Here is a 144,179-nt window from a genome sequence, read left to right as displayed (position 1 = left end):
TCTCGTACGGCCAGTACATCTTTGATGTTGCTGGATAAGCCTTTCTTGAAGGTCGCGCAGAGGGCCTCATTGTTCCAGGAAAGTTCTGAGGCGAGGGTACAAAACTGGATGGCGTATTCGCCTACGGAAGAACTCCGTTGGACTAGGTTCAGCAAAGCAGTCTCGGCAGAGGAGGCCCGGGCTGGCTCCTCAAGGACACTACGAACTTCAGTGAAGAAGGACTGGATAGTAGTAGTGGCAGGATCATTGCGGTCCCAGAGCGGTGTGGCCCATGAAAAGGCCTTTCCAGACAGGAGACTGACCACGAAAGCCACCTTAGACCGTTCAGTGGGGAATTGGTCCGACATCATCTCTAAGTGTAGGTAACACTGGGAAAGGAAACCACGGCACTGTTTAGAGTCCCCATCAAACTTGTCCGGTAGAGACAGGCGGAGACTGGGAGCGGCCACTCACTGCGGAGGAGGTGCAGGAGCTGGTGGAGGAGATGATTGCTGAAGCTGTGGCAGAAGTTTTTGCAGCATGACGGTCAGTTGGGTCAGCTCCTGTACTTGTTGCGTGATCTGTTGAGACTGCTGTGCGACCACCGTGGTAAGGTCAGCGACACTAGGCAGCGGGACCTCAGCGGGATCCATGGCCGGATCTACTGTCAGGATCTGGATAGGTATGCAGCGAGGACACTGGTGGTGGATCCTCTGTGTCAGTGGGGTGATGACGTTGGCCGTACCAGGGGAACGGAGTCTAAGGGGTTACTGGTTTTCACCAGAGCCCGTTGCAAAGCGGGATGGACTTGCAGCAGCAGGTAACCCCCAGGTCGTTCCACCCGATAGCGACTCAACCCCAGCTGACGGCTGAGACAGGCGCGGTACAAGGGAAAAGGCAAGAGCAAGGTCGGACGTAGCAGAAGGTCAGGGCAGGCAGCAAGGATTGTAGTCAGGGGCAACAGCAGAGGGTCTGGAACACTGGCTTGGAACATACACAAAACGCTTTCACTGGCACTGAGGCAACAAGATCCGGCGATATCAGGAAGGGGAAGTGGGTTTTTATAAGGAGGACACAGGTGCAGGTACTGATTGGACCAGGCGCCAATCAATGGCTCACTGGCCCTTTAAATCTCAGAGAGCCGGCGCGCGCGCGCCCTAGGGAGCGGGCCGTGCGCGCCAGGACTGAGCAGACGGAGGACGGGGCAGGTGAGGAGATTGGGATGCGAGCAGCGGGCGGGCGTGTCCCGCTACGCAGGTCGCATCCCCGCCGGAGACATTAGTGCAGCGCTCCCGGTCAGCGGGTCTGACCGGGGCGCTGCACGGGGGTGAACAGGGACCCGGAGCGCTCGGCGTAACACAATGTTTGCGGACGATATCCTTTTAACATTAACTAACCCTCATATTTCTTTACCCAATCTTCTAGCAGTCATTAAATCCTACTCTGAAGTCTCAGGATATAAAATAAACTCGGATAAAACAGAAATACTACCCATAAGAATACCATCGAATGACCTAGAAACCCTTAAATTAAACTTTAAATACAGGTTGCAGGATACTACCCTTAAATATCTAGGTATCAAGCTTACATCGACTACTACCTCTCTCTTCAAACATAACTTTCCTCCCCTTGTACAGGAAATAAAGACTTTATTGGTAAATTGGGACTAACTCCCTTTATCACTCCTCGGTAGAATCTCAGCTCTTAAGATGACAGCCTTGCCCAAAATATTATATTTGTTGGAAACACTCCCCATCCATATCCCCAAAAGGGCCTTACTTAGTCTCCAATCCCTATTACTTAAATGTATCTGGAAAAATGGCAGGCATAGAACATCTTTTGCTGTCTTGACTATTCCCTCGACCCTTGGGGGTCTGTCATTCCCAGACATATATAAATATTATATATCTACACATTTAAGAAGAATCCCTTCACTATCTGCTTTCCGGCCATACCATAAATGGACGGAAATCGAAATGAACTGGATGGCTCCTGTTCATCCTAGTTCTTTGATCTGGATGTGGCAGACTACTAGATGGCCGAGCAGAATATTAAAAACCACATCTTTAACAATTAAAATATGGGAGGAAGCAAACCTGACGCATAGACTAAAATCCCTCAGGTCACCACTGATGTCATTGGTTTCCAACCCCTCGATCCCATCAAGTTACAGAGAAGGGGTGGTGGACTCCTGGAAACAAGCTAATTTGTTCATTTAATAGACGTAATAGATCCACTCAGGAGAACACTACTACATTTCCAAACTATCTAATATAAATACAATCTTCCAGATTCCTCCTTACCGCTATACCAGGACATTTGAACCCTATTTTCTACAACTATCACAGAAACTGCCTTACCCCCCTTGACGCCCTTTGAGAATATTTGTAAACACCGTAACACAACTAGAGGACTCATTTCTGTAACCTCTGAACTTCATCACCCCTATATGAATAAATGGGAATCTTATCTGGGCAGGAGGCTTACTTTTAACCAGTGGCTGAATGCGAAGAAATCTTCCACATGCACCATCTATAAAGAGAACCAATATAAAATACTCACCTTCTGGTACCACGTGCCAGATTTGCTCCATCGTATGTTTCCCCAAGTGTCTCCACAGTGTTGGAGGTGTCAATTATCTGTAGGCTCACTCCCACACATCTTTTGGGATTGTCCGGTTCTAATTAACTACTGGACCACAATTCAAGAACTTATTAGGCAAGTTATGGGGATGGTCTTCCTTTAGATCATCTATATATCTTCTCAACATGCTTCCTAGAGACCTAACTAAAACTAGAACTACACTCTTATTGCACATATGATCAACAGCCAAATGGAAACTAGGCCTCCGCCGTTTAGTGCACTACTAGATAGAATTCGAGAAGTGTGTAGGATAGAATATCTCTACATTCGATAATAGTCTATCCAAGTTCTATAAAATATGGCAAGACTGGGACATGTATGATGTATTACAGTCAAAATAAACCGCAGCATGGATGTTGTGGAGAGGACCATGCAGGTTTGAACCTTAACTCTTGTTTCTCTCTCTTCTATTTCCTATTTCTCCACTTTAAATCTCTCTCGAATCCCCTCTATTCTTTTTCTTTTTATATATATATATATATATATATATATATATATATATATATATATATATCGTTCCTCAAAAGGAGGAAATTATGGTTTATGTACATTATATTCACTTTCTGAATTTTCCCCATTTTAGACATACTGAAGGATTTAGGTAATGGTAATAATTCACAGATTCAGACATATATGGTGTCATTAGTTAAGGAACCACTATACAAGTCGATATATGTGGTATAGCTCCATTCATTTGATCCTTTGAAAAAACAATTTAGTCTGCTTCATGATGACCTGATTCCTTGTTACCTTTCTGTTTCTTTTATTTCTTTTTCTCTGTTTGTATAAATTAAAAATCTCTAAATAAACAGTTATAGAAAAAAAGATTCTCATCTTTTTTTCCCTGACTAAATTTGTGTATAACCACCCAGGACCTAGGACAAAGTACAGTGTTACCTATATGTGTAAAAGAACAGAGATCTGCAAACACCTCCAATATCAGTAATTACTGCTTGGAAACCGTGGTGTGACTGCAGACTATCGCACCTCCCCATATTACAACTACCTGAGCAGTTTGCTCAGCATACAGAGCCGCTAGCGTCCATATCAACCACACGGCGCGCTCAGTATAAACCTCATATACAGTAGAGGACTTTGCATTCTATTAGGAACTTTAGCTAACATATTTTTTCTGTGTGTCCCTACCAAGATATTAACCAGAAATATGTAACATCAACTATCTACTACATATCATCAAAAGAATAATGGGATGCATATGAATGAAGTTCCCCACGCACTAGGAGTTAATAATGGACAAACAGGATACCTGTGACACTATCAGTGTGTGTATTCCTAACAGTGGGATTTACAGTGTTTCCTACTTTATCAGAAAAATTGCTAATAACAATAATTTTCTTTACTAATCATAGAAGAATATCACCAACAACACCTTTGCTAATATTACCAATTTGATGAACCCGCACCTCTTTGTTGTCCTATCCTTTTTTTGACAACAAATAGGTACGAAACAAGTGTATTAAAACCAATATTTATTTTTTCATGTTTTTTGCACAGCAGCTATTGTACAGCCTATTCGCTTAACCCTGCATACTCTGATTTTTCACCCATTGCACTATTGCACTGTTCTCTGCACACAGCCACTTCAATAGGGGCAGCCTTGAAAAACAACAGTCAGTCATCCAAATAGGTATGTAACGCATACTTTTTCTTTATCTACAGACTCTCACCCTATTTTAGGTTAATTCTCATACATTTCTACATCATTTTTATTATAGTTGCCTAGTCCTTTAAACTTGAGAAACACCATTGAGGTCCTGAATTTCTTCTACAACATTGGCTATTGAGACATATCTAATTTTTTATACCTTTTTATCTATTTCTCAATAAAGACATAAGCATTATCCCTATAGCACTGGTATTTACTTATTTCATTCTTTCAGTTTTATACTCTTTCTTGATGGCCTACAGGGATCCATAAAAAATACAGCCTAATATTTAGATCCTATTAGAAGCGCTGATATACCATATATATATATATATATATATATATATATATATATATATATATATAAATGTCCAAAAAAAATGCAGCACTACTTTACCACAGTAGACGGGTGTCAGCCCCTCAGGCTCGATCACAGCCAAATGTAGATAACTTCAAAAATGGTGCGGCACTCCAAATATCCAAAAAATAACTATTTATTCCACATGTCAAACAGATGCTTGAAAAAAGCTCCATTGAGGGGCTGAAACGTCGCACTGTTTGACATGTGGAATAAATAGTTATTTTTTGGATATTTGGAGTGCCGCACCATTTTTTAAGTTTTATATATATATATATATATATATATATATATATATCTTAATTGGAAATTGATTCTGGGTGATATATCAGGACCAGAAAGGTAGAAAAGTTTGTTCATTAGACTTTTGCATATGCTAGATTATTAGTAGTTAGGAAATGGTATAATAAGCAGGGGCGGATCCAGAGTCGAGTCTCGGGAGGGGCACTATTAGAGTATTTTTTGTTGGCGAACAGAAAATAAGATGTTGCTTACTGAACTTACAATATTATTAAATGTATCATACAGTCCTAACCTTGTTAAACCCCTTAAGGACCAGGCCATTTTACACCTTAGGACCAGAGCGTTTTTTGCAATTCTGACACTGTCACTTTAAACATTAATAACTCTGAAATGCTTTCAGTTATCATTCTGATTCTGAGATTGTTTTTTCGTGACATATTCTACTTTAACATAGTGGTAAAATTTTGTGGCAACTTGCATCCTTTCATGGTGAAAAATCCCAAAATTTTATGAAAAAAATGAAAATTTATCATTTTTCAAACTTTGAAGCTCTCTGCTTGTAAGGAAAATGGATATTCAAAATAAATTTTTTTGGATCACATATACAATATGTCTAATTTATGTTTGCATCATAAAATTGATGAGTTTTTACTTTTGGAAGACACCAGAGAGCTTCAAAGTTAAGCAACAATTTTCTAATTTTTCACAAAATTTCCAAACTCACTTTTTTTCAGTGACCAGTTCAGTTTTGAAGTGGATTTGAAGGGTCTTCATATTAGAAATACCCCATAAATGACCCCATTATAAAAACTACACCCCCCAAAGTATTCAAAATGACATTCAGTAAGTGTTTTAACCCTTTAGGTGTTTCACAGGAATAGCAGCAAAATGAAGATGCACTCGATTTACTCGATTTACACTCGCATTTTCTTGTAGACCCAATTTTGGAATTTTTGCAAGGGGTAAAAGGAGAACATTTTTACTGGTATTTGTAGCCCAATTTCTCTCTAGTAAGCACATACCTCATATGTCTATGTAAAGTGTTCGGCGGGCGCAGTAGAGGGCTCAGAAGGGAAGGAGCGACAAGGGGATTTTGGAGAGAACATTTTTCTGAAATGGTTTTTGGGGGGCATGTCACCTTTAGGAAGCCCCTATGGTGCCAGAACAGCAAAACCCCCCACATGGCATACCATTTTGGAAACTAGACCCCTCGGGGAACATAACAAGGAATTAAGTGAGCCTTAGTACCCCACAGGTGTTTCACGACTTTTGCAAATGTAAAAAAAAAATACTTGTATTCCCAAAAATTTAACATTTTACAAAGGGTTAAAGCAGAAAATACCCTGCAAAATGTGAAGCCCAATTTTTCCCGATTCAGAAAACACCCCATGTGGGGGTGAAAAGTGCTCTGCTGGTGCACTACAGGTCTCAGAAGAGGAGTAATCACATTTGGCTTTTTGGAAGCAAAATGTGCTCTGGGGGCATGCCGCATTTAGGAAGCCCCTATGGTGCCAGGACAGCAAAAAAACAACAACATGGCATTATATTTTGGAAACTAGACCCCTTGGGGAACGTAACAAGGGGTAAAGTGAACCTTAATACCCCATAGGGATTTCACGACAAATTTCACATCTTTGCAAGGGTTAATAGTAGAAAAGACCCCCCCCCCCCCGTCAAGTGCACTGCAGGAGCGCCACAATGCTCAGAAGAGAAGGAGTCACATTTGTAAACTTTGCTGAAATGGGGGGGGACATGTCGCATTTAGGAAGCCCCTATGGTGCCAGGACAGCAAAATACCCCCCACATAGCATACCATTTTGGGAACTAGACCCCTTGAGGAATCTAACAAGGGGTAAAGTGAGCCTAAATACCCCACAGAGGTTTCACAACTTTTGCATATGTAAAAAAAAAAATTTTTTTTCACTAAAATGTGTGTTTCCCCCAGAATTTTACATTTTTACAAGGGTTAATAGCAGAAAAGACACCCCACAATTTGTAAATACATTTCTTTGGAGTAAGGACATATCTTATTTTTTGATGATTTAGGCTTGGCGGGTGCACAGCAGGTCTTGTTTGAGTGGGGGCGCAGTCAGCTTGATATGGAGCCAGGATATGGGACCCCCCTCAAGGAGCGTTAATGGGGGGAGCACTGAGCCCTAAAATAGGGGAACACTACGGGGGACAATGGGCCGTAACTGAGGTAGACAGGTGGGGTACAGAGGCACGTAATATGGGGTACAGTGGGCCAGAAAATTATAAAATATAATAAAATAGGATATGTTCCCAGAATGATGACCCAGAGCATAGCCAAAACAAAAAAAAATATGCCCGCCCCAAACCCTATGCTCTGAATCATCATTCTGGAAATGTGATGTGTGTGGCCGTCCCTAACCTGTTGTCTCAAATGTGCACCCGCTTTTGTGGAGAGAGAGCGCTGTGAATTTGAGGCAACATAAAAAAGTCCCCGATGATACTGACTCAGTGACCTATGACCCATTTCTGAAAAAAAACAATCCCAGAGGTCTTATCAGTTTTTTTTTTTCTTTTTTAAGGACTTTTTGGGCAATTTAGTGATTTATGGGGGTTATATTTTGGAATGTACTCTGGATTTGGTACATTGGTCAAATTATGGAAAATTCTAATTAAAAGGGAAAATGTAGGGCTCCATGGAAGTGTTATACTCCCTGAAGAAGCCTATGCAGAGGCCCGGATTATCTGGGCAAGTGTCACATTGGTACCTGGTGTCCCTCTGAATCTCCCTCCTGTAACACACTCTGCATCTTTTCTGGGATCGCCCCTTCTTTCCAGTGGGGGGGGGGATCTCACCTGGAAAGTGTTGGCCTGGGACGATCCTGGCGCCTATAACTCCAGACCCTTGGGATGTCCGGCCTGATCTTTCCCGGTCAGCAAAGATCAGGAACCTTAGGACTTCTTCTTGGTACTGGAGGAATGTCCCTGTGTTGCCAGCGTACTGAGATAGTACAAAAGCGTTGTACATGGCAACCTGTACCAAGTAGACCGCAACTTTTTTGTACCATGCCCGTGTTTTCCGCATGGCGTTATATGGCTTGAGGACTTGATCTGAGAGATCAACTCCCCCCATATACAGATTGTAGTTCAGAAGTATGGGGAAGTATGAACTGTGTGGTGCTTGGTGTAAAAAGTGTAGAACAGTAATAGAAAAAAAAAAGCTGCGGCCCCCAAAAAATAGGGGTGGCAAACGCAGCTCTTTGAACCCCTAATAGGACCCAGGGTAAGGGATCAGACCCAATAGGACCCTGGGGGACCTATTAGGGAGTCAGGGGCGGATTTTTTTTTTTATAAAAAAAAAAAAGCTGCGGCCCCCCAAAAAGGGGGATGGCGCACGCAGCTCCCTGAACCCCTAATAGGACCCGGGGTCAGGGATCAGACCCTAATAGGACCCTGAGGGACCTATTAGGGGGTCAGGGGGTCAGGGGGGTACTTTTTTTTTAACTTTTTTTTTAACTTTTATTTCACTTTATAACTTATTTAATTCCTACCTGGCCCTGCAATGATCTTACCCTATTCTAAGGCTCCTGAGGGGGCTCCGGAGCTCCGAGGGGGGATCCACGGCTTCTTCTCCCTGCTGCACGCGCTGACTGAATGAAAACAGCGGCTCCAGCAGAGGGAAGGAGCCATTAACCCCTCCTCTGCCGCTCTGCTATTGGCCGGCCAATAGCAGCGTTGCTGGGGCGGTGACAATACGCTCCCCAGAAATGGCAGGTGATTGGCGGTGAATTGTACACCGCCGATCACTGTTTATTCCCGGGTCATCGGGTCACAAGTGACCCGAATGACCCGAATCGCCGAAGATCGCTTGCGTGATTTCGCAAGCGATCTCTGGCGATCGCCGACATGCGGGGGTCCCGGGACCCCCCTCAGCATTTGCACGGCATGCCTGCTGAACAATTTCAGCAGGCATGCCGTTCCAATCTCTGCCCGGCGCGCGGCAGGGACCGGAAAACGCCATGACGTCCTGGGACGTCATTGGTCCTTAAGGCCCATTGTGCCATGATGTCCCAGGACGTCATTGGTTCTTAAGGGGTTAAGACTCTTAGGCCATGCTCACATGTCAGAATAATAATCAAATATACCAATTGCCACAAAATGGGAAAGTGCTAAAGAAGTTTTTACCATTTAAAACTACAGCTCCCAGTATGACCTAAGCAGTGGTAAGGGGATGCTGGGAGTTGTTGTTTCACCCATCATTACTGCAGAACTTCTTCAGTGACTCCAGCTCTAATGGGACACACACAGGAGGATACAGAATGATATCAGTGACTACAGATGACGTCTTCTCTATAGTCTTTCCTTATCTAATTCAGATGTATATACTACCGGGACTTGTTCCAGCTAAATCTTCTCTCTGCAGAACTTGACGCCCAGATGGCTCCTCAGTCCTCACTATGTCAGCGGATTCTGATCCTCTATATGAAAACAATAATTATTATAAACCTGCCAGACACTGTATTCTTTGAATATAATACTGGCACATAACTTCTGAATATAATTCTGACACACTGTACCCCCTGAATAAACAACACACTGTACCCTCTGAAATAATACCGCCACACACCGTACCCTCTGAATATAATACTACCACACACTGCGCCCTAAATATAATACTACCACACACTGTGCCCTCTGAATATAACACTACCACACACTGTGCCCTCTAAATTTAATACTAGCAAACACTGCACTCTCTGAATATAATACTACCACACACTGCACTCTCTGAATATAATACTACCACACACTGTGTCCTCTGAATATAATACTACCACACTGTGCCCTCTAAATTTAATACTACCAATATAATTCTGACACACTGTACCCCCTGAATAAACAACACACTGTACCCTCTAAATATAATACCGCTAAACACCGTACCCTCTGAATATAATACTACCACACACTGTGCCCTCTGAATATAACACTACAACACACTGTGCCCTCTAAATTTAATACTAGCAAACACTGCACTCTCTGAATATAACTTGCTGTGCAGTGCACCCTCTGAATAAAATACCCAAATGTATTGTGGCCCATGAAAAAAATTTACCACCCCAGAAATTCCTCATAATCTACAATATACTTCTGAAATGCAGAACACTCTGTGCCTTCACATATAGTAATAATGCCCCATCTTGTGCCCCTACATATAATAATTATGACATGTCCTTTTACCCCCACATAATAATGCCTTGTGCCCCTAACATATATTGCCCCCTGTGCGGTGCTTGTCACATATAATTCCCCCGTTCTTTGCCCCTCACATATAATGCCCCCATCATGCGTCCCTCACATATAATGCCCCCTGTGCTGTGCCCCTCACATATAATGCCCCCCGTGCTGTGCCCCTCACATATAATGTCCCTTTTGCTGTTCCCCTCACATATAATGCCCCCTGTGCTGTGCCCCTCACATATAATGCCCCCCGTGCTGTGCCCCTCACATATAATGCTCCTGTCATATGCCCCACACATATAATGCCCCCTGTGCTGTGCCCTTCACATATAATGCCCCCATTCTTTGCCCCTCACATATAATGCCCCCATCATGTGCCCCTCACATATAATGCCCCCTATCCTGTCCCCTCAGGGGGCATTATATGTTTGGGGCACATGACAGGAGCATTATATGTGAGGGGCACAGCACAGGGGGCATTATATGTGAGGGGCGCATGATGGCGCATTATATATGAGGGGCACAGGATGGGGGCATTATATATGAGGAGCGCATGATGGGGGCATTATATGTGAGGGGCACAATACAGGGGGCATTATATGTGTGGGGCACAGCACAGGGGGCATTATATGTGATGGGCACAGAACAAGGGGCATTATATGTGTGGTGCACAGCACGGACATTATATGTGAGGGGAACAGCACAGGGGACATTATGTGTGGGGCACAGCACAGGGGGCATTATATGTGTGGGGCACAGCACAGGGGGCATTATATGTGTGGGGCACCGCACAGGGGGAATTATATGTGTGGGGCACAGCACAGGGGGCATTATATCATATAATGCCCCCTGTGCTGTGCCCCATACATATAATGCCCCCTGTGCTGTGCCCCTCACATATAATGCCCCCTGTGCTGTGCCCCACACATATAATACCCCCTGTGCTGTGCCCCCCACACATATAATACCCCCTGTGCTGTGCCCCCCACACATATAATGTATATGTGTGGGCACAGCACAGGGGGCACTATATGTGAGGGGCACAGCACAGGGGGCATTATATGTGAGGGGCACAGCACAGGGGCCATTATATGTGAGGGGCACAGCACAGGGGGCATTATATGTGAGGGGCACAGCACAGGGGCCCCCCTGTCATGTGCTCTTCACATATAGTGCCCCCAGTGCTTTGCCCTACAGCCTCTCACATTAAAAATTCCCTTCTCTCCCCCCCCCCCAAGTTTTTAAATCCCCCTTCCCCTCCTCCTGTACGATATAGGGCCCTTAATAGTGGCACATATTCTGTCCCCCAAATCCCCTGGGCCCTGAGCATACTCTTAGTACTTACAGTATGCTGGCCGCGGGGACGGGATTTCCGGGCGCTGGCGCGATGATGTGACGTCATTGCGTCGGCCTGCAGTGGATCGCGTCCCCGCAGCTCACACGCTGTGTACTCACAGCGTGTGACAGCCAAGGTTAGTGAATGGTGGAGCGGGAGCTTACAGCTTCAGCTCCATCATTCTAGGGGGCGGGGGGCAGCAATTTCGAGGGGGGGGGGGGGGCAACTGCCCCGTTGCCCCCCCCCCTGGATCCGCCACTGATAATAAGGGAACCTTGCTAATGGAAGAATGGATAAGATTGGGAGAAAAGGTGGAAAATTATTTTCCCTACACCAAAATAGGAATGGGTGTATGATAAGATAGCACTATGTTTATATATGTCTTCGTAATATATGTAGTGTTAATGTAAAATAGAAAAGTAGAGGTAAAACATGATGCAAACAGCCCCATGGAAATATTTTAACTTACAAGCATTGTTGTGGGGAGAATACCTCTGTAGTATGGAGCTGCAGGGACTCCATGTGACAGTATTGGCTTCATGCACACATTTCTATTAATACATTGTGATGGCTCTGCTAGATATTGATGACTAGTTGTCTATTATTCGTTTTGTTATAATATGAAGAAATTAATTAGATGGTTTATTGAAAGGCATCAGCTCTCCTTAAAACACCCTTCTAATCCAACAATAATAGCGTCTCACACACAATTGTTTCTTATATTAGATTTCTATCATGCAGGTGCAGACAGTCTCCTATTGTTTCTGACTTATACCAGTACTGGTTTTGTTACCTACTTAAAAATGAAAATGCAAAAACGGAAAAATACTGAGTCCTTAAGGGGTTAAAGGGCCAGTACGCCCACAATCAGTGAATAAACCTGACACCACATTATAAGTCGTTGCACCTCCCACACCCCCCTGCCGGATCTTCAGTGCCTATTGCCTGAGAGAAAGCGTTCCCTATTGCCTGTTTTGCCATCCCCATGTATCCAGACCTTCCTGCTACATTTTTTGACTACGAACCTTTGCCACCTGCCTTGACCTTCTGCTACATTGACTATGCTACATCCTCTTCCTTCGGTACCTCGCCTTGCCCAGTTACCTGTGTGGTGGAGCCGTGTCGGGGGTAGCGACCTGGGTGTCGCCTGCCGCAGCAAGCCCATCCTGCCTTGCGGCAGGCTTTGTTGAAGGCCAGCGGCACCTTAGACTCCGCTCCCCGATACGATCCGAGTCATCAGCCACACAGGTAGAGGATCCACATCCAGCTCCGCTACACTCATCATCTATCTATAGTACATAGAGTGATGGAAATGTCATTCTTAAAGGTTCTGATAACCTGCGTCTTTACTAATAGTGCACCAGGAGGAGTTCTGTCACAATCTGCCTTTGGAGTGTGTTGCAGAGGTGATGGAGGTAGAAGCAGTGGGTCTAGTGGTGGACTGGTGATGGTAGGAGATGTGGTGAGATTGTAAGGCATCATGGTGGCTATGCAGAGAGGGAGCAAGGAGCCCATGATCAGGCATCAGAACTTCATGTTTAGAGGAGTGGTGGGGACGATGAGGAGGTTTCATGATGATGAGGTCAGCAGGCCTAGAAGTCTGATTAGCTCAGGAGCAGGTGACGGCTGCATCTGCAGGCTTGAGAATAAAAGCCTTTGAGAGAAGAGACACAGTCAGGTGGTGGTGTACCCAGCTCTTAATGGCATTCTGCCGTGAGGTAATTCTTTTCTATCTTACCAGATGCAGAAAACCAGACACATTACAGTCTCTGCAAAAAGAAAGTAAGACATAGTTTAGGAGTTTAGGAATTACATCTCTACATGAGCACATGGAGCAGCATCACAAGGCTTGGCTAGAAGTATCACTGTTCCACCACTTCTTGCTGTTAATTCTATCACTAGTCCACCAATGCCTGCTGTACGCTGTCTACTACAGGTTCCACTAGTCCACCAGTTCCTGCTGAATGCTAGCCACTACAACTACCACTAGTCCACCACTGCCTGCAGTACGCTGGATACTAAAACTCCTAACAGTCTACCATGGCCTGCTGTCTTGTCTGCTTGCTACTAGACCTCTCCCACAAGTTCACCACTGCCTGCTTCACTACAGCTTTTCATACACAAGCTATTTATTCTTTGCTATTTTAGAAAACCAATCCTGTTTTCTCCGAAAAGGGGGAGATTTTGGAATGCCTGGAAAAATCCATGGCATCTTTATTTGCCAGACTAAAAACCCTGCTCTAAGAATTTTTTTTATAATTTTTTAAAAATATTTTTTCAACTTTTCAGTGTTTAAAAAGCTATTTTTTCACTGTTTACTGTTTCTTTAATAGTTTATGGCACAATCAGCAATCTTCCCAAGAAGGGAGAATTTTTGGAATGCTTGGAGAAAGCCATGTCCTTTTGTGATACCTCCATGTGCATTTTAACAATGGCCAACATCTGCCAACAAAAAAAGGATGCCTTATGTACCTTTATTTAGTGTTGAAAAGCATACAAAATCTGCAAGTGAAGTGCTATTTTTAACAGTTACCATAGGTTACCACATTTCATCATCACCATTTGCAGGAATTTTAAATGTTTCTAATATTCAAAACGCCACCTACAGACCAATATGAGGGCATGTTTTTGTTTTGCTCCACCTATTGTAATGAAATCCTTCATCTCACCACAAAATCTATGGTAAACTTTTCAGTAAAAATGACACACTGGACCTCACGTATTGGGTTTTTACTAGCGGGAAATGTTGTTTCAGACTTGTAGGATTCCCTTCTATTTACTATAGGGATCACAGATTTACAAGTCGGGAACATTTTCTGACCAGCTTTTTCTATATTAAAATTTCCAGCCATTTATTCACAAGATTTTCTGTGAATTCAATAGTAAATAGGTCGGGTTGGGAAACCACGCCTCTTTTGGGCTACCACACCCCTTTTGTGGCAGACCACGCCCCTTTTTCAGCTTTTCGCAATGTTGGGTTAGTTGGATTTTCCTGGTGCACACTGTAGCACAGTTTCTGAGGCATGTCTTACAAAGTCTCAGACAGTCTGACTCTGTGCACCAAAATAACTTGGAAAAACCCAGGTTTTAGCTTAGTAAATGAGGGCCATTATCTTTGTTCTGTAGGTTCACACAACAATACATAATTTATATAGGGGTTTAATTTGACTATTTAAACATTTTTTATAACTTTTTGTATGAAAATGAGTATTGCTAAAATTGTCTTATTCTGTTCCCTCTAACTTTTTTATTTTTCCATATATGGAGATGTTTGAGAATCATTTTATGGTATATGAAGTGATAAGTGGTAAATAAGCAATTCTGTACTTTGGAATTTTTTTTATGAATACGCTATTGACCATGCAGTTTCATTAACATGATATTTTAATAGACTGGACATTTACTCACGTGGCGATACCACATATATTTATTTTTGTTAATATTATTTTATTTTAAAAACATGGGGAAAGGGGGATAATTCAAACTTTTATATGGGAAGGGGTGACACACACGCACAATTACGCTACATAATCAGCCCTGCTCTGCTACTAACACCCTCAACTCCACTACATACACAGCACCGCTACTCACACACACACTTTTGCTACTCAGACACACAACTCCTGACCAACAACCATGTCCTGAAATGATGAGCATGGACCAGCACTAAGAGTATATTAACCCCTTAAAGGGTTTCTCCGGTGCTTAGACATCTTATCCCCTATCTAAAGAATAGGGGATAAGATGCCTGATCGTGGGGGTCCCGCTGCTGGGGACCCCCGGGATCTTACACGCGGCACCCCGAACACGCTCCGGGTCTGATTACAGATGACAACAAGGCCGACGGTGTGTGACGTCACACCTCCGCCCCCGTGTGACGTCACGCTCCGCCCCTTAATGAAAGCCTACGGGAGGGGGCCTGATAGCTGTCACGCCCCTCCCGTAGGCTTGCATTGAGGGGCGGAGCGCGACATCACATGGGGGCGGAGGTGTGACGTCACACGCCACCAGCCTTGTGGTCATCGGTAATCAGACCCAGAGCGAACATGCTCCGGGGACTGATTATAAACGGGGGGCCGCGTGTAAGATCCCGGGGGTCCCCAGCAGCGGGACTCGCGCGATCAGGCATCTTATCCCCTATCCTTTGGATACCATATAAGAACCCCTTTAAGGACCAAACTAATTTTCACCTTAAGGACCAGAGCGTTTGTTGCACATCTGACCATTGTCATTTTAAGCATTAATAACTCTGAGATGCTCTGTTGAATTTGATTCCGAGATTGTTTTTTCGTGACCTATTCTACTTTAACATAGTGGTAAATTTTCATTGATACTTGCATCATTTCTTGGTGAAAAAATCCAAAATGTCATGAAAAATTTGAACATTTTGCATTTTTATAACTTTGAAGCTCTCTGCTTGTAAGTAAAATAGACATTCCAAATAAATTTTATATTGATTCACATATACAATATGTCTACTTTATGTTGGCATCATAAATTTGACATGTTTTTACTTTTGGAAGACATCAGAGGGCTTCAAAGTTCAGGAGCAATTTTCAAATTTTTCACAAAATTTTCATATATCGGAAATTTTCAGGGACCAGTTCAGTTTTGAAGTGGATTTGAAGGGCCCTAATATTAGAAATTCCCCATAAATTACCCCATTATAGAAACCACACCGCTCAAAGTATTCAAAATGACATTCAGAAAGTTTGATAAACCCTTTAGGTGTTTTACAGGAATAGCAGCAAAGTGAAGGAGAAAATTCAAAATCTTTACACTCGCATGTTCTTTTGGACCCAGTTTTTGAATTTTTACAAAAAATTTTACAAAAAAAGCCCCCCAAAATTTGTAACCCAATTTCTCTTGAGTAAGGAAATTCCTCATATATGGATGTAAAGTGCTCTGTTGGTGCACGAGAGGGCTCAGAAGGGAAGGAGCAACAATGGGATTTTGGAGAGTGAATTTTGTTGAAATGGTAATGGGAGAAAATGCCCCCCAAAATTTATAACTCCATCTCTTCTGAGAATGGAAATACTCCATTTGCTGATGTCAAGTGCACTGCGGGCGAACTACAATGCTCAGAAGAGAAGGAGTCACATTTGGCTTTTGGAAAGCAAATTTTGCTGAAAAGAGTTATTGGGGGGGGGGGGGGGGCATGTCGCATTTAGGAAGCCCCTATGGTGCCAGAACAGCAACAACAAAAAAAGAACACATGGCATACTATTTCAAAAACTACACCCCTCAAGGAACATAACAAGGGGTCCAGAAAGCCTTAACGCCCCACAGGTGTTTGACGACTTTTCGTTAAAGTCAGATGTGTAAATCAAAATTATTATTTTTGTCACAAAAATTCATTTCCCCTAAATTTTACATTTTTACAAGGGGTAAAAGGAGAAAATTCCCCCCAAAATTTGTAACCCCATTTCTTCTGAGTATGGAAATACCCCATGTATGGACGTCAAGTGCTCTGCTGACGCACTACAATACTCAGAAGAGAAGGAGTGCCATTGAGCTTTTGGAGAGAGAATTTGGTTGTAATGAAAGTCGGGGGCCATGTGCGTTTACAAAGCCCCCATGCGACCCCATTTTGAAAACTACACCCCTCACAGAATTGAATAAGGGGTGCAGTGAGCATTTGCATCCAGCATTGTAGTTCACCCGCATAGCACTTTACATCCATATTTGGGGTATGTTCTTGGGGGGCTTTTTTCCTATTTTTTTTATTTTCCCATCCAACTTTAACAAAAATTTGTCAAACACCTGTGGGTGTTAAGGCTCACTATACCCCTTCTTACATTCCGTGAGGGGTGTAGTTTCCAAAATGGGGTCACAAGTGGGTATTTATTTATTTTTGTTTATGTCAGAACCACTGTAAAATCAGCCACCCCTGTGCAAATCACCAATTTAGGCCTCAAATGTACATAGTGCACTCTCACTCCTGAGCCTTGTTGTGCATCCGCAGAGCATTTTACGCCCACATATTTCCATACTGAGGAGATGTTGCATTACAAATTTTGGGGGTCTTTTTTTCCTTTTATCTCTTGTGAAAATAAAAAGTATGGGGAAACACCAGCATGTTAGTGTACATTTTTTTTATTTTTTTACTGTAACAGGCTGGTGTAGACCCTACTTTTTCCTCTTCATAAGGGGTAAATAGAAGAAAATGCCCCCCAAAATTTGTAACCTGATTTTTTGTGAGTATGGAAATACCGGATGAGTGGATGTCAAGTGCCCTGCTGACGCACTACAATGCTCAGAAGGGTACGAGTGCCATCGAGCTTTTGGAGAGAGAATTTGTTTGGAATGGAAGTCGGGGCCATGCGCGTTTACAAAGCCCCCATTGTGCAAAAACAGTGGACCCCCACATGTGACCCCATTTTGGAAACTACACCCCTCACAGATTTTAATAAGGGGTGTAGTGAGCATTTACACCCCACTGGCGTTCAACAGATTTTTGCAACAGTGTGTTGTGCAAATGAAAAATTAAAGGAAAACTGTCACATGTTTGCTCCCATACTATCCATAGGTACTGATGCATATTGATGCTGATTCCTATGATCCCTACCTTGGCCGTATCCGATCGGCCATTCACCCACAATTTTAGTTTTATTATATGTGAAAATCTGGCTGTAACTGGCACAGGCAGGGTTTCTGTAGCTTAACTTGCACTGACGTCAGCACCGCCAGTCGGCAGCGCCGCCTGTTTACGAATATTCATCCCTCCAGTTAGGAGCGGCAAAGAGAGAGAAAGAGCTGGAGGGAGGGGGATGAACATTCATAAGCGGGCGGCGCTGTAGACGGGCGGCGCTGACGTCAGTGCAAGTTAAGCTACAGAAACCCTGCCCGTGCCAGTTACATCCAGATTTCCACATACAATAAAACTAAGATTGCGGGCGAACAGCCGGGCGGATCCGGCCATGGCAGGGATCATAGGAATCAGCGTCTCCTGCACTATCCATTAGTACCTGTGGATAGTGCGGGAGCAAACATGTGACAGTTTTCCTTAACATTTTTCACTTTAGCGGACACTGTTCCAAAAATCTGTCAGATACCTGTGGGGCGTAAATGCTCACTGTACCCCTTATTACATTACATGAGGGGTGTAGTTTCCAAAATAGGGTCACATGTGGGGGGGTACATTGTTCTGGCACCATGGAGACTTTGTAAACATACGAGGTCTTCAACTCAGGACAAATTTTCTCTCCAAAAGCCCAGTGGCGCTCCTTCTCTTCTGAGCATTGTAGTTCGCCTACGGAGCACTTCACATCGACATAAGGGCTATGTTTTTACTCAGAAGAAATAGGGTTACAAATTTTGGGGCGCTTTTTTTTTCTATTTTCCCTTGTGAAATGAAAAATTTAGGGTAACACCAGAATTTTAGTTAAGGGGCTCACTATACCCCTTGTTACATTCCGTGAGGGGTGTAGTTTCCAAAATGGGGTTTATGTCAGAACCCCTGTAAAATCAGCCACTCCTGAACAAATCACCAATTTAGGCCTCAAATGTACATGGCGCTCTCACTCCTGAGCCTTGTTGTGCATCCGCAGAGCATTTTACGCCCATATATTTCCATACTCAGGAGAAGTTGCGTTACAAATTTTGTGGGTCTTTTATTTTGTGGGTCTTTTTTCCCTTTTACCTGTGAAAATAAAAAGTATGGGGGCAACACCAGCATGTTAGTGTAAAGATTTTTTATTTTTTTACACTAACAGGTTGGTGTAGACCCCAACTTTTCCTTTTCATAAGGGGTAAAAGGAGAAAAAGCACCCCAAAATTTGTAACACAATTTCTCCCAAGTACAGAAATACCCCATATGTGGCACTTAACTGTTAACTTAAAATACAACAGGGCTCCGAAGTGAGAGAGCGCAATGCGCATTTAAGGGGTTAATTAGGGATTGCATAGGGGTGGACATAGGGGTGCTCTACGCCAGTGATTCCCAAACAGGGTGCCTCCAGCAGTTGCTAAACTCCCAGCATGCCTGGACAATTAGTGGCTGTCCGGAAATGCCGGGAGTTGATGTTTTGCAACAGCTGGAGGCTCAGTTTTGGAAATATTGCTGTACGATACGTTTTTCATTTTTATTGGGGGGGGGGTGTATGTGTTTGTGTGTATATAGAGTGTTTTACCCTTTATTTTGTGTAGTGTAGTGTAGTGTTTTAGGATACATTCGCACTGGCGGGGGTTTTCGGTGAGTTTCCCGCTATGAGTTTGCGCTGCTGCAGAAAATTTGCCACAACTCAAACTTGAAGCAGAAAACTCACTGTAGACCCGCCCATGGGAATGTACCCTGTACATTCACATGGGGGGGGGGGCAAACCTCCAGCTGTTGCAAAACTACAACTCCCAGCATGCACTGACAGACCGTGCATGCTGGGAGTGGTACTTTTGCAAAAGCTGGAGGCACACTGGTTGGAAGATCCCCGCCACCTCACTCCTATGACTTCAGGGGGATTGTGGGTGTCTTGGACAGCTCTGATCCCCCCTATTTTCCAGGTCACTGGGTCACTGGAGACCCGTATGACATGGAATCGTCAGTCTGAATTGACAGGCGATCCCCCCAGGGAATTGCACGGGGTGCCTGCTGAATGATTTCAGCAGATATCCCGGTCCAGTATCCCTTCCCACCACCCTACCTCCCCCCGGTGAGCGGCAGGGACCGGAATTCCCACGGGCGTACAGGTACGCCCTGGGTTCTTAAGTATCAGGGCGTCAGAGCATACCTGTATGCCCTTGGTCCCTAAGTGGTTAAAGGAAAACTGTCAGCCTGTTCTCTCACACTAAACACAATAAACTGGCTTATAGTGTGAGTGAACAGGAGTCCATTGAGTGGTCACTTATCTAAAAATGTCCAGTAGGTCCTGAGATGTGCCCCCCAGAAGTTCCTCTGCTATAGTCTATGAATTGCGCTCAGGAAGACGTGGAGTCACAGACAATGAATATGTAAAATGTATGGGCGGAGCCCCTCCTCCTGAGTGTAATTCATTGAATTCAGCAGAGGATGTTTCGGGGGACATATCTCAGGACCTACTGGATATATTTAGGTAAGTGAACCCTCGGCAGACTCCTGTTCACCTACACTATAACCCAGTATATTGGCTTTAGGGTACATGAACAGGCTGACAGTTTTCCTTTAACTGGTACCTGACACGACGTGTCTGGACATGGGTGGAGCTTCCTGTGATATCACGCATATAAAATTAATTATGCAAATTAGCATATCCGGTATTTTTTGGCAAGAAAGGTGGCAACCATAGTCATAGCCCATAATTTCTTAAACGATTTTGGTAGAATGAAACAAAGTAAACACCTATAAGCCCACAAAGCACAAACAAAGACATTCACTCTTAAAGTTCACATTAATCATAAATACAAGTAAAAGCACATAAAGACCCCACAGAGACCAAAAGAAAAGTATGTGACCTGGAATGAGATACCTGTAAAAAGTATGTATAGCACCATATACCTGATAAAGAATATATACATCAAAATTTATGCATTACAAAATCAATTATTTTTTACCAGACTAAAGAAGAGGCACTGTTCACATGGGGTATATCCCAGAGTAGATGACAGAAACATAAATAGGTTATATACTCACAGGTGCATAAATACCACTTTAGTCAGAGTTTCGCCACACTAGTCTTCTGTTTATTTTGGCTTTATCTAGGAGTGGTGTGGGACTGGGGACTCTATATGTATATATATATATATATATATATATATATATGTATATACATATATATATATATATATATATATATATATATATATCAAAGTACACCAATAAGAGAGAGAGCACACTCCTTGACAATGAGGACATGCTGAGATTACAGCTGTCTGCACAGCCGGAAGATGGCTGCCGTCATTGTTCTTTATCTATAGGTTAATATGATTGTTGTTCTTAATATATTTTAGGTTTTCTTTTAATATCATGTCTAATGTGTGTTCATGATTGGGATTATATTGTCACATCAATATTTGTTTGTTCACATTTGTGTTTTAGCACTGTTGCACCTCTGAAAAAGGATCCTGTAGAATATATGAGACAGGCGGACTACCACTGTTCACCTTTCCACAAAGCTATTTTTTTCACGTCATTATATTTATATTGATATAAAATTTGTCACTTCAGATATTTTCATTTGGTCTGTTTCATTTTTATTTGCAGTGTTTTTTTTTTATTTTTAGGTGTACTCACTTTTGAACACTAGGGGCCCCCTTGTAATGTATATTTTGCACTTGTTACTTCATTATATCTGCTGTTTATGCTAAACTTCATTTTATTGCTTAACGATACTATCTGTGGTTTGTTCCACTGTATTTGCTTATTTTTTACACACACTATTTATATACTATATGAAGCATCTTTTTTTTATATTGAGTGCAAATGAATTACATAATTATACATTTATATAAATTTTTGTATTGTTTTTCCAATTTTTTTTATAGTTATTTTGCAATTCCCCCTATTATTAGCTTCACCGCTGTGTTATAAATTACAATATGTACATTATGTACTTTATAATAATTTTTCTACTCTATAAATTGTGTTATCCTCGCTCATGCGCTGCTTGATCCTCAACTTCTCCTTTCCGGGATGCGAGCAATAGTCTTTTCTGTGTCTGATGCAGCTTCCTGCCACACTGAATGCTGCAATCCCAGCATCACCTCATTGTCAGGTGTGTACTCTCTCTCTTATTGGTACACTTTGATATATAGACAGTGAGCTCTCCTGGGGAGGAAGTTTTTTTTTGTAAATGAATGCAGGACATTTGTGAACCCAGCTTTACAGAGTCATTCTGCCTTGAACGGGGGAACTTGTCAAGGCTGCCCATTAACCTCGATATTATTTTCAGTGTTTCTAAAGCCTCTAGCATGTAGGGGGAGAAAGTCTAAGGTGCTTGAAGGTTTTGGGATTCAAGGCGCAAAGAAAAACATTATATTGCAGATTATGTATTACTGTTTGTCAGGACCCAATACAGAATATTCCAGAAGTAAAAAACATTGTAAAAAAAAAAAAAATGTGAGAGATATTCTAAACTTACTATAAATTGAACAAAATCTGATTTACTTCCGATAGGGGAAAAAATAGAAGGGAATTTAGCTGAATTGAGAGTGGTAGATGAGCAGGAGTTGATAAAATATTTAGGGATAAAAATTACTGCAAATGTACTAGTCAAAATATGGAATACCTTGCTGTTAACAATGGGGGGTTTAATATTGACATTGATTTTATATATTATATATTATTTGAGGGTAGCTCCTATTTGTACTGATAAGTACCCAAAAGAAATTGGACATAAAAACAATTAATTAATTTGGGGACATGCTCATGTACGAATAAAACAAAGATATTTAAATCTACCAGTTAAAGAGGGGGGTCTGGGAATCCCAAACTTTTGTATGTATTTTTTGGCGCAAAAAAAAATGGCATATTCAAAGAAAGGTGTGGAAAAATTAAAAGGGTGAATAAACAAATATTTAAATGATTGGAATCGTGGACTTTTCTGATTCAAACAGTGTAAGTTTTTCAAGCTTTTGGGAAAGCAAGAGTAATTTCAGTTTAACCCCTTTATGGGGAATAGGTTTTTGACAGAAATTGGTAAATTCTATGTGGTAAATGATAATGGGATAGTTAGTTGGGAAAAGATTTTAGATTTTCTTATATTCAAATAAAAGAAGCTTTTTGTAAAGATAGGGGGAATCCTAGAGTAGTAGTACTCATGAAATGGTGGAATATATACAAGAGAAATGGGGGGGGGGATGAAGACAGTAGGTAGAATTTATAAAAGATTTATAAATAACATGAGTGCACAAAATTCACAAAAAGTTAAGAAAAATGGACAAGGGTTTTGGAGAAATCCCATCTAAATAACAGAAAGGGGTGATAAAAGATTTGAATAAATAGTCAATTAATGTCCACCTTAGAATATATATGTATTTCAGGGTCTCTGCCGGCTCTATGTGCCCTGACCACTGGCTGCTACATGGGGAAACCCTCCCGGAGGACCCCCAGAAGACTCTCCACCACCAGTAGCCAGTCTCCGAACCTGCATCGGGGGGGGGGGGGGGGGGGTATTCACCGGTACCTGCACCCCTGGCCTGCTCCCGGGCCTTCCTTCCTGCGCGACCTTGCTGGTCCCGCCTCTGGATTGCGCTCCCGTGCCGTGACTCTGGTGGCCTCCCGAGTCGCCGTAGCGGTGCAACCCCTATCACTGGAGCCCTCGGGCACTCCTGCAGACCTCCCAACTTCCCTACTGTGGACCCGACTCCTGCCTGTCCGGCGGGCTCCCGTCCTGCGCTGTCGGATGGGGGTGAGTGCACGCCATTAGCGCAGCCTGCTCTGCCTCTGCGGGCAGGTGTGGATGTCTCCCCGCCGGTGCTGTGTCTCTTTCCTGCACCTTCTCCACTGTCTGCTGGACACTGGTCTCCTGCCCTGCGGTGCTCTCTCCATAAAGAGCTCCAGGCTGCCCTGCTATCTTCCTGGGCTGCTGTAGTGAAGGGGCCCTCTACTCCCCCCCCTCCTCCACTGGAACACCCTGCTCAGCCTGATCCCCTGGAGTCCCTGTCTCCCCTCCTGGACTGCTCCCCTGCCGCACTGGCCTGGACTTCCCTATCCCCACTGCCCCGGTCACCTGGTGAAGCCCCAGCCATTTCAACTTCCAGTTCCCTCCCTGCCCTTGTACCTAAGCCCCCCAGGGCCAGGGCCTCAGTCCGAAAGGCAACTGAGGCCTCTGTTTACTCCCCCGGAGGCCCTCTGGGGAGCCGGTGCATGCGGTTGGCACCCCTCTGAACCTAGGGGATCACCATCCGGGCATACCATCTCTGCAATGGAGCTAGCATGCTCAGGAGCCCCTGCTCCCACACCAGCTCTCTTTATTTTTCACAGCTTTTATCACATTCCCCCTCCAAGGAGGAATTCCGCTCCTGAATATATGAAGTCAAGGAAACCTGCAGAAAGGAAATAGCTTCCATTCGCAAAGACCTGCAACATGTCTCTGACTGTGTTGATACGCTGGAGGAGACCCATGATTCTACCAGGGTGTATATTGCCCAGCTCCAATCCACTGTCGCCTCGCAGTCGGAGTTCCTCACTGACATGCATAACCACCTGGAGGACTTGGACAATAGGGGGTGACGGAATAACATTCGTGTAGGGGGTCTCCCTGAAGCTACTTGGGATAAGGATTTGCAGGTTACCCTGGAAGCTATCTTTAACCTACTCCTGGGTGAAACCCCACCCATCCGGATCAATTTGGATAGGGCTCACTGGGCTCTCCGACCCAAACTGTCCATTGGCTCTCCCTAGAGATGTCACATGCTGTGTCTCTGATTTTCAGCTTAAGGAAGCTTTCCTTGCCAAGGCTCGATTCAAGCAGGACTTTGACTTTGATGGTGCTCCCGTCCAGCTTTACCAAGATCTCTCCTGGATCACTTTGAGGAAGAGGAGTTTTCTCCAACCCCTAATGGGTGTTCTACGGCAGCACCATATCCCCTATAGTTGGAACTTTCCTTTTGCTCTGCAAGCCCACAGGGATGGAGGCACTGCAGTTCTGAGGGCTTACTCCGACATCCTGTCTTTCTTCTCTGCTTTGGACATTCCTACTCCCCAAGTGATGGACTGGGGCCTCTCCCCTCCCCCCTCCCCACCTTTCCACCTTTGCAACCAGTCTGCAATCAGCGATCTGGAAGGAGCAAGAAGACATCTCCTGCCGGCGGGTCTCCCCTCTTCCCAGCACCTCCATGAGACGGGGTTTAGATGCCTGCTGGTACTTTCCTATACCTGGTGGTCTTTTATTTTCTTGCCGCTCATGTTTTGCTGACATTTTCTGACCATTTCTTGCTTCTCTAGTATTTACTGCATTTGATGGTCTGAAATGTTAAGAGTACTGTTTACTTTATTGCATGTGTTTGGTGGTCACTTTCCTCTTGCAGTCTTTGGCATGGCCTTGTGGGGTGGCTCTTCCTGGGCGAGTTTGTCTACCTGTGGTTATGACCTCTCATACCCCCGCTGAGGCCTTCTCAAACGCAACGTTACTTGGTTGGTGTTCTTACACCTTACTTTTGTCTTTGCTTAGTGTCTCTTCTTTGGCTTGCGTCCATGGGTGAATTCTTTGGTTGATTGTTATTTGTTTGTCTTTGTCTTTCCTAGTCTGTGGTCCCTATCTTGTCTCCATTTCATTGTCGTCCACCTTGTCCTCCTTTTGTGTCCTACCCTCCCCTTTTCCCTTCTCCTTCTCTCCTACAGACTGCTAGAGGGAGCCCTGTGTCATCTGGATGCCTGCCTGCTTTCATGGAACTCTTGGGGAATGGACCCCATCCTTGGCTTCTGGTGAGTGCACTTTCTTATTTAGAGTTACTATCCCTTTACTTCCATGATCATGGCTAAGTGTGTCTTTGAATGTAAAGGGCCTCAACTCCCCCCCTAAGAGGCACCTCTTGCAAAAAGAGTTGGTCTCGCAGAGGGCTGACATAGCTTTTATTCAGGAAGCACACTTTGACCATTCTGGCTCTTTCCAATTCCTGCACCATGTCACGATGCCGGCTGGCAGGTAGTGGATCCTCTGTGCCAGAGAGGGATTGGCGTGGACCGTGCTAGTGGATCGGTTCTAAGTCACTACTGGTTTTCACCAGAGCCCGCCGCAAAGCGGGATGGTCTTGCTGCGGCGGTAGTGACCAGGTCGTATCCACTAGCAACGGCTCAACCTCTCTGGCTGCTGAAGATAGGCGCGGTACAAGGGAGTAGACAGAAGCAAGGTCGGACGTAGCAGAAGGTCGGGGCAGGCAGCAAGGATCGTAGTCAGGGGCAACGGCAGGAGGTCTGGAACACAGGCTAGGAACATACAAGGAAACGCTTTCACTGGCACGATGGCAACAAGATCCGGCAAGGAAGTGCAGGGGAAGTGAGGTGATATAGGGAAGTGCACAGGTGATAACACTAATTGGAACCACTGCGCCAATCAGCGGCGCAGTGGCCCTTTAAATCGCAAAGACCCGGCGCGCGCGCGCCCTAGGGAGCGGGGCCGCGCGCGCCGGGACAGGACTGACGGAGAGCGAGTCAGGTACGGGAGCCGGGGTGCGCATCGCGAGCGGGCGCTACCCGCATCGCGAATCGCATCCCGGCTGGAGGCGGTATCGCAGCGCCCCGGGTCAGTGGATCTGACCGGAGCGCTGCAGTGAGGAGAGTGTAGCGAGCGCTCCGGGGAGGAGCGGGGACCCGGAGCGCTTGGCGTAACAGTCCCCCCCCCCTTGGGTCTCCCCCTCTTCTTAGAGCCTGAGAACCTGAGGAGCAGACTTTTGTCTAGGATGTTGTCCTCAGGTTCCCAGGATCTCTCTTCTGGACCACAACCCTCCCAATCCACTAAAAAAAAGGTTTTCCCTCTGACCTTTTTAGATGCCAGAATCTCTTTGACGGAGAAGATGTCCGAGGAGCCGGAAACAGGAGTGGGAGGAACAGATTTGGGAGAGAAACGGTTAATGATAAGTGGTTTAAGAAGAGAAACGTGAAAGGCATTAGGAATACGAAGAGAAGGAGGAAGAAGAAGTTTGTAAGAGACAGGATTAATCTGGCACAAAATTTTGAAAGGACCAAGATAGCGTGGTCCCAACTTATAGCTAGGGACACGGAAGCGGACATATTTAGCGGAGAGCCATACCTTGTCTCCAGGGGAAAAAATGGGAGGAGCTCTTCTTTTCTTATCCGCGAACTTCTTCATGCGTGATGAAGCCTGTAAGAGAGAATTTTGGGTCTCTCTCCATATGATGGAAAGATCACGAGAAATTTCATCCACAGCGGGCAGACCAGAGGGCAAGGGGGTAGGGAGGGGGGGAAGAGGGTGACGGCCGTACACCACGAAAAATGGGGATTTGGAGGAAGATTCAGAGACTCTGAAGTTATACGAGAATTCGGCCCATGGTAGAAGATCTGCCCAGTCATCCTGGCGGGAGGAAACAAAATGTCGTAAATAATCACCCAAGACCTGGTTAATTCTTTCTACTTGTCCATTGGATTGAGGATGATATGCAGAAGAAAAATTTAATTTAATCTTGAGTTGTTTACAGAGAGCCCTCCAGAATTTAGACACGAATTGGACGCCTCTATCCGAGACGATCTGCGTGGGCAACCCGTGAAGACGAAAAATGTGTACAAAAAATTGTTTAGCCAACTGAGGCGCTGAAGGAAGACCAGGAAGAGGGATGAAATGTGCCATTTTGGAGAATCGATCAACGACCACCCAAATAATAGTGTTGCCATGGGATGGGGGTAAGTCAGTAATAAAATCCATACCAATCAGAGACCAAGGCTGTTCGGGGACAGGCAGAGGATGAAGAAAACCAGCGGGCTTCTGGCGAGGAGTCTTATCCCGGGCACAGATAGTGCAGGCTCGCACAAAGTCCACAACATCCGTCTCCAGAGTCGGCCACCAATAGTAGCGAGAGATGAGTTGCACAGATTTCTTGATGCCCGCATGACCTGCGAGATGGGAAGAGTGGCCCCATTTGAGGATTCCGAGGCGTTGGCGTGGAGAAACAAAGGTCTTTCCTGGAGGAGTTTGCCTGATGGAGGCTGGAGAAGTGGAAATCAGGCAGTCAGGAGGAATGATGTGTTGCGGAGAGAGTTCAACTTCAGAAGCATCCGAGGAACGAGAGAGAGCATCGGCCCTAATGTTCTTATCGGCAGGCCGAAAGTGAATTTCAAAATTAAATCGGGCAAAGAACAGAGACCACCTGGCCTGGCGAGGATTCAGCCGTTGGGCAGACTGGAGGTAGGAGAGGTTCTTGTGATCGGTGTAAATAATAACTGGAAATCTTGATCCCTCCAGCAGATGCCTCCATTCCTCAAGTGCTAATTTAATGGCTAGAAGCTCTCGATCCCCGATGGAGTAGTTTCTCTCCGCCGGAGAGAAGGTCCTAGAAAAAAAACCACAAGTAACAGCATGCCCGGAAGAATTTTTTTGTAGAAGGACAGCTCCAGCTCCCACAGAGGAGGCATCAACCTCCAATAGGAAGGGTTTAGATGGGTCAGGTCTGGAGAGCACGGGAGCCGAAGAAAAGGCAGACTTGAGCCGTTTAAAGGCGTCTTCCGCTTGAGGAGGCCAAGACTTGGGATCGGCATTTTTTTTGGTTAAAGCCACGATAGGAGCCACAACGGTAGAAAAATGTGGAATAAATTGTCTGTAATAATTGGCGAACCCCAAAAAACGTTGGATAGCACGGAGTCCGGAGGGGCGTGGCCAATCTAAGACGGCAGAGAGTTTGTCTGGATCCATTTGTAGTCCCTGGCCAGAGACCAAGTATCCTAGGAAAGGAAGAGATTGGCATTCAAACAGACATTTCTCTATTTTGGCATAGAGTTGATTGTCACGAAGTCTCTGAAGAACCATACGGACATGCTGGCGGTGTTCTTCTAGATTGGCAGAAAAAATCAGGATATCGTCCAGATATACAACAACACAGGAGTATAAAAGATCACGAAAAATTTCATTAACAAAGTCTTGGAAGACGGCAGGGGCGTTGCACAGGCCAAAGGGCATGACCAGATACTCAAAGTGTCCATCTCTGGTGTTAAATGCCGTTTTCCATTCATCCCCCTCTCTGATGCGGATGAGATTATAAGCACCTCTTAAGTCCAGTTTGGTAAAGATGTGGGCACCTTGGAGGCGATCAAAGAGTTCAGAGATGAGAGGTAGGGGGTAGCGGTTCTTAACCGTGATTTTATTAAGACCGCGGTAGTCAATGCAAGGGCGTAGAGAGCCATCTTTTTTGGACACAAAGAAAAATCCGGCTCCGGCAGGAGAGGAGGATTTACGGATAAAGCCCTTTTTTAAATTTTCCTGGACGTATTCAGACATGGCAAGAGTCTCTGGGGCGGACAGAGGATAAATTCTGCCCCGGGGTGGAGTAGTGACCGGGAGGAGGTCGATAGGACAATCATAAGGCCTGTGAGGAGGTAGAGTCTCAGCTTGTTTTTTGCAAAAAACATCCGCAAAGTCCATATAGGCCTTAGGGAGACCGGTTACGGGAGGAACCACAGAGTCACGGCAAGGGTTACTGGGAACCGGTTTTAGGCAGTCCTTGGAACAAGAGGGCCCCCAACTCTTGATCTCCCCAGTGGACCAATCCAGGGTTGGGGAGTGAAGTTGAAGCCAGGGAAGTCCAAGGAGAATTTCAGAAGTGCAATTGGGAAGGACCAAAAGTTCAATCCTCTCGTGATGAGGTCCGATGTGCATTAGAAGGGGCTCCGTGCGGAAACGTATGGTACAGTCCAATCTTTCATTGTTTACACAGTTGATGTAGAGGGGTCTGGCGAGACTGGTCACCGGGATGTTGAACCTGTTGACGAGAGAGGCCAAAATAAAATTTCCTGCAGATCCGGAGTCCAAGAAGGCCACAGCAGAGAAGGAGAAGGCAGATGCAGACATCCGCACAGGCACAGTAAGACGTGGAGAAGCAGAGTAGACATCAAGGACTGTCTCACCTTTGTGCGGAGTCAGCGTACGTCTTTCCAGGCGGGGAGGACGGATAGGACAATCCTTCAGGAAGTGTTCGGTACTAGCACAGTACAGGCAGAGATTCTCCATGCGGCGTCGTGTCCTCTCTTGAGGTGTCAGGCGAGACCGGTCGACCTGCATAGCCTCCACGGCGGGAGGCACAGGAACAGATTGCAGGGGACCAGAGGAGAGAGGAGCCGGGGAGAAGAAACGCCTCGTGCGAACAGAGTCCATATCCTGGCGGAGCTCCTGACGCCTTTCGGAAAAACGCATGTCAATGCGAGTGGCTAGGTGAATGAGTTCATGTAGATTAGCAGGGATTTCTCGTGCGGCCAGAACATCTTTAATGTTGCTGGATAGGCCTTTTTTAAAGGTCGCGCAGAGGGCCTCATTATTCCAGGATAATTCTGAAGCAAGAGTACGGAATTGTACGGCATACTCGCCAACGGAAGAATTACCCTGGACCAGGTTCAACAGGGCAGTCTCAGCAGAAGAGGCTCGGGCAGGTTCCTCAAAGACACTTCGAATTTCCGAGAAGAAGGAGTGTACAGAGGCAGTGACGGGGTCATTGCGGTCCCAGAGCGGTGTGGCCCAAGACAGGGCTTTTCCAGACAGAAGGCTGACTACGAAAGCCACCTTAGACCTTTCAGTGGGAAACTGGTCCGACATCATCTCCAGGTGCAGGGAACATTGGGAAAGAAAGCCACGGCAAAACTTAGAGTCCCCATCAAATTTATCCGGCAAGGATAGTCGTAGACCAGAAGCGGCCACTCGCTGCGGAGGAGATGCAGGAGCTGGCGGAGGAGATGATTGCTGAAGCTGTGGTAGTAACTGCTGAAGCATAACGGTCAGTTGAGACAGCTGTTGGCCTTGTTGCGCTATCTGTTGCGACTGCTGGGCGACCACCGTGGTGAGGTCAGCGACAACTGGCAGAGGAACTTCAGCGGGATCCATGGCCGGATCTACTGTCACGATGCCGGCTGGCAGGTAGTGGATCCTCTGTGCCAGAGAGGGATTGGCGTGGACCGTGCTAGTGGATCGGTTCTAAGTCACTACTGGTTTTCACCAGAGCCCGCCGCAAAGCGGGATGGTCTTGCTGCGGCGGTAGTGACCAGGTCGTATCCACTAGCAACGGCTCAACCTCTCTGGCTGCTGAAGATAGGCGCGGTACAAGGGAGTAGACAGAAGCAAGGTCGGACGTAGCAGAAGGTCGGGGCAGGCAGCAAGGATCGTAGTCAGGGGCAACGGCAGGAGGTCTGAACACAGGCTAGGAACATACAAGGAAACGCTTTCACTGGCACGATGGCAACAAGATCCGGCAAGGAAGTGCAGGGGAAGTGAGGTGATATAGGGAAGTGCACAGGTGATAACACTAATTGGAACCACTGCGCCAATCAGCGGCGCAGTGGCCCTTTAAATCGCAAAGACCCGGCGCGCGCGCGCCCTAGGGAGCGGGGCCGCGCGCGCCGGGACAGGACTGACGGAGAGCGAGTCAGGTACGGGAGCCGGGGTGCGCATCGCGAGCGGGCGCTACCCGCATCGCGAATCGCATCCCGGCTGGAGGCGGTATCGCAGCGCCCCGGGTCAGTGGATCTGACCGGAGCGCTGCAGTGAGGAGAGTGTAGCGAGCGCTCCGGGGAGGAGCGGGGACCCGGAGCGCTTGGCGTAACACACCATCTTTATCCCCTGGCTTTTTTGGCCTCTTTGGATAGGAAGACGGCCAGAGTGGCGATCCTCATCTCCCGCTTCTGCCCCTTTCAGGTTTCTTCTTCCTACTCAGATCCCTTAGGTCGATATGTGATAGTGGAGGGTTCCATTGGAGGTATGCCCCTTCTTTTGTGCAATGTTTATGCCCCCAACTCCTCTCAGATACCCTTTTTGCGATGGGTCCTAGCGCGGTTAAGCAAATACCCCTCGTCAGCATGGCTTTTTGGTGTCGACTTTAACCTTGTTTTCTCTCCGTCGATGGACCGTTTTTCCGTCCTGGGTTCCCCGCCACCCCCTCCTCAGCTGCGCCTCACTACCTTGTTCCGTCGGTTAATTCGGTCTTCCTCCCTGTACCACCTGTGGTGAATTAATCACCCTACCGACAAATCATTCTTGTTTTACACACACCCCCACAAGCTTCACACTCGCATAGACTTTTTTTTCGGGAACTTGCCTATGGTTCGGATGCTTTCTTCTGCTTCTCTTGGTCTTATCTCTAGGTCTGACCATAGCCCTGTGATTCTTTCTTTCTCTCCTTTTACCACCTCTCCTTGTTGCTGTCACTGGAGGCTTAATGATTCTTTGCTTAAGTCCTTGCCTTCCCGGGAGTCAATCCAGGCTTCTATTGTTGAGTATTTTGCCCTCAGCCGGGGATTTGTCTCTTCTCAGGCGGTTCTCTGTGAGGCGCATAAACCAGTGATTAGAGGTCATTGTATAGCTTTGGGCTCCCGTAAGAAGCGTGATGCCTTGGCCCACTCCTGGGAATTGCGAGCACAAATCCGTGCTCGATGGGACATTGCTTGGAGACCCCTCCCTTCGGGTTTTGCGGCGTCTGGTTGGGGCACGTGCTCAGTTGGGTGAACTTGCGTTCCACAAAGTGGAGCAGCAACTTCTATATGCTAAGCAGCACTTCTATGAGAAGGGCAATAAACCCCATTCTATGCTGGCTAGACGCTTGAAGGACCGTGCTGCGACCCAGACGCCTTCGGTCCTGAGGGACCCCTCCGGTGCCCTGCACTACCATCCTAACGACATTTCTCGCCTATTCAGAGATTATTACCCTAAACTATTCTCTCTTCCTTCCCAACTTCCCTCTGACCCTCGGGAATGTGACGCTCGATTAGACTATTTTCTCTCGGACTGTAACCTGCCATCCCTCACTGCAGCTGACTGGGCGACCTTGAATGCCCCAATCACGCTTGAGGAGATCTCAGAGGTCCTGAAGTCTCTTCCTGCTGGACGTCCCCCAGGCCCGGACGGGTTCACCTACTTAAACTACAAAACTTTTTCTGCCCTACTTTTAAATCATCTCGTTCCTCTATTCAACTCTTTTCTGGGTGGGGGAGGGGGGAGGCAATTCCGCAGTCCTTCTTACATTCCCTGCTTACTCTCATCCCTAAACCGGGTAAAGACCCACATTACTGTTCCAGTTATAGACCCATAGCTTTGCTCAATACAGACCTGAAGCTGTTCTCTAAAATTTTGGCTGCCCGTCTTGGCTGTCTCCTCCCATCGCTCATTCATAAGGATCAGGTGGGATTTATTCCCTGTCGTCAAGGAGGGGATAATATGAGGCAGGTGATTGATCTGATTGACTTAGTCAATAGACGGTCTGAGTCTGGATGCCGAGAAGGCCTTTGATAGGTTAGGTTGGCCTTTTCTCTTTGCCACCCTCAAGAAATTTGGAATAACTGGGCCCTTCCTCACTGCACTACAGGGTCTCTACTCCTCCCCCAATGCCTCTCTTAAACTACCTCATATGTCTTCTCCCTCTTTTCCTCTGTCTAATGGTACCAGACAGGGATGTCCGCTGTCCCCTCTGATCTTTGTTTTATGTATTGAACCTCTTGCTGCTATGATTCGGAGGAGCGTGGACATCTTGGGGATCACCCTACATGACAAGGAATTTAAAATTAAAATTTAAAATCACATATTCTGGACCTGTCCCCTACTGGGAGATGGTGCGGAGGGTGGTGGCGGATGTATTGGGTGTTCATGTCCCCTTAGACCCTCTAGTCTACTTACTATTCCTATCTTCTGGTTTGCTAGCCAAACACCCTTTCAAACTATTTATGCACATTGTCTTGGCGGCTAAGACCCTTATTGCAAATATCTGGAAGCGCAGCCTTCCTCCCTCTGAGCTGGACTTGGTGATGAGGATTCGGGAGATTCGCTCCCTTGAATCTCTTACTGCCTCTCTTAATAATACCGTGCCTCTTTTTCTATCTGTGTGGGAGCCATGGGATGGTTATGTGGATAGGCTACCCCCCCAGCCTCTTTCTTCCTATTGTCCCTACCCCCCCCCCTTTTTTTCTCCCCATCCTCTCCTCCCCCTTCCTGTGTCTTCCCTTCCCTACTCCCTTGGTCTTGTCGTGTCTTTGTCGGGTTTGTGCTGTTGGGATTGGTTCCCTTTCCCCTTATTCTTGTCCCCCTTTGAGTTTGTTTTAGTCCTTGTTCTGAACCGAACCCCCGGGTTTGGTGTGGGCTCTTACCTAGGTCATGCCTGTTTTGTCTGATATACCAAGCAATGCTGTTATGTCAGTCTATGATTATGCTCTGTATTTTTCGCTACTTGATTGTTCGACAATGTTTTTGTATTGAAAAATTCTTGAAAACTTTAATAAAAATGTCCAGTTTCAGTTTAAAAAAAGAATATATATGTATTTTTTTTAATAATTCACAAATTACACTATTTGCTGTTATCATTGCAAAAAAATAAAAAATAAATAAAAAAAAACTATGTAGAATGGATTCAAAATGCCCTAGGTGTAATAAGGGGGTTTAGTTAATATGTTATGGGAATGTAATACACTGCAACAATTTTGGCATAAGGTAATGGGGAAATTGAAACATGATTTTGAGGTGAAATTTTGTAATTATGTTATGATGACGAAAACTTAATTAAATATGATAAGTCCCCCCACCACTTCTGGATAAAGGACTGGTGTGGTACTGGGGTAAGTCTTGTGGCCTGTATGAACATAATTAATATATAATTTTACTTTATTTGTATTATTTTTCTTCTTCATATGCACTTTCTGGTCCAGTTCTTGCTAGCTGTTGCTATAATTGCATGTTATGCACTTCAGTACTTTACACTTCTTTGAGGAAAAGGCAATTTTTCTTTGCACTTTGCAAATATCTGTTATGTTGCAGTCAATCACTCTAGGATATACCCCATGTGAAAAGTGCTTCTTCTTCACTCTGGTAAAGTAATTAATTGAATTTCTAATGCATGACTCAGGGTCTATTCACATGTACAGTATCCTGTCCATATTTGATGCACAGGATTTTATGCTGCAGATTTTAATGTAAACTAAATGACTGAACACAGCATCAAATACTGCGCATCAAATATGTGCAGGATGCTGTTCATGTGAATAGACCCTTAATGTGATGCTACATGGAAGAAAGAAGACTCGGCGACTCACCATGCTACAACATACCGAGAGGTACTCCTGGGTACACATCAGGGCAAGGGAGGGCAGGTGGAGAGGCAGGGGGTGCTGGTAGGACTGTGCAGTTTTGTGCCGAACTGGCACTTCTTCAAGCTACATGCACACCGAATCCACCAACACTTGCTGCTAATGAAGCACTCAGCATTAATCACCTGCCTTTTCATTGCTCAGTTAGATAACGGTGGTGCCAGATACACTACTTCTTTCTGGATATCATTAGACCCTTAATGTTTATATACTCTTCATGACGCATACATTTTTAAAAGCATCTCACTCCAGTACCATATTTTCTTTACATTGTTGTGTAGTTTTTATGTGCTATTGTATTTATGTTTACTTTTAATGCCTTTTAATGTATATACTTTCTATCAGGCATACAGTGCTATCCATATTTTTTACAGGTATCTCACTCCAGTACTATTCTTTTTTTCTTTGTGTGGTCTTTATATGCTTTTACTTGTATTTTTTATTAATTTGTATTTTAATAAAGATGTAAGATTCTTTCATAAATATGTGTCTTCCCAGGGTCTTTTTCTTGTGGGGGAGATTTATCAAAACCTGTCCAGAGGAAAAGTTGCCCAGTTGCCCATAGCAACCAATCAGCTCGCTTCTTTCATTTTTAACAAGGCCTCTGCAAAATGAAAGAAGCGATCTGATTGGCTGCTATGGGCAACTGGGCAACTTTTCCTTTGCACAGGTTTTGATAAATCTCCCCCCTAGTGAGTAAAAGGTTTAAAAAAAAAAACTGCCACAATTCAAAAATACACCTCAAGTAAGAACACAAAATTACTCAAAGTGAAAAGCATTGCAGGTACACGTACACCATTTTATATTTGCATTGTAAGCAATATTTATATTAAGCGCATGTAACAAATTTGAGGAACAAAATATAAACTACACTGTTGAGCAACATAACATTTTATTATATGATACTTGAACTCTAATTACCTAACACTATAAGATAACACTATAAGTTTAAATATCTATTCACATCTATAAAAAAATACTCCTACAGTTTCCAACATAGAGAATTTTGACAGACTATGAGAATTGACTTCTACAGGAAAGACTTGACAATAGTCAGTGGGAATAAGATTTCCTATAACCCCTTGAGGACCGGCCATTTTTCATTTTTGTTTTTTCCTCCTTCCCTTAACCTCATCATATCATAACCTTTTTTATGTCACCAAAAAATCTATGGCGAAACCCAAAAAAAAAAAAAAAAAAAAAACATTTGTGAAGCAAAATTGTAAAAAACAAAACAAAAAAAAATGCCATTTTGGAGATTTGGGGGCATTCAATTCCATGGACTGCACTTTTTTGTAAAAAGGACACCTTATATTTATTCTGTAGGTACATAGGATTAAAATGATACCCAACTTATATAGGTTTAATTTTGTTTTACTTCTGTTACATAATGATAACTTTTTGTACGAAAATTAGCATGTTTAAAAATGTCCTCTTCCAACCCCTATAACTTTTTTTTTTTTTCATGTACAGGGATTTGTGAGAGCTAATTTTTTGAGTCATGATCTGTAGTTTTTATTGGTACCATTTGTTTTGATGGGACTTTTTGATCAGATTTTATACATTTTTATGCAATTTTGGATTTTGTTATTTTAAAGTATGTTAAAGTAACGTTACATTTTTATAGTTTGGACGTTTATGCATTTAGCAATACCACATATATTTATATTTATTTATTTTTTACATATTTTTTGTTTAATGGGAAAAGATGGGCGATTCAAACTTTTATTAGTAAAGGGGTTAAATCACTTTTATTAACTTTAAAAAAAAACTTTTTTACACACTATTATAGTCCCCACAGGGGACTATTACATGCAATCTTCAGATTGCATACACTGTTCAATGCCATGCCATAACATAGCATTGTTCAGTGTTAACGGTGCTCTGCTGTTCCAGCCTGTCATGGCTGGACACCGCTGTTTCCCCTGCGGTTGTCCCGATAAGCACCGGCGAGCAGCCCGAAAGTGATTTTAACATTTTAAACACCATGATTAGCTTTGATTGCGGCATCTAAGGGGTTAATGCCGGGCATCACCTTGATCAGTGATGTCAGCCATTAGCCATGAGTCCACCATTAGACCACCCTGCTATGGCCCCCTAGAAGGGGAGCTGGATAAGGGCGTACAGGTACTCCCTTCGTCCTCAAGAGGTTAAAGTACCAATAACATGTTAGCACATACAGAAAACACATGCTAGGACCCCAGTCACCCAACAGAGTTTATAAAAGCGCTATTTTGACCCTTCATTCAGGTATGTTAGTGAAGACCTCTGTGCAATTCCATAGAGCGTCAGTTTAGTTTGATAACATAAGAGTCTATGTATGCCATTTGCCACAAAGCAGCATCCATCATAGTTATAGGCTGAGTTTTTTTTCTTTTGCACCTCTTGAAGATCTTTATCTCGCTATTTTCATACTAAAAGTTGTCTTCCTTTTGAAAAGCTGGATTAGAGTAATGTTTAGATTCTTCATTGGTTTTTGCGTACACAGTAGTCTCAATTGGTGGCCACGTTTTGTCCTTTTCTAAAATTGCCCTTAATTGTTTATAGGTGCTACCAGGTTTTAACTTTAGACATTTCTTCAGAGCCAACCAGAGAGCTCTATTGTCCAGAATAAATTCCTGAAGAAAAAAAAGCAAACACATTAATTTACTTTTTTTATAGTAGTATTCATTTTATTACTTTACATCAAATAACAGTGCAATCATGCCTAAAAATCCTGATGTGCAGTCTTCTTGTATATGATACAATCCCATTCACTTCACTTTCCTTTTTATTATTATTATTATATAACTACTTTAGCATTTAAACAATTGTGTGTATGTATCTTAGCATACATCTATTACAATTATTACTTGCATAACTCATACTGAGTCACAACCTTCTAAAAAGAGAAAAATAAACAGGTCTATATTATGTCATCAATTAAAGGCAAGATGCATATCTAATAAAAATTGCCTTAGGGTGATAATGATTCTAGCATTTCATAACTTATGCATTAGTTCCAAGAAAGGGGGAATTTGAGGAATCAATGTCTTCTTTAAATTTTGTAACTATAATTTCCTAATCCCTCTTGACTCCTTCACTGCTCACTCCTTTACTCTTTGTCTTGTCCTTGTATGTATGAAATTATAATTAAATATATTTGTTCAAATTAGTTTATTCCATAGTTATCTTCATGCTTACATATTTGATGTTGAAAAAAGTCATCCAAATCATATACAGTAAAATCTTCCTTAGCGGAAACTCCCAATAGCAGACAGTTTTTTATTCCCCGGTAGAGTCCCATAAGGCTTAATGTATTTGCACACTCCGAATACAGGACAAAACACTTCCAATAGGTAAAAAAACACTCCCAATAGGGGACAACCAGGCATATGTGCTAGCCCTACCTTGTACACTGGGCCGCCATCAGGGGGGTACAGTCAATACACCAATAAGGGGCCCCGGCCCCCTTTGCCCCCCCCTGCAGTAGCCCCAGCATAGAAGCAGAAGACTGCTGCTTAAACAGCGGTCTCCTGCTTCTGTACATCCACAGACCACTTCATTCACCCCCCCCCCTGAACCACTTTATTCCCTTTGTGCAAAGTCATCACCCCCTCTTTATTACCCCCTATGCCTTTTTATCCCCCCCCCTGTCCCATATATTTTTCCCCTTTAACCCCCTGTGCCATTTCATTGCCCCTTCATCCCCATATGCCAAATCCTCCCCCCATACCAATCGTGCCACATCACTTTTCCCTTCCCCCCACTAGCCAGCAAGCTAAGGTGCAGGGGCTCTCAGTCGGTCCTCTGTGCTGCACTCACTGAGAGCAGTGGCGGCTGCCAGTGGCGATGAGTAACATTTCTGATGTCCTCTGTGCTGCACTTACTGAGAGCAGCAGCTGCGGGTACTGACGAGTGATGTCAGGAGCATCACTCGTCACTGCTGACAGCCGCCACTGCTCACAGTCTCTCAGTGAGTGCAGCGCAGAGGATGTCAGGAGAATGTCAAACCCGCTGAGATCCCCTGCACCTGAGCCTACTGGCCAGATAAGAAGAACAACAGGGGGAAGAAGGAAGGGGAAAAGTGATGTGGCACAAAGCGTAAGGGGGGGGGGTGATTTGGCACAGGGCACAAGGGGAATAAAGTGGCACAGGGAGTTAAAGAAGGGAATGAAATGGCACAGGGGAGATCGAGGAGAAATTACGTGGCACAGGAGGTTCAAGGGGGGAGCATGAAGTGGCATTTGAAGGATTAAGAGGGGAATGAAGTGAAATGGGGTAATGAAATAGTACGGGGTGATAAGTGGCGATTAAAGGGCACTGGGAGATTCTACTGTAATATCACTTTTTATCATGTTTAAAAGGTAATTACACTCTGCAGTGAGTACAGTACAGCATTTCTTCATTTAAAAATATTTTTTCCTTTATTTAAAAAGCCTTTTTTCTAAATAGGGGACATTTGTCTGCTATATATGTTAAACTATTACATGTTGCTTGCTGCAATCATATGGCCATTCAGTTAAAATAATCAAATTAATATATCATATCTTTTTAGAATTATACTGACCTCTACTATGAAAGAGACAACAAGACATATAATGAGTATTACCAACATGTGGATCCTCCATTTTGTGGGTGTGCAGACAGTCTGTAAAACAAAATCCAACCAAAGTCAGTAATGTAGTGTACCTCTTGGTGAGAAATCACTGACTGCTAGACATGCCTCTACAATGCACTCAATCTGGGGAGCATGTGAAAGTCAGTCATCTGAACACTCATAGAGATATGTCTGTAACGATGCTGGATGTGGATCCACTGACCTAAGTGGCTGATGACAAGGGCTGTATCGGGGAGTGGAGTCTAAGGTGCCACTGGTATTCACCAGAGCCCGCCGCAAGGCAGGATGGATTTGCTGCAGCAGGCGACATTCAGGTCGCTACCCCGATACAACTCGACCACACAGGTAGCTGGGCGAGGCGAAGTACAGTAGGATGAGGCAGAAGCATAATCAGACTTAGCAGAAGGTCAAGGCAGGCAGCAAAGGTGCGTAGTCAAATAACGTAGTGGAAGGGTCAGAACACGGGCAAGGCAAACAGACAGTATGGTACGCTTAATCTCAGGCAAATGGCACTGAAGATCTGGCAGGGAAGTGTGGGAGGTGTGGTGTCAGGAGCAAACACTAATTATTTGTGCACTGGCCTGTTAAATTTCAGAGCTCTGGCAAGCGTGCTCCCTAGGAGACGGGGACGTGAGAGCGGGAGCTGAGACACAAAGACAGCGGAGCGTGGTGAGTGACGGGCTGGGATTCGCATGTGGGCACGTCCTGCAATGTGAATCCCAGCCACGCCAGCAGACGGGGAGACAGGGAGACTGCGCTCAAGGCCAGAGCTTGCGGCCGTAGGGCAGAGTGTAACAAGGGGTCAGTGCGCTAACGGCCATGGGAAGTGACCGGAGCGCAAGGTGTAACAATGTGCAGGATATTCTGTGGCCACATGTGATACTTCTCATGACTTCCAGCTGGCATTTACCAGCAGGATAATGCTTTTCCAAACACAGCAAGGTTTCCCCAGGAATGTATCAGCCAGATTGCCATTATTCCTTGGCCTGCCTAGTTGCTAGATGTATTGCAAATCAAGCCTTTATGATGAACCAGCTTCATCAGACTATAAGTCTACAGGATCTTCAGGTCTAGCTGAAATTACTATGGGCAAATGTTCTGCAGGAGGCTACACAGAATCTTTATTACCCCCATGCCCACCTGTCATATTGATTCCAGGCTAGAGGTGTCCTGACAAAGTACTAGGGCCTCTTATAATTGTACAGTTTTTCCCAATACATTTATCCATTGGCTCTACTATTGTAATTATATATATATATATATATATATATATATATATATATATATATATATATATACATATATATATATATATATATATATATATATATCATTATTACATTCACACATATAAAGTTTCATTTGATTTTAACAACTCTCATTATTATTATTTTTTTGGCAATGAGTGTATTATAGGAAAATGTTCATAGATTATATTGCTAAAAATGTGCTTACCTCCAAAACTGCATACATATTCTTGAAATCCCCAAAAATGAAGAACAAGGTAAGTGTAAACTCTCCTATAAGTGCCATTACAAAAATATCTAAACAAAAAAAGGAGGAATTTATATAGTTACTTAACCATCTAGGAACTGTAGTGAACTGGATGAAGATTAGTAGGTTATATCAACAAATAAGTGCAAAAAGTTTACTCACAGTTTGTATACAGTGGTTTTCGGAAGGGTTTCCCCTTTGAGAAGACAAAGGCTAAGATCACCAAGTGTACAGCAGTAAGTAACCACAGCGTTGTGTTCTCAAAACTTTCATAGTTCTTTTTTGTTCTTTTTGAGATTAGTTCAAGGGTAAGGTTCTGGTTCAAGCTTGTATTTCCTGGATAACAGGCACTAATAATGATATAAGTAAAAGTCATTACATTAGCACATAATAAATAAACATAATTAAAGGCTTAATTTTCTTTTGTCTTCTTATTAGATTTATTAAAAGGAAAAATATATACGGTATATTTCTAATCGAGTAATAAAAAAATTAAGCTATCATACCAGCTTAGGTTCATTAGTTCACAATAAATATTATTATTATTATTATTATTGGCATGGCTGCAGTGGGATCACTCACTTGAATATTGCAGAAAGACCTTGTCTGTACTGCAGCAGCTCCCCACTCTAAAGGGGGTCCCAATCAGGGTGTCTCCAGCTGTTGCAGAAAAAAAACTACAACTCCCAAAATTCCCAGACAGCCAATTTTTTTTAAAGGTATCTATAGCCTTTATGCAGATATATAAAAAAAAAAAATACAGTATATGGTTCAAGGGACTTTAGAAAATGAGAAAAACTAGTATATTAAGCTGGGATGATACTGTTTGTCCAACAATCCAGCATTATTGCCAGACAGCATATAGGCGCAAGATTTAAAAAAAAAAAAGTTAGACTCATAAATGGGTTGGTGTTCATTCACCCAATTCAAATTGGGTTTGTTTTTAAAAATATAGCCATAAGGTAAAAGTGATTTGCTTTATAATCACAATAGAGGTGTTTTATGAAGATATGAAGTCTTTCGTCTGTGCTTGCACGTTACATTTTTACTGCATTTGTCACACATTTTTACAGCATTTTGGCTGTTTCTGCTATGAATTTCCGAAATTGTGGCACAAAAGACATGTTTTTAACCATAATTTGAACAATATTACCATTTTGAAATTATGTTGGGAAAATGATGGCATAAATTAGCTAAAACACTCAAAATATGCAATGTGTTAACACAGCCTTATTATTACTACTATATATCCTGATGCCAAAGACATAGCAGATGGAGCCGGGAAGGATCTGAGAGCTAGTAGGAAGGGATATGGTAGGTGATAATGTCAAGGAAAAACTCCCAGCATAAGTGAGTACCAGAGTAGATGTCAGCCAAGCCAGGGTCATACACAGAATAACATACAGGAAAGCAAGTTCTGCCACTCCTTGAAGACAAAATGATGGCCAAAACTCTCTATCCCTGATATTGTTGCAATCCAAGGAAAATTCCTTGTATAGAAATCCACAAAAATGTAATGGGCTCTATGGGAAGGACATTGAGAAAATAGGGGGACTACTCCTGTCTCAGAAAATAAAAGGGAAAAAAAACTTGTCTGAGGACACTGTTCCTAGATCCAAATATTTTCAAGTCAGATGCTGAAGGATGGTTGAAGTGCTATGCAGCATTATGTTTATTGATAATAAAAACCAATGATGGGTTTTGGAGGTATAGTCCACCTTCCTAAGATTGACATGTACAGCATATCACAAAGAGCTCTTTAAATACACTAAAATGGGTGCCAACATACAGTGGGCAGAGTTACAAAGAAACACACAACCAAAAACCATAAAAAGAATTATAAAGGACTTTCATCCATATAACAGATCATATTAAAACACAAGAAGTATAAGAGAACAGTAAAATAATATTGATAAAGAAGCGTATTGTGCACAACTAAAGGTCACAGCAATCCCACTATTCACATGCATCGGTAGTACTGCATGAGAACGAGGTTCAATGTGTACATACAGTAAATAAACAAATAGCATCCATGATCTTGTAGCAATCCTCCAATCATGCGTAGTAGAGCAGAGCTTGAAAGTCTGATGATAAGGATGCATCGCCAGGGGCTGAGGATCACATGACGAAATAGCAGCATTGAGGAGTGATCCCGGAGATGAGCATCTGCAGATGGATAGTAAAATGGACCGCATTGCCAGAGGCAGAGTCATACAACCACAGCAGCCACTGACAGCATTCCCATGAATGCAGAACAACGTAAGTATTATTATCAAGGGTTCTCTCAGCAAATGTGTATATATTGAAAGAAACCGATACAGGGTGGCGACTGACTGGGGGAAATCAGTCTTATAGATAATTGTAATTTGTGATCAGTCATAAAGGGAGCAAAATTATGGAAGCATAGGACCACGAATGAAAAAAAGCATAAAAAAGAGAAATAATTATATAAAAATGAATATGTAATCACAGCAGACATGCTGATATAGTAGCAATATCAGGTTTGGCAACAATATATAATAGGGCCAATAAATGGCAGCATAAGATGGTCAGCGGCAAAATAAACAAAAGGGCAGTTATGGAGCAGCACTGTATAGCATCCTCAAGCAGCAACACAATTATAGCAGCAGATAAAGAACAATGATAATAGTGGTAAAAGATATATTAATAGCAGCAATATATCCAAGAATTTTACCCAGGAACAAAGGATGGTTAGCAGCAGTGTATATCAAAGGAACATTGATACAACAAAGTTCAGTGGCAGCCTCATGTACCCGCAGTTAAATAGCAACAGAGATAACACTATAAAGATTTATAGCAGCAACACAATCGCAAACGATTGCATTATAGATAGTAATATTACAGACAATAATCGATATAAATAGATATAAATATTACAGATGATAATAGATACCAGTTAATCTTATTAATAAAAAAAAAAATGAATGCACCATTCAGTATTAGATTGAGTTGGTGCTAATGAGGTAGTGGGCCTCTTTTAGGTATGCTTACTCGGCTGTAAACATTCATGCTGTGTCAACTCAGTAGCCTTATTATAAGAAAAATTAATACTTTTTTTGGATAGTGTTTAGCAGGAAACCTGGCTTTCAAGATGTTACTCTGCTCCTGAAAGTCAGTCAATGAGGAACAATTTCGCTTAATACGTTTGAACTGGCCAAACGGTATATTAATTACCGTATATACTCGAGTATAAGCCGACCCGAGTATAAGCCGAGACCCCTAATTTCAACCCAAAATCCCAGGAAAAGTTATTGACTCGAGTATAAGCCTAGGGTGGGAAATACCTCATCCCCCCCTGTCATCATCCAGACCCGTCATTAACATCCTCATCATCATCCCCTTGTCATCATCCCACACATCCCCCCTTCATCATCCCCTTATCATCCCGCACATCCCCCCTTCATCATCCCCTTATCATCCCACACATCCCCCCATCATCCCGCACATCCCCCCTTCATCATCCCCTTATCATCCCACACCCCCCCCTTCATCATCCCCACCCCCCTTCATCATCCCCACACCCCCCCTTCATCATCCTCTTCTCATCATTCGCCCTCAGTGGTCTTCAACCTGCGGACCTCCAGAGGTTTCAAAACTACAACTCCCAGCAAGCCCGGGCAGCCATCGGCTGTCCGGGCTTGCTGGGAGTTGTAGTTTTGAAACCTCCGGAGGTCCGCAGGTTGAAGACCACTGCGGCCTTCAACATCATCCAGCCCCCTCTCACCCCCTTTAGTTCTGAGTACTCACCTCCGCTCGGCGCTGGTCCGGTCCTGCAGGGCTGTCCGGAGAGGAGGTGGTCCGGTGAGGAGGTGGTCCGGGCTGCTATCTTCACCGGGGGCGCCTCTTCTCCGCGCTTCCGGCCCGGAATAGAGGCGTTGCCTTGACAATGACGCAGAAGTACGTTGGCAATGAACGCACCTCTGCGTCGTTGTCACGGCAACGTGACTATTCTGAGGCCGGGCCCGAAGCGCTTAGAAGAGGCCTCCCCGGTGAAGATAGCAGCCCGGAACCAGTATCCCACCGGACCACCTCCTCACCGGACAGTCCTGCAGGACCGGACCAGCGCCGAGCGGAGGTGAGTACTCAGAACTAAAGGGGGTGAGAGGGGGCTGGATGATGTTGAAGGCCGCAGTGGTCTTCAACCTGCGGACCTCCGGAGGTTTCAAAACTACAACTCCCAGCAAGCCCGGACAGCCGATGGCTGCCCGGGCTTGCTGGGAGTTGTAGTTTTGAAACCTCTGGAGGTCCGCAGGTTGAAGACCACTGCGGGTGGGGGAGTTCACTCGAGTATAAGCCGAGGGGGGTGTTTTCAGCACGAAAAATCGTGCTGAAAAACTCGGCCTATACTCGAGTATATACGGTATTCATATTCTGTAGGGAGTTCCAGATATCTGTTGCTATCAACTGTTCTAAAATACTTTTTAGTTTGTAGTTTGCCAGAGTCCCCATGGAAAACCATCACATCTCAAAACTGCGTTATCGTTAAAAACAGAATTTGCAAAATTGAGGCCCCAATCATTCTTATTAAGAACCATTAAAAATTTACTTAGTTCCAAAGAGCTCTCATTCCAGATAAAGAAAATGTCATCAATGTAAAGTTCATAAAAACTACAATACTAAAAAGGGGGTCGGGATATATAAAGTTCTTCTCCAAGAGGCCCACAAACAAGTTAGCAAAACTAGGTGTCACATGCGAGCCCATTGCTGTACCTGTGTGCTACGAGTATATTGGCTGTTGGAATTCAAAGTAGTTGTGGTTAAGCATGAACCTTAACCCTTTTATAACAAAGTCCCTTTGAGCTACCGGCATGTCTACATCAGATTCAAGAAAATGTAATATTGCACTAAGCCCCAATTTGTGGTCTATTACAGTATATAGTGAAGATATATCTATTGTGACCAGAAGGTATTTATTTTTCTTAAGACGTAGGGCGTACCCTGCTTCACACCGGGTCGGTCCCGGCGGCACTATTAGCGCTATTAACCCTTTAGACGCGGCAATCAAAGTTGATCGTCGCATCTAAAATGAAAGTAACAGCTTCCCGGCAGCTCAGTCGGGCTGCACGGGACAATCGCGATAAAATTGCGATGTCCCGATCAGCTAGGATGTGAGCGGAGGTCCCCTTACCTTGCTCTGTCGCGTCCGATCGGCGATTGATTGCTCCAAGCCTGAGATACAGGCTTGAGCAATCGACCGCTCATAACACTGACCCATGCAAAGATATGTAAAAAGATGTGTAAAAGATCAGTGTGTCCAGTGTTAAAGCCCCTTATGGGAGCTATAACACTGCAAAAAAAGTGGGAAAAAGCTAATAAATTCATGTAACCTCTTCCCTAATAAAAGTTCAAATCACCCCCCTTTTCCCATAAAAAAAAACTGTGGAAATAAAAATAAACATATATGGTATCGCCGCGTGCGGAAATGTCCAAATTATAAAAATATATCACTAATTAAACCGCACGGTCAATGGCCTACGCGCAAAAAAATTCCAAAGTCCAAAATAGCGTATTTTGGGTCACTTTTGACATCATGAAAAAATTTATAAAGAGCGATCAAAAAGTCCGATCAATACAAAATTGATACCTATAAAAACTTCAGATTACGGCGCAAAAAATTAGCCCTTATGCTGGCCCATACGCAAAAAATTTAAAAGTTATAGGGGTCAGAAGATGATAATTTTTTACATATAAAATTTCCTGCATGTAGTTATGATTTTTTTCAGAAGTACGACAAAATCAAACCTATATAAGTAGGATATCATTTTAATCGTATGGACCTACAGAATAAAGATGAGGTGTCTTTTTTACCGAAAAATTCACTGCATAGAAACGGAAGCCCCAAAAATTACAAAATGGCATTTTTTCTTAAATTTTGTCGCACAATTATTTTTTTCGTTTCTCCATGGATTTTTTTGGTAAAATGACTAATGTCACTGCAAAGTAGAATTGGTGGTGCAAATAATAAGCCATCAAATGGAATTTTATGTGCAAAATTGAAAGCGTTATGATTTTTAGAAGGTGATGAGGAAAAAATGAAAATGCAAAAACGGAAAAACCCTGCATCTTTAAGGGGTTAAAGATGTGTTTTTGTAGTAGTATATCAATGTAATGAGCTAGATTGGACAAGAGTGAATTTACCCCTGAAATAATTGGGTGACCTGGTGGGTTCTTTTGGTCTTTATGAACCTTAGGGAGAAAGTAAAATAGTGGTAGGCAGGTTCAGTTACCAATATTTAAAGGGGTACTCCGGTGCTTAGACATCTTATCCCCTATCCTTTGGATAGGGGATAAGATGCCTGATCGCGGGAGTCCCGCCGCTGGGGACCCCCGTGATCTTGCACGCGGCACCCCGTTTGTAATCAGTCCCCGAAGCATGTTTGCTCCGGGTCTGATTACTGTCGATCGCGGGGCTGGCGGTGTGTGAAGTCACGCCTCCTCCCCCGTGTGACCTCACGCTCCGCCCCTCAATGCAAGTCTATGGGAGGGGGCGTGACAGCTATCACGCCCCCTCCCGTAGGCTTGCATTGAGGGGCGGAGCGTGACGTCACACGGGGGCGGAGGCGTGACGTCACACACCGCCAGCCCCTTGATCGACAGTAATCAGACCCGGAGCGAACACGCTCCGGGGACTGATTACAAACGGGATGCCGCGTGCAAGATCACGGAGGTCCCCAGCAGCGGGACTCCCGCAATCAGGATAGGGGATAAGATGTCTAAGCACCGGAGAACCCCTTTAATCTCTTTCAGTTTTATTCAGTACACCATTGGCATATCCATCCAAAACTAGAATTTTTAGTTCCTCCTTGTATTTTTCAATCCATTAAAAGTAAGGGGCGTATAATACATATTATCAGACAGTAACCTTAGGGCCTTTTTAACATAATTATCATAATCATGGATCAAAATCCTGCCCCCTTTGTCCTTTCTGTGCTGTGTTTACATATTTATTTTATATAATTATATCTCTATTTTATGCTTTTTCATTTGTGGTCCTATACTTCCATAATTCTGCTCCCTTTATAACTGATCACAAATTACAGTTATGTATAAGACTGATTTCCCCACCCTGTATCAGTTTCTTTCTATATATACACATTTTCCGAGAAAACCCTTGATATTAATACTTACGTTGTTCTCCATTCATATTCATAGGAACGCCGCCAATGGCTGCTGTGGTTATATGCCTCTGACAATGCGGGCCGTTTTATCATCCTTCTGCAGATGCTCATCTCCGGGATCACTCCTCGAGGCTGCTATTGGGGTGATGTCATCATGTGATCCTCGGCTCCTGGCGACATGTTCTTATCATCGGACTTTCAAGCTCCACTTTACTACGCATGATTGGAGGATTACTACAAGATCATGACCGCTGTTTGTTCATTTACTTTACGCACACATTGAACCTCGTTTTCATGCAGTACTACCGGTGCATGTGACTAGTGGGATTATTGTGACGTTTAGTTGTCCACAATACGCTTCTTTATTGATATTATTTTACTGTTTTCTCATTCTTCTTGTGTTTTTATATAATCACTTATATGGATGAAAGTCCTTTATAATTGTTTTTATGGTTTTTGATGTGAACTGTGTTTGTTTGTAACTCTGCCAACTCTATGTTGGCACCCATTTTAGTGTATTTAAAGAAGCTCTTTGTGATATGCTGCATATGCCAATCTGAGGAAGGATGACTGTACCTCTGAACGCGTCATTGATTTTTATTATCAACAAACCACATGCCGCATCTGGCTTGAAATTTTTTTTATTTTCATCATAATCTCCATGGGAGAAGGTTTCCCCCCCTCCCATTCGACCTTTGGGCTTGGCAGTTTGCTTCCACATGACTACTGGTACCCAATTGGGGTGATATGCACAATTCTTCTGTAACCAGGTGAGCGGCCATCTTGAAGAGCCGCCCTGCCCTGTCCTTGCCGGGACACTGATGCCTTAGGTAATACATGAGGCACTGTCCTCCTTTTTTCATTTTCTCTTAATAGTTTTACGCCTGTCTTAGACACATTAACTTTGAGCATAATTGGGAGAACTGGGTTCAAAGGAACTAGGACAGGAACTGTAACAAAATGCTGTGCTCGTATTGCAACTGGGATCACAGATATGAATTGTCATCTTTTTGGATGATATTGGATTTTCAACCATTGATTAAAAGCCTTGTGAGCTTTCTGTAGTAGTTAGCCAAACCCATAAACCTTTGTATAACAGTTTAGTTTGGTGGGAAAAGGCAATTTTTTATCACTGCTAATACCTTCTGTGGGTCTATCAAAAAACCCTTTAATAGAAATCAAATACCCTAAGGGTACGTTCCAGCAGGTTACCCACATGTTTCCTGCTACGGGTTCATGTTTACAGAAAGGAGGTCCACTGCAGATTTTCAGCTGTGGAGATTTTCAGCTGTGGAACACCTGCTGAGGCTCAAACCCATAGTAGCTGAAACCTGTAGTAGGAAACTTGTGCTTTACCCGCTCATATGAACGTGCCTTAATAAAGGACATTAGGTGAAAAAGGATGTAATCCAGGTATATTACTACACACTGCTGAAGCATACAGTATCTTGTAAGATACCATTAATTTGTTCTTGGAAAATGGCCGGAGCATTATTTTCCCCAAGGGGCATTATAAGGTATTTACAATGCATGCTGCTGGGGTTGAAGGCTGTTTCCATTTATGCCCTTCTTTGATTCTTATGAGATTATATGCACCCCTTACATCTAATTTGGTAAAGGCCGTAGCTCCTGTGAGGTGGTTAAAGAGTTTCATAGTCAGAGGAATGGGGTACACACATTATTAATTGTAATGTCATTGAGGTCCCTGTAATTAATACCCTTCTTCTTGACAAAGAAAAAGCCAGCCCCTTCTAGGGAAGTAAATTTGAGGATGAGCCACCAGGACAGTGCTACACATATTACTCCACTATGGATTATTTCTCTGCCACAGAGAAATACCCTTTGGGAGTATGGCAGCCGGTGGAAGCTCAACAGCACAATCTAGGGGTCTGTGGGGAGGTAGCCCCCCCCCCCCCTTCTTTACCATATCAAAAACATTGCTGTATTCCTGATACTTTTTGGAAGAGAATAGCTTAAGAAAGTGCAAAGCAACTTAACCGGCCTATGTAAACAGATAGTATCACATTAACCCCTTAATGACCATGGACGTAAATGTACGTCCTTGTTTGGCAATACGTCACGCACCAGGAAGTATATTTGCATCCTGTGAATGACCGCAAGCATCGGAGCGGTGCTCGTGTCATACACGGAAGGTTCCGGCCTCTATTAGCAGCAGGGGACCTTCCAGTAATTGCTGACATACGCGATAGCGCGGATGTCCACCATTAACCCCTCAGATGTTGTGATCAGTACAGATCACGGCATCTGCGGCAATTCGCAAGTTAAAATAGATGATCGGATCGGCCGCAGTACTGCCGCGGCGATCCCATCATCTGTAATGGCGGACGGAGGTCCCCTCACCTGCCTCCATGTGTGTCGGCATCTCCTGCTCTGGTCTGAGATCGAGCAGATCAGAGCAGAAGATCGCTGATAATACTGATCAGTGCTATGTCCTATGCATAGCACTGAACAGTATTAGCAAGCAAATGATTGCTATAGATAGTCCCCTATGGGGACATAAAAAGTGTAAAAAAAAAAAAAAGTTAAAAATCCCCTCCCCAATAAAAATGAAAATTTTTCCCCCAAAAAGCGTAATAAAAAAAAACCAGCATATTTGATATCGATGCGTGCATAAGTGTCCGAAATATCAAAATATAATGTTAATGATCTCGTGCGGTGAACGGCGTAAACGTAAAAAATAAAAAAAATGTCCAAAAATGCACCTTTTTTTGTCATATTTTATTCCAATTTAAAAAAAAAATTATATAAAAGTTTTATATATGCAAATGTAGTATCGATAAAAAGTACAGATGATTGCACACAAAATGAACCCTCATACCGGCCTATATACAGAAAAATGAAATAGTTATAGTTGGTCAAAATAGGGCGATTTTAAATTACTGATTTTGCACAAAAAGTTTTAGATTTTTTTCAAGCGGTACAAAAATATAAAAGTATCTAGCCATGGATATCATTTTAATTGAACTGACCCACAGAATAAAGAACAGATGTCATTTTTACCGTAAATTGTACAGTGTGAAAGCGAAACCCTCCAAAATGTGCAAAATTGTGGTTTTCATTTAAATTTACTGCCTTAAAAAAATATTTTTTGGGGTTTGCCGTACATTTTATGGTAAAATGAGAGGTTTAATTACAAAGTACAATTGGTCACGCAAGAAACAAGCTCTTATATGGGTCTGTATATGTAAACATAAAAGAGTTATGGATTTTAGAAGGCGAGGAGGAAAAAACGAAAATGCTAAAATAAAATTGGCCTGGTCCTTAAGGTGAAAATGGGCTTGGTCCTTAAGGGGTTAAGGGCACCAAAACAAAACCTCAGCAGTGCGGATTATATATATATACGTAACCAGGGATAACCAAGAACAACAGCAGAATGTGGAGAGTTAATTACCTGGAACTAGAGGGTCTCCTGGTGGAGAACCCCTATCTTTACTGTCAAGGAAACGATCACATGGTTAATGTAAGCTGGTTAGAAAGGTATTTTATCATCTGCTTCCACAGTAGGTGACTCTGTTCTCCCCCCAGCAGTATGACTTGCAGATATCAGCAACATCACATAACCCCAGGTTATCCCTTCATTGCCTGCATTTATGTGTCATGCAGTGATTTCATTACTGTGTACAGGTTCTTCACTTTTTTGAGACACCATCACCAATCCTGTTGCAACTTCTAAAATCATTTTTGGAACATGTGAGGGAAAAGCCATTGTGTCTTCCAATACCTCTTTGTTCATTTTACCTGTAAAGATCATATTTGTTGTACCACGGCTGCTCCTGGACTATGAGAAATGCGTATGTCTGCATAGCTATTGTGAATAGAACATTGAACACCACAGAAAGCAGCATAGATGGAGAAATCAGTTGTCCTGGAGGTCTATAAGGTGCAAGTTTATGGTACGCTGGTGTTGAACTCACTGCAGAAAATGTAATAGATGATATTAAGAAACATAATGTCTAAAATGCTTGTGCTATAATAAAGTAAATAAATTAAATACACAAAGATGTCTGGTACTACTTGTTAGTATACAATAACATAAGCAACAACATAAAACAACTCACGGTACTCAGTGCAAAGAAAGTCATGAATTCTCAAGTAGGTTTCAGATAAGTAGTCCACGTCACAATATGATGTGAAACATACTGTATGTTGGTGTTTTTATTGTCCTCCCATTGTGTTGTATACCCCAGGAGCAATAAAGATTGGAAAGCCGATTATTGCGAGTGCAGTGGACATTGTATCTGAGAAGTACTTGAGAAATGTGTTAATACCTAAAAGGTTCACAAGTTTAGTTAGGTCAATGATAAATAATACATAAGGACAAATTAAATAAATTTTTGTGGCACACTTAAAGGTTTTTTTTTTTCCTTTTGCCTAGTAATCTCCTTCTGATCAGTTTAAGAGAAAAAAATCCAGCTTATGTCCACACAATGTATAATGTACTGACATTTTTTTTCTACGTGTATATTTTTACTCATAACTAGCTGAGTACCTGGCGTTGCTCGGTTTTTCCTTCCTAATCCTTGTTGGGGAGGAAAATCAACATATGAGGAAGCTTTTGACTTCATATCCCGTCCTCATATCCTGACCTCATATCCCGTCATCATATCTCAACCACATATCCTGACCTCCTATACCGTCTTCATATCTCCACCTCATATCCCGTCCTCACATCCCGACTGACCGATGCACAAAAAATTTAGATAATAAAAGGGGTGGGGCTTAAAATGTGGGCATGTCTTTGTGAGATGGGGTGTGGCTTTCAAGCCGGATTGACACATTCACCAGGAGATGCAGAGTGGAGCTTGTGGAGTAAGGTACTAGAAGTCCCATTTACTTGCATGGGACTTGAAACAAAAACCCATCTTTTATATAAGGGTGTAGTTAAGGGTTAATTTAACTATCATTTCTTTTTATATGACATATAAGTCATATGTGTACCAGGTATTATTGAAATATCTCCTGCCATACAGAAGTTATGTGGGAACATACATTTCCCATTGATTTGAATGGGACTTTAAACAAAAACCCCGACCCTCACAAATGGGGGTAGTTGAGGGTTAAATTAACTATCCTATATTTTAAGCGGACATATCAGTAACATGTGACGAGGTATTAACGAAATATCTCAAGCCGTTTGGAAGTTATGCAGTAATATATATTTCCCCTAGATTTGTATGGGACTTTAAACAAAAACCCCGACCCTGACAAATGGGGGTGGATAAGGGTTAAATCACCTATCCTATGCTTGTTGTTGACATATAAGTAGCATGTGTGCCAAGTTTCATGTTGATATCTTTAGCCGTTTGGATGTGATGCTGGAATATACACAAACACACACATTGAGTTATATATATATATATATATATATATATATGGTAGCCCTTGGGGGGAGGTGTATGGTAGTGGTGGTATAGTATCGGTATATGAGGAGTTAATGTTAACCTTATAGTTCGTGACGCCAGGCTGAGGGCTGGTATGCTGAATCAATGTTCCGGCCTATCGCCGTCCTTCCCAGTAACGATAGGTGCATGAAATGACTGAAGGTCCATAAACAAATTTAACTCGAACGTGAATAACTTTACTGAAGTGCTTGCAATATCCACAGCACAGTAACAGTCTCATATAAACAGTCCTTAGGTTACTTAGTGACTGGCAGTTGATGCGGACCTTGAGTTAGTGATACAGTCTCTGAATTTAGGGAGAGATTTGCAGATTCGTCCGGATTTAGGGGAGTTATTAGGTCCGGTGATGCTGCAGAGTGTTTGGGAATTGATACACTCTTTAATTAGATTGTTCAGCCGTTGCCGCAAGGCTTGGGCCTAACTCACTGCGTCAGTTGCTGTACAGGTCTTGCTTGCTTGCTTGCCCAGGAACAAGAGAGCGAGAAGATGGCCGCCACTCCCTTATATGGGCAGGGGGCGGGGCGAATCTGATTGGTCCAAACATCTGCCATTCACCATTACATGGTGTAATGGGATTGCTTACGTCACAGGGCCTCCAAAGGTCCTTAAGCTTAATACTATAGAGTTCACCTAGTCACATGACCCGCAGGTCCTGCAACGCTATGGAAACCAAGTTATTAACCGTTTGTTTACAAATAAATCATTACATTTACATTAACCTTATATAGACCACTGGTCTACTAGTAGAAATAGAGGCAGCAAGGGGTAAACTACATTACAGGGATCGCTACGGGACTCTGGCTATGGGGACCCATACATAAATTGGTACCGTATATAATGCGGTAGCGGGACACCACATATATATATATATATATATATATATATATATATATATATATTGGCAAAAAAAAAGGTGCATAAAAAATTTGGCATTCTTTTTGACGATTACAGGCGAAATGCATACAATATGTCCATATATTTTTTGATGTGTGCACCTTCTTCCACTTCTAGGAAGTGCTCACGTCACATGAATTACTGAGCTCAGTGAGTGCTGTAAAAAGCAGCAGTTTATCATGTTAAAATGATCCTTTGTCTCCTTAGACTACCAGGGGTATTAGGTACTAATCCCTAATCCATACTATAAAACATACTGCATTTTCCCTCAAATCTTTACAATATACTTTTATTAGTCATTTCCACTGTCACGTTCGCAGAGGACCTGTATCAAACTTGAATTGCAATAAAATAAAATAAAAGATAAACATGTATTAAGCAGTACTAACTAGAATAAACAAGTGATAATCCACCAATGTCAAAAAAACTTTCAAGCTACGTGTACAAAGCCTGCACTGGGGTACATGGAGACCATACAAGTCTGTACTACATGGCAATAGGCATGCTGTGTGACATCAAAATGTTCCTTCATACAGCGCAATTTCATGGACTTTCATAGACAATTTCATAGACTTTAAAAGAAATGCTTCCAGAGGAAAACATTCTAGTACTATCCAACATCATGTAAGTGCATTACTTTGTTTCTACCAAGTTTGGTATAATATATTTCTATTTACCTTTTGTATAAGATCAAAGACATATCGGGGGATATTTATCATTGCTGCCTTTGGTAAGCAAGTTCTGAAGACTTTTATAATTTTTTTGCTTTGGTTTTGCTGATGTGTGACATATTTATCATACTATCAAAGGCGGTTTTAAATTTGGAGCACACAAGCAAAACACAGAAGTCTAAGTTGAGACATTATAGAGACTTTTTTGCAACTTTGTAAAAGTGCTTACCACAGGCAGTTTTGTAAGCCAGGTCAGACCTGGAGTTGACTTGAGACTTTTTGAAGGGGGTTGCGACTCCTTTATGCCTTCGTGCAACATTCGCACATTATAAATTTGTGACCACTGCAAAGTAAAACTGAAAGTTGCTTAGGTACGGCTGTTTGCAACTTTATGACTCCCAAAAAAGTTGCACAAAAAACTGCTTAGACACACGTGCAACTTTTTGTGTACCCAGAGTAAGCAAAAAAAAAAAGGCTCTAAACACCATGATAAATGTCCCCTATAGAGGTACAGTAGGGTCTATGGAACAAGATGTATTTTAACCCTTTGACTGAGACCTAACAGTAAAAATGAGCCAAATGGTGAACCGTATAGTATACTGGGCAGGACTTGTTAAATGCATTTATTAAAGTGTAACTTCAGGATTCAGTTACTGCCTTCCGCAGGGAAAACAGACAAAGGAATCCCATATTGTGGGTTCCCCTGATCTAGCCACAAACCTATCTGTTAACCTGCTCAAGAACTGTTCCTCCTTTGTGGATGAATTTATTGTTTTTCAGTAACTCTGAGTTTTTCCTTGTGCCTGGTCTCATCCTTGTGCCTAACCATTAAGGGCACCCAAACAGTATACAGGTTGTGCCCAGGGGGTACCTTCAGTGCAGCCTCCATATCACTGTGCCAGCCTAGGGGAGTGTGAGAGGACTAGTGGAACCACTCAAGCTCATCAACCCAATGATCTCTGTAACACCCACTGGGCCTCGGGGCACCATGCATTTTACCCCTGGGCTGCTGCATTTACAACCTAACACTTCATCAGCCTCTTGTTTCACAAAGACTGTTGTAATATGATTGCATTATTTACTACATGTATAAAAAAGCATGGAAATGCCAACTTACTTGTTAAGAAAATAACAAACATGATAGCAAAGTCATGAAAGAGAAACTGATTATTCCCAAAGATGTTTCGTTGCTGGAAGACACAAATGCACATATTATTGACTTTATGCGTGGTTGTTACTTTTGAATGTTTTCATTTGATCACATCTACAGTACAGCATCCAAACCAATATGAAAGCAGCAAAGGAAATAACTTTTTATATAGATTCATTTTTCACATTTAAAAAAACTTTTTTGATTACATAAATATTTATTAAAACAAAATTATTGACAGATATTTAGTAAAGTTAAAATAGTTACCCAGTAGAGGAGTAAAGTGTTGATATATTCAATCAATCCAAACATAGACATGTATTTAAACATGCAGAAAGATGTGACAAGGGCTGCTCTTCCTTCTCTGGAATAAAAAAAAAAAAAAAAGTAAAGCTATGTTTACACTACAGCTATGTACACACTTTGGAATGTCCACGCGGAAAGTCTCTGTGCGGTCATTCAGGAGAATGCGGGTGTCGGCATAGTATCTAAGCAGCCACAATGTCTGAGTACACTGCGTATGCGTGCATCGGCTCACATATCTCTGTGTGGCTGCTCGTAGCGGCAGATTGCTGTTGCGAGCAAGACACAAGGAGGGAAACAGCTGGAGGCACACTATAGGGTTGGGTCATTGGCAGATCCACAGCGTAAAATACGTTGTTGATCCTTTACATGTGATCCTACCTTTAGAACTTAATTGGACATTTTAGTGCACTAGGGATATTATATAATAGTCAGCATCAGGCATGTTAAAGTTCTCAGTAACAATGATATCACTTATGTCATTTCATCTACCAACAGGTTATCCTAATCCTCAGTTTGCCCTGAAGGCCTATATATCACACCCATTCTAATGACAAATAACAAGTTATAATAATAATGTTGTCACTCTCAGCTTTTCTCTTTCCTAATTTAGTGTTAGATTCCAATTACTTGCAATTATAGTTACATCATTATAGTTAAATGATTAGTATGTCTAAAAAAAGACATAGGTTCTGGTTTAACCACAGGAGGATAAAGTCAGGGCAAGGAAGAAGGGAAAGTAGAGGTATGTGGCTACATAGGGCATCATTTCATATCAGATGTAGGATGCTATTTTTTTAAGGGAAAAAAAAGTATTAACTCTGACCCTCATCCTCTACTGGCAGCTAGTGTTGGGCGCGAATATTCGCATTTCGAATTTTTATCGCGAATATCACAAATTTGTGAATTCGAGAATATTGCGAATATATTCGTTATATATTCGAAATTGCAAATATTCGCTTTTTTCCCGCTTATGCGCATATTCGCATATGCGAATATGCGCATATCTGAATATTCGCATATGTGAATATTCGCATGTTCCTTCTTTTCACTTGTGGGACAATTAGAATGATGCAAATACACTTGTCAGAGGTTATCAACAACATCCCTAGCAACCAATAGTAAAGTTGCCCACCCCCTCACTGGTGTCTTCCTCAAATACGCAAATATGCAAATATAACAAATATGCGAAATTCATGAATATAGGACGAATATTCGTCTATATATTCGCAAAATATCGAAAATTCGAATATGGGCAATGCTGCTCATCACGATTGACAGCCATAGTGATGGGCATCAGTCCCCAGAGCTTCAGAGTGCAGAGCGGGTATCCTGGTGACTGCTTTCTGTTCCAGCACTCTGTTCCAGCGTCGGTGTCGTAGTTAGCAATGCGATGTAGTTACTTTCCTTAAATATCCTGGGATGACTTTAGAAAGGGGGGAAACATGAACATTACACATGGAATATCGCCCATTTGCCTGTGCAGTGTTCATGTCTCCACACTCCCTTTTCAATGTATTTTTATTGGTGTATCTGTAGTGTTTCTGAGTGAAGTCACCTTGTTACTGTGGCTGAAGCCTCAAAAATTTCCAGCTCTGCCTCAGGCTTATCTATTAATGTATTGCAATGCAAATGTGTTATTCCAACATACATATGCAACAAAGCTGCAACTTGTCTAGCATGTCCTACTACAGGGGTACCACAACCACAAGCGGTTGCATGGAGACAAACACAGATCTGACTTGCTTTTTTGCAAAGGAAAGATTAGGTACGGCTATCCTCCAAATAAGTAACAGACTAACTTCTTCCCTTCTGGATACCTTGAAAGATAGCAGTGTCTCGGAGAACCCAAGGTAACATAAGTGAGGGAAGAGATCTTAGCATATCTTACCACAGCACACACGCCGTGAAGATCCCTGAAGCATGCACCCATATATTGGACATTAGCTAGCACAAATGTACAGTCTATAGCCAAGCTTAAAACTCTACAGACAAGTTGGGAACAAGCCAGGTCGAAAAGGCCGTAAGCCCCAGCACCTGTCACAAGGTGTTAAAAGTCTATTAAAAAACAAAGTCCTAATTCTTCAGTCTCACCCTAAAGTGCACCCTAAAGCCAGGCCAGTGTAGCCCAAGAGCCTTACACCTACGACCACAGAGAGTCAGCTAAAATCTCTGGAGGACTACAAGTCCCATAATCACCACACCTCAAGTCTATCAATTACTCCAGAACTGTAACAGTGATACATTGCCAGATACTTCAGAACTACCAAATGTATCGCAAGTACTGTATTCTCAATCCTGCACCAAATTATTATTCTCCTGTATTGTTACTGCATTCAAAAGTAAAGAACAAGTTGTTTTCTATAAACCCTGGCTTTTTAGGTATTCATTTTCCAGGGCCTTATACGGATTTAAAGAGGTACTCCGCTGCCCAGCGTTCGGAGCATTTGGTTCCGAACGCTCGGGCTCGTAGCGTGCGGCGGGATCGCAACATCCCGCCCACGCCCCCTCATGACATCACACCACACTCCCTTAATGCAAGTCTATGGGAGGGAGCGTGACGGCCGTCACGCCCCCTCCCATAGACTTTCACTAAGGAGGTGTGGCATGACATCATTGGGGACGTGGCAATTACGTCATGACTCCGCCACCCGCACCCAGCGTTCTAAACAAACGCCGGGTGCTGCATAGAGATCATGGGGGTCCCTTTGGATAGGGGATAAGATGTCTAGGGGCAGAGGACCCCTTTAAGCTTTATTGAAGTAGTGGGTTGTGGGACTACATATCTCGACATGGGGTTGCACCACTTCTGCCACGTGACACTACAACCCTCATCATCCATCATTTACTACAATCAAAGCCCTACTTCTGGCCTCACAAACTTGACTATTTGCCCCTATCACCCCTGCTTACCACATATCCATAGATCTTTAAGGGAGGAGAACAGTCAACTTAACAGTGAGATGGTCACAGCTGATTCATCTGACTGACTGCAGATTCTATTCAGCTAGCTAGTCAGACAGGGGTTATTTATTTTATTATGCATGTTTATTGTAAAATAATATGCTAATTAAAATAGCAACACAAACCATAAAAAATAGTTACTTAAAAATGGGTTTGCTTACTTTAGTAATTCTGGGACACATTGAATATTGGTAACATGAGAGTTAAAAGGAGCTGCTACCGAGGCCTCTAGCACTGACAATGAAATTCCAGCGTTGGCCATTTTTAGAGCCTAAAAGAACAAAGAAATTATTATTGTTTACATACAGTAAATTACTATTTTAGACCTTTCCCCCTAAAGGATATAAATCTCACTTCTGCAGCTATGGATATATTTCAAATATGCATTTAACCTGCCCAAATCTCCTTTTCATAACTGCTCATCTACATAAATGCTCATTTCCTCTTAATAGTAATATAAAGTAATATAAAGTAAGAGTTGTGCTGTGTCCAATCATTGGACACCTTCCTGCCAATCCCTTCTTGCAGCATAAATCCCACATGCATGTTTAGAGATTGTAAAAAAGCCATATGCTTCCATATATGTGTGCTAATATATTGTAAAATCGCTTAAAAGGAAAGGACATTGCCTACAGAACATTGAAGGGGTATTCCAGGCTTTTCAACAAATATCCAAGAGAAAGGAAAAAAAAAGAAATACTCATCTTTCCCGTGCTGATGCTGCTCCGGATTCCCAACTGGAACTACCCCAGTGATGTCACCGTACAGTGTGCACAGGACAACTGTATTCAATCGCTGGCTTCAGCTGTCTCATGCAACAAGTACATGTGAACATGGCCAGGAGCAACCAAAGGTTTGGGGGAGATTTATCAAAACCTGTCCAAAGGAAAAATTGCTGAGTTGCCCATAGCAACCAATCAGATTGCTTCTTTTATTTTTCAGGGGCCTTTGCAAAAATGAAAGAAGCAATCTGATTGGTTGCTATGGGCAGATAAGTAACTTTACCTGTGGATAGGTTTTGATAAATCTCCCACTTTGAGTATAATTTTTTTTTCCTAGACCCTGCCTAGAAGGAAAAAAACAACCCTAAAATACTCTACTAACCACTTAGGGATGCAGGGCGTATGCATATGCCCTGCATCCACGATCCTTAAGGACTCCGGGCGTACCTGTACGCCCTGAGTATTGCTGGTCCCTGCGGCTCGCCGGGCGGGGAACGGACCAGGATGCCTGTTGAAATCATTCAGCAGGCATCCCGTGACAACGCCTGGGGGGGTCCTGAGACCCCCCATGTCGGCGATCGCCGCAAATCGCCAATCAATTCAGATCAGTGATTTGCGGCAATTCCGGTCAATCGGGTCTCCAGTGACCCGGAAAAAAGGATGATAGGTGTCATCCAAGATGGCACCTATCATTTAGCAGTAGGAGTGAGGTGGCACTGGTGCCACCTCCCGATCGTCCTGATTCGTTGACTGGTAACAGCTGCTGTGGGGGTGACCTTAACAGCACCCGCTCTGCCCATGTTCCGGAGGGAGAGAGCGGGTGCCGGGAGTAGATACCTGAGGCTGGGGCCCCTGATCCCCAGCATTAGCGGCAGGATCGGGGCCCCAGGAGCGGAGTCGGCGGTGGCAGGCGGATGATTTGAGCGCAGTAGCAGGAGGTAAGGCTGGCCTTCTGCAGTTGCTTAGCAACAACTCCCTGCATGCACACAAGGGCATGCTGGGAGTTGATGTTATGCAACAGCAGAAGGCACAACTACAAATCCCAGCATGCCCTTTGGTAGTTTGTGCATGCTGGGGGTTGTAGGTATGCAACAGCTGGAGGCACATTTTGTGCCTCCAGCTGTTGCATAACTACAACCCCCAGCATGCATGGACAGCCAAAGGGCATGCTGGGAGTTGCAGTAGTGTCCCTCCAGCTGTTGCAAACTACAACTCCCAGCATGCACTGATAGACCATTACATGCTGGGAGTTGTAGTTTTGCAACAGCTGGAGGCACACTGGTTGTGAAACACTGAGTTAAGTAACAAACTCTCAGTGTTTTGCCAACAGTGTGCCTCCAGCTGTTGCATAACTACAACCCCCAGCATGCGTGACAGCCAAAGGGCATGCTGGGAGTTGTAGTCTTGCAACAGCTGGAGGTTTGACCCCCCCCTCCCCTCCCCATGTGAATGTACAGGGGACATTCACACGGGCGAGTCTTTACAGTGAGTTTTTTGCTGCAAGTTTGAGATGCAGCAAATTTTCCGCTGCAGCACAAACTCCCAGCTGGAAACTCGCTCGAAATCCCCGCCCGTGTGAATGCACCCTAAAAACAATACACAACACTACACTGTACAAAATAAAAAAGTATAGTGAGCCTTAAAAGGGTATTCCAGGCAAAAACTTTTTTTTATATATCAACTGGCTCCGGAAAGTTAAACAGATTTGTAAATTACTTCTATTAAAAAATCTTAATCCTTCCAATAGTTATTAGCTTCTTAATCCTTCCAATAGTTATTAGCTTCTGAATATTTTCTGTCTAACTGCTCAATGATGATGTCACCCCCCAGGAGCTGTGCATGATGGGAGAATATCCCCATAGGAACTGCACAGCTCTCGGGACGTGAGTCATCAGAAAGCAGTTAGACAGAAAACAGCAACTCAACTTCAGAAGCTAATAACTATTGGAAGGATTAAGATTTTTTAATAGAAGTAATTTACAAATCTGTTTAACTTTCCGCAGCCAGTTGATATATAAAACAAAGTTTTGGCACGATTTTCGTTAAAGTTGGATGGGAAAATGAAAAAAACTACTTTTTTCACTAAAATGCTGTTACATACCCCATATGTGGATGTAAAGTGCTCTGCTGGTGAACTGCTCAGAAGAGAAGGAGCGCCATTTGGCTTTTGGAGAAAAAATTTGTCTGGACCAGGTGTGTTTTGTAAATGCACATGGCCCCAGACTTCCATTCCAAACAAATTCTCTCTACAAAAGCTCAAGGGCGCTCCTTCTCTTCTGAGCATAGTAGTTTGCCCGCAGATCACTAACGGGGTATTTCCATACTCATATGGGGTATTTCCATACTCAGAAGAAATGGTGTTACAAATTTTGGAGGGCGTTTTCTCCTATTACCCCTTGTAAAAATATAAAATTTGGGGAGAAAACTGCATTTTAGTGAAAAAAAAATTTTTTTCCATCTACACATCCAACTTTAACGAAAAGTCGTCAAACACCTGTGGGGTGTTAAGGCGCACTGTACCCCTTATTATGTTCATTGAGGTGTGTAGTTTCCAAAATAGTATGCCATGTGTTTTATTTTTTTGCTGTTCTGGCACCACAGGGGCTTCCTAAATGCGACATGCCTCCCAAAAACCATTTCAGCAAATTCACTCTCCAAAATCCCATTGTCGCTCCTTCCCTTCTGAGCGCTCTAGTGCACCCACAGAGCACTTGACATAGACATATGAAGTATTTCCTTACACCAAGAGAAATTGGGTTACAAATTTTGGGGGATTTCTCTCCTTTTACCCCTTGTAAAGATTTTAAAAAAAATGCCTCTACAAGGACATGCGAGTGTAAATAATGAAGATTTAGAATTTCCTCCTTCATTTTGCTGCTATTCCTGTGAAATGTAACAAATAAAAAAAAAAGGGGGGGGGTTCAACGCAAATATAGTAGTAAGAAAGCCTAAACCGAGGATACTGCGTTGCACCTACCCTTGTGCCAAAAGGATAATTTTGTAAAACAGAAAAAGATGCAGTCCTACTAGGTATAGAGGAAATAGGAAAAAAATGGAGGGAATAAGAAGAAGTGTCTAAAACATAAATAGATAAATTGTATTTATTGAATGATAGTCTCGATGATGTTCTATAGTCTTGGCAGGGCCCTTGCCACAGACTGAACAAAATATATTAAAAGAATATTAAGACCTATATTGTACATAAAATATACATAAAATTTGCACTGTTGCGGGAAATAGATTGTTAAAAAGTCTTGAGAATAAAATATATTCGGGCTAGTGGGTTAACAAAGTCAAATAGCAGTTTTGGGAGCGCTGGAGGCTCCTAAATAAATGCCCACTGTAACAGTTTGTGCGCATATTAGCGCTGATGCAAGAAGAACAATAATCCTCTATCTCCGACAGCACAGAGACCGGGTAAATGAGGAACAAAGTTAGAAGATCAGGCACTTAGGGGGACATGTATCATTGCATTTAGACCATTTTTCCCGTCTACAAATTTTGCGCAATTGCGCTTTTTTTGCATAGAGCTGCGTTTTTTTTGGTGGACAGTTTTCTAAAGTTGTCACCAGTTTGGTCTACAGTACACCAACTAATCCAGTGGACTGGTATTTATCAATTGCGCAAAAAAAAAGTAGATGGTTTTTTTTGCGCAATTGCGCTTTTTTGCAAGAAAAGTAGTCTAAACCTAAGAGTGCTAGCAAGGACTCGTAGAAAATGGCGGACGGTGGAAGATGCAGGTGGGGGATGCAGGAGCCGTCTCTCAGCACTGCAGTACTACAACTACTCCCATCATGAGACAGAATCTGTCCCATAATGGGAGTAGTTGTAGTACCGGAGCGCTGAGAGACGCACATCCCCTGTCTGCGGGACTCTATTGTGACTGTTAGGACTACTACTCCCATCATGGACAGACTCTGTCCATGATGGGAGTTGTAGTCCTGGGACTGAAGGACAGATCGCAGCAGGTCATTCTCCAGAGACCCGCTGCGATCTGCATTTATTAACATAAAAAGCCGGCGGTATATGCGGCTCCACTGCACGGCACCGGCTCCTGTATACAGATGTCACGATTCATAATCCCCGCCTCCGGGAGAGGGGAGCTCTGATTGGTGGAAAGCTATTCACCACTATTAGCCAATCAGAGCTCCTGTCTTCTGGAGGGGATTATGAATTGTGACAGGTCTAAACAGGGGAGCGAGTGGAGCCGCTTCTACAGTACAGTATATAATTGTTATGTGTACTGTACCCCCCCCCCCAGACTAATACTGACCCCTTCTATAGTATATAATTGTTATGTGTACTGTACCCCCCCCCCCCCCAGACTAATACTGACCCCTTCTATAGTGAGCGCTGGGACCGCTGTATGATTGACAGGTCCCCAGCGCAAGTGTCCGGCCCCACTGACCTTTATATGTTATAAATCTTTATGATACACACTGCCCGTCCTCCTCTTCATTCTTCTCATACCGGAGACGCGCGGCTTCTGCTTTCACTATAGTCAGAGCGCCCCCTGCCGTTGTCTGACCCCAGCCCCGTGCAGTGTGGAGGCCGGGAGGGGGCGCTCTGTCTATAGACTATGATACAGAAGCCGCGCGACTCCGGTATGAGAAGAATGAAGAGGAGGACGGGCAGTGTGTATCATAAAGATATATAACATACAAAGGTCAGTGGGGCCGGACACTTGCGCTGGGGACCTGTCAATCATACAGCGGTCCCAGCGCTCACTATAGAAGGGGTCAGTATTAGTCTGGGGGGGGGGGGGGTACAGTACACATAACAATTATATACTGTAGAAGGGGTCAGTATTAGTCGGGGGGGGGGGGTACAGTACACATAACAATTATATACTGTAGAAGGGGTCAGTATTAGTCTGGGGGGGGGGTACAGTACACATAACAATTATATACTGTAGAAGGGGTCAGTATTAGTCGGGGGGGGGGGGGGGGGGGTACAGTACACATAACAATTATATACAGTACTGTAGAAGCGGCTCCACTCGCTCCCCTGTATAGACCTGTCACAATTCATAATCCCCACCAGAAGACAGGAGCTCTGATTGGCTAATAGTGGTGAATAGCTTTCCACCAATCAGAGCTCCCCTCTCCCGGTGGCGGGGATTATGAATCGTGACATCTGTATACAGGAGGAGGGGGGAGGGGAGTGCAGCGTTGCCGCCGGCTTTTTAAGTTAATAAATGCAGATCGCAGCGGGTCTCTGGAGAATGACCTGCTGCGATCTGTCCTTCAGCCCCAGGACTACAACTCCCATCATGGACAGAGTCTGTCCATGATGGGAGTAGTAGTCCTAACAGTCACAATACAGTTTCGCAGCTGGGAGATGTGTAAGAGCCATCCCTCAGCACTGCGGTACTACAACTACTCCCATCATGGGACACAAAATTTCCCATGATGGGAGTAGTAGTCCAAGGGCAGACTGACGGATCTCAGGGGTCTCACTCTTGAGACCCCTTGCAACTTCTCCGCCCCTGCCCCCTAGTGATGACATCATTAGGGGGCGGAGCTTCACAGTCCAGGCCTGAAGCCAGGGTGGTAAGTATGGCTCTGTTCTCATTATGCGTTTTGCATAATGGGAACAGAGCCTTTTTGGCAGTGTGTTCCCAAACAGGGAGACTCCAGCTGTTGTTTACCTACAGCCCCCATGATGGGAGTTGTAGTTTAGCAACAATTGGAGGCTCCCTCTTTAGGAACACACTGCATTATGTGCGCTCTACCCAGGGGAGAGCGCCAAAAATGTCATTTCAGATAAGTGAATGCAGAGGACTACCTGAGATTCGGTGGAGTGTGACGATGACTAGCTTTTTTTTAATGTCAATAAAAGGGTTAACGAGGGCTGTGGGGGAGTGTTTTTTTAAATCCATTTTTTATTTCATGTGTTGTGTTTTTTATAATTGAAATTTCAGGCTTAGTAGTGGAAGCCGTCTTGTAGACGGAATCTATTACTAAGCTGGGCTTAGCGTTAGCCCCGAAAACAGCTAGCGCTAACCCCCAATTATTACCCCGGTACTAACCGCCACAGGGGTGCCGGGAAGAGCCGTTACCAACAGGCCCGGAGCATCAAAAATAGCGCTCCTTGGCCTAGGCGGTAACAGGCTGGGGTTATTTAGGCTGGGGAGGGCCAGTAACAATGGTCCTCGCCCATCCTGGTAATGTCAGGCTGTTGCTGATTGGTTGGTGTCTGATTGACACTGAAAATATGGGGAAGCCTATGTGTTGTTTTTTTTTGTAATAAAAAAAAGTGTGTGGTTCCCCATATTTTCAGTGTCAGTCAGATACCAACCAATCAGCAACAGCCTGACGTTACCAGGGTGGGCGAGGACCATTGTTACTGGCTCTCCCCAACCTAAATAACCCCAGCCAGGAGCGCTATTTTTGACACTCCAGGCCTGTTGGTACTGGCTCTTCCCGGCAACCCTGTGGCGGTGGGTAACGGGGTAATAATTGGGGGTTAGCGCTAGCTGTTTTTGTGGCTAACGCTAAGCCCGGCATTGAAAAAAAAATGTATTTAAAAAAAAAAAAAACACTCCCCACACAGCCCTCATTAAACCTTTTATTGACATGAAAAAAAAGCTGGTCATCATCGCAATACACTGAATCTGACGTAGTCCTCCCCATTCACGGATCTGAAATGAGAAAAAAAAAAGGTTAGGACATCATTTGCGATCTCGCCTGGTGAGTGCGCCCATACTACAGTGTGTAACAGGGGGCCTCCAATTGTTCTTGTCTGCCTACTGTATCCTGTATGTACAGTCATCTATAGATGGCGGTATATACAGGAGAGCGCACAAAGATTTAACTCAGAACTGCAGTGTGGGTTAACTCTTTCCTTGCTGGGCTCCTGTATAGTATACATGGATACACTATGCCCCCTGTATACTATACAGCGGGCGGAGGTAAGTGGTGATGCTCTGCACCCTGTATATGTATATGCTGTACATCACTTCTTACCTCCTTACACTCCGTGGGGCGGGCGCTCTGCATCCGACCCATGGAGTAGTACCTGCAGTGAAAAAAATGCACACAGGGTACAAAAATGTTTGTTTCCGCACATCAGCAAAAATGCAAGAAAAAACTCAAGAGGGGAGATTAATCAAAACCTATGTAGAGGAAGAGCGGTGCAGTTGCCCATAGCAACCTATCAGATTGCTCCTTTCATTTTTGTAAAGAAGCAATCTGATTGGTTGCCATGGGCAACTGCACTACTCTTCCTCTGTACAGTTTTTGATAAATCTCCCCCAAGAAAAATTACCAAAATGCAGGAAAAGCTGGGACCGTTTTTCAGGCGTTTTTGCTGGTGGACAAAAAAAAAAACCTCAGTGGAATCCTGAAAAACAATAGAACAAAAGCCCAGCGTCCAGGATACACCACTATTCCTGTGAGGTGTAGAACAGGTCTACAAATAGAACTTTGTGGAGATTTAGACCATTGCACAAAATTTATCATGGGGCTTGGACAAGTTTGATAAATTTGGAGAAATTGCTCCAAATTTAGACCAAACAAAATGATCTACAAAAAACGTCTACCAAAAACAACATTGATACATCTCCCCCTTAGTGCCTCTTACCGGCTCCTGGCGGAGGACGATTGCCGGCATACGGCAGCGTGTGCAGATGTATTTGTGGTACGTCCCCTTTGACCCGACGGCATGATGTAAGAGAGACGCACAGAGTCCAGTGGTGGTGATGTCCTGGATGCCTCTCAGTCCCGGTAGCACGGGAGCAGATGAGAGAGGGGTCCGGTGTTGAAGATGAGTTTAACAGCGTGTGGCAGCACTGTGAAGTGCCTCTCTGCCCCGACGGCATGGGGGTCAGATGTAGAGGTGAGGATAGCCCAATAGGTGTCCCGATCAAAGTGCAGACTATAGCAGTCTAACCCAGACGCATTTCGGAGAGCTGGGTCCCCTTTTTCAATGGTAGCAATTATTCAGTCTTTTGCATTGCTACCATTGAAAAAGGGGACCCAGCTCCCCAAAACACGTGCCTGATCTTCTAAATTTGTTACTCATTTACCCGGTCTCCATGCTGTAGGAGATAGAGGATTATTGTTCTTCTTGCATCAGCGCTAATACGTGCACAAACTGTTACAGTGGGCATTAATTTAGGAGCCTCCAGCACTCCCAAAACTGCTATTTGACTTTGTTAACCCACTAGCCCGAATATATGTTATTCTCAAGACTTTTTAACAATCTATTTCCCGCAACAGTGCAAATTTTATGTACAATATAGGTCTTAATATTCTTTTAATATATTTTTGTTCAGTCTGTGGCAAGGGCCCTGCCCAGACTATAGAACATCATCGATACTATCATTCAATAAATACAATTTATCTATTTATGTTTTAGACACTTCTTCTTATTCCCTCTATTTTTTTCCTATTTCCCCTATACCTAGTAGGACTGCATCTTTTTCTATTCCTGTGAAATACCTAGTTTCTAAAATGGGGTCATTTATGGGGTATTTCTCACAGAAAAGCCCCTCAAATCCACTTCAAACTTAACTGGCCACTGAAAAATTCCGATTTTGGATTTTTGGTGAAAATTTTGAAAAATTCTGCTATACTTTGAAGCCCTCTAATGTATTCAAAAAGTTAAAACATGTCAACTTTATGATGCCAACATAAAGTAGACATATTGTATTTATGAATCAATATATAATTTATTTGGAATGTCCATTTTTCTTACAAGCAGAAAGTTTCAAAGTTAGAAAAATGCTTACATTTTTTTAAATGTTCATGACATTTTGGGATTTTTCACCAAGAAAGGATGCAAGTAACGACAAAAAATTACCAGTATGTTAAAGTGCAGTAGAATATGTCACGAAAAAAATAATCTCGAAATCAGAATAAAAGGTAAAAGCATCTCAGAGTTATTAATGCATAAAATGACAGTGGTCAGAATTGCAAAAAAAGGGCTGAGTCCTTAAGGTGAAAATGGGCTGAGTCCCTAAGGGGTTAAAAGCAAGTAAGAAAAAAAAAAAAAAAAACAAGCTTGAAATACCCCTTTAAAAAGAAAGTCTAGATTTATGCATTTGTGCACTTACCGCACAGTCATTAGCTCCATCTCCACACATCCCAACATAGTAGCTATAAAACACAAAAGATTGTTACATTTTTTTTATGAATATTGATCAATCAATAGTGTTGCTCACGAATATTCACAATTCGAATTTTAATCGCGATTACGAATATTCGCATTTTTTTTGTTCACAGTACACATCACAGTGATCACTGATCATCCCTCTCTGTTCTTCGCATATGCGCATATTCGCGAATTTTGAGCCCTCCCTTCTTTAATGGTATAGGGAGCCAATGGGCTAGTGCAGTGGTCTCCAACCTGCGGACTTCCAGATGTTGCAAAACTACAACTCCCAGCATGCCCGGACAGCTGTTGGCTGTCCGTGCATGCTGGGAGTTGCAGTTTTGCAACATCTGGAGGTCCGCAGGTTGGAGACCACTGCACTAGTGCATTAACACTGTGATTTTTTTGCCTAGTGAAACCAATAGGGCCATTGTGGTCTATGGGGATCTCACAGTATGTATATGTGTAAGATAAGCAGGAGGGTCTCGGCAGTACAGTAGATGGGAGACAGTACGGTGGTTCGAGTAGTGGGGTGGGGCGGAGTGTTACAGTGTTGTGGTTTAACTTTTTTTCTAGTGATTGACAAATGTAGGTCAATTAGTAATTAAGAAAGCCTGTGAACCATGGGGACTAGGTCAATTGGCAAATAACTGAGTGTTTGAACTGTGGGAACTAGATTAATGGGGTACCAAATATGGGTATTGGGGTTAATTGAAACTGGATGTAATGTGTAAGGCTGGGTATGAATGAATGAATGAATGAATAGGAGGTTAAGGAACATAATGGGATATTTATCAATACCTATGCAGAGTAAAGGTTACCCAGTTGCCCATAGCAACCAATCAGATTGCTTCTTTCATTTTTCAAAGGCCTTGTACAGAATGAAGGAAGCAATCTGATTGGTTGCTATGGGCAACTGCACCACTCTTCCTCTACACTGGTTTTGATGAATCTCCCCCATAGAGGGAGATTTATCAAAACCTGTGCAAAGGAAAAGTTATCCAGTTGCCCATAGCAACCAATCAGATAGCTTCTTTCATTTCTGTAAAGGCCTCTGAAAAATGAAGTGATCTGATTGGTTGCTATGAGCAACTCAGCAGCTTTTCCTGGTAAGTAAAGTTAAATCACAACACTGTAACACTGAGTCCCACCCCAGGACTCGAACCACCACAGGGTCTCCCATCCACTTTACCGCCAAGACCTTCCTGCGTATCTTACAGTTTTACATACTGTGAGATCCCCATAGACTACAATAGGCCTATTGGTTTCAATAGGCAAAACATCACAAATTTAATGCACTAGCCCATTAGTTCCCTATACCATTAAAGAGAGGGCTCAATATTTGCGAATATTCGCATACGCGGTTCGATTTTCGCATATTCACATACATTTTCGCAAATGCGCATAAAAAAAATAATAATATAACGAATATGCGAATTTCGCGAATATATTTGAGAAATATTGTGAATTCGACTATGGCCTATGCCGCTCATCACTATCAATCAGTACCTTTTTATTATCATAACATTATAAAAAAATATATATATATAACGGATGTAATCTTTCTTTGTTCAGTATTTGACCAGTCTGGAAAATATTTTCATTTTCAATCTTTTTATTATTTTTAAAAAGAAAAGAAAAAACACAAATTCCTAAACAAAACATGAAAAAACAGAAAACCACACCAACAAAAAAAACACATTACAAACAAGACAAAACAATTTTCCTTAGTCTGGCTGTAAACAATATATCATATGGTGTTGCGTTGATTCCAGCCTATGGTTCTAGGGTCCCGGCATAAGACATTCTTTCCCTCATAGGGGAAAAGTTACCAAACTATATTCTATAACTTAAATTATGATGATCAGATACCAACCATTTAGCCCATACGGAAAAGAAAGAGGATACCTTGTTCTCTGTATGTGCGATTGTTTGTTTATATCTACAAGCTAGATTAATCGAGGCTTTAACCTCTGGCAAATATTTTCTATACACAAGAACACTTACTCAAGCTTTCGAAAATCATCTATTATTGCTGATTTCTGCCCAGGAGACATTCTTGCAAAAACTGTGCCGTTCATTATTAACTATGGAAAACAAAGCAATAATATTGTTGTTAGTTATTGTTACAGAAGGTAAATTATGGCTATAGGCTCTGAACATAATATGTATGTACAGTAAGGAACAGTAAAGATATACTCAAGGTATATATCATGTATTATTTTGCAATAGCTATAGTGTTGACGTATTTACACACAATATACACACACCTCACTGTATAGTAACTAATGCTGTGATGATGTGACACAAAAATCATGATGCCACATGATAACTCTTGTGAATTTGTCAGTAAGTCACAGAAATACTAAATACACATTTAGAAGGTGAGTCCTGCTGGCTTAGGGCCTGTGTACTATAGTACTGGACACAATGGAGAAGATCTATAAAAACCACCGTAAATAAAACCAACAGTGATGATCAACAGCAACGTCATGATCAAGCAGACAAGATCCTTGGTAAGAAATGTATGTGCAGTGAAAAGGTTTCTAATTCTTTTTTTAATTGGTCACTTACTTTTGGTAACAAGTCAGGGAAGTGTTTCTCTAGATTTTCATAAGTCTTCCCATTCATTGAAAAATGATAATCACTATTGACAATATTTTGTGTTTTGCCATCCAAGACATCTTCAACATTGATGGATATTTCCTGGTAAGACAAGGTTTCATATTCATAATAACATAAATAACTAAAAGCTAAAATATAAAAACACAGTAAAATTGTTGGTCAGAAGGAACACGTTAAGTGTAGAATGGATGGATGGACGGATGGATAGATAGATAGATAGACAGACCAGATAGATGTTCAAAAGGATCTATATTATACTTATTATTTTTCAATGGCATAAAACTAATTAGTCTGTTACTATTTTTTTTATTTCTAGTTGAATGTCTCCTATTTATATCTCTATATTTAATATTATAAATGTCAGAACCCGTAGGGTTAATATGTTCTAAGATTCTTTTTTTTTATTTTGGTTTCTTGGCAACGCCTAGCTTTCTGGCTGGTTAGCTGACCTTGCTGATTACATCTGACTGGCTATTTAAAGGGTGACACTGTTAGGCGGAATATATTCTAGGGAAAGATGTCGTGTAGACTTAACAAATATCTTTTTTAGGGGTGGGGGGAATAGACAAGTTGATTAAAATGATTCTGACTGCCGATCAATATGTATATATATATATATATATATATATATATATATATATATATATCTATATATATATATTTATATATTAATACCTATATATTTAATACCTACATATTTCTAATGCTGAAAAAAGATATATGTTATAGTGTTGCTCGCGAATATTCGCAATGCAAATTTTATTCGCGAATATCGCATATTTGCGAATTCGCGAATATTCGCGAATATAGCACTATATATTCGTAATTACGAATATTCGTTTTAATTTTTTTTTCACAGTACACATCACAGTGATCACCCCTCTTTGCTTCCAGCTTGTGTGGTGTAAAGAAGGCTCTAATACTAGTGTGTGAGACTGGCGTGCGAATTTTCGCATATGCTAATTTTCGCATATGCGAAAAGTAGCATATACTAATTTTCGCTTATGCGAATTTTCGCTTATGCTAATTTTTGTATATGCGAATTTTCGCATATGTTAATTTTTCGCATATGCTAATTTTCGCATATGCGAAAATAAAACGAGAATATTACGAATATGCAAATTTAGCGAATATATGACGAATATTCGTCCATATATTCGCGAATATTCCCAAATTCTAATATGGCCTATGCCGCTCAACACTAATATGTTACCTATTCTTAAACTATATGGGGGAGATGTATGGGGGAGATGTATCAATGTTGGTAGACGTTTTTTGTAGATCATTTTGGTTGGTCTAAATTTGGAGCAATTTATCAAACTTGTGCAAGCCCCATGATAAATTTTGTTCAATGGTCTAAATCTCCACACAGTTCTATTTGTAGACCTGTTCTACACCTCACAGGAAAAGTGGTGTATCCTGGACGCTGGGCTTTTGTTTTATTGTATTTTTAGGATTCCACTGAGGTTTTTTTTTGTCCACCAGCAAAAACGCCTGAAAAACGGTCCCAGCTTTTCCTGCATTTTGGTAATTTTTCTTGGGGGAGATTTATCAAAAACTGTACAGAGGAAGAGTAGTATCAGATTGCTCCTTTCATTTTTGTAAACTTCATTTTGGGCAACTGCACCGCTCTACATAGGTTTTGATTAATCTCTCCCCTTGTGTTTTTTCTTGCATTTTTGCTGGTGTGCGGAAACAAACATTTTTGTACCCTGTGTGCATTTTTTTCACTGCAGGTACTACTCCATGGGTCGGATGCAGAGCGCCCGCCCCACGGAGTGTAAGGAGGTAAGGAGTGATGTATAGCATATACACATACAGGGTGCAGAGCATCACTATTTACCTCTGCCCGCTGTATAGTATACAGGGGGCATAGTGTATCCATGTATACTATACAGGAGCCCAGCAAGGAAAGAGTTAACCCACACCGCAGTTCTGAGTTAAATCTTTGTGCGCTCTCCTGTATATACAGCCATCTATAGATGACTGTATATACAGGATACAGTAGGCAGACAAGAACAGTTGGAGGCTCCCTGTTACACACTGCAGTATGGGCGCACTCCCCAGGTGAGATCGCAAATGATGTCCTAACCTTTTTTTTTTCTCATTTCAGATACGTGAATGGGGAGGACTACGTCAGATTCAGTGTATTGCGATGATGACCAGCTTTTTTTTTATGTCAATAAAAGGTTTAATGAGGGCTGTGTGGGGAGTGTTTTTTTTTTTTTAAATACATTTTTTTTCAATGCCGGGCTTAGCGTTAGCCACAAAAACAGCTAGCGCTAACCCCCAATTATTACCCGTTACCCACCGCCACAGGGTTGCTGGGAAGAGCCAGTACCAACAAGCCTGGAGTGTCAAAAATAGCGCTCCTGGCTGGGGTTATTTAGGTTGGGGAGAGCCAGTAATAATGGTCCTCGCCCACCCTGGTAACGTCAGGCTGTTGCTGATTGGTTGGTATCTGACTGACACTGAAAATAGGGGGAACCACACACTTTTTTTTATTACAAAAAAAAACAACAACACATAGGGTTCCCCATATTTTCAGTGTCAGTCAGACACCAACCAATCAGCAACAGCCTGACATTACCAGGATAGGTGAGGACCATTGTTACTGGCCCTCCCCAGCCTAAATAACCCCAGCCTGTTACCGCCTAGGCCAAGGAGCGCTATTTTTGATGCTACGGGCTTGTTGGTACCGGCTCTTCCCGGCACCCCTGTGGCGGTGGGTACCAGGGTAATAATTGGGGGTTAGTGCTAGCTGTTTTTGGGGCTAACGCTAAGCCCAGCTTAGTAATAGATTCCGTCTACAAGACGGCTTCCACTACTAAGCCTGAAATTTCAATTATAAAAAACACAACACATGAAATAAAAAATGTATTTAAAAAACACTCCCCCACAGCCCTCGTTAACCCTTTTATTGACATTAAAAAATGCTAGTCATCGTCACACTCCACCGAATCTCAGGTAGACCTCTGCATTCACTTATCTGAAATGACAAGAAAATAAAAACACGAAAAATGGGTCAGTACATTTTTGGCGCTCTCCCTTGGGGAGAGCGCACATCATGCAGTGTGTTCCTAAAGAGGGAGCCTCCAATTGTTGCTAAACTACAACTCCCATCATGGGGGCTTTAGGTAAACAACAGCTGGAGTCTCCCTGTTTGGGAACACACTGCCAAAAAGGCTCTGTTCCCATTATGCAAAACGCATAATGAGAACAGAGCCATACTTACCACCCTGGCTTCAGGCATGGACTGTGAAGCTCCGCCCCCTAATGATGTCATCACTAGGGGGCAGGGGCGGAGAAGTCGCAAGGGGTCTCAAGAGTGAGACCCCTGAGATCCGTCAGTCTGCCCTTGGACTACTACTCCCATCATGGGAAATTTTGTGTCCCATGGTGGGAGTAGTTGTAGTACCGCAGTGCTGAGGGATGGCTCTTACACATCCCCCAGCTGTGAAACTGTATTGTGACTGTTAAGACTACTACTCCCAGCATGGACAGACTCTGTCCATGATGGGAGTTGTAGTCCTTGGGCTGAAGGACAGATCGCAGCAGGTCATTCTTCAGAGACCCGCTGCGATCTGCAATTATTAACTTAAAAAGCCGGCGGCAACACTGCACTCCCCGCCGCCTCCTGTATACAGATGTCACAATTCATAATCCCCGCCGCTGGGAGACAGGAGCTCTGATTGGTGGAAAGCTATTCACCACTGTACACCAATCAGAGCTCCTGTCTTCTGGCGGGGATTATGAATTGTGACAGGTCTATACAGGGGAGCGAGTGGAGCCGCTTCTACAGTGTATAATTGTTATGTGTATTTCCCCACCACAGACTAATAGTGACCCCCTGTAAAGTGAGCGCTGGGACCGCTGTGTGATTGACAGGTCTCCAGCGCAAGTGTCCGGCCCCACTGACCTTTATGTTATAAATCTTTATGATACACACTGCCCGTCCTCCTCTTCATTCTTCTGATACCGGAGACGCGCGGCTTCTGCTTTCACTATAGTCAGAGCGCCCCCTGCCGTTGTCTGGCCCCAGCCCTGTGCAGTGTGGAGGCAGGGAGAGGGCGCTCTGTCTATAGACTATGAAACAGAAGCCGCTCGTCTCCGGCATCAGAAGAATGAAGAGGAGGACGGGCAGTGTGTATCATAAAGATTTACAACATGTAAAGGTCAGTGGGGCCGGACACTTGCGCTGGGGACCTGTCAATCACACAGCGGTCCCAGCGCTCACTATAGAAGGGGTCAGTATTAGTCTGGGGGGGTACAGTACACATAACAATTATATGCTGTAGAAACGGCTCCACTCGCTCCCCTGTATAGACCTGTCATAATTCATAATCCCCGACAGAAGACAGGAGCTCTGATTGGCTAATAGTGGTGAATAGCTTTCCACCAATCAGAGCTCCTGTCTCCCGGCGGCGGGGATTATGAATGGTGACATCTGCATACGGGAGCCGGCGGCAGATCAGTGGAGCCACATGTACCGCCGGCTTTTTAAGTTAATAAATGCAGATCACAGCGGGTCTCTGGAGAATGACCTGCTGTGATCTGTCCTTCAGCCCCAGGACTGTTGTAGTTGTTCCCATCATGGACAGAGTCTGTCCATGATGGGAGTAGTAGTCCTAACAGTCACAATAGAGTCCCGCAGACGGGGGATGTGCGTCTCTCAGCGCTGTGGTACTACAACTACTCCCATTATGGGACAGATTCTGTCCCATGATGGGAGTACAGTAACCCCCCGACCTACGATGGCCCCGACATATGATAAAATCGACATACGATGGCCTCTCAGAGGCCATCACATGTCGATGTCAGCATCGACATACGATGCTTTTATATGTCGGGGCCATCGCATTAACTGCTGTCCGACAGCGCAAAATGCTTAAGCTGCTGTCGGATAGCAGTTTAAGCATCCCTGGCAGGTTCGCTTACCTATTCCCGCTGCTCCGGGTCCACTTCGCGATCCTCCGTTGTCTTGCGCATCTTCTCCAGGGTTCGGGCCTCGCTTTCTGGCGTCGTAATTACGTGACTACGCACGCCGCGCCGGCGCAACAGCGTAATAACGTCACCAGAAAGCGAGGCCTGGACCCTGCAGAAGATGCGGAAGAAGCCGGAGGATCGCGAAGAAGACATCGGAGCAGCGCGACAGCATCGGAAGCCCCTGGGACAGCATCGGGAGCGGTGAGGACCTGGTCCGGAGCGACGGGGACAGGTGAGTATAACTTCCTATACTTTACATTGCACGGATCCCTCAACATACGATGGATTCGACAAACGATGGGTCGTTTGGAACGAATTACCATTGTATATTGAGGGACCACTGTAGTTGTAGTACTGCAGTGCTGAGAGACAGCTCCTGCATCCCCCACCTGCATCTTCCACCGTCTGCCATTTTCTACGAGTCCTTGCTAGCACTCTTAGGTTTAGACTACTTTTCTTGCAAAAAAAAAAGCGCAATTGCGCAAAAAAAAAATCTACTTTTTTTTGCGCAATTGATAAATACCAGTCCACTGGATTAGGTGGTGTACGGTAGACCAAACTGGTGACAACTTTAGAAAACTGTCCACCCAAAAAAACGCAGCTCTATGCAAAAAAAGCGCAATTGCGCAAAATTTGTAGACGTGAAAAATGGTCTAAATGCAATGATACATCTCCCCCCATGTTCCTGATGTCATGTTCCTGATCTTGCCATCTGCTCGTGACTAAGATTGAAAACCTTGGAATGACGCCAAGATGAGACATTGGAAGTCAAAACATTTGATGCAGATTGCATAGAAGGGCAAAGATCTAGAATTTTCCAGTATAAGGCTGGAATTCCACTGAGGATTTTTTTTGAAAAAACGCCAATTTTCCCGCAAAGTGTTTTTTTACCCAAAAAACGCAGCATCCAGATGTTAGCTGCAAGTCAATAGTAAACTGCAAAATGTCAGATCCACTTGGCGTTTTTCAGTTTGGCATATTTTTAATTTTTTTTATCCTTTTGGCATTTTTTTTAGCAATTTTGGGCTCAGAGGCTGGTTTTTCAAAACGCCCAACAAAACCTACTTTGGCATTTTTTGCACAGAAATCGGGGCGTTTTCCTCCCATAGAAGTCTATGGGAGAGCAAATATGCCAAGAAAAATGCCAAGTTGGTTTTAACTTTGGTTTTAACATTAGCGATCCAAATAAGTGATGGAGATACCTTTTTAGCTAAAATTTTGTAGGGTACCATTAAAAAAATATTATAAAAAAGATACAGTAGTGATGGAAAAAATTGTATTAAATTAAATTTATCTTTTTATTACGAAATTTTTATTAATTTTTAAACAGGGATCAAATTATGAGGGTAGGTAAAGAAGCTAAAAATGTAGCCGACAATAATAAAAATGTAGTGTGTGTGTGTTTTTCACTTTTTTTTCAATTTTTTTTAGGTAGTACTACTACTCCCTGCATGGAACACACTGTTCCATGATGGGAGTAGTAGTACATGTACTAATAGAAAGATCGCCTGTTGCGATCCTTCTGAATAATTTATGGATGCTCCTACAACCACTCTTCTATGGTCCCCTGCACTGCTGTATATATACACCTATTCAAATTTCCCGCAGAGAGCTGTGATTGGCCAGATGGTTCCAGCCAATAACAGCTATCTGTGGAAAATATGAATAGGTGTATATAAACGGCAGGGCAGGGGACCATAGGAGAGCGTCCGCATCTGTACATTATACAGGAGGATCACAGGGGGTGTCAGGAATGATACCCACTGTGATCTGTTCTTAACCACAAGTACTACTTCTCCCAACATAGAGCACACTCTGCTCCATACTGGGAGCTGTAGTACCTGCATTAATAGACAGATCGCAACAGGTCTGTCTATTAATACAGGTACTACAGCTCCCAGCATGGAGCAGAGTGTGCTCCATGTTTGGAGTAGTAGTACTTGCAGTTAAGGACACATCACAGCGGATGTCACTCCTGACACCCGCTGCGATCATCATATCTATTGCAGAAATGGAGCGGCTGTATACAGCACTTGCATCTCTGCTCTGTACTCCGGTCAGTGATGTGAATAGAACATTGCTGATTCATATTTCCCTCTGAGAGCTGTGATTGGCTGCCACCATCCGGCCAATCCCCACTCTGAAAATATGAATAAGTGATGTTCTATTCACATCACTGGCCGGAGTACAGAGCAGAGATGCGAGAACTGTATAAAGTGGCTCTGCATCTCTGCTATATTAGGAACGATCGCAGCGGGTGTCAGTAGAGACACCGGGGCGATATGTCTCTTAGTACAGATACTACTACCACCATCATGGAACAGTGTGTTCCATGCTTGGAGTAGTAGTACTACCTAAAAAATGTAAAAGAGAAAAAAAGTTAAACACACACCCACACACTTTATAAAAACATTTATTAAACATAAAATTTTGTTATATAAAAAAAAACCTTTAGTTAAATACATTTTTTTTACATCCCTACTGCATCCTTTTTTTAATTTTTTGTACAAAAAACGCCAAAGGGACCAAAAAAGGCAAATTCCACACAAAGGTAAAAACGCCAGAAAAAAACGCCAAAACGCAGGGAAAAACAGTGGCAGTTTTCCTGGCATTTTTAAGCCAAAAAAAAAAAAACACAAGGCAAAAACCTCAATGGAAATCTAGCATGAGAGCGAGAGGGCTGCATGAATGAACTTTGGCCAAGAAAGAAATAGATACCTAAAATATGCTAATATATACAGAGATAAAGCTCAAATAACCAATCAAAATGTAACATGCTGATTTTGACATCATAAATAAACCTCCTCCTTTGTCAAATGTAAAAACCAAATGTACTTCCTGAATTATACAGAACTCTTTTGGGGCAGCTCCTTAGACAGTATGCTGAGAAGGAGATATACCAACATCCTGTCTGGTGTGAATCTCTTGCGCCAGCCCTCAGCCATACGCAGCAGCGGTCACTCACATTTTAATGCCTCACCTCAGGCCAATCTGACAGCTGTCACGCCTCCTCCCATAGGATTGCATTGAGGGGGAAGAGTGTAATGTCACACAGGGGTGGAGCTGTGACGTCACAATACTCCCCCGTGATCGCCAGTCATCAGACCCGGAGCGAACATACTCCGGGGGCTGATGGTAACGGGGTGCTGCGTGAAAGATCACGGGGGTCCCCAGCGGTGGGACCACCGCAATCAGGCATCTTATCCCCTATCTTTTGGATAGGGGTTAAGATGTCTTAGCGCCAGAGTACCCCTTTAAACCTGCAGTGTGGTATCAGACTTCGCCTTCAAAAGAGTTCCATCAGTAGCTAGAATATTTACCCTGTTTTTCCTGTTTACCCAATATTTGGGACTTTTGGCTTGACTTCCTGACTCTTCTCTGGTATAAGCAAATTTGTTCTTCAAGATATCCTGTTACTGACTTGAAGAGTGGACTTTGACTAAATGTGTGTGTTGTTTAGCTTCATTTCTGTTATTTTGTATGCTCCCTGACATTCTCTCAACCTGTGTCTGTTGTTTTTGTTGACGGTGACTCCCATCACTTATTTAGGAAGGGACCGGCACCGTGGTTGTTGAATTACTGTTTAGGGTGGATAGGCAAATAGGCAGGGTTAGAGGGAGTGGGTGAGATCAGGCCTGCACTACTTCCCTTCCCATGCTTAACAATAAATGGGTTGCAGAACCAGTAATATTTAAACAAATTAATATAATATACCAGGGTAATTTTATAGTTCAACTCCCTTTGTAATGGATGCATACATATATATATATATATATATATATATATATGCATATGTGTATGCATTATAAAAAGACTATTTGACAAAGCCCAACTCCCATGCTGCTCTGCTCCTTGCTTTCCCCCCTCCCACCGTGTAAGATTTCCTGTCCTGGCCACCGCCTAGAAGCTTCCAAAAACAAATCTAACAAAGAAGAAAGCATACCTTAAATGGTATGCCAAAGCTGCACTCACCTCCCTAGTGACGGTGGGAACTTCTGCTTATTGCAATGGTTATATAAGTTGGATGAATGCCAATAAACTTTAGAAGTATTTTATCACTGACCACGTGTGTCTGTGTGATTTACTTACGGTGCATGCAAATAACGAATTTGGTCAGGAGCCAGATATTTACTAGGTCACTAATAAAATCCATATCACCTTCTGTTCTTCACATAGGGGTGAAAAGACACATTCCATGTTGAGCGGTATATTTGCCAAGGCTACCATACAATACCTGGTGAGTTCTGTGCACAAGCCAAGTAATAGGGCTTTTGCACCGAACTTGATGGGTGTTGTACAGTCGCCTTGGCAAATAACAACCCAGCTTAGACAGCATCTCTGCATGCCCAATCTGAAGAATGTGCAGGGGTTCAACTAAACAGGTGCCTGTAAAACATGGTAAAAGCAACTTAATTGACAATACCTGTAAAAACATATCACTTTTTGCCTTCTGTGGATATTCCAAAAGTTTCCAAGAGACAGAAGCTGGGGCATCACTATTAGGACCTTGAGCTTCCACTAAAATCACTTTGCTGTTCTCAGGAATCATTCCACAGTTCTTTGCAACTGTAGTTGCCGTTTGTATGTTGTCACCTAAACAGAAAACATCCAGTATTTAAAAGGGGTATTACTTGGCATATTGCCACTATCAAGATCGATGGAGGTCTGACCTCTGACTCCGCTACGAACCCTGTGCATAAAGGGGCCACAGAATTGGTGTAGCACTGCAGCCACTTCTAAGTTTTCCATGCACAGCTACATTCCAAGCCACCTAGATGTTCAGAGAATGATAGCAGCCCTATCCACTTAAAGGGAAATACTGTACATTGAGTGACCAGACTAGTACAGGATCTCCAGAGTGTGATTAACATCTGTGTGAAGAACTTCCTGAGATTCACAGGATTATATTATATCATCATCATCTATAAAATCCCTTTTGGCAGTTTTTAGACCTCTCCTCTTCCAATCAAGCCCCGCCCTCCTTGCTAGTCTGTATTGATTGCAGTATTGTATTGATATGCTGAAGCTCTGCAATGTGAGTTAAAGAGGTACTCCAGTGAAAAACCAACGTTTTCAAATCAACTGGTGCCTGAAAGTCAAACAGATTTGGTAATTACCTCTATTTAAAATCTGTAATCCTTCCAGTACTCATCCGCTGTTGTATGCTCCACAGAAAGTTGTGTAGTTCTTTTCATTTTGAACACAGTGCTCTCTGCTGACACCTCTGTCCATGTCAGGAACTGTCCAGAGCAAGATAGGCTATGGGGATTTGCCCCTACTCTGGACAGTTCCTGACATGGACAGAGGTGTCAGCAGAGAGCACTGTGGTCAGACTGGAAAGGACTCCACAACTTACTCTGGAGCACACAGCAGCTGATAAGTACTGGAAAGGTTATATTTTTGAAATATAAATCATTTACAAATCTGTATAACTTTCTGGTATTGAATAATTTGGAGTACCCCTTTAAAGAACATTAGTTGTCACCTATCTATCATTTGCTAGCTAGGACTATAGAGCAGAGTAAGTCTAAGATGAGACTATATATCTCCTTGACCTCTGAAGAGCCAAAAGCATCATGGGAAATATAGGCATGTATTAATCTGTACCTGTAATCATAACAGTCCTAATGTTGGCAGCATTCAGTTCATCCAGGACAGGCTTAGTCTCTGGCTTGAGACGATTTTCTAGTATGAGCAAACCAAGGAAATCCATGTCACTTTCAACTTCCTCCCTTTAAAGAAGCATAAAAATGAACTCAGTTTTTAGTATTTGAGTTACATACCTGTTAACTCTATTCAATCAAAAAGAAAGTTTAAAGGGGTATTCCAGGAAAAAAAACCTTTTTTTTATATATCAACTGGCTCCAGAAAGTTAAACAGATTTGTAAATTACTTCTATTAAAAAATCTTAATCTTTTCAATAATAATCAGCTGCTGAAGTTGAGTTGTTGTTTTCTGTCTGGCAACAGTGCTCTCTGCTGACATCTCTGCTTGCCTCGGGAATTGCACAGAGTAGAGGTTTGCTATGAGGATTTGCTTCTAAACTGGGCGATTCCTGAGACACGTGTCATCAGAGAGCACTTAGACAGAAGAGAACAACTCAACTTCATCAGCTCATAAGTACTGAAAGGATTAAGATTTTTTAATAGAAGTAATTTACGAATCTGTTTAACTTTCTGGAGCCAGTTGACATATAAATTTTTTTTTTTCCTGGATAACCCCTTTAACCCCTTAAGGACGCAGGACGTACTCAAACGGCCCCTTTTCCGAGTCCTTAAGGACTCAGGACGTTTGAGTACGTCCTGTCAAATCCTGGCCCCCCGCCGCTAGCTGGAGGGGAGCCGGTGCCCGATGCCTGCTGAAATCATTCATCAGGCATCGGGGCATATCGCCCAGGGGGGTCATTATGCCCCCCCATGTCGGCGATGGCCGCAGATCGCTGGACAATTCAGTCCAGCGATCTGCGGCAGATTCCGGGTCAATCGGGTCTCCAGTGACCCGGTGACCCGGAATTACAGGCTGTCTCCGACGGCCCCGAACAGCCAGAGCCTGCAGGGGTGAGGTGGCACTGGTGCCACCTCACGATCGCCCTGATTCGTCGGCCGGATTACCGGCCAACCAATCAGGGCGCCTGCTGCGGGTGTCACTCCCGCAACCCGCTCCGCCCCTCTTCCGGAGGACGTGAGCGGGTGCGGGACGTGCACCCCAGGTGCTGTGTTACCAAACTCGGTGTTTCACAACCAGTGTGCCTCCAGCTGTTGCAAAACTACAACTCCCAGCATGTACTGATAGACCGTACATGCTGGGAGTTGTAGTTTTGCAACAGCTGGATGTTTCTCCCCCCCCCCCCCCCCCCCCAATGTGAACGTACAGGGTACACTCACATGGGCGGAGGATTACAGTAAGTATCCGGCTGCAAGTTTGAGCTGCGGCAAATTTTCTGCCGCAGCTCAAACTGCCAGCGAGAAACTACTGTGAACCCCCGCCCGTGCGACTGTACCCTAAAAACACTACACTAACACACAATAAAAAGTAAAAAACACTACGTATACACATACCCCTATACAACCCCCCTCCCCTCCCCAATAAAAATGAAAAACGTCTGGTACGCCACTGTTTCCAAAACGGAGCCTCCAGCGGTTGCAAAACTACAACTCCCAGCATGCACTGATAGACCATACATGCTGGGAGTTGTAGTTTTGCAACAGCTGGATGTTCCCCCCCCCCCCAATGTGAACGTACAGGGTACACTCACATGGGCGGAGGATTACAGTAAGTATCCGGCTGCAAGTTTGAGCTGCGGCAAATTTTCTGCCGCAGCTCAAACTGCCAGCGAGAAACTACTGTGAACCCCCTGCCCGTGTGACTGTACCCTAAAAACACTACACTAACACACAATAAAAAGTAAAAAACACTACGTATACACATACCCCTATACAACCCCCCTCCCCTCCCCAATAAAAATGAAAAACGTCTGGTACGCCACTGTTTCCAAAACGGAGCCTCCAGCGGTTGCAAAACTACAACTCCCAGCATGCACTGATAGACCATACATGCTGGGAGTTGTAGTTTTGCAACAGCTGGATGTTCCCCCCCCCCCCAATGTGAACGTACAGGGTACACTCACATGGGCGGAGGATTACAGTAAGTATCCGGCTGCAAGTTTGAGCTGCGGCAAATTTTCTGCCGCAGCTCAAACTGCCAGCGAGAAACTACTGTGAACCCCCTGCCCGTGTGACTGTACCCTAAAAACACTACACTACACTAACACACAATAAAATAAAAAGTAAAAAAACACTACATATACACATACCCCTACACAGCCCCCCTCCCCAATAAAAATGATAAACGTCTGGTACGCCACTGTTTCCAAAACGGAGCCTCCAGCTGTTGCAAAACAACTACTCCCAGTATTGCCAGATAGCCACTGACTGTCTAGGCATGCTGGGAGTTTTACAACAGCTGGAGGCACCTTGTTTGGGAATCACTGGCGTAGAATACCCCTATGTCCACCCCTATGCAAGTCCCTAATTTAGGCCTCAAATGCGCATGGCGCTCTCACTTTGGAGCCCTGTCGTATTTCAAGGCAACAGTTTAGGGTGACATATGGGGTATCGCCGTACTCGGGAGAAATTGTGTTACAAATTTTGGGGGGTATTTTCTGCTTTTACCCTTTTTTAAAAATGTAAAATTTTTGGGAAAACAAGCATTTTAGGTAAAAAAAAAAATTTTTTTACATATGCAAAAGTCGTGAAACACCTGTTGGGCATTAAGGTCCACTTAACCCCTTGTTACGTTCCCCGAGGGGTCTAGTTTCCAAAATGTGATGCCATGTGTTTTTTTTTTGCTGTCCTGGCACCATAGGGGCTTCCTAAATGCGGCATGCCCCCAGAGCAAAATTTCCTTCAAAAAAGCCAAATGTGACTCCTTCTCTTCTGAGACCTGTAGTGCGCCAGCAGAGCACTTTTCACCCCCATATGGGGTGTTTTCTGAATCGGGAGAAATTGGGCTTCAAATTTTGGGGGGTATTTTCTGCTTTAACCCTTTGTAAAAATAAAATTTTTTTGGGAAACCAAGCATTTTTGGTAATTTTTTTGTTTTTTTACATATGCAAAAGTTGTGAAACCCCTGTGGGGTATTAAGGTTCACTTTACACCTTGTTACGTTCCCCAAGGGGTCTAGTTTCCAAAATGGTATGCCATGTGTTTTTTTTTCTGTCCTGGCACCATAGGGGCTTCCTAAATGCGGCATGCCCCCAGAGCAAAATTTCCTTCAAAAAAGCCAAATGTGACTCCTTCTCTTCTGAGACCTGTAGTGCGCCAGCAGAGCAATTTTCACCCCCATATGGGGTGTTTTCTGAATCGGGAGAAATTGGGCTTCAAATTTTGGGGGGTATTCTCTGCTATTACCCTTTTCAAAAATGTAAAACTTTTGGGAAACCAAGCATTTTAGGGAAAAAAATTTTTATTTTTTTTTACATATGCAAAAGTCGTGAATCACCTGTGGGGTATTAAGGTTTACTTTACCCCTTGTTATGTTCCCCGAGGGGTCTAGTTTCCAAAATGGTATGCCATGTGTTTTTTTTTGCTGTCCTGGCACCATAGGGGCTTCCTAAATGCGGCATGCCCCCAGAGCAAAATTTCCTTCAAAAAAGCCAAATGTGACTCCTTCTCTTCTGAGACCTGTAGTGCGCCAGCAGAGCAATTTTCACCCCCATATGGGGTGTTTTCTGAATCGGGAGAAATTGGGCTTCAATTTTGGGGAGTATTCTCTGCTATTCCCCTTTTTAAAAATGTAAAACTTTTGGGAAACCAAGCATTTTAGGGAAAATTTTTTTTTTTTTTACATATGCAAAAGTCGTGAATCACCTGTGGGGTATTAAGGTTTACTTTACCCCTTGTTATGTTCCCCGAGGGGTCTAGTTTCCAAAATGGTATGCCATGTGTTTTTTTTTGCTGTTCTGGCACCATAGGGGCTTCCTAAATGTGACATGCCCCTCAAAAACCATTTGTCGCTCCTTCCCTTCTGAGCCCTCTACTGCGCCCGCCGAACAATTAACATAGACATATGAGGTATGTGCTTACTCGAGAAAAATTGGGTTTCAAATACAAGTAAAAATTTTCTCCTTTTTACCCCTTGCAAAAATTCAAAAATTGGGTCTACAAAAACATGCGAGTGTACAAAATGAAGATTGTGAATTTTCTCCTTCACTTTGCTGCTATTCCTGTGAAACAGGGTTAAAACGCTGAATGAATGTCATTTTGAATACTTTGGGGGGGTGCAGTTTTTATTATGGGGTCTTTTATGGGGTATTTCTAATATGAAGACCCTTCAAATCCACTTCAAACCTGAACTGGTCCCTGAAAAAAAGCGAGTTTCAAAATTTTGTGAAAAATTGGAAAATTGCTGCTGAACTTTGAAGCCCTCTGGTGTCTTCCAAAAGTAAAAACTCATAAATTTTATGATGCAAACATAAAGTAGATATATTGCATATGTGATTAAAAAAATATATTTTGAATATCCATTTTCCTTACAAGCAGAGAGCTTCAAAGTTAGAAAAATGCAACATTTTCAAATTTTTCATCAAATTTTGGGATTTTTCACCAAGAAAGGATGCAAGTTACCACAAAATTTTACCACTATGTTAAAGTAGAATATGTCACGAAAAAACAATCTGGGAATCAGATTGATAACTAAAAGCATTCCAGAGTTATTAATGTTTAAAGTGACAGTGGTCTGAATTGCAAAAAATGTCTGAGTCCTTAAGGTGAAAAAGGGCTCAGTCCTTAAGGGGTTAATGTTGCATTTCAGAGTTTCTCATATTCTGTAGAGAATAATATCTGTAAATCCAATAAATTGTATAGATTACCTATATTGGTTGCTAACTATCAATATAGAGCAAAACGAGACAGGGGTGCATACTGGATGATAATATTGGAGCTTAAAGTGTACCTGTTGCTAACTTATATCAAAAACTTTTGATATAATGTAGATAATAATATTATATGTATATTTGAAATATACATTGATTAAAAATCCCTGCAGCTATTGCCCGTGTGTCTCGATGAGAAGTCCAAATACAGAAAGTGAGGGCAGGACAAGGAGAGCTCTGTGCAGGCTCCTGGCTTGTCAATCATCCTGCCATGTGAGCCGGGGGTGTGTCACAGAGGCTCATTGCACAGAGCCCTGCTTGTCCTCACTGCACAGAGCCCTGCTTGTCCTCACTGCACAGAGCCCTGCTTTCCCTCACTGCACAGAGCCCTGCTTGCCCTCACTGCACAGAGCCCTGCTTGTCCTCAGTGTACAGAGCCCTGCTTGTCCTCAGTGTACAGAGCCCTGCTTGTCCTCAGTGTACAGAGCCCTGCTTGTCCTTACTGCACAGAGCCATGTTTGTCCTCACTGCACAGAGCCCTGCTTGTCCTCAGTGTACAGAGCTCTGCTTGTCCTCACTGCACAGAGCCCTGCTTGTCCTCAGTGAACAGAGCTCTGCTTGTCCTCACTGCACAGAGCCCTGCTTGTCCTCAGTGTACAGAGCCCTGCTTGTCCTCAGTGCACAGAGCCCTGCTTGTCCTCACTGCACAGAGCCCTGCTTGTCTGCCCACACTTTCTGTATTTTGACACCTCACAGAGACACACAGACAATAGCTGAAGGGACAAAAATATACACTTTTTTAACCAATGTATATTACAAATATACATATAAGTGGTATTATCTACAAAGTTTTTGTTAATGACAGGTACGCTTTCATTTTCAAGGTCAGTTTTTTATATCCTGTAATATAATCTAGAGCTGCGTTCACAATTCTACAGTCTGATCAACTGGAATCTCTCATCATTTGATGCTTTTTGAGTATTTACACAGAACTTGCTTTGGTTAGCTTAAAAAAAGTGTAGTCTATATGACACTATCATAGGTTTTTTGAATGCTTAGCTTAACCCCTTAAGGACTAGGCCCATTTTGGCCTTAAGGACCAGACCAATTTTATTTTTGCATTTTCGTTTTTAAAAATCATAACTCTCTTATATTTCCCTCCACAGACCCATATGAGGGATTGTTTTTTGTGTCACCAATTTTACTTTGTAATTACATCACTTATTTTACCATAAAATGTATGGCACAACCAAACAAATATTATTTATGTGGGAAAATTGAAAAGAAAACCACAATTTAGCAAATTTTAGAAGGTTTTGTTTTCATGCTGTACATTTTATGGTAAAAATGACATGTTTTCTTTATTCTGTGGGTCAATACGATTAAAATGATACCCATGTTATATGCTTTTCTATAATTATACCGCTTAAAAAAAATCTCAAACGATTTTAACAAAATTAGTATGTTTGAAATTGCCCTATTTTGACCACCTATAACTTTCTAATTTTTCCGTATATGGGGCGATATGAGGGCTCATTTTTTGCGCCATGATCTGTAGTTTTTATCAGTACCACGTTTGCTTAGGTTTAACTTTTTATTTTGCATACATTTTTTTTAATAAAACGTGCCAAAAAACAGCAATTTTGGACTTTTTTTTTATTTTTTACGTTTACGCCGTCCACTATACGGGATCATTAAGAATATATTTTAATATTTCAGACTTTTACACACGCGGTGATACCAAATATGTGTATTAATATTTTTTTTACGCTTTTTTGGGGGTAAAATGGGAAAAACTGACGTTTAACTTTTTTATTGGGGGAGGGGTACTATTCATAGCAATCATTTGATTGCTAATACTGTCCAGTGCAATGTATAGGACATAGCACTGATCAGTATTATCGGTGATCTTCTGCTCTGGTCTGCTCGATCTCAGACCAGAGCAGAAGACCCCGGGAGACGGCCGGAGCCAGGTGAGCGGACCTCCGGCTGCCATGCTGGATGATCGGTTCCCCTCGGCAGCCCTGTGAGCAATCTGATCATCCATTCTGTATTGATCATGGCATCTGAGGGGTTAATGGCGGATATCCGCGCAATCGCGGATGTCCGTTATTACCGGCGGGTCCCTGGCTGCTGATAGCAGCCGGAACCTGCCACGCATGACGTGAGCACCGCTCCGGTGCTCACGATCATGGTGACGCGTAAATGTACGTCATGGTGCGTTAAGTACCACGTCACCATGACGTACATTTACATCCATTGTCGTTAAAGGGTTAAATATGAAAATTCTTTACAGCAGTTCTTTTCTTTAAATGTATGTATGAATATTTATGTATGAGCCAAGCAATCAATACTTATCCTGATAAGCTGTTTTTGATCATCCATTCGATTTAGTTTTTGTTCAATTACTTACCTATTAATGCTGTCCAAATCATCGCGATTTCCACTTTTAAGAATTTTGTATGCTACTCCAATTACTCGTAAGCCCTGAAAAGTGTACACTTCCAGTACACTCGAAAATTCTGTAGGGACTAAACAAAAATACACACAATATACGAATAAGAGTCTGGTTTGTAAAAAGAAAAAGAAAAAAACTGATTTTGCCTTATCTTTTATCAGCAGTAATGTCTGATCTGTTATCACAAAAGGAATAATTTCAATAACAAAAGTATATTCTAAAATGCATAAATACCTGTTTCTGGCCTGCAAAAACTGGCCACCATCTCCGGAGCTCCCTTCATGTATACAATCAACTCATCTCCTTCAATGACCTCAGTGATGACAGACATACGTTGCAAGGCAGAGGAGAAGGGATACTGATACAAAACATTTATACCTTTCACTGAATTCTATAAGAAAAAGCGACATTTGATTGTTGTGCCCTTTATACTTTTGTAATGTACCCCAAGTACCAGTTATGTAAAACAAAACTACCGTATTTTTCGTCCTATAGGACGCACCGGCGTATAAGACTTACCCAATATATAGGGGCAAAATCTAAAAAAATAAAAGATTTTGAACCCAATAGTGGTCTTCAACCTGCGGACCTCCAGATGCTGCAAAACTACAACTCCCAGTATGCCCAGACAGCCCTTGGCTGTCCGGGCATGCTGGGAGTTGTAGTTTTGCAACATCTGGAGGTCCGCAGATTGAAGACCACTGCATAGGAGGTAATACTCACGTGTCACCGCCGCTCCGGACCCATCACCGCTGCCCTGGATGTCGCTCCATCGCTGTCGCCGTGTCCCCGTCGCTCCGGAACGTCTCTGCTGCCGGCCGGGAACGGAGAAGACACCGAGGAGGCAGGTAAGGTCCCTCCCGGTGTCCTGTAAGTACTAACCTGGCTATTCAGTCGGGCTGTTCGGAACCGCCGCGGTGAAATCGCGGCGGTCCCGAACAGCCCGACTGAACAGCCGGGTTAGTGTCACTTTCCCTTCAGATGCGGTGGTCAGCTTTGATCGCCGCGTCTGAAGGGTTAATACAGGGCATCACATAATACATGTCCTGTATTAGCCGCGGGTCCTGGCCGTTGATGGCCGCAGGGACCGTCGCAATAGCAGTGTATTCGCCGTATAAGACGCACCGACTTTCCCCCCCCCCCCCAGTTTTGAGGAAGAAAAAGTGCGTCTTATACGATGAAAAATACGGTATTTTTGGTACAATATGAGAAACTTACAATCCATGCCTTTGGCCCAGGCTGGACAACCATATTCTGGGAAACATTTTCTTTGTTGCAATCTTCATTAGTATCTTTTAACACCTAAAATAAGAAATACATTTCAAAAAAGCTCCCAAAACTGCCAGTCTTTGAAATATAGCTACGTAGGTTAGATTAAATAAAATAATATTACCCAGCATGTTGCTTCAAACATTTTCAGATCCAAAGGATCACCTTGTAAATTTCCATCAACTGTGATCACTGAGTGGCAGCTTGCCATAGCACCAAAAAAGGGTCCCCAGGAAACTTCATTCATCTGGTTATGGTTAATCATTTCCTGAAAACTATATAGAACTAAAGTAAGATTCCAGATGTCTAAGATACTTTCCTCAACAGTGAAATTACAACACCAAGAAGGAAAAGTCATGGAATTATGGATGATCAATAATGGTATATGGTATCCAAATCATAGAAAAATGGAAACAAATTATTTAAAACATTTCTATTTATTCATTATTAAAGGGGTATTCCAGACGAAAACTTTTTTTTATATATCAAATGGCTCAGGAAAGTGAAACAGATTTGTAAATTACTTCTATTAAAAATCTTAATCCTTCCAATAGTTATTAGCTTCTGAAGTTGAGTTGTTGTTTTCTGTCTAACTACTCTCTTACGACTCACGTCCCGGGAGCTGTGCAGTTCCTATGGGATATTCTCCCATCATGCACAGCTCCCAGGACGTGACATCATCATTGAGCAGTTGGACAGAAAACTTCAGAAGCTAATTACTATTGGAAGGATTAAGATTTTTTAATAGAAGTAATTTACAAATCTGTTTAACTTTCCGGAGCCAGTTGATATATATAAAAAAAAGGTTTTGCCTGGAATACCCCTTTAAGTATAAATGCTACATGCAAAAATACACACACTTACAAGCCTTGGTATGCTATCAGTTAGGTAATTACTGATTGCATTAGGAATGTTCTGCCATGCTAAAAGGGGTACTCCGGTGGAAAACATTTTTTTTTTTTTAAATCAACTGGTGCCAGAAAGTTAAACAGATTTATAAATTAATTATATTAAAACATATTATTCCTTCCAGTACTTATCAGCTGCTGTATACTACAGAGGAAGTTATTTTCTTTTTTAATTTATTTTCTGTCCTGACACCTCTGTCCATTTCAGGAACTGTCCAGAACTGTCCAGAGCAGGAGAAAATCCCCATAGCAAACCTCTCCTGCTCTGGACAGTACCTGACATGGACAGAGGTGTCAGCAGAGAGCACTGTGGTCAGACAGAGGAAAAAAAATCGAAAAGAAAAGAACTTCCTGTGGAATATACAGCAGCTAATAAATACTGGAAGGATTAAGATTTTTAAATAGAAGTAATTTACAAATCAGTTTAACTTTCTGGCACCTGTTGATTAAAAAAAAACAAATTCCACTGGAGTGCCCCTTTAAGGAATGAGGAGGTTATATACATATATTGCACAATGTATGCATCAGTGATTCCCAACCTTATTATTCTGTTGTTGCTTTTCCCTTTGGGGAACCCCTACCCCTCAAAAAAAAAACTCCATGTAAAGGAGGGTAAAGCATTCTGTGGATTTATAGTTTGGACAAGATTTATTTCCTGCAAATTTTTATTATGCCTATTTATAGAAATAAAAAATAGCAAAGGAAAACACTTTACAATATGTAGCAAAATATTTGTTAGGTGTTCTCCACATGTTTTTCCCTTGGAATTGATAAGGTGAATTTCAAGTTTTTTTCATTGTGGGTTTTATGTAAGTATGTTTGGTGGATATTTTTTTTATTCATTACACTTTTTACATGTGTTTTTATTTATTTTTTCTTTATTTATTTTTTTCTTGGCATTTATGCAAACCTATAGAGAAACCTACAGTATAAAAAAAGGTACCAAGAAAAAACCCACCTATAAAAAAACAAAAAAAAACAAAAAAAAACAAAAACAAAACACCACCAAGCAAAAACATTTCCAAAGGAAAAAAAATAGCTTGTAGCATATTTAACATTTCACTACAGACTTAAGCAAAAAATATATATATATTATTAAATTGCTTATACAATTTGGCACATTTTACAATAAAAAAGTTGCTGTCTTTTGGAAAATATCTAATGCTGTTGCAAGGAACCTTGGGGAACCCTAGGTGGGAATCATTGATGTTCAGCCTGATAATGTTTCATTAGATCTACATATGATTTTAATAATTTAGAAAGTACCATGTTCCTCCAGATTGTATTATACCCATTAAGTCAAGCCCATCGTCTGTTAAAGTGCCAGTCTGAATACAAAAGAAAATGGAAAAGTATTTTAACAGTATGCAAATAGCTATAGTACAACAAGAATACAAACACATTTTAACTACCAATCAATCAATTTTATAATCAATAATATAATTCAATGTATACATTTGTGTTCTAACCATTTAAATGGGTTAATTAGAGATTTAAAATAAAAATGCATATGTAGCTGATGTAAAAATAAAAAAGAAACTGTACTCACCTTCAGTAATCCCCTGCAGTTGTAACACCAACACTCCCAGTCTCCTCTCAACTACTTCCTGGTTGCTGATAATGTGTCTGTCACGATGCCGGCTGGCAGGAGGTGGATCCTCTGTGCCAGAGAGGGATTGGCGTGGACCGTGTTAGTGGACCGGTTCTAAGTCACTACTGGTTTTCACCAGAGCCCGCCGCAAAGCGGGATGGTCTTGCTGCGGCGGTAGTGACCAGGTCGTATCCACTAGCAACGGCTCAACCTCTCTGACTGCTGAAGATAGGCGCGGTACAAGGGAGTAGACAGAAGCAAGGTCGGACGTAGCAGAAGGTCGGGGCAGGCAGCAAGGATCGTAGTCAGGGGCAACGGCAGGAGGTCTGGAACACAGGCTAGGAACACACAAGGAAACGCTTTCACTGGCACAATGGCAACAAGATCCGGCGAGGGAGTGCAGGGGAAGTGAGGTATAAATAGGGAGTGCACAGGTGAACACACTAATTAGAACCACTGCGCCAATCAGCGGCGCAGTGGCCCTTTAAATCGCAGAGACCCGGCGCGCGCGCGCGCCCTAGGGAGCGGGGCCGCGCGCGCCGGGACAGGACCGACGGAGAGCGAGTCAGGTACGGGAGCCGGGGTGCGCATCGCGAGCGGGCGCCACCCGCATCGCGAATCGCATCCCGGCTGGAGGCGGTATCGCAGCGCACCGGGTCAGTGGATCTGACCGGAGCGCTGCAGTAGCGAGAGTGTAGCGAGCGCTCCGGGGAGGAGCGGGGACCCGGAGCGCTCGGCGTAACAGTACCCCCCCCCCTTGGGTCTCCCCCTCTTCTTAGAGCCTGAGAACCTGAGGAGCAGACTTTTGTCTAGGATATTGTCCTCAGGTTCCCAGGATCTCTCTTCAGGACCACAACCCTCCCAATCGACTAAAAAAAAAGTTTTCCCTCTGACCTTCTTGGAGGCCAGTATCTCCTTTACGGAGAAGATGTCCGAGGAGCCGGAAACAGGAGTGGGAGAAACAAGTTTGGGAGAGAAACGGTTGATGATGAGTGGTTTAAGAAGAGAAACGTGAAAGGCATTAGGAATACGAAGAGAAGGAGGAAGAAGAAGTTTGTAAGAGACAGGATTAATCTGGCACAAAATTTTGAAAGGACCAAGATAGCGTGGTCCCAATTTGTAGCTAGGGACACGGAAGCGGACATATTTAGCGGAGAGCCATACCTTGTCTCCAGGAGAAAAAATGGGGGGAGCTCTTCTTTTTTTATCAGCAAACTTCTTCATGCGTGATGAAGCCTGTAAGAGAGAATTTTGGGTCTCTTTCCATATGGTGGAAAGATCACGAGATATTTCATCCACAGCGGGCAAACCAGAGGGCAAGGGAGTAGGGAGGGGGGGAAGAGGGTGACGGCCGTACACCACGAAAAATGGGGATTTGGAGGAAGATTCAGAGATTCTGAAGTTATACGAGAATTCGGCCCATGGTAGAAGATCTGCCCAGTCATCCTGGCGGGAGGAAACAAAATGCCGTAAATAATCACCCAAGACCTGGTTAATTCTTTCTACTTGCCCATTGGATTGAGGATGATATGCAGAAGAAAAGTTTAATTTAATCTTGAGTTGTTTACAGAGAGCCCTCCAGAATTTTGACACGAATTGGACGCCTCTATCCGAGACGATCTGCGTGGGCAACCCGTGAAGACGAAAAATGTGTACAAAAAATTGTTTTGCCAACTGAGGCGCTGAAGGAAGACCAGGAAGGGGGATGAAATGTGCCATTTTGGAGAATCGATCAACGACCACCCAAACAACAGTGTTGCCACGGGATGGGGGTAAGTCTGTAATAAAGTCCATACCAATCAGAGACCAAGGCTGTTCGGGGACAGGCAGAGGATGAAGAAGACCAGCGGGCTTCTGGCGAGGAGTCTTATCCCGGGCACAGACAGTGCAGGCTCGCACAAAATCCACGACATCCGTCTCCAGAGTCGGCCACCAATAGAAACGAGAGATGAGTTGCACGGATTTCTTGATGCCCGCATGACCTGCGAGATGGGAGGAGTGACCCCATTTGAGGATTCCGAGACGTTGGCGTGGAGAGACGAAGGTCTTCCCTGGAGGAGTTTGCCTGATGGAGGCTGGAGAAGTGGAGATCAGGCAGTCAGGAGGAATGATGTGTTGCGGAGAGAGCTCTACTTCCGAGGCATCCGAGGAACGAGAGAGAGCATCGGCCCTAATGTTCTTATCGGCAGGCCGAAAGTGAATTTCAAAATTAAATCGGGCAAAGAACAGAGACCACCTTGCCTGGCGAGGATTCAGCCGTTGGGCAGACTGGAGATAGGAGAGGTTCTTGTGATCGGTGTAAATAATAACTGGAAATCTTGATCCCTCCAGCAGATGCCTCCATTCCTAAAGTGCTAATTTAATGGCTAGAAGCTCTCGATCCCCGATGGAGTAGTTCCTCTCCGCCGGAGAGAAGGTCCTAGAAAAAAAAACACAAGTAACAGCATGCCCGGAAGAATTTTTTTGTAGAAGGACCGCTCCAGCTCCCACTGAGGAGGCATCAACCTCCAATAGGAAGGGTTTAGATGGGTCAGGTCTGGAGAGCACGGGAGCCGAAGAAAAGGCAGACTTGAGCTGTTTAAAGGCGTCTTCCGCTTGAGGAGGCCATGACTTAGGATTGGCATTCTTTTTGGTTAAAGCCACGATAGGAGCCACAATGGTAGAAAAATGTGGAATAAATTGTCTGTAATAATTGGCGAACCCCAAAAAACATTGGATAGCACGGAGTCCGGAGGGGCGTGGCCAATCTAAGACGGCAGAGAGTTTGTCTGGATCCATTTGTAGTCCCTGGCCAGAGACCAAGTATCCTAGGAAAGGAAGAGATTGGAATTCAAACAGACATTTCTCCATCTTGGCATAAAGTTGATTGTCACGAAGTCTCTGAAGAACCATACGGACATGCTGGCGGTGTTCTTCTAGATTGGCAGAAAAAATCAGGATATCGTCCAGATATACAACAACACAGGAGTATAAGAGGTCACGAAAAATTTCATTAACAAAGTCTTGGAAGACGGCAGGGGCGTTGCACAGGCCAAAGGGCATGACCAAATACTCAAAGTGTCCATCTCTAGTGTTAAATGCCGTTTTCCATTCATCCCCCTCTCTGATGCGGATGAGATTATAAGCACCTCTTAAGTCCAGTTTGGTAAAGATGTGGGCACCTTGGAGGCGATCAAAGAGTTCAGAGATGAGAGGTAGGGGGTAGCGGTTCTTTACCGTGATTTTATTAAGACCGCGGTAGTCAATGCAAGTGTCACGATGCCGGCTGGCAGGTAGTGGATCCTCTGTGCCAGAGAGGGATTGGCGTGGACCGTGCTAGAGGATCGGTTCTAAGTCACTACTGGTTTTCACCAGAGCCCGCCGCAAAGCGGGATGGTCTTGCTGCGGCGGTAGTGACCAGGTCGTATCCCCTAGCAACGGCTCAACCTCTCTGGCTGCTGAAGATAGGCGCGGTACAAGGGAGTAGACAGAAGCAAGGTCGGACGTAGCAGAAGGTCGGGGCAGGCAGCAAGGATCGTAGTCAGGGGCAACGGCAGAAGGTCTGGAATCACAGGCAAGGAACACACAAGGAACGCTTTCACTGGCACTAGGGCAACAAGATCCGGCGAGGGAGTGAAGGGGAAGTGAGGTGATATAGGGAAGTGCACAGGTGTAAACACTAATTGGAACCACTGCACCAATCAGCGGTGCAGTGGCCCTTTAAATCGCAAAGACCCGGCGCGCGCGCGCCCTAGGGAGCGGGGCCGCGCGCGCCGGGACAGAACTGACGGGGAGCGAGTAAGGTACGGGAGCCGGGGTGCGCATCGCGAGCGGGCGCTACCCGCATCGCGAATCGCATCCCGGCCGGAGGTGGTAACGCAGCGCCCCGGGTCCGTGGAACCGACCGGGGCGCTGCAGTGAGGGAAGTGTAGCGAGCGCTCCGGGGAGGAGCGGGGACCCGGAGCGCTCGGCGTAACAGTACCCCCCCCCTTGGGTCTCCCCCTCTTCTTGGGGCCTGAGAACCTGAGGATCAGACTTTTGTCCAGGATATTGTCCTCAGGTTCCCAGGACCTCTCTTCTGGACCACAACCCTCCCAATCCACTAAAAAAAAAGTTCTTCCCCTGACCTTTTTAGAGGCCAAAATCTCTTTGACAGAGAAGATGTCCGAGGAGCCGGAAACAGGAGTGGGAGGAACAGATTTAGGAGAAAAACGGTTGAGGATGAGAGGTTTAAGAAGAGAGACGTGAAAGGCATTAGGGATACGAAGAGAAGGAGGAAGAAGAAGTTTGTAAGAGACAGGATTAATTTGACACAAAACTTTAAAAGGACCAAGATAGCGTGGTCCCAACTTATAGCTCGGGACACGGAAACGGACATATTTAGCGGAGAGCCATACCTTGTCTCCAGGGGAAAAAATGGGAGGAGCTCTTCTTTTCTTATCTGCGAATCTCTTCATGCGAGAAGAAGCCTGTAAGAGAGAATTTTGGGTCTCTTTCCATATGGTGGAAAGATCACGAGAAATTTCATCCACAGCGGGCAGACCAGAGGGCAAGGGGGTAGGGAGGGGGGGAAGAGGGTGACGGCCGTACACCACGAAAAACGGAGATTTGGAGGAAGATTCAGAGATTCTGAAATTATACGAGAATTCGGCCCAAGGTAGAAGATCTGCCCAGTCATCCTGGCGGGAGGAAACAAAATGTCGTAAATAGTCACCCAAGATCTGGTTAATTCTCTCTACTTGTCCATTGGATTGAGGATGGTATGCAGAAGAAAAATTTAATTTAATCTTGAGTTGTTTACAGAGAGCCCTCCAGAATTTAGACACAAATTGGACGCCTCTATCCGAGACGATCTGTGTAGGCAACCCGTGAAGACGAAAAATGTGTACAAAAAATTGTTTAGCCAACTGAGGCGCTGAAGGAAGACCAGGAAGAGGGATGAAATGTGCCATTTTGGAGAATCGATCAACGACCACCCAAATAACAGTGTTGCCATGGGATGGGGGTAAGTCAGTAATAAAATCCATACCAATCAGAGACCAAGGTTGTTCGGGGACAGGTAGAGGATGAAGAAAACCAGCGGGCTTCTGGCGAGGAGTCTTATCCCGGGCACAGATAGTGCAGGCTCGCACAAAGTCCACCACATCAGTCTCTAGAGTCGGCCACCAATAGAAGCGAGAGATGAGTTGCACAGATTTCTTGATGCCCGCATGACCTGCGAGATGGGAGGAGTGACCCCATTTGAGGATCCCAAGGCGTTGGCGTGGAGAAACAAAGGTCTTTCCTGGAGGAGTTTGCCTGATGGAGGCTGGAGAAGTGGAAATCAGGCAGTCAGGAGGAATGATGTGTTGAGGAGAGAGTTCAATTTCAGAGGCATCTGAGGAACGAGAGAGAGCATCGGCCCTAATGTTTTTATCAGCAGGCCGAAAGTGAATTTCAAAATTAAATCGGGCAAAGAACAGAGACCACCTGGCCTGACGAGGATTCAGCCGTTGGGCAGACTGGAGGTAGGAGAGGTTCTTGTGATCGGTGTAAATAATAACTGGAAATCTTGATCCCTCCAGCAGATGCCTCCATTCCTCAAGTGCTAATTTAATGGCTAGAAGCTCTCGATCCCCGATGGAGTAGTTCCTCTCCGCCGGAGAGAAGGTCCTGGAAAAAAAACCACAAGTAACAGCATGCCCGGAAGAGTTTTTTTGTAGAAGGACAGCTCCAGCTCCCACTGAGGAGGCATCAACCTCCAATAGGAAGGGTTTAGATGGGTCAGGTCTGGAGAGCACGGGAGCCGAAGAAAAGGCAGACTTGAGTCGTTTAAAGGCGTCTTCCGCTTGAGGAGGCCAAGACTTGGGATCGGCATTTTTTTTTGTTAAAGCCACAATAGGAGCCACAATGGTAGAAAAATGTGGAATAAATTGCCTGTAATAATTGGCGAACCCCAAAAAACGTTGGATGGCACGGAGTCCGGAGGGGCGTGGCCAATCTAAGACGGCAGAGAGTTTATCTGGGTCCATTTGTAGTCCCTGGCCAGAGACCAAGTATCCTAGAAAAGGAAGAGATTGGCATTCAAACAGACATTTCTCTATTTTGGCATAGAGTTGATTATCACGAAGTCTCTGAAGAACCATACGGACATGCTGGCGGTGTTCTTCAAGATTGGCAGAAAAAATCAGGATATCGTCCAGATATACAACAACACAGGAGTATAGTAGATCACGAAAAATTTCATTAACAAAGTCTTGGAAGACGGCAGGGGCGTTGCATAGACCAAAGGGCATGACCAGATACTCAAAGTGTCCATCTCTGGTGTTAAATGCCGTTTTCCATTCATCCCCCTCTCTGATGCGGATGAGATTATAAGCACCTCTTAAGTCCAGTTTGGTAAAAATATGGGCACCTTGGAGACGATCAAAGAGTTCAGAGATGAGGGGTAGGGGGTAGCGGTTCTTAACCGTGATTTTATTAAGACCGCGGTAGTCAATGCAAGGACGTAGAGTGCCATCTTTTTTGGACACAAAGAAAAATCCGGCTCCGGCAGGAGAGGAGGATTTACGGATAAAGCCCTTTTTTAAATTTTCTTGGACGTATTCAGACATGGCAAGAGTCTCTGGGACGGACAGAGGATAGATTCTGCCCCGGGGTGGAGTAGTGCCCGGGAGGAGGTCAATGGGACAATCATAAGGCCTGTGAGGAGGTAGAGTCTCAGCTTGTTTTTTGCAAAAAACGTCCGCAAAGTCCATATAGGCCTTAGGGAGACCGGTTACATGAGGAAGCACAGGGACACGGCAAGGTTTACTGGGAACTGGTTTTAAGCAGTCCTTGGAACAAGAGGGCCCCCAACTCTTGATCTCCCCAGTGGACCAATCCAGGATTGGGGAATGGAGTTGAAGCCAGGGAAGTCCAAGAAGGATTTCAGAAGTGCAATTGGGGAGGACCAACAGTTCAATCCTCTCGTGATGAGATCCGATGCACATTAGAAGGGGCTCCGTGCGGAAACGTATAGTACAGTCCAATCTTTCATTGTTTACACAATTGATGTAGAGGGGTCTGGCGAGACTGGTCACCGGGATGTTGAACCTGTTGACGAGAGAGGCTAAGATGAAATTTCCTGCAGATCCAGAGTCCAAGAAGGCCACAGCAGAGAAGGAGAAGGCAGAGGCAGACATCCGCACAGGCACAGTAAGACGTGGAGAAGCAGAGTAGACATCAAGGACTGTCTCACCTTTGTGCGGAGTCAGCGGACGTCTTTCCAGGCGGGGAGGACGGATAGGACAATCCTTCAGGAAGTGTTCGGTACTAGCACAGTACAGGCAGAGATTCTCCATGCGGCGTCGTGTCCTCTCTTGGGGTGTCAGGCGAGACCGGTCGACCTGCATAGCCTCCACGGCGGGAGGCACAGGAACAGATTGCAGGGGACCAGAGGAGAGAGGAGCCGGGGAGAAGAAACGCCTCGTGCGAACAGAGTCCATATCCTGGCGGAGCTCCTGACGCCGTTCGGAAAAACGCATGTCAATGCGAGTGGCAAGATGGATGAGTTCATGTAGGTTAGCAGGGATTTCTCGTGCGGCCAGAACATCTTTAATGTTGCTGGATAGGCCTTTTTTAAAGGTCGCGCAGAGTGCCTCATTATTCCAGGATAATTCTGAAGCAAGGGTACGGAACTGTACGGCATACTCGCCAACGGAAGAATTACCCTGGACCAGGTTCAACAGGGCAGTCTCAGCAGAAGAGGCTCGGGCAGGTTCCTCAAAGACACTTCGAATTTCCGAGAAGAAGGAGTGTACAGAGGCAGTGACGGGGTCATTGCGGTCCCAGAGCGGTGTGGCCCAAGCCAGGGCTTTTCCAGACAGCAGGCTGACTACGAAAGCCACCTTAGACCTTTCAGTGGGGAACTGGTCCGACATCATCTCCAAGTGTAATGAACATTGGGAAAGAAAGCCACGGCAAAACTTAGAGTCCCCATCAAATTTATCCGGCAAGGATAGTCGTATTCCAGAAGCGGCCACTCGCTGCGGAGGAGGTACAGGAGCTGGCGGAGGAGATGATTGCTGGAGCTGTGGTAGTAACTGTTGTAGCATAACAGTCAGTTGAGACAGCTGTTGGCCTTGTTGCGCAATCTGTTGTGACTGCTGGGCGACCACCGTGGTGAGGTCAGCGACAACTGGCAGAGGAACTTCAGCGGGATCCATGGCCGGATCTACTGTCACGATGCCGGCTGGCAGGTAGTGGATCCTCTGTGCCAGAGAGGGATTGGCGTGGACCGTGCTAGAGGATCGGTTCTAAGTCACTACTGGTTTTCACCAGAGCCCGCCGCAAAGCGGGATGGTCTTGCTGCGGCGGTAGTGACCAGGTCGTATCCCCTAGCAACGGCTCAACCTCTCTGGCTGCTGAAGATAGGCGCGGTACAAGGGAGTAGACAGAAGCAAGGTCGGACGTAGCAGAAGGTCGGGGCAGGCAGCAAGGATCGTAGTCAGGGGCAACGGCAGAAGGTCTGGAATCACAGGCAAGGAACACACAAGGAACGCTTTCACTGGCACTAGGGCAACAAGATCCGGCGAGGGAGTGAAGGGGAAGTGAGGTGATATAGGGAAGTGCACAGGTGTAAACACTAATTGGAACCACTGCACCAATCAGCGGTGCAGTGGCCCTTTAAATCGCAAAGACCCGGCGCGCGCGCGCCCTAGGGAGCGGGGCCGCGCGCGCCGGGACAGAACTGACGGGGAGCGAGTAAGGTACGGGAGCCGGGGTGCGCATCGCGAGCGGGCGCTACCCGCATCGCGAATCGCATCCCGGCCGGAGGTGGTAACGCAGCGCCCCGGGTCCGTGGAACCGACCGGGGCGCTGCAGTGAGGGAAGTGTAGCGAGCGCTCCGGGGAGGAGCGGGGACCCGGAGCGCTCGGCGTAACAGCAAGGACGTAGGGAGCCATCTTTTTTGGACACAAAGAAAAATCCGGCTCCGGCAGGAGAGGAGGATTTGCGGATAAAGCCCTTTTTTAAATTTTCCTGGATGTACTCAGACATAGCAAGAGTCTCTGGGGCAGAGAGAGGATAAATTCTGCCCCGGGGTGGAGTAGTGCCCGGGAGGAGGTCAATAGGACAGTCATAAGGCCTGTGAGGAGGTAGAGTCTCAGCTTGTTTTTTGCAAAAAACATCCGCAAAGTCCATATAGGCCTTAGGGAGACCGGTTACAGGGGGAACCACAGAGTCACGGCAAGGAGTACTGGGAACCGGTTTAAGGCAGTCCTTGAAACAAGAGGGACCCCAACTCTTGATCTCTCCAGTGGACCAATCCAGGGTTGGGGAATGGTGTTGAAGCCAGGGTAGTCCAAGGAGAATTTCGGAAGTGCAATTGGGGAGGACCAAAAACTCAATTTTCTCGTGATGAGGTCCGATGCACATTAGGAGGGGCTCCGTGCGGAGACGTATGGTACAGTCCAATCTTTCATTGTTAACACAATTGATGTAGAGGGGTCTGGCGAGACTGGTCACCGGGATGTTGAACCTGTTGATGAGGGAGGCCAGAATAAAATTTCCTGCAGATCCGGAATCCAAGAAGGCCATAGTAGAGAAGGAGAAGGTAGAGGCAGATATCCGCACAGGCACAGTAAGACGTGGAGAAGCAGAGTTGACATCAAGGACTGTCTCACCTTTGTGCGGAGTCAGCGTACGTCTTTCCAGGCGGGGAGGACGGATAGGACAATCCTTCAGGAAGTGTTCGGTACCGGCACAGTACAGGCAGAGATTCTCCATGCGGCGTCGTGTCCTCTCTTGAGGTGTCAGGCGAGACCGGTCGACCTGCATAGCCTCCACGGCGGGAGGCACAGGAACGGATTGCAGGGGACCAGAGGAGAGAGGAGCCGGGGAGAGAAAACGCCTCGTGCGAACAAAGTCCATATCCTGGCGGAGCTCCTGACTACTTTCGGAAAAACGCATGTCAATGCGAGTGGCTAGATGAATGAGTTCATGTAGGTTAGCAGGGATTTCTCGTGCGGCCAGAACATCTTTAATGTTGCTGGATAGGCCATTTTTAAAGGTCGCGCAGAGGGCCTCATTATTCCAGGATAGTTCTGAAGCAAGAGTACGGAATTGTACGGCGTACTCGCCAACGGAAGAATTACCCTGGACCAGGTTCAACAGGGCAGTCTCAGCAGAAGAGGCTCGGGCAGGTTCCTCAAAGACACTTCGAATTTCTGAGAAGAAGGAGTGTACAGAGGCAGTGACGGGGTCATTGCGGTCCCAGAGCGGTGTGGCCCATGACAGAGCTTTTCCAGACAGAAGGCTGACTACGAAAGCCACCTTAGACCTTTCAGTAGGAAACTGGTCCGACATCATCTCCAAGTGCAGGGAACATTGGGAAAGAAAGCCACGGCAAAATTTAGAGTCCCCATCAAATTTATCCGGCAAGGATAGTCGTAGGCCTGGAGCGGCCACTCGCTGCGGAGGAGGTGCAGGAGCTGGCGGAGGAGATGATTGCTGAAGCTGTGGTAGTAGCTGCTGTAGCATCACGGTCAGTTGAGACAGCTGGTGGCCTTGTTGCGCTATCTGTTGTGACTGCTGGGCGACCACCGTGGTGAGGTCGGCGACAACTGGCAGAGGAACTTCAGCGGGATCCATGGCCGGATCTACTGTCACGATGCCGGCTGGCAGGAGGTGGATCCTCTGTGCCAGAGAGGGATTGGCGTGGACCGTGCTAGTGGACCGGTTCTAAGTCACTACTGGTTTTCACCAGAGCCCGCCGCAAAGCGGGATGGTCTTGCTGCGGCGGTAGTGACCAGGTCGTATCCACTAGCAACGGCTCAACCTCTCTGACTGCTGAAGATAGGCGCGGTACAAGGGAGTAGACAGAAGCAAGGTCGGACGTAGCAGAAGGTCGGGGCAGGCAGCAAGGATCGTAGTCAGGGGCAACGGCAGGAGGTCTGGAACACAGGCTAGGAACACACAAGGAAACGCTTTCACTGGCACAATGGCAACAAGATCCGGCGAGGGAGTGCAGGGGAAGTGAGGTATAAATAGGGAGTGCACAGGTGAACACACTAATTAGAACCACTGCGCCAATCAGCGGCGCAGTGGCCCTTTAAATCGCAGAGACCCGGCGCGCGCGCGCCCTAGGGAGCGGGGCCGCGCGCGCCGGGACAGGACCGACGGAGAGCGAGTCAGGTACGGGAGCCGGGGTGCGCATCGCGAGCGGGCGCCACCCGCATCGCGAATCGCATCCCGGCTGGAGGCGGTATCGCAGCGCACCGGGTCAGTGGATCTGACCGGAGCGCTGCAGTAGCGAGAGTGTAGCGAGCGCTCCGGGGAGGAGCGGGGACCCGGAGCGCTCGGCGTAACAGTGTCCTCCCCACAGGAAGTGCCCCATTCAGCCAATGATTGACTGAGGCAGGACATTGCTGCGGCCAGTGCTTGGTTTAGTGGGGCAGTACCTACAGAGATGGTGTGTCATCAGCAGCCAGGGAGTAGCCAAGAGAAACAGGGATCAGGAGTGTTGGTGCTGAAGTTGCTGTGGATCAGTCAGGTGTGGCTTCTTTTTTTATTTCAGCCCAACCCCCAGCCATATCCTTTTCTAAGATGAACACTATAAGAATGCAGCTATTAAAAGGGGTATTCCAGAGCACTCATTGTATACCTAAAGAGGCTCAAGAATCTATATATATAAAACTCAACGTGTGTGTGTGTGTGTGTGTATGTATGTATGTGTGTATGTTCCAGCATCACGTCCAAACGGCTAAAGATATTAACATGAAACTTCCCACACATGTTACTTATATGTCAACAACAAACATATGATAGGTGATTTAACCCTTACTCACCCCCATTTGCCAGGGGCAGGGTTTATGTTTAAAGTCCCATACAAGTTAATGGGAAATATATGTTACTGCATAACTTCCAAACGGCTGAAGATATTTTGATAATACTTGGTCACATGTTACTTATATATCCACTTAAAATATAGGATAGTTCATTTAACCCTTAGCTGCCCCCATTTTTGCGGTTCAGGGTTTTTGTTTAAAGTCTCATGCAAATCAATGGGAAATGTATGTTTCCACATAACTTCCGTACGGCTGGAGATATTTCAATAACTGGTACACATATTACGGGTCAGGATAGGAGGTCGACATAGGAGGTCGGCATAGGAGGTCGGCATAGGAGGACGAGATAGGAGGACGGGATAGGAGGTCGTGATAGGAGGTCGTGATAGGAGGATGGGATAGGAAGACGGGATAGGAGGACGGGATAGGAGGTCGGGATAGGAGGTCGGGATAGGAGGACGGGATAGGAGGACGGGAAAGGAGGACGGGAAAGGAGGACGGGAAAGGAGGACAGGAAAGAAGGACGGGAAAGGATGATGGGATAGGAGGACGGGAAAGGAGGACGGGAAAGGAGGACGGGATAGGAGGACGGGATAGATGGACAGGATAGAAGGACGGGATAGGAGGACGGGATAGGAGGACGGGAAAGGAGGACGGGAAAGGAGGTTGAGATAGGAGGACGGGAAATGAGGACGGGAAAGGATGTCTAGCTATGAGGACGGGAAAGGAGGATGGGATAGAAGGACGGGATAGGAGGACGGGATAGGAGGACGGGATAGGAGGACAGGATAGGAGGTCGGGATAGGAGGTCGGAATAGAAGGTCAGGATATGATGACGGGATAGGAGGTCGGGATATGACAACAATATATGAGGACGGGATATGAAGTCAAAAGCTTCCTCCTTTGTTTATTTTCCTCCCCAACAAGGATTAGGAAGGAAAAACCGGGCAACTCCGGGTACTCAGCTAGTGAAAAAACAAAAAAATATATATACTTACCTGCTGATGATCTCTAATGCCACTTACAAGTGCTTTCAGGTTTCTGCTCAACAAATAATACTATTGATTTGCTTGATATATTAATGCAGATTTTTTACACTTTTTTCTGAACATATTGCCCTTTTTTTTCTTTATATTTGTACTCCATTGTTGCATTGTATTATGTCTATCATTGCAAAACCTTCTCTGCCTTCTACTTGCTCAAACAGGAACTGCTTCAGGTGACAACCCATCAGCAAGGGATCTACAGGGGGACATAAGCCCTTCTTTCTCTGTCTATAAGCTTAGATACCATTGCTGTTAAAGGGGTACTCCAGTGGAAAACTTCAACTGGTGCCAGAAAGTCAAACAGATTTGTAAATTACTTCTATTAAAAAATCGTAATACTTCCAGTACTTCTTATCTGCTGAATACTACAGAGGAAATTATTTTCTTTTTGGAACACAGTGCTCTCTGCTGACATCATGACCACAGTGCTCTCTGCTGACATCTCTGTCCATTTTAGGAACTGTCAAGAGCAGCATATGTTTTCTATGGGGGTGTCAGCAGAGAGCACTGTGGTCATGATGTCAGCAGAGAGCTCTGTGTTCCAAAAAGAAAACTATTTCCTCTGTAGTATGCAGCAGCTAATAAGTACTGGAAGGATTACGATTTTTAAGAGAAGTAATTTACAAATCTGTTTAACTTTCTGGCACCAATTGATAAAAAAAATAAATAAATAACGTTTTCCACCGGAGTACCCCTTTAATAACATGCAGCCATTAAGGCAGCAGCATTATTTTTGATCCTGCCTTTTGCAACAGAGCATCAGCTGTAATATACAGCTGATATTAACCCTCAGGTATAACTTCTTATAAATAAACCACTGTAAATAAATAGCAGATGTTGGCAAAGTTTTAATATTTTTAAGGTAAAAATATTTAGACAGACTACAAATTTAAAAAAAAACTGATCGGAAAGTAAATAGTAGTAATATATACCCTACTAGGAAATTTAATGGAGGTGATCACCTCATTTTGGGGCCTTATTTATTGGACAGACTGAAGAATGAGTGAAAAAAAAAGGACTTTCTACCTGAAAGAGCCTATACGTGTTAATTTTAGGACACGTACATGCTGGCGTACCCACAAAATTTTAATGTTGTGTTAAATTAGAAAAAGGCACAAAATAATTGTGTAATCATTTTTACAGACTACATAAATAAACCATATGTGGCACAAAAATGTTTCCTTAAAAAAAAAAAGAAACATCCATAGTAATACAGCTTCATGCACATTTGGGGTGGGCATAGTATGTTTTTAATATTTTTTAATTTCTGATCAGGGTGGATGGGTTGTTGCGGGATAGCTGGAGTGCAGTTATTTAGTGCCAGGCAGGCCAGTCAGGGTGTTACCCGATGCGGTATGCCCCCCCTCCCCGTCACTCTCTAGCAACGCTACTGGTAATAAAGGGTAGATAAAGAACTTTGGCTGATAACAATGGAAAACTTTTCTGCTTTAAAAAATGCTTTTGTAAGCGGGTTTCCCGGGTTTTGCCTACATGTCATTTATTTATCAAGGTCGTGCGACTATTTGATAAATAGATTGCATGTAAGCAAAAGTAAGTTAAAAGCCATACGTTTGAAAAGAATCATAAATCTCCTTCATGGTCCCTTAAAGAGTACTTGTCACCAAACTAGACTTTTAATATATTGTTCCTTATGTAATTATAAGACACTTTGCTATTTACTTGCTGTTAAAATTCTCAACTTTTAAATGTTTTTAATGTGATTGAAAAAACAGCTACTAGGTGGCTCTGTTCTGTTTCTTGCCTCAAGTCCAACAGTTAGTTTGGTCTCCTCCCAGCCTGGGTGGAGACCAAACTCAGGAAGTGCATGCAGGGCATGGCAAGGCACAGCTCTCGCCGGCTTCAGTGAAGTTATGCCTGCTGGGGAACGCCCACTTTCTCCTGCCGGGAGCTCACACAATGTGAGCAAAGGGAAAGGTATTATAGAGAGCTTTTCAAAGATCCAAAATTATATTTTTTTAAGGGCAGGAGGGGTGTTGGGAGTAATTAGCTATTTATAATCTGAGTTTGTTTAGAAAATAAAGTTTGGTCACAGGTACTCTTTAAGCTGGCCATACAAGGTGGCCTAACCCGCTGAATTCAGCAGGACCAGGTATTAACTGTCCATTAAATTTGGATAGTGTCCTCCTGACCCTCCTTCAATGGCAGATGTTGGTGAGAGAAGGATTGGGCACGTTGGATTTTAACTGTCTAATCCTTTTGTTCTTGGGAAGATAAACATATGCCAAAGGACTCGGGCTGTGGCTTTCTCCCCTTCCTCAATTGAGAACACATTTCTTCAGGCTAATAATAACACATTTCTTTAGCCCCATGTAAATATGTGGTTAGAGGTAACATATAGTCATATAAGCTTAACTACCATGTTACCCAATGACTTGAGCTGCTAAACATACAGGATAATACATACATTTAAAACACAGTTAAAAAAGAAAAGTGATAGATTTCAAATTATTATTTGAATATATTTACTTTGTCAAAACAGAAGAGGTTGAGCTGGCCACACATATTGATTCTATCTGGACTAATACAAAATATAGTCTTTTTCTTTAATCTGCTCCGAGCGTATAGAATGCCAACTGTTAAAGCTGCAGGTATTATTGGACAAATTGCAGATGTTAAAAGCACAAGTGCCTCAACAATAATTCTCCATGCTGAAACCTGTTATGAAAAATATAAATAAACAACATTAAAATGCTAAATATTAGTAGAAGGTGGTGCTTGGTTCAGTTAGGCTTAAAGGAGTAGTCCAGGATTGGAAAACTTATCCCCTATCCTTAGGCTATCCTTAGGATAACTTTCAGATCGCAGGGGGTCTGACCGCTGGGAACCCCCATGATCTCCCATATGGGGTCCCGGCTCTCTGGCCAGATAGCGTGTGTCGACCATGGCATGATGCGGAGGCCGACATGCCCCTTCAATACAGCGCTATGGCAGAGTCTGAGATTGCCAAAGGTAGTACTCCGGCTCTCCCATAGAGTTGTATTGAGGGGGCATGTCAGCAGCCGCTTCATGCGGTGGTCAACAAGCCCCCTTCCTGCGGACTGCCGGTGCCCCGTACGGGAGATCAAGGGGGTCCCAGCGGTCGGACTCTCCGAGATCTGAAACTTATCCCCTATACTTAGGATAGGGGATAAGTTTTCCAGTCCTGGACTACTCCTTTACAGGGAACAAAGACAAGGCAATTAAAACTAAATTGCTTAGAGACATATTGGTGACATTCTGGGAAATTTACCAAATGTTTTTTTTTTTTTTTTAAAGTGGACCATTTGCCTGTAGCAACAAAATTTTGGCTTATTTAGATATTTCAAACCGTCTTCTAAACAATATAAAATGGCAATGAGGGAATATATTACCGAAACAATCATGCAGAGCATGAAAATAGGCCAGGATCACTGTGTACCACTCTACTGACATCACACTCTGCCATCCAGTAAAGATACAAGGATTAGCATTGGGGAGAAACAACTGCAGAGATATGTCTGGAGCGAGGAGAGGTGAAAAATGTAATATCAGATTTAAACTCTTGTTTTAATTCAATCCCATTAATCCCAATAGGTTATCGTCAATCCTAAGCATTGCCCTTAAGGTTGTGTTCACACATTCACGTTTTTAATTGTAATTCTTGAAAGCAAAGCCAGGAACAGACCAGAAATTGATAAAATGTATAAAGACAAGACTTATTAAGATTTATTTTCTTTTTTTTTTTTGCAAATTCATTTTCTGGCTTTGTATTCATAAATTGCAGTTAAAAACATGAACGTGTGAACACAGTTTAAGAGATAAAAATAGTCATGACAAATTAAGGAATGTTGGCAATCGATGCTGTAGTTAACCAACCCCCTTTCATTAAAAAGGGTCAAATCCTTCACTTTCTTTAATCGTCTATGTAGGCTCTCTCCATGTTTAGGTAAAAAGGGAAGAAAACTTCACCAAACATTGTTGAAAAGCACCTCATCCTGAAATAACTTTATTTTTATTTTAGGCTTTCACATTGCATCAAGCAGTGTAGAGCCAAGTCTGTTTAACATAAATGCCAGGACAGGTTCTGGTGCATACATTAAATACAGCCGTAGGACCCCATGTACCCTATGTGAGTTATATTTGGGAAAGTTAGCAGCAGGGATCAGTAAATGGAACAGTATGAATCTACAGGCTATCCTTTTGAGCTCTGTAGAGAAAAGAAAAGAAAGGACCGACGGACGGTGCCTCGTGTATTTACCCTCAATAGATCGGGTGGTGGGTTGGGGGTCAACCCCACGGGGCTTATAGATGGCCGCTCACCTTGAGATCTATGCAAAAAAGCATATCACCCACGATATAATCTGGGTACTGTAGTGCGAGTCGCTGCTATACCGATGGGTTGCAGGAGGAAACAAGTCGTCCTGGGAGTCAATATTAGAAGTAGAGCAGGAAAAAAACCCTCAGGTATGGCGCTGCAGACTCTTGTAGACAGATGAGGCGGATGCTAAAGGTAATAGGAAATTCCTCAGCAGGACACTTTATTAAAAAAACAAAAAATTGTTTTTTTTAATAAAATGTCCTGCTGAGGACTTTCCTATTACCTTTGCCATCCACCTCATCTGTCTACAAGAGTCTGCAACGCCATACCTGAGGGTTTTTTTCTGCTCTACTTCTAATATATCCTTTTGAGCTAGAATTCCTGAAAAGATGTTTTACTATAGGACCTACTAAGTCTTTACATCAGAAGGACACATCTGCTTTTCCCATGATGTGTACCTCTGATGGACATTGCTTAACACAGTGTTAAAGGAGCCCTAGTCATGGAATACATTTCTATTCTAATATCCATATAGTGACTGGATAATACTACTGTCAGCAGATATAGTAGTATTATCCAGTCACTGTATGAAGGTAATGGTGGTGGTCATGGTGTGGTGTACATATTTGTCCCTTGAGTAGTGGTGATATTGGTCTTGTATAGTGGTTTTTCTATAACAACAGTGGGCCTCATTTACTAAGCTGAAACCGGACAGTTTTTGTCGGGTCATTCTGGTGCAGAGTGTCTGCGACATGTCTGCGCCAGTCTGAGCCAGGAAAATAAGACAAACCCGACATTGCACGGTGAAAAGCTGAAAAGGGGGCATGGTCTGTCACAAAGGGGGCCTGATCAGCCCAAAAAGGGGTGTGATTTCACAACCTGACTTATTTACTATTGAATTCACAGAAAAACCTCTGGATACATGGCTGGAAATTTCCACCTAGAAAAAGCTGGTCAAAAAATGTTCCCTACTTGTAAATCTGTGATCCCTATAGTAAATAAGGTGGAAACCTTCAAGTCTGAAGCAATATTTCCCTCCAGTAAAACCCAATACTCTTAGCTAATGAGGCCCAGTATGTTGGAATATGTCTCTGCAGTATTAATATGTCTTCCTGGTGTGGAGGCATTATTGAGTTTTTCTAAACCCCAACCCATGATAAAATCTTGTGTGTGCCACTGCCAAGCAGCGCTATTCTCTTACATTCACAGGTCGGGGGAACGCACAATAATCTGCCTTGCCTGAGGTGCTTTAATCCACACTACTTCAGTGATGGCAGAGGGGGGCTTTTACAAGATGCACTTTTGTCTGTGTAGACAAAAATCCTTGCACCAGCCCTGGTCAAAAGCAATAGAAGATACAGCTATTTGAAGGAGTTACACAGACTCTGCAGCAGCAACATGGTAGGAAATATTAGCTATTTTTAACAGAGCAATTTTCTCATTTTTGCATTAAAATTTTTTTCTATTTTCTCAAAAAATACACAAATCCTAATATTTCATCTAAAGAGTTATATGAGGGCTTGTTTGTGGGACCAATTGTACAGTACATTTTAATGACAAAAAATGTTTGTGGGGGCAAATTGAAAAAAATAAACACACAATTTTTTTTTACTTTTGGGAAGTTTTTGTTTTTATGCAGTGCACATTACAGTTAAAATGCCATGTTATCTTTATTCTGAAGTTGATTAAAATTACAAGGGTACTCATTTACATACGGTAGGTTTTGTTTTATTTTACTACTTTAAAAAGAAAAACTTCAGAACCCTGTGAACACCCCATGGTGTTCCCCATCGGCCACCCCAACCTACTGCCACAAATATTTTACTGGATTTAGGTCCTTTGATCAACTTTGATTGTAGGATCTAATGATGTAAAGGCCTTGCAGCAGTGATTTCTTTTGTAGACTATTAGCACTGAGTATTGATACCAGCCAGAGGCTGCCTTGTATGGAAAATCTTACTTCAAAGCCAGTGACCCTGCCCCCCAAGGATGTACCCATACATCCTGAGGAGACAATGGGTTCAGTTGCTTAATTTTGCATTTAGAAAATTTAAAAAAGTATTTCAGTTTACAAAGCAGGTATCAATTAGCTGTAGGTTTGGTGCATGGGGAGCCTAAGGTTTGTTCCAGGTTAAAGGGGTACTCCGGCCCTAAGATATCTTATCCCCTATCCAAAAGGATAGGATGCTTGATCGTGGGGGTCCCGCCGCTGGGGACCCCTGCAATCTTTCATGCAGCACCCCGCTATCATCAGCCTCCAGAGCAATTATCGCTCTGGGTCTGATGATAGCGATGTACTGCATTATAGATTGCAGGGGTCCCCAGCAGCAGGACCCCCACAATCAGGCATCTTATCCCCTATACTTTGGATGGTGGATAAGATGTCTTGGGGCCGGAGTACCCCTTTAACGAATGCCTCTTCTATAGCCATGTTACACAATAATTTTAGTAGATTTACCCTTTTATTACAAATAAACAATAATGTACAATAAACATGCAGTACCTGTCTCTGTGCAAATATTATCACTGCATATAAAATGCCAATAATGGCTAGAATTCCCAAAAATATGAAAAACCATTTAACATCTCTGTGCAGCTTAAAGTTTAAGGGTTTTGGATATAATATGGAGCGCACCATATCCCCTTTAGTTGTATTGAAACCTAAGAGGAACAACAAAAAATGAGTAAATGAAAGAACAAATCAGACAAAATACAGAATTAATCATTATAGTTGCATTTAGTTTCTGTTTGGTAACAATTTCTGTATAGTGGACTTATGAGTACAAAGAGGCTGCATAACTAGTTAGGCAAAGATGGCCTCCCTCCTCACTAAGTGCAGTACAGTTAAATATAGGCAGGGGGCTTTTAACTTGTAGTTACACTCACCAGTCCTTAGGACTACAGCTCTCGCTGGACCTTGTACAGTAGATTCAGTTCTTATCACTTCAGTACCACAGAACAAGACATGGCGCTTATAATCTTCTCCACTGTACTTTTTCCATGGCATTGTGTCATCTCCATGTGGCAGCTGCGTTTTTGTCACAGGTATACATTCACCTAAGAAAACCCAGAAATAGTATATTGTGTAAAAGATAAGCATGCAATGCAGGGTTACCTTTCTTGTATTGTTCTTTTATATATTTCAGTATATTTAACACTTCCTTAAATAAAATCATAATAAAATGTTGATGGTTATAGTATTCTTAGATGAGGCACAAATTCTTAAAGGGGTATTCCGGTCATAGACATCTTATCCCCTATCCAAAGTAATAGACATGAATGGAGACGGTGTGGCGAGATGTCACAACCACGACCACCTGACGCCAGTCTTCTAAACATAATGATCAGAATCAATTGAGAAGACAGAAACAAGTGGCACTGCTAGCAACCACAGGGTCTAATTATAAAGGATACACATCGGAGGTTTACAACAGATAGGTACTTGTACAAGGGGTCCCATCGGCGGTGCTAGGTGAAACAGATAGTAGTCAATAATAGAACAAACAAAGAACAAAATCATACCTGCACTCACCGCAAGGGTACCGCAACTCCGGCCTCACTCGAACGGTGCCTCCAATCAACGATCGGGCATATCAGATGTGGAGCGCTCAGAAAAGGCGTCTGCCGGCGGTTTCACGCAATCACTATGCGCTTCATCCGGCCTCGAGGCCGAATGAAGCGCATAGTGATTGCGTGAAACCACCGGCAGTCGCCTTTTCTGAGCGCTCCACATCTGATATGCCCGATCGTTGATTGGAGGCACCGTTCGAGTGAGACCGGAGTTGTGGTACCCTTGCGGTGAGTGCAGGTGTGATTTTGTTCTTTGTTTGTTCTAATAATGATCAGAATGCCAGGGTGCCAGCCCAGAGGTCGTGATGGGTCCCAGTGGCCGCCCCCCCCCCATGACCTCCGGGCGGGCACCCTGCCATTCTGAACATTATGTTCCGAACACTGGTGTCAGGCGGTCGTGGTTGTGACATCACGCCACACCGTCTCCATTCATGTCAATTGGAGAGGGCATGACTGCTGATAAGATGTCTAGGGCCGGAATACCCCTTTAAGCTTATTATTACACTTAGTTGCCAGACTGAAAACTGTATAAGATCAGGAATATCCTATATATAGTATTATTTTATAATAGTACAAATAGTAAAATCACCCAAAAACTCTTAGAAAATATGTTGAACATAAAAACTTGATTTAAGCAATAGATCTTTTTCTTGTGAAAAACTTTAAAAACACAAGGATATCAATACTGTATATGATTTATGCTACTAGTACTAAAGGTTTTTACCTACCTGTTAACATTCCCTCATTGACAATACATGTTCCATTAATTAATATGGCATCACATGACATGAAAAAATTTTTGCCAGTTAAAATAATAATGTCCCCTGGAACTAAAAGCCGAGATTCAAACTGACTGCAATCTACAGGAAAATAAAGATTTCATATTAGTTTTATGTCTGAGTGACCGACTTAGTTCTATGAACAATAATGGCCCTCATTTACTAATGAGTGTAGTGTAGGTTTCTTTGTGGGTTTTAATTCCCTACAATTTATTTTCCATGGTATTTACTAAGGTTTCCCTACATTTTCTACTTTCCCTACACTTTGCTTTTTTTTACACATGCTCTGATCTGTATGGTTTTACTCAGCTCAAATCCACCACATTTTATGTGGAAACCTTAGTAAAAATATGTTGGGTTTTTGTGAAAATGTTGGGAACACGCCCCATTTCGGAGACCATGCCCCCTTTCCTGACAGCCACGCCCCTTTTACGTGTTTTCTTAGCAAAATGGAAAGTTAGTCGGGGTTTTTTCAATTATGGCGCTAAATTTGGCGCAAAATTCTGGCGCAGACAGAATTTCTGGTGCAATGCTACAGAATCTGGCACACAACCCAACAAAACATGTTGGGTTTGCAATAGTAAATGAGGGGCCAGTAAGTTGCTTTTATTCATGGTTCAGGATTTATCTTTTAAATTGCTGCTCTTTCTATGTTTGTAACCCAAACATAGTAACAAAAGAAAAATAAACTTAAAAAAAATAAAAAAAATTATAATAAATAATTGAAAGTAGTTTTCAGGATATAATATTAAAAGTCTTATCCTATCCAAAAGATCAACATGTACGACCAAACAATTAGTAGAAGTAAGGGGTTCTATCCTCCCTAGAAGAATTGGAATATTTGTTTCGATACAGCAACATGGGCAAGTCTATCCTCCCAAAAATTCTAGTAAACCGCTTTAAGTTCTGCATCCCACCAATTGAAAGTTATTAGGGTTTGCTGTTTAAATTGCCCATTTGATACTTTATTACCAATACCAGTCACAGGACACCATTTGTACACACACACACACATATATATATATATATATATATATATATATATATATATATATATATATATATATATACATATAATCCATTTGTTTCCAGAATACAGAATGAAGCAACTTTCTAACTTTCTTCACAACTGTCAGAACCCATAGGGTTAATTGGTTCTGACAGTTTTTTTTTTTGTTTCTTTTTGTTGCTGGGTTACACCTAGCTCTCTGGGATAGTCAGCTGACCTCATTAGCTTTCACTTGTGTACTCCCTATTTAAACCTGCAGTTTACATCCAGGCTTTGCCTTGCAAAAGAGGTTTCCTCCTGTAGCTAGTGATATATCCTGTTTTTTCCTGTTTATTTCCTTTTGGCTTGACTTCTCGACTTCTCTCTGGTATTACTCCTGGTATTGACTCAGATAGTGGACATTGACTTATTGTGTGTGTGAGTGTGTTAGATATTATTTCTGTTAGTCTGTGTGCTTCCCTACTGTATCCCAACCAGTGTCTGTATTGTAGTTTATTTCAGGGACCTATAGAGAAACTGTTTATATACCATACCTACCCCCTTTATGTTGAGTGAGAAACCTTCCATGGGTTTTCGTTCATGTAGTACATAGTGATAGTCACTTCCACCTACATTTTATTAAACCTCAATTCTATAATAGTTACCAATGTCAACTTCTTTCTATGGACTTTGTCCAGTTTGTTTATTGCATTTTGTACATAATCTGTTCCTCTGCACTGTCTTGTTTATGATTTCTGTGCACATTTGTTGGGTGTTTTCCCACAAGTTCTGTTATTGCTTTTTCACTTTTCAATAAAAAAAAAAAAAAAAAAAAAAAAATATATATATATATATATATATATATTTCAAAAGGTGAATGGTGAAAGTGACATGCTTTTTAGCATACAGCACATGCCTTTGGAGGACCTCCCCTACCAAAAGGAATGTCTCATGATGCTTTTTTGAAAATAAAGACAGAATGTTTTTTAGAATTACTGTATGTGATTTGCTAATGCATTGAATAAAATGTATATCTAAAGGAAAAGTGCAACCCCTGATAAATAAAATTGATCTCCAGGTATTAGAGATGGAGGGTGAAAGAAGATCATATGCTCTCCTGTCTAGCCTTTTTTATAAGATATAATTAATAGAAAAAAACTACATAAAACCCTTCTTTTGGAGATTTGTGTAATCATAAATACCGCAGTTTGTTGGTGACATGTATATAAACAAAATAAATTTATATTGTCTGCACAGTGTATACTGTGCATTGGGTGTGGTATGATCACATATACATTTAAGGGATTGTTTTTTGTAATGTCTTTACATGGGTCTTTACATATCAAGTTAGATGCTATGATAAAACCACACATATTGCAATTTGTATTGTTAAATATGAACAAAAAATTATCAATGGTGCTTATAATATACATATTATTTGACACTAACATACCCTAATGTTTAAAAGTACATAGTTAACATATTACCAAGTAATCCTACCTTCATCTCTCCGCAGTACATTCACCTTCATGCTATTATGACCTTTGACCAAATTGTGAAGTTTACTAGATTGCTGTTAAATTAAAACACAAAAACAAAGGACAAGCTTTACAATGACCATTCTTCCAATGGCAATAAGTCTAACCACCATATACATAGGGAGAAAATATTGTATCAGACAGAGGTTGCCCTTGGTTAGATAAGAACACTGGACCACATACTGAAAGGCAATATTACTAACAATTGAGCCTTTATATAGTCCAGACCCATATATTTACGTTTTAATTAGTGTTTTTATAGGAATAGGATAGTAAATTATAAATAGTCAGTATACCTGTCTAAGTTCCATGAGAGATAAGGTGATTGTACATATACACAAGAGGAGGATGGCAATAGCATAACCTAAATACCCTTCAGCCAGCCACAGGACCACAGTAAAGAACTGGTAGATGTAAAACAAATTTAACACCTGTGTATGACAGAAAAAATAACTTCATTATATCTGCACATTTTCAGTCTATAAAACTCAATGTTAAAGTATCAGTAATGTATACATACTTTATTAATTAATAATTTCCACAGGGGAGCCACTTCAACTTCAATAGTGTTGTGTCCACACACAAGTCGTCTAAAAGTATTAAGGGAAATTATTATTGTTAATTAAATACAACCTTAACCCATGTATTTAGTGCCGTAACATTTCTTTGGAAAACTAAACATTAAACAACATTTTTATCTTTATCTGTTCAATTGTCATGAGTTTACATGATCATAATTTCATTAAAAATAGTCCTTTTTCAGAAGCAGGAACAGTGACCCATATTTATCAATCTGTCCAAGACAAAAACTAAGATGTGAATGCTAAACTATGGGCAATCCCACCAGTTTTTGTCTCAGACAGATTGACAAATCTGGGCAACTGTCTCTCTAGTGACATGTCTGGGCATCTGGGAATTTCAAATAGTTATCCTCTATCCAGAGAATAAGGAATAACATGGTGATCAGTGGGGCTCTGATCATTTGGTAATTTTTGGAAGAGAATAAATGGAGCTATGGTTACACTTATTACTCATTACGGGGAGCAATTTCCCTTTGTTTTTGGGGAACCAGTCTTACAAAGTTGTGTGCAACTCAATTGTCATGGTATAGTGGGGGTGGCTATGTTGTTCTTTCATCAGGTTCAATTTCTGAACCAGCTGACTTTTACATCCAATGAAATTTTAATTAAAAAACAATACAGCCTCACAAAGTTATTTCACAATCACAGGATCATTTTTATATAAATTTATATGACAAGACTATGTATCTCAAATTTTTCATCTATGCAAAGATGAAGGAGTACATTTATCTCCAAAACAAAGGGTGCTGTGGCGTAACAAGCCAAAACAATAAACAGAACTGTGTGAAGGTCAGGGAAACAAGCAAGGACAATGGGTTATTCAAAGTACAAACCAGGGAGCACAATAAAGCAAACAAACAAACAACGGACATACAAAGTGGGGTCAAATAGCCCAATGTCAAAACCAGAATGTAATGCAGTACCAAAATACAATACAAAAGGGAAGTCAAATGCAAAAAATGGTCAAACCAGACAGACAACAAGGCACAGAATGACAAAAAACAGACAAGGGTCAGAAAAATGTATGAGGCAAAAGCAGACAGAAAGCTAAAGACACAGTTATGAGCTTTAATCACAAACAATAGGCTGAAGCAGACAGTATTAGGATATGTTCACACTACAGAATTTCCATGCCAAGAATTGATACCACTGAAATTGATCTGCCGAAAGAATGAACATGGTTATTTTGGCAGAATTATGCGTGTACTGAATTGCCATCAATGGTGACAGTGCAGGTCTGCATGGTCCTACTGCCCAAGTACCCAAGCAGTGGTCGCCAGACGACATCTCTGAGCAGAATTCCATATGCAGAGATTCCATAGTGTGAACATACCCTTATAAAGACCAGTTCAGGAGGGTGGTGTCGCTAAGGCAAGAGCCGATTGGCCCTGCGTCTGCAGCTTCTCAGTGGCCAAAGAGCAGCACTAGAAACCTGGCCAGGTGCAATCGTTACAGTGACAGCTGCAGTTCCCTGCATAACCAGGTGGCTTGGAGCGACACTCTGCAGAAAACCAGTAAAGAGACCTCATTGACATGTTAGCTCTGCAGCTACTTCATTTTTAGTATCATTAGAGATGTTAGAAGTTGGGAGTCCACCAATCATAAAGTGTTGCCATATCCTACTATATGCTATATCTTTATATCATCTGTAACATGGGACTAACCCTCAAGTCATGTTTAAAATTTTACTAAAATTGTATAAATGTTTGATTAATTAAGTAGCCATAGGAAGCATCAAACAGATTCAGGTGATGTGACGCATTTCGGCCTCAGGAAGGCCTTAATCATACACTGATTTCCATAAAATTGCAACCTATGCATTTCTTGGCCCCACATTTAAATGATCCAAAATAGTTTTTGCTTGGTAAATCCAGAAATAAACTCGGAGACAATTTTTGACCAAGTGTTGGAGTCCTTTTGGACACACAAAGGTAGCCATTTTTCAAAGCCTTCCTGAAATCTGGATCAGTGTATATAAAAGGCATGTATTTATTAATAATACTTTTCACGGCTCGGAAATCTGTGCTATATTGTGTTAAAAACACAATAGGAGATGGTTCTTTTGCTGCCCTGTCAGATTTGATTAAATGACTACAGTTCTTGCTGTTGGCAATAGCAATTGCCCTAGAAATGGTCCATTGAGGATATCCTCGCTGTTTCAGCCTGTTGCCAATGGTAACCGCCTCAATGCAAAATCACTTTGTAAGTTACAATTGTGGTGAGCTCTAATCATTTCGCCTATTGGCAAGTTCTCGACTGCATGGGCGGGGTAGCAGGATGTTGCATGAAGGATCGAACTAACTGCAGTTGGTAGGAGTGATCCTATTATCCTAGTGGTAGTAATGATCCTATTATCATTGCTATCCCCCCCCCCCCCCCCCCCCCCCGCAAACTCAGATTGAGAAAATTGACAGTCCCTTGTTCAAAAGCCACAGTGAATTTATTATCATTAATGTTACCTGAAAACCCCTGTATGGCCACTGCATCCGACCCCCAAATTAATAGGAGGCCTTCAATGTAGCGGCCGTACCACGGCTCATTTTCAGTCACGGCATGTATCTATGGAAAATAAAACACTGTGCAGAGATGCATACAGGGAACACCTTGTGCCATATGCTACAAGGTATCGAAAGAGTTACGATGCCACCTAGAGGGGGGAATTTAAAACAGAAGATCCTAGATCGCTAAGTATATTGAATTGAACACAAGAGTCCCGCATGATCTGAAAGGAAGGCTAGACACAATTCTGCATTACCGAATTTTCTTTGTGTCCGGTTCTGTTTTTTTTTTTTTTTTCTATTTTTAGTAACAAGCATTGCCTTTTTTGGTGTCTTGTTTCGGGGATCTTTTTCTATTTTTTTTTTATTAATAATTATTGTCAATAATTTTTGATCTGTGGTATTGTTACATTGCTATATTTTTTTCATATTGTATAGAGTCCCACATGTCCAACGACTCATCTCATCTACCACTTTCTTGCTCCCATAAAATTTACTGATAGTAGTTATTTTTGTGATACATTTTTTCCATTTAATATGACATTTCATACTGTTGTATAGTTTCTGGGAGCATTTTTGTGGATTAGTTTTTATGATTTACATAGGATTTTATGAGTGTCCATTTGTGGGATTTACGGTATATGTTTGTTTTTAATGTTTGATATAATTCCGTGAATTCCATGTTATTGTATATGGAGGCGCATGGTGACGTACAATGGGTGTCACCTGTTGCATCACTTCCCTCTTCCATATATAAGACATCCATGTGTGTGAAATCAATGTATGACTAAAGTCTTCCTGAGACCAAAACACATCGTGTCACCTGAGTCTGTTTAATGTTCCTTATGGCTACTTAATAAAAGTTCTGTCTACGAGTCTGGCACTGGACATCCTTCCTTTTTCCATATTTGTGGGACATAGTCCACATCTGGTCCTTGCACCAACCTGGGGGTGAGCTGATATACACCTATAGCTCCTAAAATAGTAGTAAGTCTAATATCAAATATATTTAACTTATTAAAATAGTAGTTACTTCCAAATAATTATTAACAATCTAAAATGTAATTTTATATCCTTAAAATATATTGTTCAGGATAGAAGTACAGTTAATACATAATCATAAAGATAGTTGTATTATTATTTGTTACACCCTCAAGCATTAAAATATTTTATACCTGATGTCTTGTTCTTCTTTTTTCAGTCCAGATCCATATTTTGTATGAATGCTATGACAAGAGTGTTCTTCCTCCAAAGTCCTGGAATTCCAAAAACAAAATTATGCAAATGGAAAAAGAGATTGATAGATAGAAGATAGAAAGAATGTAAATATATTATTAAAGATAAAAATTGAAACTTCAGTCTTTATAGTGGTTATCCTGCATTTTACATTGATGACTTATAATTAGAATAGGTTATCAATATATTAGATTGATGGAGGTCCAATGCTGCAATTTGTGATGATCATACCAATTGATGTTACCATACTATTGTATTTCTTACACATATTGACATACATACCCAATCTTTTCAAATTTCTTTTTAGAATAATCCCAGACAAATCGAATTTTCTGAACCCTTATGAACCTGACCTGTAAAAACAGATGAGTCTTTTGAGAATACAACTAAAGAGAAATAAACATGAGCATAAATTAAATCTCAAGCCATTCTTTTTTCACATAAACTATTGAGATTTTTGGTAAAAAAAAAAAAAAAATATATATATATATATATATATATATATATATATATATATATATGGTCAACAACTGAATTATGGCTCATTTTACTTCAGATGGGTGATTTGCTGCTATATAAAGGATTAGGAAAATTTAAGTCCATGTGATGTCCAAAGATCTCACAGCTAGAGAGAGAGAGAGAGAGAGAGAAAGACAATGCCCGTTTGATGTACGTTAACATGTAGAATTAGATTTCATATTATTCTCCATTGGTAACTAAGTGGTTTCAAAGTCACTGTTTAAAATGTTTTACATTTTTATAAGAAATAAATTGTACAAGTTCATACCTTAACCCCTTAAGGACCAGGCCATTTTATACCTTAAGGACCGGAGCGTTTTTTGCAATTCTGACCACTGTCACTTTAAACATTAATAACTCTGGAATGCTTTTAGTAATCATTCTGATTCCGAGTTAGTTTTTTCGTGACATATTCTACTTCAACTTAGTGGTAAAATTTTATGGTAACTTGCATCCTTTCTTGGTGAAAAATCCCAAAATTTGATGAAAAAAATGAAAATTTTGCATTTTTCTAACTTTGAAGCTCTCTGCTTGTAAGGAAAATGGATATTCAAAATATATTTTTTTTGGGTTCACATATACAATATGTCTACTTTATGTTTGCATCATAAAATTTATGAGTTTTTACTTTTGGAAGACACCAGAGGGCTTCAAAGTTCAGCAGCAATTTTGAAATTTTTCACAAAATTTTCAAACTCACTATTTTTCAGGGACCAGTTCAGTTTTGAAGTGGATTTGAAGGGTCTTCATATTAGAAATACCCCATAAAAGACCGCATTATAAAAACTACACCCCCTAAAGTATTCAAAAAAACATTCAGTAAGTGTATTAACCCTTTAGGTGTTTCACAGGAATAGCAGCAAAGTGAAGGAGAAAATTCAAAATCTTCATTTTTTACACTCGCATGTTCTTGTAGACCCAATTTTTGAATTTTTGCAAGGGGTAAAAAGGAGAAAATTTTTACTTGTATTTGAAACCCAATTTCTCTCGAGTAAGCACATACCTCATATGTCTATGTTAATTGTTCGGCGGGCGAAGTAGAGGGCTCAGAAGGGAAGGAGCGACAAATGGTTTTTGGGGGGCATGCCGCATTTAGGAAGCCCCTATGGTGCCAGGACAGCAAAAAAAAAACACATGGCATACCATTTTGGAAACTAGACCCCTCAGGGAACGTAACAAGGGGTAAAGTGAACCTTAATACCCTACAGGTGATTCACGACTTTTGCATATGTAAAAAAAATATATATTTTTTTTTACCTAAAATGCTTGGTTTCCCAAAAATTTTACATTTTTAAAAAGGGTAATAGCAGAAATTACCCCCCAAAATTTGGAGCCCAATTTCTCCCGATACATAAAACACCTCGCATGGGGGTGAAAAGTGCTCTGCTGGCGCACTACAGGTCTCAGAAGAGAAGGAGTCACATTTGGCTTTTTGAAAGCAAATTTTGCTCTGGGGGCATGCCGCATTTAGGAAGCCCCTATGGTGCCAGAACAGCAAAAAAAAAACACATGGCATACCATTTTGGAAACTAGACCCCTCGGGGAACGTAACAAGGGGTAACGTGAACCTTAATGCCCTACAGGTGTTTCACGACTTTTGCACATGTAAAAAAAAAAGTTTTTTTTACCTAAAATGCTTGTTTTCCCAAAATGTTTACATTTTTAAAAAGGGTAATAGCGGAAAATACCCCCTAAAATTTGAAGCCCAATTTCTCCCGATTCAGAAAACACCCCATATGGGGGTGAAAAGTGCTCTGCTGGCGCACTACAGGTCTCAGAAGAGAAGGAGTAACATTTGGCTTTTTGAAAGCAAATTTTGCTCTGGGGGCATGCCGCATTTAGGAAGCCCCTATGGTGCCAGAACAGCAAAAAAAAAAAAACACATGGCATACCATTTTGGAAACTAGACCCCTCGGGGAACGTAACAAGGGGTAATGTGAACCTTAATACCCTACAGGTGTTTCACGACTTTTGCATATGTAAAAAAAATATATTTTTTTACCTAAAATGCTTGGTTTCCCAAAATTTTTACAATTTTAAAAAGGGTAATAGCAGAAAATACCCCCCAAAATTTGAAGCCCAATTTCTCCCGATTCAGAAAACACCCCATATGGGGGTGAAAAGTGCTCTGCTGGCGCACTACAGGTCTCAGAAGAGAAGGAGTCACATTTGGCTTTTTGAAAGCGAATTTTGCTCTGGGGGCATGCCGCATTTAGGAAGCCCCTATGGTGCCAGGACAGCAAAAAAAAAACACATGGCATACCATTTTGGATACTTACTGTAATCCTCCGCCCATGTGAGTGTACCCTGTAGGTTCACATTGGGGGGGGGGGGGGGGGGGGGGGGGAATCCAGCTGTTGCAAAACTACAACTCCCAGCATGTACGGTCTATCAGTGCATGCTGGGAGTTGTAGTTTTGCAACCGCTGGAGGCTCCGTTTTGGAAACAGTGGTGTACCAGACGTTTTTCATTTTTATTGGGGAGGGGGGCTGTGTAGGGGTATTTGTATATGTAGTGTTTTTTACTTTTTATTTTATTGTGTGTTAGTGTAGTGTAGTGTTTTTAGGGTACAGTCGCACGGGCGGGGGTTCACAGTAGTTTCTCGCTGGCAGTTTGAGCTGCGGCAGAAATTTTGCCGCACCTCAAACTTGCAGCCGGATACTTACTGTAATCCTCCGCCCATGTGAGTGTACCCTGTACATTCACATTGGGGGGGGGGGGGGGGGAACATCCAGCTGTTGCAAAACTACAACTCCCAGCATGTACGGTCTATCAGTGCATGCTGGGAGTTGTAGTTTTTCAACAGCTGGAGGCACACTGGTTGTGAAACACCGAGTTTGGTAACAAACTCAGTGTTTTGCAACCAGTGTGCCTTCAGCTGTTGCAAAAGCTACAACCCCCAGCATGTACGGACAGCGGAAGGGCATGCTGGGTGTTGTAGTTATGCAACAGCTGGAGGCATACTACTTTGGCTGGGGATGCTGGGGATTGTAGTTATGCAACAGCTGGAGACACACTGGTTTGCTACTTAACTCAGTGTGCCTTCAGCTGTTGCAAAACTACAACTCTCAGCAGTCACCGACAGCCAACGGGCATGCTGGGAGTTGTAGTTATGCAACCACCAGATGCACCACTACAACTCCCAGCATGCACTTTAGCTGATTGTGCAAGCTTGGTGTTGTAGTTACACAACAGCTGAAGGTACACTTTTCCATAGAAAGAATGTGCCTCCAGCTGTTGCAAAACTACAAGTCCCAGCATGCCCTTTTTGCATGCTGGGAGCTGTTGCTAAGCAACAGCAGGAGGCTGTCACTCACCTCCAACGATCCTCGCTGCACCAGGTCAGTCCCTCGTCGTCGCCGCCGCTACTCCTGGGGCCCCGATCCCAACATTAACGCCGGGGATCGGGGTCCCCAGCACCCGGGGTGCACGTCCCGCACCCGCTCACGTCCTCCGGAAGAGGGGCGGAGCGGGTTGCGGGAGTGACACCCGCAGCAGGCGCCCTGATTGGTCGGCCGGTAATCCGGCCGACAAATCAGGGCGATCGTGAGGTGGCACCAGTGCCACCTCACCCCTGCTGGCTCTGGCTGTTCGGGGCCGTCTCTGATGGCCCCGATCAGCCAATAATTCCGGGTCACCGGGTCACTGGAGACCCGATTGACCCGGAATCCGCCGCAGATCGCTGGACTGAATTGTCCAGCGATCTGCGGCCATCGCCGACATGGGGGGTCATAATGACCCCCCTGGGCGATATGCCCCGATGCCTGCTGAACGATTTCAGCAGGCATCGGGCACCGGCTCCGCTCCAGATGGTTGCGGGGGGGCGGTAAAACACATGACGTTCTCATACGTCATGTGTCCTTAAGGACTCGGAAATGGAGACGTATGAGAACGTCATGTGTCCTTAAGGGGTTAAAACATAGGTTTTCTAGTAAAATATAATCAATTTCATAGTATAATGCACACATTATGTGACCAGGCTGTCCTATTTGAGAATAAAATGAGCTTGCTCTGCTGCTATTTGTGACAAGCTAAATTGAAGAATATATTTGGCATCTGTGCAGCTTTTTTATTGCATTCATTTCTTCATGCCAGATTTCCAAGCCTCACTGTATTCTCTTGGCATATACTTGACTTTGGTGTGCCATATTAAACTAAACTAATTGTCAACACTACTTCATTTCATTAGAGCACTTATGGGAAATTGAATGGCTGTGGCTGGGTGTAAAAGGTGTTTATGGGATGATAGATTTGCAGACCACATATTATACAGTACCTATTTTATAAAGAATCTTAAAGGATTGATTTAACATTAGGTTATGTTCACATTAGTGTTGGGCAAAACCATGGTGAAATATCTGTTGTTGTCATATAATAGAGGTCATTCTGAACAGATCTGAAACTGATGTCAACGTAAGTCAATAGTTGATTATATAAAAAGATTTTACTTAAATTTAAATATAAAATAATGGACCATTAACATCCGTTATAATCTGTGAAACCACCCGTTTATTTCTTAACCATTTCCATTCACTTTTTTTCTGAGCATGCTCAGAAGCAAAAAAAATAATGGAGGCTAATGAAGTTTATTTCTGTCACCATAGACTTCAATGTTATATTACTAACGTACATTAAAATAGCCCTTATTTATGAAGGGGAAAAAATACTGCATGCAAGAAATAATGGAAGTTAGGCATAACACAGAGTACAACAGATATGAAAAAAGCCTGTGGGAACAAATGGAACCTGTTATCTTCATTTTCATTTACATTTCTCAAATTTTATAAAGGAAATGAAAAATGCTGATGTGAACCCAGCCTTAGAAAGAGGAATCACACAGATTTCGCAACCTTATATAGTAGAGTGCCATAAATTGCATACAATTTCTAGAAGCTTTCCATAAAAAAATGTATACAGGAACATATGATTCTTTGGTAATCACTTAAAGAAGAGGTATTTGTAAGATTACAGTATTTAACTTCTCCCTGCAAAGCATTTTTTTCTGTTTTGATTTTTTTCTAGCCATTTTTTCCAAACTTAACTTTTATTTTTCCATAGACAGAACCAAATAAGAACCTAGTTTTGAAGGCAAGTTATATGTTTTAATGGCACGTAAATAATGTATAATGTATAAAGTATTGCAAGACAAAACAAATATATGTTGAGTGAAATGGAAATAAATACAATTGAGACATTTTGTGGAAATTATTATTATTATTATAATTTTTTTAGTTCACTGTAATTTACATGTTAATTTTATTCTGGGGGTCAGTACAGTTACATGAAAGTACATCGATATATGACATGGATATTGTTTTTTGTAATGTTTCTTTTTTTCTTATACCCTAATTGTTTTGCATTGCCATATTCTGACCCCTGCAACTTTTTTATTTTTTAGCTTTAGCTATGCAGCTATGTGAGTGCTTATTTTAAGTTATAACTTTATTGATAATATTTTGGGGTATATACAATTTTTAATCCATATTTCAAGTTTATTTATTTATTTTTTACAAATGTTACTTTGTAGGATAAATGGCATTATATTTTAATAATGTGGACTATTTCAATATGTGGCAATAGTCATATTTATTTTTATAGATTTTATGTTCATTGCTTAAATTTCTTTATACAATGGAGAAAGGAGACATTTTATATTTCTATTATAGGGAATTTCTTAAAACTTTTTTCTTGTCAGAAAGTAAGTTAGGGTGGGATAGCATAGGACTGAAAGGACAGGAGAGAGCACAGAGGAGTCCTAGCCCACTCTAACTTACTGGATTTTGTCCATGCCTGTGCTTCAGCTTGGACAAAGCCATAAAAGGAAATAAAAATGTTCTTATGAAGTATATTAGAAAGGTTAAAGTTTTGCCAAGATGTACAACATATAAAAAGTTTTTGTATCTGACAGTGTCCATTTAAAGGTATTGTCCAATGATGAAATTTACTTCCCACTGTCTAACAAATTAACATATTTTGGTAAATACAGTTGTGCTGTCCTGGTACCATATTGCATACCGTACCTAGTGTAGAGGTCCCCAAAGTCAGAGTAACTACGTTCAGGTACGTTCAGCCCCTAGTCGCCTCTCCTCAATTCTAATTCTATGCCGTTAATACATGTATATATTTAATAATAATGAATATCTAACATAATTTATAGTACTTACCTTGTTTGGTGTCGCAGGACCTTCGGTCATTTGACTATGTTAATATCATCTATGTTATGTTGGAGGACCTTTGGAGGTCCTTGGGTCACGTGTTGCCCACAATCCTTTGTAATGGTGATTGACACAAGTATGGACCAATTAGCACTAGTCCAGCCCCTGCCCATATAAGGGAGCTGTAGCCAATTATCGCTATCTTGGGTTGCTGCTCTCGTGGATGCCGGACTAGCAGGACGGATCTGCACAACTTGCCAAGACACGCTAGGCCTGAAAAACTGTCAGCCTCAGCGGAACTTAAACCGTGAGTTCTAAACTACCCCCGCTAAAGCTAGCGTGACTACTGGACCGCAACTAAATCCCCTAAATGCAGTGGAACAGTGCATAATACCTTAAAGACTCTAAATTGCTAAAGTCCCAACCTTTGTCAATCTCCAAAGAAAGCACACATAGCAATTTTACTATCTTTCAGTGGTCTTTCATGTTTTACTTCTGCTTTTAATATAAACTGTCTATGTAGGACTAATGAAGACAACAGAGCAGACAATTTGAATTAAATCAGAAGAAAATATTAACCCCATTAAGACCCAGGGTTTTTCCATTTTTGCATTTTCATTCTTTACCTTACATTTAAAAAATCATAATTCTTTCAATTTTGCACCTAAAAATCCATATGATGGCTTATTTTTTGTGCCACCAATTCTACTTTATAATCACATCAGTCATTTCACCCAAATATCTACGGCGAGATGGAAAAAAAAATCATTGTGTGACAAAATTGAAGAAAAAATGCCATTTTGTAAATTTTGGGGACTTCCGTTTCTAAACAGTAAATTTTTGGGTAAAAATTACACCTTCTCTTTATTCTGTAGGTCCATATGATTAAAATGATACCCTACTTATGTAGGTTTGATTTTTTTGTACTTCTGAAAAAAATCATAACTACATGCAGGAAAATGTATACGTTTAAAATTGTCATCTTCTGAACCCTTTAACTTTTTTAAGGGCTAATTTTTTGTGCCATGATCTGAAGTTTTTAGCCGTACTATTTTTGTATTCATTGGACTTTGGAATATTTTTTTCGCGTACCCCATTGACCATGCGGTTTAATTAACAATATTGTTTTATAATTCTGACATTTCCGCACTCAGCGATTCCACATATGTTTATTTTTATTTACACTTTTTTTTAAATGGGAAAAGGGGGGTGATTCAAACTTATATTAGGGAAGGGGTTAAATGATCTTTATTAAAAAAATTTTACACTCTTTTTTTGCAATGCTATAGCCCCCATTGGGGGCTATAACACTGCACACACTGATCTTTTACATTGATCTTTGTTAGCAGTGGCCCCGCTAACAGTGGGTCCTTAAGTGGTTAAAGACCACAAGAAGGTATTGAAAAAAACTTTATTTACCAATGTATGTAAAGTTTCACCATTGGACAACCCCTTTATTTTATTTTTTTTGCGTTTTTAAAGTAAAACTGTCACTTACAAAGACTTTTCTGACATGTCACACAGACATATCCATCAAGGTCTTAGTGCTCATATCCCTACAACCTTTAGATATAGTCAGAACAAACATACAGCTGTGCGCTTCACTCACCGCTAAATCCGACTCATTGAAGAAGATAGGGTCTCACAGACTTACGACCCGGAGGGTGAAGTGCACATGCATGTACTTCTCCTGGCTATGCCATGTGATTACTGGGGGTTACATGCTTTGAATGCTTTAAAACATCAATCTTTCTGCACTATGGATGATTGGCTTACTTTGATATCTGGCCTCCTTATTGCTCTATTTACTATAGAGTTTTTATCAGACATGACAGAACATTGTGAGTCACATTCAAGTGAGTGCTTGAAGGAGTCAAGGATAATCCAGCGCACTTTCTTTCTGGTGTATTTTTTCCTTTCATCCTATATGAAAAAGAACAGGAAAGTGGAGATTAAAATATTTTAATTAGTCTTCAACATTTAATACTGAAAAGCTGTAACACCCAGTATAATAAGTATCTATGGTAATTCACAAAACTTTTACCTATTAATTATCTATCTTAATGATAGTGTATCCATACTCTAAATAGAGCATCTAAATTCAACAGTATTATAGAAACTCATCTTATTAAGTTATATAAGTTATTCAACTATCCTGATATGATTTTCATCTTGATTCCTTGTGCCAAGATATTCTAACCATCTGCAAAACATTCAGATTAGGAAGGTGTGTTCATCAAACTGCCAGCAGTGTAAAAGAATACATGCAGGTGTGCCAACAACAATTAAAAATGTTTTGGTAACTTGGCTCATGGACAGCCATGATTGATTGCTATCTATACACTTGATTCTCAGGCTATGATGGAAGGAGTGACAGATATGCATTATTCCTCTTCTCATAATTGTTAAGGGTACAACAGTAGCCTCCTTCACCAATCAAACATTTAAGCATTACTGTTGTTAGAAAAAAATAAGTAAAAAAAAAATGTAATACAACCTTTAAAATAAGCATTTTCTTAACATAATGTATTAAAAAAAAAAATATATATATATATATATATATATATATATATATATATATATTTTTTTTTTTTTTTTTTGGCTAAAGCCACTAGGGGTATCTTTCTCCAAAATGTTCTCATCAAACGCTGGTCTTCTAGTATGATCTGTCCAAATTAAAGGGGTACTCCGGCGCTAAGACATCTTATCCCCTATCCAAAGGATAGGGGATAAGATGCCTGATTGCAGGGGTCCCGCCGCTGGGGACCCCCGTGATCTTGCACGCAGCACCCCGTTATAATCAGTCCCCAGGGCATGTTTGCTTCGGGTCTGATTACTGGCGATCACGGGGGCCGGAGCATTGTGACATCATGGCCCCACCCCGTGTGATGTCACGCTCCACCCCCTCAATGCAAGTCTATGGGAGGGGGCGTGACAGCTGACCCCCCGCGATCAGGCATCTTATCCCCTATGCTTTGGACAGGGCATAAGATGTCTTAGCACTGGAGTACCCCTTTAAAGCAAATATGGTTGCATTTGCTGACCTGGGGGTTGGCTGGGGTATTATCTTCCTGCTCTGCTCACTTGGTACCTCACTGAACTCAGCAGTGGCAGCTGAGCCATGTGAGTTGGAAAATGCTGGGCAGACATCTGAAGCATTTACAAAGAAGGACAGCGATTTCCAGGTATACTGACCACCAATACAGGGTACTACATCAATGAATTGTTTATATGCACACTTCTATGTTTCATAATGAACACACATGGTACGCTCCAGAGCAGGCCATGTAACAAGGAAGAAGCAGCAAGTTGGCATTCTCCTTCCTAAAGTAACACCCACAGCCTCCAACAAAATTGCAGGGAGAGTAAACACCCCTATAGAGTAGAAAATAAGGAATTTTACACGTAAAATATGCATGTTAATGTGCAGAATAGTTTCAGGGCTTATTAGTTTACCCAATTCAGCATTTTTAGGGATTTTACAACTAAACACAGTAATGCTTATAATGATAGTTATCTTAATACCTCTTTTAAATGGTTTTAACATTGCCAATAATATGTAGTGAAATTAATTGTATCAATAGTTTCAATAAAATAGTATAGTGTCAACAGTATTGAACCATTTCTTTCTTCTATAACTTTAACATGGAATAACAGACACTTATTGAATAGTGTGTACACTGGCAGATCATTTATCATAGACATTTATTGTACACGTCATAAGAATGAAAATATGGACATATGTTTTTCTATCTTACAGACTTTTTATTATTCATTTGACGATGTGTAAACAATAGCCAAATAAAATAGAAAAACATGTAGAAATATGCAGAGCTACTTTCACTAGAGGTAACAGCTGTCAAGCTGATCTGCCAAATTTTTATAAGATTAATATAGAAATGAATGTTAAATATATCATAGTAATTCATCTAAATAGATGGAATAGTGATGCAACTGTAATTGTTTTTGTTTTGAAAACAAGCAGAATTAAAATGTTCTGTGTAAAAAGCTCGGTGTATGAAACTCGGACTATAGTGTCTACCTCTTATATAACATTGAAATAATTCAGTACTATTCTTGCAAATTGTTTATTTTAGAGATTGATGAAAATGAATTTGGAAGATTGACTACTTAAAAAATATATAATATAAAGAAAAAGCAAATACTTACAGTTGTCCTCAGTAAAACCACATTGGCTTTCTCCAAAGATGAGGGGACACAGTTTGCCCAGACACTCCACTCAGGCTTCCAATAGAAGAGAAGCAGAAGAATCCCACCTGATATACAGTAGCCAATGACACACAGAATAATCCATGGTACACTAATTCTATAGCCAAAGATTTCCTATAGATAAATCATAAAAATAAAGCAGTTTTTTCAGTAACATAAAATATATACTCCAAAAAATAGCACTACTACCAAAATATATAAATATAACAAATTTGATTAAATATCGCAATTTTATTAAAAAACATATAATTCATATACCATTTATTACAAAAGTTTAGCAGTCACAGTCGGAAGGTACAATATAGGTAAGATCAGGGTAATCAAGCATTCATGATGCTCCAGAATATTACATGTAACATGGGGACCTATAGTTTATATATATATATATATATATATATATATATATATATATATATATATATATAAATATATATATAAATATATATATATATATATATATATATACATGTATATATATATATGTATATATATATATCTTTTTATATATATATATATATATATATATATATATATATATATATATATATACATGATTGCAGTTATCAAGCTAATGTAAAGTGCATAGTGCAAAGAACTAAAAGCAATAGTAAGTAAACATAACCAGCATCTAAAGCACGCAGACAAGTCTTATCAATATGTGAACCGACCCAAATATACTGTCCAAAACTGATATGTGACTTAGTATAACATACTGGGCAAATTATCCAGTTTGTAAATTTTTTATTCCTCAAAACAATCATAATACTAATATATGATGTGATATTTTTAGGAGCACTATCATTTACCTGAATTACAGTATTTATATTCATTAATTCAATGCAAATAATAAATAGAGTTTGTCAGCATGGCATGTAAGTGAATGTCTCAGACTAAGGATATGTTCACACAATGGAATTTCTATGTGGAATTGTGCATTAGAATTGATATCAATGGGATTCTGCTACACTGTGCACGTAGATACATTTTTGCAGCAGATGTTCCTGCCACAGAAATCCACATGCTTCTGTATAAAAATGAAGAAAGAAAGGTACAGAAGAGGGACAAACACACATTTGAAGGAACCCTAAGGCCATGTGCATGCATTTTCTGGATTTGTGAAATAATTGTACAGTAACAGTCAAATGCCATTGTGTGTCAATTCTGACGCCAGTGACTGCCTGCAGCGCCTTGTGCTCAGTATACAGGTATGTTATTGCAGCGCTATTATAGGAAATCTGCAAGGAGTGGAGGGTTGTTTATTTATGTTTTTTGCCCCCATTCCCTGCTTTGTCCACTTGTTTACAAAGTTCAAAAACCTCCCTTAATATAATTAGCACTACTTTACCACAGTTACCTGGAAATAAATCAATAGAAGATGGCTGAAACTCTCTTCTGTAAGCAGATGGCCACAATGGGGCACATATTCTACTGATAATGCTTTATAAATATTAGCAGTTAAATTTTTCACAAGGAAGTTTGAGCATAAAATTGGTGTGGTTTACATGGGTAAAGACAATGTGCACAACCACTGACTATCATAATCCCTTACAAGCGATGGAAAGGTCAAACATGGATATACTTCGGCACAATATAATAAGATCAGTCATACAACCTTCTATTAAGCCCTTTTGTCTAGTTCAGAGTTTCCCAAATGCGGTCCTCAAGCACCCCCAACAGGTCATGTTTTCTGGATTTCTTTAGTCTTTCACAGGTGATATAACTGTGGTGATGCCTGATTCACTGACCAGAATGATATCACCAGTGAAAGGCTAAGGAAATCCTGAAAACATGACCTGTTGGGGGTGCTTTAGAAGTCTGCATTTGGGAAACACTGTTCTAGGTGTTGTCTTAGCATAGTTCACCTTGAATTGCCTTATACTAACATTTGTTTTATTATTTTGTTACCTTAAAGAGGTTGTTTAGGAGTTTAAAAACAGAAGAAAATAAATGAGAAAAAGACCCAAAAACTGTTAAAGGGGTATTCCAGGCAAAAACTTTTTGTTATATATCAACTGGCTCTGGAAAGTTAAACAGATTTGTAAATTACTTCTATTAAAAAATCATAATCCTTCCAATAGTTATTAGCTTCTGAAGTTGAGTTGCTGTTTTCTGTCTAACTGCTTTCTGATGACACACGTCCCGGGAGCTGTCCAGCTCCTATGGGGATATTCTCCCATCATGCAAGGGATATTCTCCCATCATGCACAGCTCGTGACATCATCATTGAGCAGTTAGACAGAAAACTTCAGAAGCTAATAACTATTGGAAGGATTAAGATTTTTTGCCTGGAATACCCCTTTAAATTCCCCTTGCTCCAGCACCAACATTTAAGTGGTTACTGGTATAGCATGAGACCACTGGGGCCAGTGATTGGCTGAAGCAGTCACATAATGTACATGAAGTCTTAGCTGTATCAAAGTGAACACAGACTATTGGGGACCACTAGTGTATGAATAATAGGGAGTTTAACAGTGGAGTATTGGTCATTATTATTATTATCATCACTTATTTGCTATTTTATCACATTTCTCATTGAAACATGGCTATTTTACTAATTAAACAGAGCAAGGGTTTACAGTTACAGCTCCAACCCTTTAATTTCCATGAAGCTGACCTCTATTACTAGACACAACCAATGGGCATGTTTGAAAAAAAAAAACAGCCCTTGCTGATGGAAGGAGGTTTTCACTCAAAATATCACAATACATGACCCCATTCATTCCTTCCTTTACACAGATCAGTCGTTTTGGTCCCTTTGCTGAAAAACAGCCCCAAAGCATGATGTTTCCACCCCCATGCTTCACAGTAGGTATGTGTTCTTTGGATGCAACTCAGCATTCTTTCTCCTCCAAACACGACGAGTTGAGTTTTTACCAAAAAGTTCTACTTTGGTTTCATCTGACCATATGACATTCTCCCAATCATCTTGTGGATCATCCAAATGCTCTCTAGCAAACTTCAGATGGGCCCAGACATGTACTGGCTTAAGCAGGGGGACACGTCTAGCACTGCATGATTTGAGTCCCTGGTGGCCTGCTGATGGTAGCCTTTGTTACTTTGGTCCCAGATCTCTTCAGGTCATTCACTAGGTCCCCCCGGGTGGTTCTGGAATTTTTGCTCACTGTTCTTATGAAAATGTTTACACCACTGCCTATTGCAGATTCAGTCTTCTAAGCCTGGTGCAGGTCTGCAATTTTGTTTCTGGTGTCCTTCGACAGCTCTTTGGAGTTTTGAGTGTGACTGTTTGAGGTTCTGGACAGGTGTCTTTTATACTGATAGCAAGTTCAAACAGGTGCTATTAATACAGGTAACGAGTGGAGGACAGAGAGGACTCTTAAAGAACAAGTTACAAGTCTGTGAGAGCCAGAAATCTTGCTTGTTTGTAGGTGACCAAATACTTATTTTACAGAGAAATTTACCAATTAATTAATTAGAAATCCTGCAATGTGATTTCCTGTATTCTTTCCCCCCATTCTGTCTCTCATAGTTAAAGTATACCTATGATGAAAAATACAGGCCTCTCGTCTTTTAAAGTGGGAGAACTTGCACAATTGATGGCTGACTAAATACTTTTTTGCCCTACTGTATGTTTTACTCAACGCCTTTGTTGAAACACCAGTTTTTACTAAACACCTTCGCGCAAACACAAATATTTACTGAACGCCTTCGTACAAACTATAATACTTACTGAACACCTTTGTACAAACTAGAATTTACTGCCAATCTGTGTGATCTTGCACTATGTTCTGCAATGTGAAGTTCTTAACATCACAGATTCTTATTTCCCACAGAGAGCTGTAATTGGCCAAATGGTTCCAGCCAATCACAACTCTCTGCAGGAAATGAATAATAGGTATATCTATACCCGCATCTATACATTAAACAGGACAATTGCAGTGAGTGTCGGGAGGGACCCCCGCTGTGATATTTCCTTAACTGCAGGTACTACTGCTCCCAACATGGGAGCACACTCAGCTCCATGCTGGGAGCTGTAGTACCTGCATTAATAGATAAATTGCAGCGAGTGTCACTTCTGACACCTATTGTGATCTGTCTATTAATGCAGGTACGACAGCTACCAGCATGGAGCTGAGTGTGCTCCATGTAGGGAGCAGTAGTACCTGCAGTTAAAGCGCAACTGTAACGGATTTTAACCCCCCCTAAACTAGCCCCAGGATGACAAAGTTGTTAGAAGCATAGGGCCTTAGGGACCTAGCATACCTTAGCATACCTTTTACTGCTTTCTAGCAGCTTTAATCAGGTTTAAAAAAAAATGCTTTTTTTTATTAAAGTCAGCAACAGTCAATTATCCCCTGTATGTCAGTGCTGGGACTGCTGTGTGATTGACACACAGGTCCCACCGCATAGGCCCCTTGTTCTTCTTATATGCAGGTGGCGCATGAACAGTGCCCGTTCTCTTGTGCCCAGCAGTGGTGTGATGCAGGCAGCCACAGCAAGCGCTCGGTCCCTAAGGCCCTATGCGCGGTATAATGCATTTGGGGAATGAGACGGCCGCCCATTCTCCTGTCTTGCTAGAGTGCACAGCGGTGATGCGATGTGCGCTGCCAGCTCAATCCGATACTGCATTATGCCGCCCATGGGGAGCAAGTGCTTGCTGTGAGAGCTGGCCGCCTGCATCGCATCACCGCTGTGCACAGGAGAACAGACTCTGTTTATTCTTTTACAGTAGAAAACTCGCCACACACATATAAGAATAAGGGGCCTATGCTCTGGGACCTGTTTGTCAATCACACAGCAGTCCATGCGCTGACATACAGGGGATATCCGACTGTTGCTGACTTTCATAAAAAGCATTTTTTTAGCCCGATTAAAGCTGCTAGAAAGCTGAAAAAGCTATGCTTGAACTGTAATTTCTAACAACTTTATCATCCTGGCTAGTTTATGGGGGTTAAAATCCGTGACAGTTGCGCTTTAACTGCAGGACATCTCTAGAAGACAATATTCTCCTCAGGGCATCCTTTTTACTTTCTATCGATGTACCAAGACTAATCTACATTCAGTCTTTTATCCAGCCTTTCCTCACCATCCAAAACTTTGTGTTGCACGTTGTTTATGTTCTTATGAATCTAAATCTGAATCTCTGAGACTTCCTTCATCCTCTCAATTACTCATCTCATTCTGCAATCCTCATAACCCTGTCTCTTCCCCCACTTTAGCTCGTTGGGTTAAACAATCTATGGAATTGGCTGGCATTGATATTTCCAAATTTGGTGCCCACTCTGCCAGAGGAGCTGTCTCGACAAAATCATTCCAATTGGGAGCTTCTCTTTCAGACATTATTAAAGCAGCTAATTGGTCTTCTGACTCTGCTTTCAAAACTTTTTATTTTAAACCCGACTTCCATATTTCTATGTCCTATTACAAGGATTTTGTATTTAATTATATTATTGTATTTATTTATTTATGCTCATCTTTAAACTAGCATAATAGGAGCGTTTTGTCTTGTTATAAAATTGGAGATTTTCCTATCCTTGGTGAAGGAAAATATAGATTTTATTAAAGACAAATCTTGAGTATTATACCCCCCCCCCTATTACCCATCCCTATACTGTGTTTTTCTTTATCTCTTTTATTTTCACAGCCGTTTGAGACCACTATCTTCCAAGATGTTTTCATCTCATTTCTTTGTTATTCTTCCACTGAAGAGCTATGGTTTCTACAAGTGATTATCATCTAATTCTTCTACAAGATATTTGGAACTGTTTCCTGTTATTCCAAAATGTTATCCTTCACAGCAAAGAAGAAGGAGGATTTGATAGTGTCAGTTAATTATATATTGTACACTGTTCTGTGATTGGTTACTATCATAGCAACATGTTAGGCTATGCTATTCTTATGTATTCTTCTGTAATATTTAAAATACATATTTTTTGCTTTTGTTGCTGATCAGTAAAAATAAGTTAAAAAGCATGATACTTGTGTTTTGTCTTTAATAAAAATCTATATTTTCCTTCACCAAGGATAGGAAAATCTCCAATTTTATTGAAATACAAAACGCTCCTATTATGCCTTTTAATCTCTTTTATTAGCTCAGCAGCAAAAGAAAGTGTATGTGAATATTACAGCAAAGATTTAAAATGTAAAGTATGGCGTAGCCGAACATGCTAGCGTATACTGACAACCAATCAGAATTTGATGAGATATATATCAGTGACAGTTGGTATCAACACTTCCTCTTCATTTGCTGCTCAGCAGTGTAAACAGATGAGTACTAAATTTCTCTTCATTATTCAGATATTTTACCTTTTATTTTTCATCATTTCTATATGGTTCTATATTAATTTTTTCATATAAATTCATATTATTTATTTATGTATTTTATCCAATAAAGTATTTTTCATTAATTCTAATATACATATACCCCCCTTCCCCCCTCCCCTCCTCTGTTATATTTACAGCGTATAAATTTATGTATATCTTACTTTTCCGATCCACATCCGACACTTTAAATCTCTGTCGGAGTCCATTTCTTCTACCATCGGCGTCTTCTTTTCTTCCTGCGTCACAGCTGACATTTTCTTCTCCGAGACTTCACCAGTTGATTCTCGCGAGACCTGCAGCAGTGTGGTCATCACCTGCTGCATCTGGCGGGAATCCTGTCACTCGTTTGAGCTCCAGTCAGATTCCTGTAAGACCTTCCACATCTCCCGTCGTTATCACTAAAACACTAATACATAACAAATTTCCTCATTCCTTGGCTTATACTGCCATCTAGTGGACGATTTATATAATTTCAGCCACTTAACTTAATTTTCACCAGTAACCTCAGTGACTTTATATAACTGTGTATAGTGGTGTATATTATATATACATATTAAATATACCAGTTTTCCTCAACTATATAAATTTTCTGACCACCCTGTCAATTTTGTATATCCATTTCTCTCATTGTAAATTATAATGAATGTATCTGATGAATCCAGACACCCCACCAGGGAGGTACACCCTCCATCTTTGGTCACAGATACCATCTACTATGACCATTTACAATCCATAGTGGACTATTCGGTCTCCCGTTCAGTCCAATCTGCAGTACAGTCTGTGGTCTCTTTACAGGATAGTATTTCCAAATCCCTGTTCATGGCCCTTTCCCGTTCTGGTCTCTCTACTAATCCCAGACCTACTACTCCATCAGATGTATACTAGTCCCCAGAGACCTCAGTGTCAAAATTGGCTAAGGGTTTTAATGCACCCAAAAAAGTGGCAGCTAAACGCCACCACACATCTGACAGCAAGACTCCAGTTAAAAATCATTTAAAGTAGCCCACCAGGAAGTTTACCATGATACATGTCCCAAAAAGGGTCATTCCGATAGTGTTGTTAACAAACACACCTAACCCTCGGCCCGGGAGGATGACGTTATTAAACAGGCTAAGAAAACCGCTAAGCAGTCTAAACCAGATTCCTATAATGAATCTAATTCAGACGAATCTGATGATGTTCATGAAAATATAGATATCTCTGAGGAATCCGATTTCTCCTCTGAGGAAAGCGGAGAAGTGGTGAACAACCCTGATAATCAGGATGAAACAATTTTTATGGATTCAGATCCAAGTTACTTTGATCCCTCTCTAATTAGACACCCCAGATCGGGGGAATGGCTCCCTACCCCTAAAGTAGCAAAATGTATTTCTGTAAGAGGAAATAAAGGCTTAGATAAGGCCACACGTAATAAAATGAAAGCAGAGTATCCGAGACATGCACTCCCTCACAACTCATTCCTGAGTTGTATCCTGTTTTAACAAAAAATGTTATGAAAACGGGGAAAAACCCCAAAAAAGGGGTTGACCGGAGTTTCCACTCCTGCCAAGATAAGCTCAAGGATCTTTTGGGCCCCCTTACTAAAATACTTGACTTGGCTGAGGAATCCCAGACATCATCATAGAATCAGACGCCCAATCTGGATGGGAAGCTTGCTGCGATTGCCTCTCTACTGGAGGGAAACTGTCTCCTTCCGAATCCAATCTTTACAGCAACTGCTTGGAACTTTTAGCTGGGTCATTCGCATTAAAGGGCTTTGCAAAGAATTCATCATATTGTTGTGTTTCACTACGCATGGACAACATATCTGCAGTCCAATATATAAATCATCTTGGCGGAACAACTTCCAAAGCCCTTGCCAACATTGTCAAAGATTTCTGGCATTTTTGTCTAGAAAGACATATCACTCTGAAGGCGGAATACCTTCCAGGAGTTTTCAATTCAATCACGGACTGGAACTCCCAATATCTTACAGATTTCAGTGACTGAAAACTCCACCCAGAAGTTTTTCGGATTATCAACCAATTATTGGGTCCTCTTTATCTCGACATGTTCGATTCTTGTCTGAACTGTCAAATTCAACAATTCTTCCGTTGGAAACCAGATCCAGAAGCCCTGGGAGTAGATGCTTTCCTACAATTTTTGCCTCAACAAACTCTCTATGCGTTTCCTCCTTTCAATCTGATTCCACGAGTGCTTTTTCAAACCTCTCTACGGAAATCAACTATAGTTCTCATAACTTCTTGGTGGCCAACTCAGTCTTGGTTCCCTCAACTTCTACATCTATTAATAGATTACCCTCGAAATTCTTCCTTCCATTCCGGATCTCCCCCAGGACCCTCTAGGCAACTTCAATCCTCTAATCTTGTCAAATCAACTCATCCTTGTAGCTTGGCGAATATCGGGTCTTCCAGACCAACCACTCCACTTTCTTTCACAATTAGAGAACTGCTTACAGCTGCTTACAGATCAGCCTGGAAAATTTGGATTCATTGGTGCTCTCAATGTGATTTGGATCCCTAACAAATATCTATCTCTGACATCCTACATTTCCTTTTGGCATCTTTTGATGCTGGTAAAGCTTATAGAACTATTAACTTATATTGTTCTGCTATCTCTGTAAGACATTCTGTTATTGATTTCCTCCCAGTAGGCAAGCATCCTCTTGTTTGCCGACTTTTGAAAAGTATACATTTCCGACGTCCTCCATAACCTAAGTATAATTCAACTTGGGACGTCAATCTCATTCTTAATCTTTTCTTATTCTGCGAAGATAATGATTCATTGTCTTTAAAATTACTTTCTTACTCACGGTTCTTCTTTGCCTTATATCTGTCAAATGTGTTTCAGATGTCAAAGCCTTAGCTATATCTAGAAAACAATATTCACCTCAAGGAGTCGTCTTTACTGTTTATCGTCGTACTGAAACTAATCTTCATTTTGTATTTTATCCTACATTTCTTCATCAACACAAACTTTGTGTTGTACGTTGTTTACGTTCTTATGAATCTAGGACTGAATCTTTTAGATCTACTTCTTCTTCACAACTCCTTATCTCCTTTTGTAAACCTCACAAGCCTGTTTCTTCCAGCACTCTACCCGCTGGGTAAAATGGACTATGGAAATGGCTGGTATTGACATCTCTACCTATGGAACTCATTCTACTAGAGGTGCTGTATCCACTAAATTATTTCAATCTGGCGCTACCCTTTCAAATATTCTGAAGGCGGCAGATTGGTCGTCTGATTCTACATTTAAAACTTTCCATTTCAAACCCCATTCTCATGTGTATATGGTTCTCTTATGATTCCTTTTTACATATTTTTTATATCAATTTGTATCTTATATATTTATGCTTAGCTTTAAACTAGCATAATAGGAGCCTCTTGTATTTCAATAAAATTGGAGATTTTCCTATCCTTGGTGAAGGAAAATATAGATTTTATTAAAGACAAGACGCGAGTATTATCCCTTCCTAATAACCCATCCCTATAATATCTTTATTTGTTCTTTGTTTTTCAGCCTCCTAAATCGAGTACCTTTCAAGTGATCTACAGGATGTTCCGGAGAGTCACTCTCGTTTAAAGAAGTTCTTCCCATTCCAAGTTTCATTCCGAAATTTTCTTCAAGTTATGAACTGTGTTCTCTTTGCCACAAAGGAAGAGGAAGTGTTGATATCAACTGTTACTGATATCTCATCATATTCTGATTGGTTGTCAGCATACGCTAGCATGTTTGGCTACGCTATAATTTAAATTTTAAAGTTTTTCTGTAATATTCACTTACATATTCTTTTGCTGCTGAGCTAGTAAAAGAGGTTACAAAGCATAATACTCGAGTCTTGTCTTTAATAAAATCTATATTTTCTTTCACCAAGGATAGGAAAATAATCAATTATGGGGAAATCTGTGGCTACACGTTTATGTGTCTTTGAGAACCAAATTGACATTTTTAAAGGGGTACTCCGGTGCTTAGACATCTTATCCCCTATCCAAAGGACCCCCGTTATCCTGCACGCGGCACCTCGTTTGTAATCAGTCACCGGAGCGTGTTCGCTCCGGGTCTGATTACTGGTGACCACAGGGCCGATGGCGTGTGTCACGCCTCCACCCCGTGTGACATCACGCTCCGCCCCTCAATGCAAGCCTACGGGAGGGGGCGTGATAGCTGTCACGCCCCCTCACATAGACTTGCATTAAGGGGCGGAGCTTGAGGTCACACAGGGGCGGAGGCGTGACATCACACGCCACCGGCCCTGTGATCGACAGTAATCAGACCCGGAGCGAACACGTTCCGGGGACTGATTACAAACGGGGTGCCGCATGCAAGATCACGGGGGTCCCCAGCGGCGGGACTCCCGCGATCAGGCATCTTATCCCCTATCCTTTGGATAGGAGATAAGATGTCTAAGCACCGGAGAACCCCTTTAAAGATAATTACAAAAAAAAAAAAAAAAAACTTGATATGCTGTAATACATGCGCACACACACACACACACACTCACACATTTTGGATATATACATTTTGAACAGATATTGTGTAATGATGCTATCACTTTATGAATTTGCAAATATCTATTTTGGATCCATAGAAAAAAATCCTGCCCTGTAAATCAAAAAGGGTGGTAAAGTATTTTACATAAATAAATGCAGTAAACTAAATGCATGTAAAAATGAAAAGGAGTCCTCAAAAGCTATGTCCCTGTAAAAAGGCACCCAGGTCAACTTATGTGGTATTATTGTCTATCATGATAGCGGTCTGATTATTGAGCTATAATTTTCTTTTAGCTGTAATTGTGAAGCTAGAAGGGATATGATAATCCTCTAGCAAACTATTTACTTGATCACTTTCTATACCTCCTGAGGACACCTGCTCAGTACCAGC

The 144,179-nt window shown here is 42.4% G+C and overlaps 1 protein-coding gene across 1 annotated transcript; it reads right to left on the bottom strand.

The window, feature by feature from the left end:
* Nucleotides 1–35,993: 35,993 nt before the first annotated feature.
* LOC130361835 (probable cation-transporting ATPase 13A4) lies at nt 35,994–139,548 on the bottom strand. Its single transcript, XM_056565393.1, has 30 exons — nt 139,457–139,548; nt 132,954–133,127; nt 130,560–130,706; nt 122,392–122,462; nt 122,049–122,129; nt 118,315–118,384; nt 118,091–118,225; nt 117,757–117,829; nt 115,218–115,349; nt 113,806–113,976; nt 113,423–113,580; nt 109,110–109,298; nt 93,466–93,527; nt 91,416–91,566; nt 91,241–91,324; nt 90,257–90,413; nt 89,978–90,095; nt 82,800–82,924; nt 81,616–81,785; nt 72,156–72,287; nt 71,589–71,668; nt 69,544–69,586; nt 59,925–60,034; nt 56,764–56,860; nt 56,464–56,536; nt 52,118–52,292; nt 41,382–41,569; nt 41,181–41,269; nt 39,675–39,755; nt 35,994–37,743 (listed from the first exon to the last, which is right to left on the bottom strand). The coding sequence occupies exons 1-30, from the start codon at nt 139,511–139,513 to the stop codon at nt 37,540–37,542; spliced, it is 3,597 nt and encodes a 1,198-aa protein (XP_056421368.1). The 5' UTR covers nt 139,514–139,548; the 3' UTR covers nt 35,994–37,539.
* Nucleotides 139,549–144,179: the final 4,631 nt, after the last annotated feature.

This window comes from Hyla sarda, chromosome 3, assembly GCF_029499605.1.
Source record: "Hyla sarda isolate aHylSar1 chromosome 3, aHylSar1.hap1, whole genome shotgun sequence".
In the NCBI taxonomy this organism is placed as follows: Eukaryota; Metazoa; Chordata; class Amphibia; order Anura; family Hylidae; genus Hyla; species Hyla sarda.
The sequence above is the reverse complement of the archived record's forward strand: the minus strand, read 5'-3'. Positions and strand labels throughout refer to the sequence as shown.

What these genes read in the sequence shown, in the direction of transcription:
- LOC130361835 (XM_056565393.1), bottom strand. Translation starts at nt 139,513, where the DNA reads ATGGTAGAAGAAATGGACTCCGACAGAGATTTAAAGTGTCGGATGTGG. An exon ending in CTCTCATGGAACTTAGACAG is followed by an intron (nt 117,830 to 118,090) that starts GTATACTGACTA and finishes TTAATTTAACAG; the next exon opens with CAATCTAGTAAACTTCACAA. An exon ending in TGTGTCCCAGAATTACTAAA is followed by an intron (nt 56,861 to 59,924) that starts GTAAGCAAACCC and finishes TTTTTATTCCAG; the next exon opens with AGAAGGAAGAGCAGCCCTTG.